The following is a 144,179-nucleotide window of genomic DNA, read 5'->3' as shown; positions in this document are numbered from 1 at the left end:
CAAGGGACTCAACGCCAAGGACTGGGTAAATGAGGTTGTGCCTGTCATTCAGGGGAAATGTGGGGGCAAGGACCTAGCTGCTCAGGCGACTGGCTCAAACACAGACGGCCTCCAGGAGGCCATCAACATGGCAACCAAGTTCGCCCAAATGAAGCTTGTGTAAAGGAGTTGGCACATGTTTATTTATTGACCTTTTGACCTTTACAAGACCAATTTGAATGACACTGTACATTACTGGATGTACAGTTGGATATATAGAGGTGATGAGCAACATTTCTACGCCCAATATGTACAATAAACACATAATCGAGGGTACTTCCGACGGTATAACATTCTAAGTGCTAAAAACTTGTTACAGATTACTTCTGCAAGGAATAACTTTATTAACATGCAGTCATATTTGGTTTCGAGAGATTTTTGATATTTGTAAAATTTGAATTCATACCTCACAATACGTAATAACTTAAACTTTTATTCTCTTTTAGTTGGGCATGAAATGCCCTTTGAGGATTTTTGTGATATTTGATATTGCTCAACATAGCTTTTTACATATATCAACTTTGCTGATTATATAAGATTCCTGGTCTGCTGTTGATGTATAGTTTAGTTTGAGAATCTCATCAGTAATTTAGTTTGAGAATCTCATCAGTAACAGTTAACTATCTTAGTAATACTGGATGCCACGTTTAGATGGATTGTGACGATGATGATGATGATGATGCTCAGCATTTCTCACCTCAGTAACAGGTCAGTTCACCCGTTTTCCTGTGCAGAATGAACACTTCGGGACTATTGCTAGTGTCAAAAAGAACATTTTATTTATGATCTTATTAAAAGAGGAATTAATCATCTTTCCTTGTGTATGTTGCCCAAAGGATGTTGGTCCCAATAACAGGGGAATGGGGTGTTAGATGAGAAATCAGTTTTTGTTCTGTTGATAGTAAAGGTAGAAATTGTTGCTAAGTTCATGTGTACTAAATCAGCAAGAAATGCATGTGTGAACATAAATCTGTGCAATACATGCTAGGTAGAGCAGATGTTGGCTTTGAGATACATTGCTTTTGTTAATCTTTATATAATTGTTTTACTGTTGGAAGACCTGTTTGTTAATTTAGGATTTTTCCAGATTCGTTTAGTGGGATGCAATTTAATATTTGAAATATTAGAAAATGATGGGTGGGACAGGGATATATATTTTTAGATCAGATCTTTTTAATTTGATAAGAGAAAAAAATTGTCTCCCAGGAATCACTCTAAAAATTAGAGCACAGTCCTACAGAATTCAGGTAATTCCTGCTAATCAGTAAAGTTTGTTGAATGACTTGTTATGTGAACATTTATAACAGCAAAGTTTAGTGTTACATGCATCTGCACATTCGATATCGCTTCACTCTGATGTTGTAAAGCTGTTCAGCACGATGCCTTATGTTTGATATTACAGGTATTAGTAAATTTTAGCTTATAGTATAGGGATGGGATGGTAATCTATATATGTTTACATTTCCACTGCAAGTTCCTCAGTAAGCATTACCAGAAGGAATTACGTTCATAGGGCTATGAATGGAATTCGATCAGCATCATTTTGAAGCTTTTCATCTCGCCTCAAAAATATGCGAGACAAATGTTACAGATCTTCAATAAGATTCATCAGTTTGGAAATATATAACATGGAAGTTTTACGTTAAGCTCAAACAATGTCAATGTACCTATTAAACGTGTCGCGACATTTCAAGACCGAGTGGTCCCTTTAATACATTAATATGTACATTGTTTGTGTATGAAGTAAAACTGTGATAGAATTTGTTACAGATGTAGAAGCAAACATTTTGTTATTGAGATGTATATTACATCATGCTGTTAGTGTCCCAGTCTATTGGTGATGAGCAGGCAATTCCTACTTTCATGACAATATCCTAGATTGGCTTGCAATTTTGTCTTAAAATGTGTCCTAAAACTTGGTCCAAATAAGAATTAAGATGCAAATTATATGATCATCATTAAATTTGATTATCAATGAATTTTTCGGTCTTTTTGTTGTTTTTGAATATGTAATATTGATACATGTTGTATAGAAGAGGGTGTGATCTGGGCAATAATATTTTAAACGTCTATGTCTTTGCCCCTTGGAATGTAACGTTCTATTTTATGTCAATCTTTCTACACAAAATAACACAAACAAAAAGAAGTATTTGAATTTTAATTGTGAATATGTGCACACCAGTGAACTATACTCGTGTATCTGGACAACAACTGGACCATGAATAATAGTTACCCAGGATAACATCACAACAAGAGATGTTCAGCACAAACACTGCAGGGCCATCCATAATCTACGATTAAGTCAACTTATTGTAGATAAAAGAACACTGTTCATGAAGTTCATACAGATGTTAATTGATAAATTCTACTCAGATGCTTCTTTTCTCTCTATTGGAATAGTAAGATTGTCGTCCTTTAGATTTGAAATTTTTGAAGTTCTTGGACTTGTCTCTTTTCTTCTGTCTATCTGCTGTGTTTTGTTCTTTCTGATCTGGCTTTTTGACCAAGTCCAGTTCCGTCATCATTTTCATAACATGTTTCTGTCAAAATACAAGCACAAAATAAAGCTCTTGCCTACCGACATGTATTTATGTATCTGATCTGATCAGAAACACCAAATTTCGATTGCAAATAATATTAACTTTATTTTATAACAAGTTAAATAGAAATAGAGGTTCCCCAACGAGTGATGGTTGGTTATAACTCACTTTTATCAGACTTGGAGTTCGTAATTTTTTTAATGATCCTTAATGTAATTGTTTGTCCTCATATTGACAATTGTGTCCGACTTTTCCTTCTAAAGTGTACTTCATCAAGTTTAACGGATCATTCCGCACATCTTCCTCATCACACAACTGGTTCCAGTGAGAGAGTATTGTGACCCTTGATTTACCTAGCCTTATAAAGCCTTGTCAGGTCCTCTACTCCTGAAGTGTAAGACTGAATGCAATGAACTTTGCAAACATCTTACCTATTGCATAAACCTGTGCCTGTCCAACAGCCATGTTGTTCTAAATCTATTTCTGATATAGAGTTATGCCCCTTGATGTGTTTATCTTGCATGTTGTAAAGTTCCTTAGTTATTGCATTGATATTCTGAGAATACCTTCTTCAACCAATAAATTGAAATAGGGAGAATGCATTTGCAGATAGCAACCTTTATGGTATTTGGGACATATATGCATTGGGTTATAATCTTGTACACATCTAAACAGTTCTAGTTTGTTGGGAAACACACTATGTATGCAAAGAAAAAATATCTCTAAGTGAGGGACATCTTAAACTAAACACTTGATATCCGTTGGGTGGTCTGGTGGTGCACTTGCCTTTCATCAAGGCGTCCGGGGTTCGATTCCCCAATCGGACGTGAAAAGGTTTAGGGTCACCTGCCCGACCACGTGGGGTTTCTCAAGGTACTTCGATTTCCTCCCACGCTAAGACCCCCCCGCGTTAACATCCGGGCCAACAAGAGTGAATAATAGAAGTTGAAATAACTTGTTTCATAATTGTTGTAAAATAAATAAAGTTTATATATATATTTGTTGGGTTGTGCAAACGTAACACTCATTTGTAAACAGTTTTGTTGTAAACTTGTAGTTTTAGGTGTTGTATATGGTGTTGTATACGCACTGCCATTTCTTTGTTTTCCTCTCGTCTCCGAAGCTGTCCTCTACTTAGTGGTGTTGGTCTGCCATCTACAAATGTTTACAATAACAACAGGATACTTTAATACACAGTATGATTATTCTGCAACTTAAGCAAAGTTAACCTATGTTTTAATTTCTAGATCTGGAACAATTTATTCTACTGTGTTTGAATATCTAAATCTGAAACAGTTTATATTAAAAAGCAGTCAATCAGTATTTAGCATGGTTTTATGAAAATCCTTACAAATTTGAAGACGTTAACTGTAACAGGGAGGACTTGAAGGTTTTGCATTATCAAATACATGTATTGATATATAATTCCCATGCTTATCTTCAAAACTGTTCACAGTATAACACTTTTCTTGTCCAGAAACTGTTTAGAGATGTAGATAATGTATAGCTTGCTGGTGATATTTACCTAGATAGGTGTAATCAGGCAGGTCAGTGAGGGGGCCATAAGTGGAGCCGTCCATAGCTTTACCCTGTCTGTATAACAAAACCAAATATCATAATAAAATATCAAGGTTTAGAGAACATTACACAAAATCCTATAACATATATCATACAGTATTTCATTAAATTGACAAGACAGTTGCCACACTTAAATTGAAAGAATTTAGATGGTTAATAGTTGACACACTTAAAAGTCAAAGAAATGTCATGTCTTATTTATCTAGGTCCAAACTTTGTTACTTAAAGATAGCTAGTCTTATTATTTTTTAGAATAAGTTTTAATTTGCAATGCTAAAATTGACAAAATCATAACTTCTGTATTGCACCTCTAACCTAATATTACATTAAATAATTATCTGTATTTATTCTTTTCACTCCAATATATATAACACCAAATTCTGCTTTTATCTTACATGTTAATATTCTTAACGTGTTAGTTTTGCTGTTTTTTCTTAAAACCGACCACACAAGTACATGTACTTACTTAATTCTCCAGTTTCCACCAAATTTTAAACTCTTCCATTCTGCACCACTACTCTTTCTGCATGTGACAGATGTTGAACCGAAATTTCTAGCTGCCTCACGTGGAATTATCAAATGAACTAATCTATTCAAACCTAGAAAGAAAAATAATAATTTACATGTATTGTTGGTGTAACTCATAATCCATACAAACTACACCTGGAAGAAGAATGTTACGGAAAGAAAAATGATCTCTTCACCGATACCAAATAATTTATATACACCAACCAGAAATAGGATTTTGTAACCAGAAAGTAAGGTTGGATCAAATTTCAGCATTAAGTAATTTTCACCTTTATAGTATTTGTGTTTAGTATTTTTACCATGTGTTATCTAAACCCTAATCTGATATTTGTTACTCCCTACACACCAGGATAGCCCCAGACATATCTACTGTTACTAATTCTCGGGTCCATGTGATAAAAAGAGGCCCAGAGGGCCTGTATCGCCAATATGGATATGTTTAAAGTACTTGATATGAGGTAAAGAGATATAGCGAGAACATTAACTTCAAATGTCAAAATCAAAGATGGCGGCCTGGTGGCCATTTTGTTTTAGTGAATACACCCTAATAGTAACAGGCAATACTAGACAACTTAATGGAGACAAAATTGGGATAAAATCCTGTAATCCCTATGGTAGAAGAGGATTTTACCTCTATTTCCCCTATTGGGCCATGCCCCTCTGCCCTGGGGGCCACACCCACCCTTTTTACCAAATTGTGTGCCCTTGACCCAAGGATCCTGTAGACCAAATTAGAATGAAATCCTTCAATCCCTATGCTAGAAGAAGGATTTTAAGTTTACCTCTATTTCCCACATTTGAACCCAACCCTCTGCCCCCAGAGGGGGCACACCAACCGTTTATACAAAATTGAGTACCCTTTGAAACAAGGATGCTCCAGACTAAATAAGGATAAAATCCCTTAATCCCTATGGTAGAAGAAGGATTTATAAGGTTTTACCTCTATTTCCCCTATTGGGGCCCACCGTTCATATAAAATTGACAGTTCACTATACTGCACATTTTATATGTGTGCTGCAGGTATACTGCAAGTTTCTTTATGATATCTTAAACAGTGTAAAAGTTATGGCTTGTGCAGGCTTTTCCTGAAAGCTGCTAATATTTGACCTTTGATCTTGACGTAAACTCAAAGTGCACTTCAAAACTCTATGAGGGTGATGCAGGTAGATTCATAGATTCATTTTAGTTGTTTAAAAATTACAACCAAGACTAGATATATAACTAAAGAGGATCCAATGACCCCTTGACCTTTGAGGTCAAGGTCAAAGAGATCTATTGACAGTGAGGGTATATCATCAAGATATCTTAAAGGTTTAGAAGTTACGGGCAAGACCAAAAAAATCCAGAAAAACAACCAGTATACTAACATTATTGTGTTCATTTGATGGGGAGACATTACATGGTGTTGATTGGCTGGTTATTTTAGGGAAATATGGCTGCGCTTTCAGCCACTCACATCACGGGTTTCGATCAGCATGTGGCCGGCATCAATCTCAAAAATATGCAAAAGGTGGCTCTATGACCTGCACATGCCTTCTGCCAGTATAAAATATACTTTCTTCTGATCTACATTTGTTGCCATGTATCATTTTCATCTCCAAGCAAATCATTATATAAATGTGTTATTATACATAAATGCCACCTTCAAGAACACCTGATTGCAACAATTACACTCATACCCATGAGCTCTGTCGCAGTAATCGGAAGAAGAATGACCGACCTCTATGAATGTGAAAAAAATTGGAAAGGTACGTACAGTGTTGGAGGAAACCAAGAACATGTCTGTGGAACGAAAATACATTTTTCGTGAATACAAGAGGTTTTTAAAAGAAAAATTGTCCATCTTTCCAACAGTACTAGTTAAATCGCTAAAACGTGTAAAAATACTCTTTTAACACATTAGCTTGGGTCCAAATATAACTAACAAATTCGCAGGTCCCTGTGATCAAACCGATATCGTGGACGATATCCAATGGTGAGTACGATCTTGCTGGAACGCTAAGAACACCGTGGCCTCTCACAGTACGAAAAAATAGTCCCACAATTAAAAAAAAAATCATTAATCAGTTATTTAAAACATACTTACAATGCCTATACATGGTAAGCCAAACACCCAATCTCGCTAAACGCAATGCAAAGTATAGCCGGAAGCGGTACCGGGTAGTATAATATACGAATCGTATGTATGTGCCCGATCCGGGTGCTGTCAAAACATAGGGAGTGATCACTGCGGATCCAGTTATGTCTAAGGCGTTACAGGTCCAAGGTACAGTTCCTATGTTTTATTCTTCTTATGCAATGCTATAGATCGGATCATTTGCTGCCAATATAGTGTAACCACGGACTTAGATAATCTAATTCCGTGGTGTAAATCATTATATGGCTTAGCCTAGTTTGTTAAACATTAACTTTATTTACTGTACTGTACCACAGGAACTTGTAAAAACTGTAAAACTTAAGGTTTATTAGGCCTATATATTTTTACTTCGTTTTGCTATGTATTTTTGCAGGATTGCAAAATAGACACGTTTTACCAAACATGCCTGTACTATATATAGTGATGTGCAATTTAAGTTTCTAACATTATGTCAATTTCCCAGTGTATATCTATATATAATTTATATTCTATAACAGTAGCAGTGGAGTGGACTGGGTTGATCACTGTCGACCAGGTTCATGGCATATGTAGTAGGACGAGGAATTAGTTAGTGATAAAGATAGTGCCGTCGCTGGAGCTCGAACCCACAACCCTTGGCTCTCCAGCCCGACACTCTAACCGCTGAGCTAAAGGGAAATCCTTTACACTATTCCCCTTTCTTCTAACACCAACCCAGAATCTTTGACTCCCTGCCAAGGGTTCTCCTACCTTGAACAGGGAGGGTCAACATCACCAGTTTGTAGTAGGACGAGGAATAGTGATAAATTAAAGATAGTGCCGTCGCTGGGGCTCCAACCCACCACCATTGGCTCTCCAGCCCGACACTCTTTCTGCTGAGCTAATGGGAAATCTTTTACACTATTCCTCCCTTTTTTCAAACACCAACCCAGTTTGTTGTAGGACGAGGAATAGTGGTAAAGATAGTGCCGTTGCTGGGGCTTGAACCCACGACCCTTGGCTCTCCAGCCAGATGCTCTACCGCTGAGCTAAAGGGAAATCCCTTATGTCTGACGTTTGTAAGGCAACCTAATCAATCCACGTACATCTTTTATACATGCAGTCCAGAGATTGGAAGTCTCTGGTTTGAACCCCATCTGGTCATTGCAATTTTCTTTTCTTGTTACATTTGATGCCCAACTTAAAATACCCATGGATGCTTATAAGCTAGTGTATAGGATCTTGTGCATCGTTGGGAACAAAGATTTTGTTGAAAAACCTATATAGCTCTATAAAGACCTGTAATAGTTGTATCGACCTATCTGAAATACAATGTCAGTCTTTTGAACTATTTTCACGTAATTTTCAATAAAACAGATTTTTTTTTTTAAATGTTGTAAAGAAGTTTGAATTTTTACTTTTCCTTTATGGAAAACAAATATATACCTCTTACTGTTATTGCTTTTCGTTGTCAACATTTCCATAAAACCTATTCACATATGTATAGTTTTATGCAACTTTGCTGAATTTTTATCAAAACTAAAATCTAAGAAAACATAGCTCCAGTGTTCTCCCCAGGCTGTATTTGCAGCATGGCACCATGCTCCTATAATTTCTTGCCATGCTGCTATCCTAGATCTTCTCTGCTATATATTCATAGTAAATCTAAAGTTACCATGCTGCTTTGATTTTTCATAGAGTGCTGCTTTTACAGAAATATTGAAATAACATGCTTCTTTCAAAACAATTTTGGGAGAACACTGAGCTCAATATAGCTATAAATTATAGGTGGTTATAGCTATAGTGTAGGTCTTTACAGCTGTATAGCTCAATTGTTGAAGAGTTAATAGGCCAAATATATATATAATGGGCTCACTCAGGTTTTATGCTGCAACAGTCACAGTTAGCTATTTACCTCAACAGGTCATATTTTTTTTTCATTAAATGATAAAATGTTCAATTCAAGAAAAGAAATTAATATTTATTTATCTTTTATTCCACACAGGTCGGTCCATCTTGTATAGAATGCCGACCCATTTCTGACTGTCCTCTTTAATGAGACATGGATGCTGCTAGTTGCTTTGAGCTACAGAGCTGGTCAACACTTCCTGACCACATAGTGGTGCAAATACTCCTGCATCTTGGCCCTACCGACCGTTACAATGCGTCACTTGTCTGCCACACATGGCAGACTTGCTTTAACCAGCCCTGTCTGTGGCGCCACTTTCACTTCCGTTTTCTGTCTACTGTGAACCCAAAAAAGGACCACATGTTAGGCTACAGTCAGTTCCTAGCCAAGCATGGGCACCACCTGCGGGGTATAAGGCTCACACTAGATCAGAGTGACCAGGAGAACAGACACTACGCCTGTCGTGTAATTGAGTTGCTGGCTACTTCGGCAGGTCGTCAGCTGTCAGCCATTACGGTTACGTTTACTGGTGAGAACCCTTTATTCTATGCGGGAGCTGAATTTGTGGCTGCCTTGAGGGCGTTGTTTGGTCCGACTCCACCTACCATTAGACCACCATTGTCACAGATCTTACATGTAGACCTGAGTGGTCTCACTGCAGCATATGACGATTCTGTTTTTACAATTTTGGCTGAAAACCATCCAAACTTACAGTCGTTAAACATTCTCAACAGAATGTTGATTTGTAAGGTGAGTCCCTCTGCGATACTATATCTTGTTCAGAAGTGCAGAAAATTAACAGAACTAATGGCGTACCATTGCAGTTTATCGGACGACATTCTTGCATGTTTCGCGGAAAGTGACAGAACCCCTGTGGAACATCTGGAAATAGTGTGTAGAAGGGAAGAGAAGTACAACAAAACACTGACGTCTGAGGTGTGGCAAGGCCTGGTGACCGCTGTACCTAACCTCAGGGTCAGTCTGGGATTTGACCACACATGTCCACTTAACAGAGTGAAAGATCTAATGCAGCCAGATATCCCGGTTAGAGATCTCAGACTTGAAACTTTCACAAGGATCTTTGAGGAGGTGAACCTTGCTGCAGCCTTCTACAGTTCCACCTTGGAGAAGCTTGTCCTACAGACCAGAAATTCTGACGAGCTTGGAGCAGCTCTCCTTAACTTAGCAAGGACATGCAAACTGCTGAAATCCATATATGTTTATTGTGCGCTAAAGAAAGAGGTTGTGGAGGGGATTTTGGCCTCCTCAGCTCTGATTAAGGAAAAGAAGGACTACATACTGAAGTGGACAGCTGACCCAGAGCCCTGGGTGGTAGGGGTAGAGGAAGGTGATTAGAGTATGGGTCATAGTTCATAGAGGTAGAAGAAGGGGATTAGAGTATGGGTAGAGGAAGGGGATAAAATATAGGTCATTGGTTGTAAGGGTAGAAGAATGGGATTAGAGTGTGGGTCATAGGTCATAGTGGTAGATGACAGGGATTAGAGTATGGGTCATAGTGTAGAAATTTGGATTAGAGTATTGGTCATAGGTCATAGAGGTAGTGGAGTGGGGTAAGAGTAGGATTTATAAGCAGTAATAGTAGCTATAGTTGTTTTCATTAAAAAGGTTCTGATTTCTAAACTCCAGCAAAGAGTTATGACATATCAAATTTTAACTTATTACACAAACCATGTAAAATTTACATATTTAACATGTCACATGGTTTCAAGACAGGCTGGTCCCTTTGTCAAGCTATGACTGTGTGAGTGGTTTGTATTGTTCACCTGTACAATTATGTGACAAAATTGTATATATTTCTCATGTCACTCAACTAGGGATGTTTTGCCTATCGATAGGGACTGTATACACATGTTATCAAATAGGTTACTGGTAGGGTGTAGATCTAGCCCCCTCTCCCATTATGTCAGTATCGGGTCATACAGATGACTCCGCTGGTATCCCCTCTCATCTCTGTTCATGTTTCGAGTTTTCCTGATTTTGATTGCTTATTTGATTTGTCTCGTTTTGATATGTTTTGTTATGAGAAAGTTATACATTTTCTCCATTAAATGTTCTGTCAGATAGATATTTATACATTGTATGGTTGAATCTTGCCTAGTGTAGATTTTGAGGAAGACGTACGTAACACGACATTGGTTTTCTGTACATGCACATAACCAATCAATACCTCTGTCACTTATATAACAACCATAATGTACTGTCAAGTAATGTTAAGCTCAATCTTCTACACTTGTTACATTAGAAGTAGATGTGCTAATATACAAATACATAACACATTCTTTAGTATCTCTGTTAACATCATGTACACAGTGAAATTTCATCCTAGTAATATTAAAACCCCACAAAAATGTCCGACAGTGTGGTCTGGTGGCGCAGTGGATACTAGATAGCGCACTTGCCTTTCACCAAGATGGCCAGGGTTCAACTACCTGATCGGACGTGAAAAGGTATTGGGTCACCTGCTCAACCATGTGGGTTTTCTCCCTCATGAAGTCCCTCTATACACTTCTATCTGGGCTAACAAGAGTGATTAGCATGAAGTCCCTCTATACACTTCTATCTGGGCTAACAAGAGTGATTAGCATGAAGTCCCTCTATACACTTCTACCTGGGCTAACAAGAGTGATTAGCATAAGCTGAAAAATTAATGTTTTATAATTATTTGAAAAAAGATTATGTACATTTATTCCAGGAAAGACACTGCAAGCTTTTATCCCTTTAATATACACTCCATTGTATTTATTTAAATATTGTGCAGATTTTACATTTTGTAAACTAACTAAGTAATTTGCTTCATATCTTTTTGTGAAGTACTTTTTTGTGTAATTATACTGAAGGATTTAAAAACTGAAAGAACCTCGGTGAGTGATGTATGCTGTATAACCATTAATTCAATGCTTCTTAATTGTAATGGTTGAATGTCTTTTGGTGTACATTTATTGTTTATTTACTAAAGGTTGAACCTAATTAATATAGATATTGGATAACTCAGCTTTTATGACATCAATAGTTTAGTCTTGTAGAGTATCAATTTTAATCACATACAAATTGTTTTCATATATTTTGAGTCATAACCCATTGATTAAATATTTTTTTAACATGCAAGTTATATATAATTTTTTAAGCAATATTTCTCTTTAGCATACATTTTTCTATGCCTTGGAGTGTTAGTTTGTGATTTGTTTTAGATATTGTGTATGCTATTTATAGCTATATACACAGTCGTATGACAATAATTGGTGCTATTTATATGTACAAGAGCATACATATTCTCCATTTATGTTTAATATCATCTGTGATGAATTTGCTGAAGAAATGTGAGTTGATTCATGACAAAAATAAAGCGACTTAATGTGTATCGTGTATCTTGTTATTTTGGGGGTTTTCAGAGCTCTAATTAAATGATTCAGAAGATGAAAATAATATTTATATAATATGTCTGCTTTTTTGAAAACATTTTCCGTGGTACAAAAACAGAGAAGATTTGAATGGCGTTTCACGGTATGTCTATTATTCTACATACAGTGCAAGACAGATTTATTTTTCAGTTTTAAAGAGGATTGGGGTAAAATCAGCATGGGTCATATTAAAAGAAATCCTTCTAAAAGGTCAAATTCGAAATTAAGCAGAGTGTTCTTTAAAAACTAAATAGAAGCTAGCTGAATTTCTAAAGCAGGTATTCTGTTATACCTACTTAATACAGTTAAGACTAGTAAGAAATCACTAATGGAAAGTCCATGAAAAACAATAAAATCCCTGTGGCACATTGGAAGTAGTTTCCTAACACAGGTGGTCAACTTATAGAAGTGGTCACTGTGAAGTAGTTTCCTAACACAGGTGGTCTACCTATAGAGGTGGTCCCTGTGAAGTAGTTTCCTAACACAGGTGGTCTATTATAGGGGTGGTAACTGTGAAGTAGTTTCCTAACACAGGTGGTCTATTATAGGGGTGGTAACTGTGAAGTAGTTTCCTAACACAGGTGGTCTACCTGCATGTATAGAAATGGACACTGTGAAGGAGTTTCCTAACACAGGTGGTCTACCTATAGAGGGGGTCACTGTGAAGTAGTTTCCTAACACAGGTGGTCTATTATAGGGGGGGTCACTGTGAAGTAGTTTCCTAACACAGGTGGTCTACTTATAGAAGTGGTCACTGTGAAGTAGTTTCCTAACACAGGTGGTCTACCTATAGAGGTGGTCACTGTGAAGTAGTTTCCTAACACAGGTGGTCTACCTATAGAGGTGGTCACTGTGAAGTAGTTTCCTAACACAGGTGGTCTACCTATAGAGGTGGTCACTGTGAAGTAGTTTCCTAACACAGGTGGTCTACCTATAGAGGTGGTCACTGTGAAGTAGTTTCCTAACACAGGTGGTCTACCTATAGAGGTGGTCACTGTGAAGTAGTTTCCTAACACAGGTGGTCTACCTATAGAGGTGGTCACTGTGAAGTAGTTTCCTAACACAGGTGGTCTACCTATAGAGGTGGTCACTGTGAAGTAGTTTCCTAACACAGGTGGTCTACCTATAGAGGTGGTCACTGTGAAGTAGTTTCCTAACACAGGTGGTCTACCTATAGAGGTGGTCACTGTGAAGTAGTTTCCTAACACAGGTGGTCTACCTATAGAGGTGGTCACTGTGAAGTAGTTTCCTAACACAGGTGGTCTACCTATAGAGGTGGTCACTGTGAAGTAGTTTCCTAACACAGGTGGTCTACCTATAGAGGTGGTCACTGTGAAGTAGTTTCCTAACACAGGTGGTCTACCTATAGAGGTGGTCACTGTGAAGTAGTTTCCTAACACAGGTGGTCTACCTATAGAGGTGGTCACTGTGAAGTAGTTTCCTAACACAGGTGGTCTACCTATAGAGGTGGTCACTGTGAAGTAGTTTCCTAACACAGGTGGTCTACCTATAGAGGTGGTCACTGTGAAGTAGTTTCCTAACACAGGTGGTCTACCTATAGAGGTGGTCACTGTGAAGTAGTTTCCTAACACAGGTGGTCTACCTATAGAGGTGGTCACTGTGAAGTAGTTTCCTAACACAGGTGGTCTACCTATAGAGGTGGTCACTGTGAAGTAGTTTCCTAACACAGGTGGTCTACCTATAGAGGTGGTCACTGTGAAGTAGTTTCCTAACACAGGTGGTCTACCTATAGAGGTGGTCACTGTGAAGTAGTTTCCTAACACAGGTGGTCTACCTATAGAGGTGGTCACTGTGAAGTAGTTTCCTAACACAGGTGGTCTACCTATAGAGGTGGTCACTGTGAAGTAGTTTCCTAACACAGGTGGTCTACCTATAGAGGTGGTCACTGTGAAGTAGTTTCCTAACACAGGTGGTCTACCTATAGAGGTGGTCACTGTGAAGTAGTTTCCTAACACAGGTGGTCTACCTATAGAGGTGGTCACTGTGAAGTAGTTTCCTAACACAGGTGGTCTACCTATAGAGGTGGTCACTGTGAAGTAGTTTCCTAACACAGGTGGTCTACCTATAGAGGTGGTCACTGTGAAGTAGTTTCCTAACACAGGTGGTCTACCTATAGAGGTGGTCACTGTGAAGTAGTTTCCTAACACAGGTGGTCTACCTATAGAGGTGGTCACTGTGAAGTAGTTTCCTAACACAGGTGGTCTACCTATAGAGGTGGTCACTGTGAAGTAGTTTCCTAACACAGGTGGTCTACCTATAGAGGTGGTCACTGTGAAGTAGTTTCCTAACACAGGTGGTCTACCTATAGAGGTGGTCACTGTGAAGTAGTTTCCTAACACAGGTGGTCTACCTATAGAGGTGGTCACTGTGAAGTAGTTTCCTAACACAGGTGGTCTACCTATAGAGGTGGTCACTGTGAAGTAGTTTCCTAACACAGGTGGTCTACCTATAGAGGTGGTCACTGTGAAGTAGTTTCCTAACACAGGTGGTCTACCTATAGAGGTGGTCACTGTGAAGTAGTTTCCTAACACAGGTGGTCTACCTATAGAGGTGGTCACTGTGAAGTAGTTTCCTAACACAGGTGGTCTACCTATAGAGGTGGTCACTGTGAAGTAGTTTCCTAACACAGGTGGTCTACCTATAGAGGTGGTCACTGTGAAGTAGTTTCCTAACACAGGTGGTCTACCTATAGAGGTGGTCACTGTGAAGTAGTTTCCTAACACAGGTGGTCTACCTATAGAGGTGGTCACTGTGAAGTAGTTTCCTAACACAGGTGGTCTACCTATAGAGGTGGTCACTGTGAAGTAGTTTCCTAACACAGGTGGTCTACCTATAGAGGTGGTCACTGTGAAGTAGTTTCCTAACACAGGTGGTCTACCTATAGAGGTGGTCACTGTGAAGTAGTTTCCTAACACAGGTGGTCTACCTATAGAGGTGGTCACTGTGAAGTAGTTTCCTAACACAGGTGGTCTACCTATAGAGGTGGTCACTGTGAAGTAGTTTCCTAACACAGGTGGTCTACCTATAGAGGTGGTCACTGTGAAGTAGTTTCCTAACACAGGTGGTCTACCTATAGAGGTGGTCACTGTGAAGTAGTTTCCTAACACAGGTGGTCTACCTATAGAGGTGGTCACTGTGAAGTAGTTTCCTAACACAGGTGGTCTACCTATAGAGGTGGTCACTGTGAAGTAGTTTCCTAACACAGGTGGTCTACCTATAGAGGTGGTCACTGTGAAGTAGTTTCCTAACACAGGTGGTCTACCTATAGAGGTGGTCACTGTGAAGTAGTTTCCTAACACATGTGGTCTACCTGCATGTATAGAAATGGTCACTGTGAAGTAGTTTCCTAACACAGGTGGTCTACCTATAGAGGTGGTCACTGTGAAGTAGTTTTCTAACACAGGTGGTCTACCTATAGAAGTGGTCACTGTGAAGTAGTTTCCTAACACAGGTGGTCTATTATAGAGGTGGTCCAATAACTAAGATGATTTACCAGTGTCTTCATGTCAAACCCTTTTGGATAGAAGATCTGTATCATAATTAACTCATTCACCCCTACAGTTTTAAGCTGGAATTGCCCAGTATTTAATTTGGTAAGGTTCAAATATGACTTCAGGGGTGGATAGGTTAATAAGGTTATCTACTCCATCACCTGAATTATATGGGCTCACTGTACCACTGTGGAAATTTATATTTATATTAATTGTTAGTTAAAAAAAACATTGGATTGGACAAGATAATTTTCATCTCACATACCTGATTAAACCATACTAGAATTTACCTGTGATAAATCCTTCAGTCCTGTCCTAAGAAATAACTTAATTATTCTCTATTTCACACTTACATGTACAATTATTCAATTTTTTATTCAACCCAATATGCAGAATGGGCTTATTATCTTATTCAACTTTTGAGTCCACCTCTAAATTAACCTATAGACCAAACTTCTGTTTTAGGGTTTTGCTTTCTTATGACCAGTTTTTGGCATTTCAGTACTTGCCAAGTATGATAACTCATGGCTTTATAGTTGTTTAGTTATTGTTTTGAGTTTTTAACATAGCTGATCTCAGTTATCTTGATTGTTGATCAGTATTATTAATTTGCATCAACTTGTAAGCTCTCCACTGAAACAAAATCCCGACGAGATATTGTTACTTTAGCTCAAAATATTACTTTATTTGAAAGCAAATTTTCTATGATTTGATATGTTTGACCAATGAGACATTCAAAGAGGGTCAAGGTAATTGTATTGAATAGTTCAACACAACAATCTACAGTGCTTCATGGTTCTAAATAAGAAGTGGTTTTAAGGAAAAGATGACAGATTCCATATTACCGCGTAAGCTCAACCATACTTTTTACCAGGTGAAACAAAAAATCTGACGAGTGTTTACCATTATAAAAGCACATATACAGTTGAACTAAAGGAAGACCAAGAAAATATCTACCGTACCTATTTTACATTAAGGTCCTGTGATAATGGGGAATGTACACAAAAAGTAACTACAATCAAATAAATGATGTTAATACAGTTTATTGACATAATTAAGCTGCTGATCGACACTCGCATTAATGTCACTACATGTCATTAAGGTTCTGCTTAAGGGTAATTTGCCTAACTGTTAAATGCTAAATATTTCCTTACTTGTGCAAAATATATGACATTTTATGTAGTAAAAAATAAATAAATATACAACATTTGATATAGTGCCCTATCTAGCTAACATAAGCCACTCTAACGCGCTATACCAGGGTGTAGGGAATTTCATGTACATTTCAAATATGATATAGTTGATGTGATTTAGTACTGCATTATAAAAGATATGTGTTGTTCATGTTGCTTTTTCGTTGAAAAAATACAGATATTTGACAAGTTTAAAAAAAAAGGTGAATAAGTAAAAAAATAAACATGTCACATGTAAATGTAATGCATGCAGGTCCATTTGTATGCCATATATGTATATAACTCCCAATATCCTTGTTTACAAATGACATTGCACAACGAAAATGGAGGAAGACATTGGTATGGAACTACTTTCTATGACAGATGTATGGAGGTCCATATACACCAACAACAGTGTTTTTTATGAATATGAGCAAATTCTACCTGAAAAACCTCACAAAATGAAAAGGACCAGCTTATATTGTGTAAATATATAGGTTATAATTATTCATGTAAAATGTCTACCTGATCACATCTCTCCACAAGAAATAATCATTTCTGACATGTTGGAATTTCTCTGTACTAGTTACAAACAAAGTGTTGAATTTAAGTGTATGCTACCTGCCCCTAAACAAGCCTGGGAAACTGTTATATTATAATGCATCATTTTATTTTCTTACTTACCTTGTATAAGAACTGAAAACGTATAGTTTTGCTTGGTGGAGGTCCTGTCTGTTATCAGAAATGGTTTGGTTTGTTTGTGTTAAGTACGTCCTATTAACAGCTATGGTCATTTAAGGACGTGCCAGGTTTTGGTGGTGGAGGAAAGCCGGAGGTCCGGAGAAAAACCACTCAGGACCTACAGCCAATACCTGGCGACTGCCCTAGCCTATGTAGGTCTCGAACCCGCGACCCAATGGCGGGGGGCTAGTGGAAGCAGAATGTCAGACGCCTTTACCACTTTGCCACCGCGGCCCCTTTATCAGTAAGTGATGGTGGCTGGTCAAAGCTAACACTGAGATACCTCATTACTTCTGGATGGGTTAGGTGAATGGTTCAGCGAGTTGGGAAGTGTCAGTCATAACTGAAATCAAAGATAGAGATCAATCCCTAAACTACCCTTTCTTTATGGGGCTGGAAAGTATAATATCATAATATATAATTTTATTTTTCTTACTTACCTTGTATATGAAGAGAAAACATATAGTTTTGCTTGCTGGAGGTCCTGTCTGTTATCAGTAAGTGATGTTGACTGGTCATAGCAAACACTGATACATCAATATTACTGGATGCTGGAATACGTGAATGGTCATCAAGTCAGGAAGTGTCTGTCATAACTGTTATCAAAGACAGATGATCAAAAATAGACGTTATTTCAAGTGGTCATGCATAAAAAACACAAGCATCTTGAAACGAAAAAACACTGTTATTTAGTTTCAACAATTAACAACTTATTTTAACATGTAGGTTGTTAAAGTACTAACCTAAATAGCTGAATACCATGAACAGTTTGCATAAAAACAATTGTCAACATTTCAATGTGTGTAATGACTTCTGGATTAGCCATATCACTGACACAAATAGTTAACATACCACATCATGTGTATGGCCTGTGAAGAAGTAGTATTGAGCATATATAGTATTACATATGTTGATACGTATATATAGGTCCATTTAGGTTAATGAAACATAATTCCAAAGTTTTGTTCCTTACATTTGATCAATATAATGGAGCAGAAAATAATCAGATCGAGGAGCTTTAAAGAGGAAAACATGATTGTGGATGTTCAAGTGTATGAAATATATTGTTAAATTTGCAGGCAAATCCTCCCAACTTCCATTCAAATAGGAGAACTATTCAACTTATCATTTCTGTACACTTGATCTTGATGTATAGTTGGAATAGGTGATTTTTAAACTAAACACGACCATATATTTTGCTATTTCATAATACAACTTTGATAGTACGTATTTGAGGTAATTGCAATGATTTCATAGTAACTAAAGTTACTTTAGGGCCTTGATATGTGGGAGAACTTTCTAAATGCTTTTAACTCTCAAAATGTTACAAACATGCCACAAATTTAATTCAATTATATCATGTCAGTTAACATAAACAGTTAACGAACTAGAACATGTTTTGCCTGAATTTAGAGATATTTTTGAAGAAGTATTTGTCGATAATGATAGTGACGATTTTGAAGGGTTCGATTCTGACGACTGTGAGACTGAAACAGCTGACAATGATGTTTTTGCCGAGGAAAGTTGGCATGAAGCTACCCACACTCCAACTACTTTCATCGGGAACGCAGGGATACATTTACCAGAACATGAGCACGATGACTTGAGCTACTTAGACTATTTTCAAAGTATTGTAACTCATAATGTAATCAATATAATTGTGATAAAGACAAATTGATATGCAACACAATATCTTCAAAGTCATCCCAATCTGCCGTTGCATTCCAGAATAAGAAAATGGACTCTTGTTTCAGTTGCTGAAATGAAAGCATTCTTGGCAATGACTATAGCTATGGGACTTGTTAAGCAAGCAAACATACATGATTATTGGTCAACAGATCCAGTTATCAATACACCATTTTTTGGTAAATTGATGTCTAGGGATAGATTCTTGGCTATAATGTCATTTTTACATCTGTCTAACAACACAGAGGCCCATCAACGTGGACAGGTGGGTTAAATCTGTCTGACAACACAGAGGCCCATCCACGTGGACAGGTGGGTTACATCTGTCTGAAAACACAGGCCCATCAACGTGGACAGGTGGGTTACATCTGTCTGAAAACACAGAGGCCCATCAACGTGGACAGGCGGGTTACATCTGTCTGACAAAACAGAGGCCCATCAACGTGGACAGGTGGGTTACATCTGTCTGAAAACACAGAGGCCCATCAACGTGGACAGGTGGGTTACATCTGTCTGAAAACACAGAGGCCCATCAACGTGGACAGGTGGGTTACATCTGTCTGAAAACACAGGCCCATCAACGTGGACAGGTGGGTTACAGCTGTCTGACAACACAGAGGCCCATCCACGTGGACAGGTGGGTTACATCTGTCTGAAAACACAGAGGCCCATCAACGTGGACCGGTGGGTTACATCTGTCTGACAAAACAGAGGCCCATCAACGTGGACAGGTGGGTTACAGCTGTCTGACAACACAGAGGCCCATCAACGTGGACAGGTGGGTTATTCCCTATCACAGAAGTTGGGAAAGCCATATCAAGACATTCTAACAAATTTTCAACGAGGGTATTGTCCTGGACAATATATTGCAATTGATGAAGGAATGATTCCTTGAAGGGGAAACCTTAACTTCCGAGTATACAGTCCGGATAAACCGATCAAGTATGGACTTAAAGTATACATGCTTTGTGATTCAAGCAATGGATACTGTTGCAGACTTGAACTCTATACTGGATGTGAAGGGCGGCAGGCATCACAAAGCACATTTGGACTTACCTATGACTTAGTGGTGCGCCTTGTCAGTCCATATTTGAATAAAGGCTACCACTTATACATGGACAATTAATTCAGCAGTCCCCATTTATTTTATATAACTTGTATCTATATGCAACACTTGCATGTGGAATTGTGCGAAGTAACAGACGGGGTATTCCACAGAGTCTGAAATCTGCAAAACCTGCTAAAGGCACTCTTATTGGCATGAAATATGCTGATAAGAAGGATGTCTGTCTCCTAACTACAATACATGAAGGTAAAAGCATCAAAATTATGTTTACATCAGTTTTAAGATGTACATTTATGCATACATGTATATAACATTGCAGTGTTGAAATGATGTATATATGATACACTGTGCAGTACAGTATTATAAACTTCAGGTTAATTAAAATCTTCAAAGATCGAAATCCCTGCTTATATGGTTAAATAAATATGAACTTTATTTTATGAACAAAAAACGATAAATTTTACAAACATTGATCAGTGAATCGTTTGGAAAATAGGTTGCGCATAGAATTTCACAACTACATTCAAAACTTGTATTTAGGTTAACTACAGCATCTGGTAACCATTTGCATATCAGCATTCAATACTTTTACCCTGCTTTAAAACAGGTAGCATGGTTGACACAGGGAAACGAGATCATGACGGCAACCACATTCGTAAGCCAGACCGTGTCCTTTCATATAACTGTCACATGGGCACTGTTGACCGCTGTGACCAGATGGTTGCCTATGGAGGTTTTAACCGGCGGACCTTAAAGTGGTGGAAGAAAGTGTTTTTCCATATGCTTGGTCTAGCAGTGTTAAATTCGTACCTTCTCTTCAAGTACAGGACCCCTCAACCAGTTCAGCAAAGAGTATTCAGGAGAGAGCTTGTGGCCCAAATGCTTGAAGCTGCTGAAGTTCCAAGAATGGGTCAAAAAGGAGAAAGGTGAAATCTGCGGAGAATGTTCAAAGATTAACAGCAAGGCATTTCCTTAGCCATTTACCATCAACAAACAAAAGAGCTCATGGCAGGAGACAGTGCATTGTGCCAGCTGAAGCCGACATCTTTAAATCGTCCAATCCAGGCATCGCACCTCCAAAAAGAACAGGACACGAAACCTGCTTTCAGTGCCAGCAGTGTTGTGTTCCATTGTCTATCTAGCCCTGCTTTCAGTTGTATCACACAAAGTCAGAATATATTTTAGCCTACAAACGGCAAAAGTTAGGAGAACAAGACCACACCAAGGAGTAATATAAAATCCGATGTGTATATATATTTTACCATTTCACTACTAACTTTCATTGTTTAGATGGACAGTACTATGAAAGGCCGTTCATGTCAAAAACGAGATAAACTAACGCGTTAGCATTTAACGCGTTAAACATCATTTAACGCGTTAAACAAGGATTTAACGCGTTAAACAACAATTTAACGCGTTAAAACTATTTTTAACGCGTTAAATGCTATCACGTTAAATATACATTTTTATCGCGTCCAATCAGATGCGTCTTGCATATCAGCATTGTGAAACCAAAATGCAACTTACAGTTGCTGAGGAGCGGATGTAAACCATGATATAACTATGTTTTCGCATCGTACTGTTTCCTTGGATTTTTTTATTTCATTTTTTTTTATTATTTCAATTGAGTTATGAGCAATGTTAAAGAAGTAGGCAGATGCTATTTGTTCAAAATGCATAAAACTATTTAAATTTTGATTGAGAATGCATACCATTATTTTTTATTACAAAATAGTTATTGCTGTGTCATTTTTATCAAAGTATTCCATTTTGGGTACAGTTCTATTTTGGGTACCCGTACCCTACACCCTTGCGATGAAAGAAGATCACCTACTAATCCAGGGAAACAGTACGAAGCGAAAACATAAATTTTCGATCATATTTTTAAACATGGAAAACTATATGTTCAAATGAATTTTTAGAGAATAAATGAGTAAAATTTGTCAGAAATTGTGAAAAGTTTGTTTAATGAAGAAAATTATTAAAATACTGTCAAGTCATTTTCATAAACTGACTTACTAATAGTATATGATGAAGTCTTTCATTTCGGGTACTCGACCAGCAGACAAATTCTAAGTGAACCTGACGCACTATAATGAGTTCTATAAATAGACACACATGCTGTTGATACCCAAGAAATACATACAAATGTAAGATGAAGGCTTAAGGCATGTATTGTTTCATTATAGTAAAAAAAATCAGTCTTTCAGAAACTTAATATGATTTTTTTTATATTTTTCTTTAAAAAGTGTTCCATTATGGGTAGCCTCAACCTAGTACTCTAAAGGTGAATACACATGAAGTTCGATAACCATGATAAATGGAGCTAAACGCAAAGTGTACCCAAGTTGAGATAGGGTTAACACTATCTACCTCTGCCCATTTGGTGTGGTGGGTGCATAAATGATTGAACAGTTAGAAACCTGACTTGAGTGGTCAGTTCCGGCACCCACCACCTCTTACGTAAACCAGCTACTAAGTACTGTCGGAGTTATTATGTGTACCATACCTAAGTACTGTCGGAGTTATTATGTGTACCATACCTAAATCGCGACAAGAAGACAGTAGTTCCTGCTCCATGGACTTTACAGCCGCTATTATGTTCTCAGATAGGTCATCGGTCAGAAACTCTGCCCTCGGCTCCCTAGTTCCACATCTCTCTTCAAGTTTTGTAGTCTAAACAATTACATTGATGTGAATAATATGACCTATCAACAAAATATCATTCACACATTAAGTTTCAGAACTAGTTTATTTTTTGAAGCTATTAAATTCCCAGCTGTCTTCGCCTGTTTCCGCAACTAGATTTTATGGGTCCTAGGTTTCTGAGAAAATTGAAATTTCGTCAAAATAATCTTGGCACAATTACCTTCATTTTTTTTAATATATATGTGTAAACAAAAAGTCTACTTTTTTTTGGAGAAAATGAGCATGTTCAGTGGCCTGATGTGTCTGTGACTCTGAACTTTAACCACGTGACCTTACAAGTTTGCTGAAATATTATTTTCTACAATTTTGCAAATGTAGAAGCGTATACAAAAGGTGTACCGTAAATGAGAAATTGAGCATTTTTTGTCGTCTGAAGTGTCAGTGACATTTACCTTTAACCCCATGACTGCGAAACTTTGCCAAAACATTTTTCGTATATACAGAAAGTGTACCTTTTTTTAGGGAAATTTTGCATTTTTAGTCTTCCAAAGTGTCGATGTATGTGTGTATCAAAAGTGTACTGTTTTTTAGGAACTTTGCAATTTCAGTCTTCCCAAGTGTCCACGACCTTGACCTTTGACCCTGTGACATGGAAACTTTTCGTAAATATTCCTTGCGTTACTTTAAACAAAAAGTGTACCGTTTTTATGGAAATTCGCAAATTCAGATTCTTGTCATGTTTTATGTTTCGTTTGTATCTAGTGACCGTGAGCTTCTACCTCATGACGTTTAACAATATATGTACCAATTACATTGTCTACAATTTACTGCTAGTTATTTGTTAACAAAAAGTTAGCCGTTTTTCAGTTAACAAACTAGTTTTATAAAAGATTAACCAATGTCATTTGCTTATAAATCTACGTTAAATACAGATAATTTTTATATCATCTGAAAGAGCAAAAAATCACGCTTTTTAATGGTATATATATTGTTTGCCAATATATCCTCCAATAGGTGAATAACAACCAGTTCAAAACAACGAAATTTACATGCATCATATAGGGCCAGCGGAATGTTTATCCTACAATCTAGGTAAAGCGATCAGATTTTTAATTATCGTCTGATGTTTCCCGTTCATGTGACAAATAATACAAAAGTCACAACTAAGAAAAAACATTTATTTGAATGTTAATCATTGTTACACACACACATTTGGAGCTGTTCGTATCAGTACGACTTGTGAAGCATAAACATACAATATGTTACATTTAAACACTTAAATTACTTTCAAATTAGTGAAATGTTTGAAGATGGCGAAACTCCTGCACCTTTGAGCAAAAACACGGAAGGACTAATGACGTCACAAATGTTGCTGCGTGACGTCATTCAGGCGTGTTTACAACAATGTTTATTTATAGGCATTTCAGTCAAATGTTCTTCTGTACTAACTGGTATTTAGACAAATTATTAACTGAAACCTTTACTAATGTGACGAACTTGCCTGCATAAACGTTAGGCCTAAGTAATGTTATGTGGCATGGTTATATGGTTCGTTGCCAAAATAATCCTTCATCCACGATAAGATTAGTAATACAATATTCTATAAAACAAGCACGTTTGTATAGTGTGTCCATTGTGTCAGCATCCCTGTCAATGCCAACACGATAACAGTAATCCACTGTTGATAGGATTCCTGAAAAAAACAGGTCTATATTTAACGTGATAGCATTTAACGCGTTATAAGTATTTTTAACGCGTTAATTCAATTGTACCTATCTTCAATCTGATTAAAATCACATGTCACATGGCTTCGTTAACTTCGTACTACGCCTGAACATCTGAGTGTGCCGCGGTCAGGGTCACGTTCAGGTGACCTTTATATTTATAAATACTCATTAAATTTTGACCAATCAGAGACCCTCTTTCAAAAGGGCTTAGAAGAAAGACTGTATGGCGGTGTTGCCTACGCAATTATTACCCAATGGGTACGTTTTCCTTGGCGTCGTAGAAACGTCAGTCCCCGCCGCCATATTCGTTTTGGAAACTAATCTGTTCGATACCCCTCGCTATTTATTAATCAACCATGATATTCCGATTCGATGGCAAACTTTTGCCAGCGCGCCTCTGATTGGTTCATCTAAAGGTCACTTGAACGTGACCCTGACCGCGGCATATTCAGATGTTCAGGCGGAGCCATGTAACAGATGATTTTAATCAGATTGACCTATCTTCAATGGAATTGTACCTATCTTCAATTGAATTGTACCTATATATGCTAATTTGGCGTTCCGTATAACAAACTTTATTAGACATGTGCACGTGATGTCCATAACCGAACTTCAGTATATAGGTACATGTATGTATCCTTTAAAACATATTGGAGTCCGGTGTGGATGATCATATATAAGATGGGTCTTACGAACAATCCTAGCAAGGTTATATCCACATTGAACTCGGGCCTTCTCATCACAACTGCATTCTCGAAGCCAAAGCAAACCAATGGAAATTACTAGTCACCACGCCTAATACCCCAAAAGCCTGTGATGTGATTAACCATCAAATCTAGCCTCACAGACCTGTATATGAGAACATCTCCGTGTCTGTCAAATGTCAGGGACATAATTCCAAAACCTTCAATATACTACAAGGGATACGACAAGGCGGAGTTATGTCTACAGGTCACTATAAAATGTACTACGACAGCCTGCTTCGGAGCAGCCATAGGTACCACCAGAATACCACGTACCAATTGTGCAGACGACCTAGCTCTACTTTTTAACTCTGACATAGAGATGGGGGTGATGGTGAACACTGTGGAAGAGTTCAGCACCCAGAACAGATACAGAACCAACCCAAGGCAGCAATAAGGAACTGCAGTCCGCTCACGCTAGCTACATGACGAAGAAATTAAAGTAAGAGTAGATACTGAACACCTCGATCGGCATACGGCGCGCAGCACAAACCAAATCGTCGGTACAACAACACTCGACTTGAAACAGTAAGACATTGTAGCCTCCCAGAGGAAAACTCAATAACTCCTACCACATTATCTTGCTACTACGTAACTTAACACAAAAAAACACACATTCTGAACGTCTTTCATTACGTCACGAGGAACTAAAAATCCCTCGAATTCCGGATCTTCTACAGACAATGAGATGTGAAATTAATCGCCTAGCCTGTTATCTGATCCATTTATATATGTTTATTTATATATATAATAAAATTTGTTAAAACATAAAAAAAAAAATAATCTCACAAAATGGCCTCCAATTTGCATACCCACTGCTATCAAACTCTCCACCCTAGGCAGAATGGGAAGCCATGCATGCTACGGTTAGCCATATAGCAGAAAAAAACATAATCTGATTGGAAATAAGAACTTCCTCTGAAAGCATAACTTATATAGGTATATCAACAAGACGTCTATCAAGCTAAGAAAACCATACAATCTACACGACTGTGAGACCAAACACAATGGATGGATGTCGAGCTGAGGTCAAGGTCAGGTTATTAGCTGGAATTTAATTTTACAATCAAACAGGACTGCGTTCAATTCACACCAATTAAGTAAACGATAGATGCAAACTCTCCAACCAGGCGCCAGAGACTCGACAGCACTTTGTTTTTGCAGAATGTGTCGCACTGGAACCACACAGACCCATTACAATGGACAAGCTCACAACCCTGCTTCGATGTACAAAACAGCAATAACAGCATAGCAACTTGATTAAGGACCCAAAACATATTTCTCAAAATTGCTTCTCGGATGTACCCAACATAATTTCCTAGCTATCATCTGACATGCAATTATCTCCGAATCAGATTCCAGACATTTATTGAATTTTTCTCCATGGAACTCATTTATTCTATTCATAGTGCGCGGCTACGGTTCCTGGAAGCCAACAGTCTGTTAGAGGTATGAGCATAAACACGACAATTATAACTATAGTACATTTTAGGAAATGGACTAACATGGATCGACTGATGTGTGTATAAATATAACCCTAATTTAGACAAAGTCCCCTTGTATAGTAAATGGACATGAGGTATATTAACTCTAGCAAGTAAAGTTCAACGGTAATCTACACACGGTTCACAACATGTTCATTTCTCTCCGTACGTTTCCACTATCAGGTGTCGTCGATGAAGCAGAATACGCGTACCCTTTAGGAACGCATGGTCTTATTTTCCTTGCACTTTTTCAAGAGTATCCACGTAAATATCTCTTTTGTTCATGGTTTGTCCTAGTTTAAACGATTAAGCGTTCGAATTATTTGTTGACATTTCGGTACTTTTTTATAAGTAATTGTTGTGTGAATGTTTCTTCCTGTCAAGTGAACTGATAATTAAGATCCTCAAAATTGTAAATGTTTATTCAAGAACGAAACTATCAGGGTGTTTGCCCCGATCTCACCAATATGTCAACCGGTCAAGGAATAAAAGATGTGGAAAAACTAGATGGAACTTTTATTTTTTAATAGTGTTATTTCAGGACAAAAGCCTAATTGGCTTGCAAATGCGGATGCCGAATTTGAACATAAAATAACTAGGCAATTCATTTGAAATACGACACGAATAAGCAGGCCAAATATGCCTCTTGTTTAAAGTTAATCTCTAAACCAATCATTTGCTAATTTGCGTTAATTTCGATTGATACAAATAAATATGATATAATGCAAGATTTTATTTAAGGTTAGTTAAGTTATACACTTTCTAAGACATAGTGATAAAATCCTACATATTAAACAACAACAGCACTTAGCATGGTTTAGAGAGCTTAAGCAACATGGCGGCTCTCCGGCATGTGCGTACCGGTTTTACGTCAAAATGGATCAATTTGCTTGGCGGACAGAGCTCAGTTGGGCATTTCAATGAAACTGCATTGAAAGAGGGTAGATTGAATGTAAATACTTATATCAATCGTATTTCTAATTGTTGGCAACTACAGTGTATGCGATGCAGATAGCTTTATAATCAACATTTTAATTATGTTGCTTACTCCATCAATGTTAGAGGTTACACGGCGAAATACTTTTGACAAGCGCTATCGTACTCCGCGCGATAATGTCCGAAAAAAAATAGACCACCAGCGGCTTCTTAACATATATGACGATATGTTGCCTAGTTTGGTTCAGTCACGGGCACCTAGTCCGTATCAAGTCGTTCCGGCCTCTCCCGGTCCGGCCCCCTAGTAGTTCTGGCCCCTACCCGGTCCGTCCCTAGCAGTTCCGGCCCCTTATTCGTTCCGGCTCTATATAGTGTTTACGTTTTCCTTTACATATCCACCATTGTTATGTTTTATGAATGGATCGAATGTTTATATAAATTCGGATGTAACAGTTATTCATACATTGATCAAAAGACGAGAAAAAACATGATACATTTTGTTCATTATTTAATATTTAATGCAATCAACAATAACAACATATATTTAATAAATAGCAAATAAGTTAGCTTACAGTATAGCAAATAAGTTAGCTTACAGTATTTCTTAATAATTACGAACTTAGTTTAGAAAAGTACAATATACCTCGTGAAAATAGATTATGACATATGTCCACATATTATTACGACAGACCAAACACATTTAACTTTCATACATTATTAATTATGTAGCAGAACATGAATTAATAACATATATATATAGCATTACCGATATTAAATTTCACAATTTTCGATCACAATTAATTCACAATACTATTTGTCCATTGTCATTAACACACTTCTCTCTGGAAACCCTGGGGCACAAAGCTTGGACACAGCCCGGAGGAATGCCGATATCCGTATTAAAATTATTCTATTCAAGTTGCCGACTGTCTGTTTAGTTGAAATCATACAAATTTGCATCTTCACACTAGGAAGATCGACGAAGATCGATTTTAACAAGATGTGATGACAAAAAAATTCAACGTCTTTCATCAACTAAAAGTAAAAACGTCGGTAGACTATACACGCATGGTGTTTACACAGCGTTTTCTAGAAGCCATACAGTTTCAAACGCACGAGGTTATAAAATAAACAAAAGAATGATTGTAATGTGTCTTTAAAAGCAATCTTACTCCGTATATTTACACAGGTGTATTTTGTTTTAGACAACATGTAAAATGAAAAGTCAACAAATGTACAATTTTTAATTTTATTTATTTGAATAAGTAACATGAATTATCCATTATATAAATAAATTTAATTTAAAATTTAATTCCAAATAAATATGAATCATATATATAATATATGAGGCCGGAACGACTAAGTATACGGGGCTGGACCGGGTAGGGGCCGGAACTACTAAGGTCGGAACGACTATGGACAGAACAACTCGGGGGCCGGAACGACCTGTATTATGGTCAGTTTTAGCAGACTAGGTCAGCCCTACCCTACTGTAATGTGAATATATAAGGGTAGGGAATTTGAAGACTATGTCATACTTTTACATATTTATGCAGAAGCACGTGGCTCAATTGTTAACACCTCCACATTAAAGCCATTTTGGTCTCTGTGGAGTATAACATATAGATAGAACACTTGTGCTAGGTTGAGTATGGGAGTGCATGCTTCACTTAGGACGCATTCATTTATCGCGATCCAACCGGTTCAACCAGATTTGTTTGTTTATAAAAAAAGGTTGGACCTAGTATTCTGATGCTGCTAACAGGCAGGCCTTCAGAAAACATAACAAGGCCTACATAAACATTTGCAAGTCTGCCAGGATTCAAACACGAAAATGTTACGATTAAAAACAGATAAACCCGAAACGGGAAAGAGACCTTAGTCTTTATTTTGTTTAATAGAAGGCGCAGGCAATATGTGTTGCATTAGTGATCAGAGTATCGTACTGTAACCTGGTAACTGCACTACAGTGGTTGAAAATCATTTATGCCTAAATATATGCACACTTAGAATTGAGGTTCAAACTGAGCCGGACACACGAGATATGAGCTTGGTTGAAATCAAATTTTGTATATTTATATTTAATAAATTATAGTGTAACACAGAGGTCATTGTTTTTTCAATGGCTCCTCCAGGAGTCGAATCCGGGACCTCTGGCTTACTAGTCTTACGCTTTACTGAATGAGCTTAAGAGAAATTCTCCCTAGCTGAGTTGGTAGGAAGCAGCTTGTATAACCGGAGTGACATACTCCCCCTCCAGGAAAGAAGTTGTCCCAAGTTTTCCAAGTGTCGTAGCGATTCCTTTGTAAGCATCAGCATTGCTAAGTATTTTTATTAAATCTCCCGGTCCCTACATGGGTGCCAATGACTAGCAGAGGTAATTATTTTTTCAATGCCTCTGCCAGGAGTCAAACTCTGGCTTGCTTTATATAGTCTTACGCTCTACCGAATGAGCTAAAGAGAAATTCTCCTTAGCGGAGTCGGTAGGAAGCGGCTAGTATTTTACATGGGTGACAATAGAAATTATCAAACTTAAGAGAATATTATAAATCAAAAGAAACTGAATTTCTGATATGTTAATCCAGATTTCACTTGATACATTTCAGACCATACAGAAAAGATGGTTCCATCCAACAAATTTAAAGAAGTTCCATGACACAGGTACTCAAAGCAGTCCATTAAGTGCAGGGCTAATATCCAGTCGTTATGGTGTGGGACCAACCTGGAGTGTGCTTTCTGCACAAAGACAACGCTACAATAGTACAGATGCCACACAGGTACACTATGTATTCATACTCGCTCAGGGTTTGAAACTAGTACATTTCTACCAGTAAAATGTATGTTGATTTTAAGAATGTTCCTGCTTAAATGTCTCTCACTCAAACATTTATGTAAGTCAATTTTTTACCTCTCTGAAAAATTAATTCCCCAAGATGTGTCTAAAAGATTTCCTTATTGTCCTAAATGCATCATTGATAGTTGTCTTTAACAATAACTGCTTTCATGTGTCTAGATGTTTGTTCATATTATTTTCGATGAAAAGAACAAAGTTATGCCAGCAAGTTTTTGATTTAGCAATTAAATTTTTGGTCGCTTGGGAAACATTCTTTGTGGCCACAAATACTTATTTTCAACCCCTGCCACATTGAAAAAGTCTTGAGTTATAGTGTTTGCTTGCCCCATTTTCCGGAGCATATCTGGGTCATTAACTTTTTTATGTATGTATAGACATCAAATTTGCTTATGAAGGTACAAAATGAGAATGCACTGTGGCATACATGTACCGGTATACCAAAATAAAGTCATCCTGACCTCTGATGTTTTTTCCCCTTTAACCTCAAATACAGAAATATACAGTTCAGAGCAATATCAACCATTGCTTTTATGTATCAACAATCACTTGATATTGTGATGAATATGCTGTCTATTGTTAGTGTTTTCTGCAACATCAATTGAAACATGTATAAGGATATAAAAAGTCAGTAGAGAAGACTTTCTCTTTCTAATAAAATTTAAAAAAGAATATAGTTGAGCAAACATAGACCCACTTGGTCCTTATTTGTGCAATTTCCAAATTTTGATAAACAAATTACAGAGACATAAATATTTTTGTTCATGTAAACACAAGGGGTATAAAATATAACTCATGGAGATTTCCATAGAGTTGATTATTCCTGTTGCTTTATCAATGTGTGTGCTTAGATTGGATAATTATATCTAGAAACCACTTTCTGATGGAATATGTTATGCGATTATTGAGTCGGTTTCGAGGACAAAATATGTTTTGTTGAAACATCAGACCAGGCTGTTGCCTGATGTGTCCAGTTACATTTTGTCTTAACATACATATTCCAACATCATGTCTCAGCATCATGCATGCCAAATACAAAATTTGTTATGTTCCTTTGCAGACAACCCCGGCCACTTCTGGTTATATACTGGAGCCACCATCTCTGCCTGATGTTATCGATGTGTCACAGACTGTGAATGCACTCGGAGAACCCTCTCTAGCTAGTATGGGACTAGGAAATTACACCCCTTCAGGCTTGTATCAACATGGCCTCGAGTTTCTTCATGTCGGTGTTGGTATGCCCTGGTGGGAAGCAATACTTGTATGTAAGTAAATTGCAGGCATTATTGGTAATGATCTCAAAACTGAAGTAGCAATAACCTCGTAATCCAACAGCTTATGTCTGGAACAATAACAGTAACCTCTGATCTGACAGCATATGATGGCCTATGGCCAGTAAGGTAGAATTTTATCTCTGATCTGACAGCCTTTGGCCAGTAAGGTAGAATTTACCTCTGATCTGACAGCTTATGGTCAGTAAGGTAGAATTTACCTCTGATCTAATGGCCTATGGTCAGTAAGGTAGGATTTACCTCTGATCTGACAGTCTATGGTCAGTAAGGTAGGATTTACCTCTGATCTGACAACCTATGGCCAGTAAGGTTGACTTTACCTCTGATCTGACAGCCTATGGTCAGTAAGGCCAAATAAAATTAATAACTTGGTTCTCAGGCCAATTTTTTTCAAAATAGATGTGGCAGGGCGGCATTTTTTTTTTCATTTTACATGGCAAAAACGAGACGAGGGCAATTTTTTTTTATTGTGTAGTTTGTAAAACGTTCATTGTGGACATTACCTTTTCTTTTTATAGTTGTGTAGAGACCCGTCATAGAGCAAGCCTCCGAAAATCCCCCCACGATGTTCCAGACAGGAATAACGATCACCCAATTCCTTATTTGTACTGAAATGAGCGCCATTTGTACACAAGACTAATAAGTCATAATCATTTTAACGCTTGCCTGTATCTCAATCCTAACCTTTATTCAAACGTTTTCGGGACTTGGGTGACTAACGAGTAAAAACGGCATGCGGACCAATTTTCCGGATATTTTTTACTTCTGATCTGACAGCCTTTGGCCAGTAAGGTAGGATTTACCTCTGATCTGACAGCCTATGGTCAGTAAGGTAGAATTTAATTCTGATCTGACAGCCTGTGGCCAGTAAGGGAGAATTTACTTCTGATCTGACAACCTATGGCCAGTAAGGTATGATTTACCTCTTATCTGATAGCCTATGGCCAGTAAGGAAGGATTTACCTCTTATCTGATAGCCTATGGCCAGTAAGGAAGGATTTACCTCTTATCTGATAGCCTATGGCCAGTAAGGAAGGATTTACCTCTTATCTGACAGCCTATGGCCAATAAGGTAGAATTTACCTCTGTTCTGACAGCCTATGGTCAGTAAGGTAGAATTTACCTCTGATCTGACAGCCTGTGGCCAGTAAGGTAAAATTTATCTCAGATCTGACAGCCTATGGCCAGTAAGGTAGGATTTACCTCTGATCTGACAGCCTATGGCCAGTAAGGTAGGATTTACCTCTTATCTGACAGCCTATGGCCAGTAAGGTAGAATTTACTTCTGATCTGACAGCCTATGGCCAGTAAGGCAGGATTTACCTCTGATCTGACAGCCTATGGCCAGTAAGGTAGGATTTGCCTCTTATCTGACAGCCTATGGCCAATAAGGTAGAATTTACTTCTGATCTGACAGCCTATGGCCAGTAAGTTAGGATTTACCTCTTATCTGACAGCCTATGGCCAGTAAGGTATGATTTACCTCTTATCTGACAGCCTATGGCCAGTAAGGTATGATTTACCTCTGATCTGACAGCTTTTGGCCAGTAAGATAGAATTTACCTCTGATCTGACAGCCTGTGGCCAGTAAGGTAGAATTTACCTCTGTTCTGACAGCCTATGGTCAGTAAGGTAGGATTTATCTCTTATCTGGCAGCCTATGGCCAGTAAGGTAGAAGTTACTTCTGATCTGACAGCCTATGGCCAGTAAGGTAGGATTTACCTCTTATCTGACAGCCTATGGCCAGTAAGGTAGAAGTTACTTCTGATCTGACAGCCTATGGCCAGTAAGGTAGCATTTACCTCTGATCTGACAGTCTTTGGTAAGTAAGGTAGAAGTTACCTCTGATCTGACAGTCTATGGTCAGTAAGGTAGGATTTAACTCTGATCTGACAGCCTATGGTCAGTAAGGGAGGATTTATCTCTGATCTGACAGCCTATGGCTAGTAAGGTTGAATTTACCTCTGATCAGACAGCCTGTGGCCAGTAAGGTAGAATTTACCTCTGATCTGACAGCCTATGGCCAGTTAGGTAGGATTTATCTGACAGTTATATACTGAGATATGCCCCTTTTAATGAATTGCTAAAACAGTGTCGACTTTATACTTCAAGTTATTTTCAACAGATTAACTTCAAACTTCATGAGAAGGTGAATTACCGCGAGACCTCAGATGTTTTTGATAACTACCATTATCTGACTTTAAGTTACAGAGTTATGTCCCTTTATTCAAATTCCGAAATGGTGTCCTCTCAATATCAAAGTAATATTCAGTGGGTTGATTGTAATCACAGTTATCTTACCATAATTAATAGACTTATTACCCTTGGTTTCCTTAATGCAATACTACATGCATTCCATGCTGTTTTATTGGACTAATTGATGTACCAGGTATGTTGAATTATGATGGGCATATTATGTATTGCTTCGCGCTAATCTTTTTTGAATATTTTGCTTAAAATTTCAAAAACAAATTAGATCATGACCTGGCGTCATAAAAGATACAGAACCACAATATACAATTATAGACCTCAGGTGAGGTCTTTCCCTGATTGACGGACCTGATCTGAACAATATTCGGCCTCTGTGAATATTGTTTAGACCAGGTCCTTAAATCAGGGATAGACTGAAACTGAAGTCCACAATTGTTTTATTATATGTCATTTTACAATGGATTAATCATTTTTCAAGTCATAACCACATGGATTGCATAGACCAATTTGGAATCACAGATTGAAGGGCTTAAATACAAAATAACAAACACAATTCATCAAATCATGTCATATTTAATTTAAAATAAACACAATTTGCACAATCGACATCATCAATAACATCACATAGTTCAGAATTTGATCAGACAATTCATTTGTAGTTGAATTCAGTAGTGTAATTTGTAACAGATTTACAGACTGGCTGGGAAATTACCTAGGCCTATTTTTAGTAGCAGTCTGTGACACTTTTCTATTCTTTTCATAGAAAGAGGTCTATAACATATTTACAGACTCGTCACATGACGTCGCTCCTCCAATCAGGGCTGGGAATTAGCACCAGTCATATAATAATTCTTCTTATGGTACATGTATATTCTCCAGGCTACAAGTTCTAACTCGATAAATATTACTTACGGAAACTTGCAGTATTATATATAAAATATGCAGATGCATCACCAACAGATGGTGTGCACTGGTCAGTATTTAGGTCACCATGAGCTTCACCTCAGGTAAGAGGTCAAATAAAGCAAAGCATCATTAAGGATTTAAAGGAGACACATCTGTATGTTCTCGAAAAGCTTTCTATATTTGTCTAGTTAAAAGTTTCAAGTATTGTATAGCCATCATATTTGCTTTCATTCAATGTTTTCTTATTATTTGCAGCTACCATTTTAGTACGAGTACTGTCCATCCCATTGGCGGTTTTGTCTCAAAGGGTTACGGCAAACAGTATGAACCATAAACCCAAGATGGATAAACTGCAGGAAAAGCTCTCCGAGGCCAAGTTAAATAAAAACATGGAACAGTGTAAGTCATTACGAATATCACAATGTTATCACATTGGGTCTTTGTCTTTCGTAATCATACGTAGATAGAGAGATTTTCATGCTATATCCCCTCTTCTGATGTGTCTCCTCCAGGACTTGACAATAAGCACTAATGCCCGACTGCCTAGAGCAAGTCTTACCTCGTGTACAAGTTAAATGTCGCTATTACTTGTCCAACCGAGCAAGTGAAAAATGTCAGTAATTGTCAGTAGCAAATCATGTTGAATCAATAGGATACTTCATACATATCATTATTATAGATATTAAAGACATTGTCCGACAATATCGATTGAAGTTTTAGTTGTCTTTCTCATCTTGATTTCTCGGTATTTGTCACAACAAGAGGTTGGTTGCTGAGACTGTGTCAACAATCCATTTATAATAAGTAGTATAGTCCATTGTAGTGATCATTTCAACATCTGCCTGAAATATCTAACTGATCAGTCAACTTTCTTGACACATAGGTTCATTACAAAGCTTGACAAAAGTATGCAAACACAGAAAGCAAGTTTGTTTTCGTTTTGTTTACTTCTCTATTGTGATTCGAGCAAATCACAAAATATCATGAAGAGATATAGCTACAAAAAGTCAAAGCAAGAGCGACAGTGTAAATGATAGAATATTAAATAAAGAAACCAACAATTCTTCTTTTAAATTCCGACCTGAATATTTGCTGGTTAAGCTGCAAGTATTTCTGGAGCATAGAGCCTCACAGAAATCTGCTGACTTGTTATTGTTAATGTATCAATCTATTTTCTTTCAGATGCAAGAGCAAATTTGCAATTAACAAGATTCATGAAGGAAACGAACACCAATCCATTGAGATCCATGATGTATCCTATGTTACAGGTATTGTACAGCTAGGAGCCCTGGGCTATATCTTTTTATCACAGGGATGAGAAACATAGCCGTTTTCTTCTTTGATGCGTTCAGCACTGCATTAACTCATTCACCCCTGAAATTTTATAATGAACTATTCCAACCTTTCAATTCGAAGAGTTCAAATGTGTCTTCAGGGGTGAATGAGTTAAGGTAACTAAGTATAACTCCTTGATCATCATATCCATTTCCTTGTGGACAACTGGTCAAGCTGTCACTCAACACATCACTACTCATTTCACAAGCTAAATTGAAGTTATCTCCCCTGCACTGTTTAATTGGATTGTTATGACAGAATATATGTAATGTTTGTAAACAAGTTTGGAAAGGACTTAAATAGGCCTAGCCTGATGTCCAATCCAATTGACATATATAAAGTCAATAAAATCTGATGAAATGAGAAAGCTGTCATTCAAACATCCATACTATAAAGTATACACTGCTGTTAATTATCTATATTTAGTGTGTGGAGTGGGATACACAGAGGTTCCACAACACATGCTTATCACGTTTATCTAACTTGAATTAGTAAATTTTCAAATTTATAAAGACAATAGGTTTTCAAGTTTCTTAAACAATTTGAATAAAATGATGGCCAGTAAGGTAGGATTTACCTGTTGGATGGAGCTCTGTTTGAATACCTTGTGGTATCCACCTCTGATTCCTGTACCAGTCAGAACACAGACCATTGTCCGTAGGACGTTGGATCTCTCTGTTGCCGGATAATTGTGTTGGTTTACCAACATTTTTATTCCAATTTTTTCAATTTGCAAATAAAGTGATGAGAGTTACATAAACATGATAATCAGCCATCACTAGTTTGGGAACCTTTTTCTCCCACAACTTTCAGATATTATATCTAGAAAACCAATTGTTTCTCTTGGGAATACATTATTTCTGTTTGCGATTTGGGGAAAATGGCAATGAACTGTTACGTCACAATGGAAGTTTACATTGGAAAGCATTGTTACTTGATGTCATAATTAGAAGATTGAGCAATGAAATAAGGTTTAGCCGCACAAACAATTGAAGCACAGACTTATTTAATCTGTGATTGAAGTAAGAATTATCGCTAGAGTTATGATTACAAATTTAAGATCGAACATACACACTGATGTGATGTTTATGTTGAAGAAATGCAGCCGATTTTGTTGGTGAAGCGTAACCGTATCACACATCGGGCTTGAATGGAATGTTACGGTAAAAGGACGCATTTTATGTAAAAAAAAAAAGGCTTTAAATAGAAGGATTAACTTTCTATTCAGTTTAGGTTATCGGGTGATAACTACAATGGAACCTGGGTAAATTAATTTATCTTTATCGGCTTTGCCGTTTATTTATCACCCGATAACCTAAACTAAATAGAAAGTTAAACCTTAAATATTATAACATGAAACATTAACTCAGAAGGGATATTCTTATGACAGTACAGGAAAGATAAAGTTCCATTTAATTAGGTCACCTGAGCTTTAGCTCAAGTGACCTATTGCTATCCGTTTTCGTCCGTCGTCGTCCGTCGTCCGTCGTCCGTCGTCCGTTAACATTTTACATTTCAAACTTAAAGTCAAGTTCTGCTGGGCCGATTGAACTGAAAGTTGGTAGGAATGATCGCCTCATGGTCCTGACAAAGTGTTGTTATTTTTCGGGTCGATCAGAAATCCAATATGGCCGCCACGGCCGCCATTTTGAAAACCTATTTCAAACTTAAAGTCAAGTTCTGCTAGGCCGATTGAACTGAAACTTTGTAGGATTGATCAGCTCATGGTCCTGACAAAGTGTTGTTGTTTTTTGGGTCAATCAGAAATCCAATATGGCCGCCACGGCCACCATTTTGAAAACCTATTTCAAACTTAAAGTCGAAGTTCTGCTGGACCGATTGAACTTAAAGTTTGTAGGAACCATAGACTCATGGTCCTGACAAAGTGTTGTTATTTTTCGGGTCGTTCAGAAATCCAATATGGCCGCCACGGCCGCCATTTTGAAAAACTATTTCAAACTTAAAGTCAAGTTCTGCTAGGCCGATTGAACTGAAACTTTGTAGGAATAATCAGCTCATGGTCCTGACAAAGTGTTGTTATTTTTAGGGTCAATCAGAAATACAATTTGGGTGCCATGGCCGCTATTTTGCTACTAAATTCTAATAGGCTGATCTTAAGTTAACATTATACTATTTTTTACTCAAATTGGTACATATTTTAACAAAAAAAAAAAATACTGTAGACTCAGGTGACCGTTAAGGCCCATGGGCCTCTTGTTACAATTATATAAGTAATGATTAAAAAACCCAAATATGAATAAAATACATTTATGTTAAATACAATAGAAATCAAAAGCTTAGAGGACAGGTGATCGGGAATCCCCTTACTAAGAGGATTATATAAATCACAAAATTATTAACAACATTAAAAACGATTGAAAGGTATATGAAGCAAAGTAGGAACATAAACTGTCTTAACATATATATATACAGTGGTTCGTTTATGATTTACACAATCGGTTCATCATTTGCACGAATTGATCAATAAATACTGGACAATTAACAACTCGGACCAAACGGAGCCAAGGGATATAGTTTACGTAATATAAGTTGTATACGACATCGGGACGTACTTATTGTTCGTTATTAAATATCGTTAATATTGAGAGTTCATATTGTGTCTTTGATTATTATATGAGTGATCAGAGACGTATATACTGGCTTTATGTGTCTCTGGAGTGATGTATCAAAGCACCAGTTCAGCAATACGGTAAAAGTTATGCATCATTCTCAAATGGTCGTTCATTTCGATCCTAACCCTGGCCGTAGTACAAAATAAGCATTATTTCCGTTGTCTTTATTTATTTCATTCGAAGTAAATATAAGTGTACTATCGACCTGTGGTATTATTTCGTTTGGATTACGGAATAAGAGCGGCCGTGTTTGCATAGCTATACTGACAACACGGCCAGCAAGGCAGGGACTATAGACTGCCTCCCCTGTACGAGCTTCGTCGGAGCGCGGCTTCATCAAAGGGAATACAGCTGCGCGAGTGAGCGGGACAACGACTTAATTTCCGGATGCCAATGACTAGTTTTCGGGAACAGAGGCACAATCTTAAATGAGGTGTTATGTTCCTGAAAATTGGTTGTTGTTCCTGAAAATTGGTTGTTGTTTCTGAAAACTAGTCCATGTCCCGATTACATGGATATGGTTTTTAAATTTAAATGGTGCTCCGCTAATTTAGAGAGTGTTTCCGTAATTTGGGCCATGCAGATATGATTTAGATGGTACATCATAAAGTTAGTCCATGCATATATTATTTAGATGGTACGTCATTAAGTTAGGTCATGAATTTATGATTTAGATTGTGTTTTGTAAAATTTAATGCTAGTTGAAGTAAACTGGTAAAATTAGGAAGATTAAGTCGTAGAATTGATTTTTTTTGCTGTTTAGTGTTTCCCAGTGTAGGATATCAATGAGCAATGGATGCAGGGCAGATCAATGTGGGTGTGTTGAAATCTTTTAATTAACTCTTTCTCAATAACCTTAAGGCCAAGGGTGATGGTATATTCTCAGTACAATGCTGGGATGAAGGGTCGCCAGGTTTGTTCAAATAAATGACCTTCAGACACTTTCCAGTAGTCACTGGGGTCAAATGTTAAAAAATGTATCTTTAGACAACTTTTACTTAATAACTGAAAGGCCCAGGTTATGATATTTTGGCAGTAGCATGCTGAGATCCAAGTTTGTTCAAATGAATGACCTTTACCCACTTTGTAGGTCACCAGTGTCAAATGTTTCAACAAATTTTCTAACATCTTCTTCTGAATAACTCAAAGGTCAAGGGAAGTGATATTTTGCCAGTAACATGGATATAGCTGCTTTTATCAATTATTTCTGAAAAGAAAACCAAAACTTTTGGGACTTTAAAGAAAAAGTTTTGGGACTTTGTTTTGAAAAGAAAGTAATACAGCTTTCAAACCTAAACAAAATATAATAAACACAGTGTTCTGAGTGTAAAAATTCAGCTTGGCTAGGCCAAGATTCGAACCCTAGACCTCAGATTGTTATGCTACCACTCTTAACTGAAAATGACAATGACAAGTTTTTATTCTCGCAAACTGGTTACAGTGTAGAGAATTATATACATATATATATAGTACAGTTTACATATAAATCATGGTGTTAATGGCCAGTATTAATTCGCTCAATTATGTGCTTAAGGAATTTTATAAGTGAAATTAGTTCTTCATTATTGACATAATTAAATAATGTATTAAACTTTAAAGTACTAGGACTTTCAAAATAGTATCTCGACATAAATTTTCTTCTGTTTTGCACTATCTGGTGGTCATTACAGTTAAATAAATAATGATATTCGTCTCCAATTTCATTTAGGTCACAAAACATACATTTTCTATCTTCTCTTGGAATGTTATTCCATCTACCACATTCAATAGGAAATTTTACATTACAAATTCTAAATTTACAATAAACATTTGCTAGTCTTGGAGGGAGATCTAGCAGGTATTTTTCTAATACTAAGTCATTTTTAAAAATTCTGTAATTGGTCCCTTTAGATGAATTGAAAACATCGCTTCTCCAATTATTAATGAATTTATCTTTTAGTATATGGAAAACTGTATTTTTCAACCATTGGGTACTTTGGAATTCTTGACTTTCAAATATATTTATTAAATTACATTCATCAAGGATATTTTTAATACAATTCAACCATTGAGTATTATAGTTTATAATAATTTTATACATTTTATTACTTAACTTATTAGGTATTGGTTCTAACAATTTGGCCCAAAATCCAATCATTCTAACTTTGATATTTATACTCAGAGGAAATCTTCCTAATTCCCCATAAATCATGAAATTGGGTGTCGATGTTTTCACCTGAAGAATATGTTTACAGAATTTTAAATGTAAACGTTCTAAAAGTTTGTAATCACAAAAAACCCAGACTTCACAACCATACAACATGACAGGCTTGATAGCTTTATCGAAAATATCTAATTTACAGTCAATTGATAGATTATGGTTTCTGCATTTAGCAATAGCACCATACATTGCTCTAAGGCCCTTATCGTATAATTGTCTAATATTTAACTGCGTGAAACCATTTTGAGTAAAATGAACACCAAGATATTTGAAATTTTTCACAATTTCTACTTCATTTCTGTTATAAGTAAAACGTATATTTTGGGATACTCTCCCTCTGCCAAATATCATCACTTTTGTTTTATCGATATTTACTTTAAGATGCCACAATTTTGAATAATCATAAAACACATTAAGTTGTTTTTGTAAATCTTCTGGGGTGTCTGCTAACAAAATAGTGTCGTCAGCATATAACATTACATACAACTTGAGATATATTTGTAACTCATTCTCAAGTTTTCCCGCCAAATTTGATAGGCCTGTACAATCATTAGATTCTAAAAACATTTCAAGGTCATTTAGATACAATGAAAATAAAAATGGAGAAAGATTTTCACCCTGCCTAACCCCGGAATTACAGGTGAAGATATCGGAGAATTTTCCATCTTTCATAACTTTAGCCTTAATTCCATTGTACATATTAACAATAACTTTAAAACATTTTCCATCTACATTATTTGTTATTAATTTATTCCACAACCCTATTCTCCAGACACTGTCGAACGCTTTCTCAAAATCTATGAAAGCACAATACATACGGTTTTTGAATTGTTTTGAAAGTTGAATTAAAGAGTATAAAGAAAATATATGATCTATAGTAGAATGTTGCCTACGAAAACCTGCTTGGTTTTCAAGTATAAGTTCGACATTGTCTGCATATGTATTTAGACGCTCATTAATTACAGCTGTAAATAGTTTACCTAGGCAACTGACCAGTGTGATTGGTCTATAGTTTTTAGCGTCATACATATCACCTTTATTTTTAAACACGGGGATAATATTACCCATAAGCCATGCTTCTGGTACATTACCAGAATCAAGTATATAGTTAAAAAAATTAACATATAATGGAAGCATTATGTCAGTAGTTGATTTGATATATTCATTACATACTAAATCATCACCAACATTCTTATTAGATTTCAATCTATTGACACATTTCAAAATTTCACTTGGAGTAATTGGACCATTTATAAAGGTATTAGTTTCAAGATTAGACAACTCTTTGAGTTCATCAAGGGACAGTATATGATGTCATCACCATCAAAATCATTATTGAAACTTTTGCTAAAAAAATCAAAAAGATCATCGATATTTGCCTTACATGTGTTTTTCTTTGGAGCGCCCTTATTTATTATTTTCCAATATTCTTTCGGATTGCTAGTCCTCAGATTTTTCTATTTGCTTTTAATCTGAGTTTTATGATTCTTGACAGCAGTGCTCAGTGTTTTATGATATTTACGCTCCTTATCATATAAATCCTCTTTTAAACTTATTTCCCCATACCTTTTATAAAATCTTTTGGCTTTTCTGTAATTTTGTCGAGCAGATTTACATTCTTTGGTAAACCATGTTTTTTTAAAATTGAAATTATTTTTAGTGCGGGTATTTCCAAAAGCATGTTTGGCAGCACCGATGAAAATTTCACATAATTTATGTACAGTGTCATTCATTAAATCCAAATTTACAACATTCTCAGTGTCATCCATACCATCAATAATGCTATCTATATATAGTTTTCTATCAGCCACATGTTTTACAAAAATATCTTTCGAATCAGTATTCCATCTCTTTGGTCTTGATAAAAACCTCTGACCTTCAGAATCAACAGTATCACCATTGTTATTTAAGTGTACATTTTGATTAATACATAGACAAATGTGAATTGGGCAATGTACATCAGACAATAAAGAAGAGAATTCTTGTATCGAAAAATCTTCTACTAATTTAATAAATTCAAAATTACCTATACAATAATCTACAACACTTGCATTTTTACAGGTTGGTTTACCTATACCTCTATCTTCTCCCATGCGTCCGTTTAAAATATAAATATTACAGTGTTTACAAATATCTAACAAACGCCTTCCATAATCATTCCGTACCTTATCTGTAGAACACCTTACCTTAGGTACATGTATACATTCAAGTTTATTTACATCAGGACTGCCAATATCATCATTTTCATCATCATCTCCATCAACGATGTCTGTAAAATCGTGAGAGTCGGATGTTCTACTGTTAAAATCCCCAAGAAGACAAATACACTTAACATCATGGCTAAACGACAACAATTCATTTTCAACATCTTCAAACAATTCTGATGATGAGTACTTTGAATTAGCCGGAGGTATATACATTGTACCAAATAAAACGTTACCATCAATGTTAAACATTGTACCTTTCATTTTAAGCCATAATGTGTGGTTGCTGTCTGTTTTTAAATGAGATATATATCTGACATATTCATTTTTAACATAAACAATAATACCTCCAGATCTGGTTTTGGCCAGTGACTGTCTATGCTTACAAAATACAGTGTAGCCGTCGATGTCTATAGAATCTGCACTATCAGTTTTCGACTCAGTGATACAAATAAAATCTTAATTCAAGACGTATTCTAGACATTCTGGACATTTAAGTTTGTTGGTGAGACCATTTACATTAATGCCCAAGATTTTAAGTCGATAGTCTTTGGGACCATTAGAAGATCCGCCCTCCACGTTTCCCTATACTGTTTTAACAAATGTCTCCTCATCGGATGGGTCTATACATGAGCTAGCACTCGTGAACTTCCCTCGTTTGGGTGGGGGTGTTACATCGTGGGGACCGCCTGTAGCCGTTGTTGTACCCTCCGCTATGGAGCTGAGCGATGGACGTGGAATGTCGTCACTACCTGCACACGATCGCTGTTGCTAGGTACGCTGTCACTAGGAACGCTAGCACTCGGAACACCTAGTAATACATCGGTATGCGACCGACTGTCTCTATATCTACCACTCTGTGGATCTCCTTGAGCTCTACTGGTATTACCTATGGTGTTCCCTGTATAGAGTTCCCCGTCGACTACTAGCCGATCCCTCACAACTTTAGCTCGGCGCCCATTTCGTCTAAGTTCTTTAAGTTTTGGGTACAGTAGCCTGCGTTTGTCCTCTATTTCTGGGGGGAATTGTTCATTAATATAGTAGGGTGTGCCCTTAAGTTTCCTTGCGTTTCTGAGAATATTGGCTCTTTCATGGTTGTACAGAAACCTAGCTACTATATTACAAATTTTCCAAAATGATGAGCGTTGCCCAACTCAACCTGATCGATCCCCATTTCGTGAGTCAGAAAATCCCTCAGTTTACCCTCTGTATTTTCATCTCTGTCCTCTCGTAGCCCACTAAACACTAGATTGTACTTCATCGATCTCCACTTCAGCTCTGTGACACTGATTTTCAACTCCTCTTTCGCTTCGGTCGTGGTAGACGTTATGAATAGTCGTCGTTGAACTAGGTACAGATTTCTATATATAGCACAGTAGCCACAATATACACGGGGTTGATGGGTTATTCAAATGTCATTTCTATGGCGAACATATTGTCAAATATTGTCAAAACATCACTCAAGGCATTGCGGATATGTAAATACATCATCATACCTTATGCAGCATCACACCATATTTCCATTTTGTTACGAATTCGCTTTTCTTTGGAGAGTTTTTCGGAACACGTCTGCCATTAACACCGAAGATAACCTTTGTACAGATGATGTTCCTGGTCAATCTGAGTGAGTTACCTGGTTAACGAGAGTGTCCTAGCAAAACTGCTACAGTTATATCCAAAACAACATTTAGTAGAGGTTATCTGTATATGCAAAAAAATGAGTGTATTTGGACACTACGAGACAGGGATCTTTAAACATGGTTTGACTATTTTTAGAAGTTTCTTTTTCTTTTTTCTTTGCAGATGCCAATATTTCTTTCTGTATTCATTGGTCTAAGAAAGATGGCGTATTACCCAGTGGAAAGTATGATGGATGGAGGTCTTTGGTGGTTTATTGATCTAACGACTTCTGATCCCCTCTTCATCCTGCCATTCCTCACCTCCGCAACACTTCTCCTTTCCATTGAGGTAAAATTATAACAATTTAATCTACAATCTTCACTAAACAACACTTCTGCTTACATTGGAGGTAAGCTCTTAGAGATTTAAACTACAATCCTCACTGCCACAACACTTCTCCTTACATTGGAGGTAAGCTCTTAGAGATTTAAACTACAGTCCTCACTGCCACAACACTTCTCCTTACATTGGAGGTAATTATAAGCTCTTAGAGATTTAAACTACAATCCTCACTGCCACAACACTTCTCCTTACATTGGAGGTAAGCTCTTAGAAATTTAAACTACATTCCTCATTGCCACAACACTTCTCCTTACATTGGAGGTAAGCTCTTAGCGATTTAAACTACAATCCTCATTGCCACAACACTTCTCCTTACATTGGAGGTAAGCTCTTAAAGATTTAAACTACAATCCTCACTGTCACAACACTTCTCCTTACATTGGAGGTAAGCTCTTAGAGATTTAAACTATAATCCTCACTGCCACAACACTTCTTCTTACATTGGAGGTAAGCTCTTAGAGATTTAAACTACCCCACCCATGGAGACTAAGTCGCTTGGTCATAAGCAGTTGAGATTCCCACCCCAGAACCATATAAATAGGTGCTAGGCACACAGCGACATACGATAATGATATTAGTATTGACTCTTAGGTCTGACCACACCCCTAAGGACTTGTTACTCGGTCATAACTTTGAAATTATTGAGATCCCAACCCTTTAGCTATATGTACAATTGCTGGACATAAAGAGACTAATACAGTCATAGTATTAGAATTGACCCTGGGGTCTGGCGACACCCTAAGGGACTTCATCCCTGGGTCAGAACATGAAAACCTTTAGATCTCCACCCTATTATAATATATACAATTGCTGAGAATGAAGATTTGAATACACATATGCTGACAGGATTGGCCCAGAGGACTGGCCCTTACCCTAAGATTATTTGCCATACCACTTTCATTGAAACTCTTTTGTCGTGATCGTTTACATATCCAGGTTAGCGATTCAGGCCATCTGGGCCTTTTGTTTGTAAAAATTGTCCTGATGATGGCTGTATAGCTGTTCTTATGGTGTTGAGATTCCTTTGATGTCCTTTAATTTCCTTTAGATTTAAGTTTTTCGAGTGAGAATCACTAGTGAAGCCCCAGTGGATCTACCCAAGAACACTACTGTATTGTCTACATTAGGAGTGTTTCATCACACTTGTCTTCTTTACATATCAGACTAGTTCCCTACATATCAGACTAGTTCCCTAGTTGTGCTTTTCGCTATTGGAGAATCTCGTTTTAAACATATTTCCTGTTGCCATAGAAACAAATAGCCAAAACTATAACATTCATTGTTTCAAATACACACATTTCATTTGCAGTATGCTGTAGAAAAAGAACCCCTTCAAACTTAAGACTAAGCCAAACAATCTATGTCCAACTGATAATATTTTTAATAATTTTTTAATTTTGATTGATCAACATCCTTTTTTCTTTTTCAGTTGGGATCTGATGGAGTGTCAAGTAAAACAGTGGGGACAAATACAAAATATGTTGTGAGAGCCATACCAATTATCATGATACCCGTCATGATGTATTTCCCAGCTGTGAGTTCTTAATCCATACCAATTATCATGATACGCGTCATGATATATTTCCCAGCCCTGATTACTTAATCCATACAAAGTATCATGATACCTGTCATGATGTATTTCCCAGCTGTGAGTACTTAATCCATACCAATTAACATGATACCCGTCATGATGTATTTCCCAGCTGTGAGTTCTTAATCCATACCAATTATCATGATACGCGTCATGATGTATTTCCCAGCCCTGATTACTTAATCCATACAAAGTATCATGATACCTGTCATGATGTATTTCCCAGCTGTGAGTACTTAATCCATGCCAATTATCATGATACCCGTCATGATATATTTCCCAACTGTGAGTACTTAATCCATACCAATTATCATGATACCCATCATGATGTATTTCCCAGCCGTGAGTACTTAATCCATACGAATTATCATGATACCCGTCATGATGTATTTCCCAGCTGTGAGTACTTAATCCATACCAATTATCATGATACCCGTCATGATGTATTTCCCAGCCGTGAGTACTTAATCCACACGAATTATCAAGATACCCGTCATGATGTATTTCCCAGCTGTGAGTCCTTAATCCATCCCAATTATCATGATACCCGTCATGATATATTTCCCAACTGTGAGTACTTAATCCATACCAATTATCATGATACACATCATGATATATTTCCCAGCTGTGAGTACTTAATCCATACCAATTAACATGATACCCGTCATGATGTATTTCCCAGCTGTGAGTTCTTAATCCATACCAATTATCATGATACCCGTCATGATATATTTCCCAGCTGTGAGTTCTTAATCCATACCAATTATCATGATACGCGTCATGATGTATTTCCCAGCCCTGATTACTTAATCCATACAAAGTATCATGATACCTGTCATGATGTATTTCCCAGCTGTGAGTACTTAATCCATACCAATTATCATGATACCCGTCAAGATATATTTCCCAGCTGTGAGTACTTAATCCATACCAATTATCATGATACCCATCATGATATATTTCCCAGCTGTGAGTACTTAAAATGTCTGTGAACATTTTGTCTCCTGTCATGTAATTAGTGTTTGATGACATTCTGCTACCACTAGCCCTCCAGAAGCTTTACTTTGTGTGAATATAAATGAAGTATGTAAATTGGATTTATCTCCTATAATAAAAGAGGTCCGCCCATGTGTTCTCAAAAATGTTCTCGAAAGAACTAAATCTACAAATCGTGGTGCAGGCATTTGTGGGAGGAGAATGGAGGGGTATTCTGGCGACAGTTCTAGTTCATATATGGTTTTGTGTTTCCAGCATTTCTGTGGTGTTTTCCAACTTTGATTTGGATTTTGTTTTTTTGTTTCAGGGCTTGAATTTGTATTGGTTGACATCAAACCTGTGTGGTCTAGCAATAGCATCATTTCTAAGACAAGATCGCATTCGAAAGATGTGCAAAATCCCTGTAAAAATTATTCACCCAGTATCAGAGACAGAAAAGAAACCATTTAAGCAGGTCATGAAGGACGGTAAGTTTGGTTGTTGTTTTACCTTCACTAAACCTTTGTGTTTTATTCAGCTAGTGGTATTTTGAACTATAGACATACATTTTATTTTGAACATACCAAACCTTTAGTTTTATGAGTTGGTTGGACAGGTCTAAAATTGATAACAAGCTAGCCTGAATCAGCAACACATTCAAATTGGCAAATTGTATATGAATGTTCATACTTTCTGTCTGTGCAATATTTACATACAAGAGGCCCAATGGGCCTGCGTCGCTCACCTGTATTTACATACAAGAGGCCCAATGGGCCTGCATCGCTCACCTGGTATTAATCTCACACTTGTAATCTTAAAAGTGGACTAAAATACAGCTACAGGCAGAATATCAGTGTTTGATTCATAAGAACCTATTAAAAAAATTAAACATATGACGCCTGTGACCTTGAATGTCGAACAAGGATATCAGGTTGAACAGAGTTTATAGTCTTCCAACCTAGCATATGCTTCTTGCAAAATATCATTACTCTGGACCTTTTGCTTATTAAGAAGTCCTTTAAAGGTTTTTAACATATTTGACCCCTGTGACCTTGAATATATGTCAAGGTCATTCATTTGAACAAACTTGGTAGCCCTTCATCCCAGCATGCTACAGGTCCAATATCAGTACCCTGTGGCTTTTGGTTATTGAGAAGAAGTTGTTTGAAGATTTTAAGACATTTGACCCCTATGACCTAGAAAGCAGATCAAGGTCATTCATTTGAAAAAAACTTAGTAGCCCTTCATCCCAGCATGCTACAGGCCCAATATCAGTACCCTGGGCCTTTAAGTTATTGAGAAGAAGTTGTTTGAAGATTTTACAACATTTTACCCATGTGACCTTGAAAGTTGGTCAAGGTCATTCATTTGAACAAACTTTGTAGCCATTCATCCCAGCATGCTTCTGTCCAAATATCATCACCCGGACAATGGACGGACGAACGATGGACCCCGCACCACGGCATAAGCTTACTCGGTTATTGAGAAGTAGTTGTGTGAAGATTTGAGACATTTAAACCCCTGTAACCTTGAAAGTTCATATAACTGCATACCAGTATTCACCTCAACAAAAATCAATAGTTAAAAAGTATTGGGCAGTATATTTTAAGTTTACAACAAACATTCTGTCAATCATTTTTAGCTCACCTTGTCCGAAGGACCATAATGAGCTGATGCCGGTGCGCAGCGTCCGTCGTTGTCCATCAATTTTTTCTTTAAAACCTATCTCCTCCTAAACACCAAAGAGGATTTCAACTAAATTTAGTCTGAAGCATCACTAGGGGAGAGCAATCATTTCTTAAATAAATGAGGGTGGTTCGACCCCTGGGGCCAGGGGGACAGGGCCCTGATCGGGAACTTAGCTAAATTTGCTTTATAATGCATCTCCTACTTAACGCCAGAGAGGATTTCAACCAAATTTAGTCTGAAACATCGCTAGGGGAGGGCAATCATTTCTTCAATAAGTGAGGTTGGTTCGACCCCAGAGGCCAGGGGGGTGGGGCCCTGAAGAGGAACTTAGCTAAATTTGATTTAAAATGCATCTCCTGCTAAACGCCAAAGAGGATTTCAACCAAATTTAGTCTGAAGCATCACTAGGGGAGGGCAATCATTTCTTCAATAAGTGAGGTTGGTTCGACCCCTGAGGCCAGGGGGGCGGGACCCTGATCGGGAACTTAGCTAAATTTGCTTTAAAAACGCATCTCCTGCTAAACGCCAAAGAGGATTTCAACCAAATTTAGTCTGAAGCATCACTATAGGAGGGCAATCATTTCTGAAATAAATGAGATTGGTTCGACCCCTGAGGCCAGGGTTGCGAGGCCCTGAAGGGGAACTTAGCTAACTTTGCTTTAAAACGCATCTCCTCCTCAACACCAGAGAGGATTTCAACCAAATTTTGTCTGAAGCATCAATGGGGGAGGGCAATCATTTCCTAAATAAATGAGACTGGTTCAACCCCTGGGGCTAGGAAGACCGAGCCCCAAAGAGGAAAATTATCTATTATTTTGCTTTAAGATGCTAATATCCCCTAATTGCCTGAGTGGATTGTACAAAATTTGGTCAAAAACATTATTGAGGAAGAACAAACATTTCTTAATTGAATGAGGTTGATTTGACCCCTGCAGTCCTAAGAAATGATACAGCTAGATTACCATATTCTATGACGTAGATTTTAGCTCACCTGGCCCTTCGGGCCAAGTGAGCTTATGGCATGGTGTGGCGTCCGTCATCCATCCGTCGCCCGTCGTCCGTCCATCCGTCTGTCGCCCGTTGTCCGTCCATCGTCAACATTTTACTTTAAACAACTTCTTCTCAGTAACCAAAAGGCCTAGGGTGATGATATTTGGCCAGAAGCATACTGGGATGAAGGGCTACCAAGTTTGTACAAATACATGACCTTGACTTATATTCTAGGTCACAGGGGTCAAATATGTTTAAAACATTTAAACAACCTCTTCTGAATAACCAAAATGCCCAGGGTACTGATATTTGGCCTGTAGCAATCAGGGCTACCAAATTTGTTCAAATGAATGACCTTGACCCACTTTCAACCTAATGTCATTGTTTGACATTCAAGCTCACACTGATATTCTGCCTGTAGCTGTATTTTAGTCCACTTTTAAGATTACAAGTGTGAGATTAATACCAGGTGAGCGTTTCAGGCCCATTGGGCCTCTTGTCATAAATTGTTAAAAATTGGTTTCTAGGTTTATAAAAGCTTATAGTTGAATGAAAATTAAAGTATTGTCTAATTACACCCTGTAATATGGCATATTACTTATTTCAAAATCTGTTAACATGGCAACTCTATGGAGGCCCCTGATCATGATTAGTTGAAAGTCAGATATTGTGGTCCCAGTTGGGTTGTTTTGAGGAAATTTCATATAAAGATTTATTAATGCATTCAGTTGTAATGACTTAAATATAAAACCAGTTGAGCGATACAGGTCCAATGGACCTCTTGTTATTATCATCCATCTACCTTTGGTGGGGTATTTGTATGGGTGTCTTGTTAGTATGTCAGCAGTTTTTAGCCCACCATCATCTGATGGTGGGCTATTCAAATCACCCTGCGTCCGTGGTCCGCGTCCGTCCTTAAACAATTCTTGTTATCGGTATTTCTCAAGAAGTACCAGAGGGATCTTTCTCAAATTTAATACGTAGGTTCCCCTTTGTTCTTAGCTGTGCAGGGCAACTTTTGAGACTGTTCGGATAAACAACATGGCCGACAGGCAGCCATCTTGGATTTTGATAGTGAAAGTTTGTTATCGCTATTTCTCAGGAAATACCAGAGGGATCTTTCCCAAATTTTATATGTAGGTTCCCCTTTGTCCTTAGCTGTGCAGGGCACCTTTTGAGACTGGTCGGATAAACAACATGGCCGACAGGCAGCCATCTTGGATTTTGATAGTGAAAGTTTGTTATCGCTATTTCTCAGGAAGTGCCAGAGGGATCTTTCCCAAATTTTATATGTATGCTAGATATTGAATAAGGTGGTTTTATTGTTTTTTGTCACTTTGAATAATATTTCTGTTCATGTTAAAAACAAAATCAACTCTCTGTATAAATATATTAGGTGACCGTTAAGGCCCATGGGCCTCTTGTTGTCTTCTCCTACCCTGTTGATTAACATGATGTTAATGCATCATTGACGTGATGTTAATTGAATTGTTGATGTGACGTCATGCAATTGATAGACTGGGAAAACCTCCCATCTCAGCACTAGGATGAGATCAGGATATATCAGACCAGGAAAAGTGTGGATACCTGTCCAAGGTATGAGAAATCCTTCTCTTATTCTAGGGTGAGATATATATAAGGAAAAGTGTGGATCCCTGTCCAAGGTAGAGAAATCCTTCTCTCACTCTAGGGAGAGATAAAGATATATCAGACTAGGAAAAGTGTGGATCCCTGTCCAAGGTAGAGAAATCCTTCTCTCACTCTAGGGTGAGATCAGGATATGTTTATATCAGACCAGGAAAAGTGTTGATACCTGTCCAAGGTAAGAGCAATCCTTCTCTCATTCTCGGGTGAGATAAAGATATATCAGACCAGGAAAAGTGTGGATACCTGTCGTAGGTAAGAGAAATCCTTCTCTCACTCTAGGATGAGATCAGGATATATCAGACCAGGAAAAGTGTGGATCCCTGTCCAAGGTAGAGAAATCCTTCTCTCACTCTAGGATGAGAACAGGATATATCAGGCCAGGAAAAGTGTGGATACCTGTCTAAGGTAAGAGAAATCCTTCTCTCACTCTAGGGTGAGATCAGGATATATATATCAGACCAGGAAAAGTGTGGATACCTGTCTAAGGTAGAGAAATCTTTCTCTCACTCTAGGGTGAGATCAGGATATATATATATCAGACCAGGAAAAGTGTGGATACCTGTCCAACGTAAGAGAAATCCTTCTCTCACTCTAGGGTGTGATCAGGATATATATATATCAGACCAGGAAAAGTGTGGATACCTGTCCAACGTAAGAGAAATCCTTCTCTCACTCTAGGGTGAGATCAGGATATGTATATATCAGACCAGGAAAAGTGTGGATACCTGTCCAAGGTAAGAGAAATCCTTCTCTCACTCTAGGGTGAGATCAGGATATATATATATCAGACCAGGAAAAGTGTGGATACCTGTCCAAGGTAAGAGAAATCCTTCTCTCACTCTAGGGTGAGATCAGGATATGTTTATATCAGACCAGGAAAAGTGTGGATACCTGTCCAAGGTAAGAGAAATCCTTCTCTCATTCTAGGGTGAGATAAAGATATATCAGACCAGGAAAAGTGTGGATACCTGTCCAAGGTAAGAGAAATCCTTCTCTCACTCTAGGGTGAGATCAGGATATATATATATCAGACCAGGAAAAGTGTGGATACCTGTCCAAGGTAAGAGAAATCCTTCTCTCACTCTAGGGTGAGATCAGGATATGTTTATATCAGACCAGGAAAAGTGTGGATACCTGTCCAAGGTAAGAGAAATCCTTCTCTCACTCTAGGGTGAGATCAGGATATGTTTATATCAGACCAGGAAAAGTGTGGATACCTGTCCAAGGTAAGAGAAATCCTTCTCTCACTCTAGGGTGAGATCAGGATATGTTTATATCAGACCAGGAAAAGTGTGGATACCTGTCCAAGGTAAGAGAAATCCTTCTCTCACTCTAGGGTGAGATCAGGATATGTTTATATCAGACCAGGAAAAGTGTGGATACCTGTCCAAGGTAAGAGAAATCCTTCTCTCATTCTAGGGTGAGATATATATATATCAGACCAGGAAAAGTGTGGATACCTGTCTAAGGTAGAGAAATCTTTCTCTCACTCTAGGGTGAGATCAGGATATATATATATCAGACCAGGAAAAGTGTGGATACCTGTCCAACGTAAGAGAAATCCTTCTCTCACTCTAGGGTGTGATCAGGATATATATATATCAGACCAGGAAAAGTGTGGATACCTGTCCAACGTAAGAGAAATCCTTCTCTCACTCTAGGGTGAGATCAGGATATGTATATATCAGACCAGGAAAAGTGTGGATACCTGTCCAAGGTAAGAGAAATCCTTCTCTCACTCTAGGGTGAGATCAGGATATGTATATATCAGACCAGGAAAAGTGTGGATACCTGTCCAAGGTAAGAGAAATCCTTCTCTCACTCTAGGGTGAGATCAGGATATGTATATATCAGACCAGGAAAAGTGTGGATACCTGTCCAAGGTAAGAGAAATCCTTCTCTCACTCTAGGGTGAGATCAGGATATATATATATCAGACCAGGAAAAGTGTGGATACCTGTCCAAGGTAAGAGAAATCCTTCTCTCACTCTAGGGTGAGATCAGGATATGTATATATCAGACCAGGAAAAGTGTGGATACCTGTCCAAGGTAAGAGAAATCCTTCTCTCATTCTAGGGTGAGATAAAGATATATCAGACCAGGAAAAGTGTGGATACCTGTCTAAGGTAAGAGAAATCCTTCTCTCACTCTAGGGTGAGATCAGGATATATATATCAGACCAGGAAAAGTGTGGATACCTGTCTAAGGTAAGAGAAATCTTTCTCTCACTCTAGGGTGAGATAAAGATATATCAGACCAGGAAAAGTGTGGATACCTGTCCAAGGTAGGAGAAATCCTTCTCTCACTCTAGGGTGAGATAAAGATATATCAGACCAGGAAAAGTGTGGATACCTGTCCAAGATAAGAGAAATCCTTCTCTCATTCTAGAGTGAGATAAAGATATATCAGACCAGGAAAATGTGGATACCTGTCCAAGGTAAGAGAAATCCTTTTCTCACTCTAGGGTGAGATCAGGATATATATATATCAGACCAAGAAAAGTGTGGATACCTGTCCAAGGTAAGAGAAATCCTTCTCTCATTCTAGGGTGAGATATATATATATCAGAGCAGGAAAAGTGTGGATACCTGTCCAAGGTAAGAGAAATCCTTCTCTCACTCTAGGATGAGATCAGGATATATATATATCAGACCAAGAAAAGTGTGGATCCCTGTCCAAGGTAAGAGAAATCCTTCTCTCATTATAGGGTGAGATATATATATATCAGAGCAGGAAAAGTGTGGATACCTGTCTAAGGTAAGAGAATTGCTTCTCTCACTCTAGGATGAGATCAGGATATATCAGACCAGGAAAAGTGTGGATACCTGTCCAAGGTAAGAGAAATCCTTTTCTCACTCTAGGCGTGAGGGGATTCCCCCCGAGTAAGAACAACTGTTTGACATCACATCACCCCATTGATAAAATGTCAACATTGCATATGTGACAGGGCTAAGAGGGATGGAGTAAAATAATTCAATTAGATTACGCTGTGAGATACATATATTACTGAATTATCTAAAAGTGAAAAAAGGTTGTACAGTATTCAGGAATTTTGATGTAACAATATTTTTTCCAGGTTGGGCACAATTTAAAAGGAAACAGAAAATGAAGGAGACAGCAAACCAGACAATGGCTGATTTCAAGAAAGCGGGGACAGGACCTTTAACAAAAACGTATGCAGCTGATCCGACTTTAAGTAAAAGGAAACAGTTAGCAAAGATTGATTTAAAGAAATCGGAGATTGGACCTTTAACAAAAACTTATGCAACTGATCCAACTTCAAAGAAGAAAGTTACGAAGAGCTTACATTAGGACTGATTGCTGTTACAATGCAGAAATGTAAAACTATGAAGTTGTTACGACAGATCACAGAACAATAAAAACTTGTGACGTCAGGACAGTCAAAAGGTACATAAAAGTGACGTTAAAACGCACAGCTGTTACAACAGTTGGGCTTTGACAAGTCAGAAAGATGTACCGAGTGATATTTGTTAGATTACTGTTTATAACATCTCAGATTTTGTTACTTTGAAAAAATATGTTTATTTTTCCAATATTATTCGAGTGATAGTGACTACTTCACTATTGCCAAACAGTGTCTGAGCAACAGGTTTCCTTGTTTATGATATGGGAAGTAAGACATTGTTCTGCAATGAAATTCACATTTATGTCTGTGGTTAATACAGACCATAGGTTTATCTATAGAAGTCGGTTTTGGCTCACTGAGCTGAAGAGCAGTATTCTTTCTTCGTTGTATAACAAGCTATCATATTCCCCAAACAGTATTGTAGATTCTTGTTGGCCTCATTGTTAGATCTTAACTGTAAAATTGTTACCCTGGGGCAGTGATTGTGTATGCCTGAAATGCATCAGAAGTAATGTGGTTGTAAACAATACTTTTTGAAGATCATCTGGTACCAGATCTGTAAAGAGTGTATGTGTATTATGTGTAGGTATTGCTGCTTGTTTATATGTAGGCGTTAATTTAATTTTCAATGCATTCTTGTACATGTTGAAGTCTTATTTATAACTTTGAACAATTTATCTGTATTCGGTTTTCCAAGATTTAGTAAGAAATTTTAAATCCTGGTAGATGACTTAATCAGTTAGGATCTACCTGCTTGGTCGAAGAAATTTTTCAAATATGTTTATAACACAATTCATATCTCCCAAACATTGCATGCCTTTAAATGCATCATATTCATTAGGAAGATTGTTTTGGTATCAACTGTAGGAAACTAGCATTTTAGTTTTGATTTAAGGCAAAGCTTCACAAAATATCATCACACAAGCTTAAGCCTAAGGAGGCACATTAGTTTAGTGGTAGGATGCGGGGCTTGTGACCGAAGGGTTGCGGGTTTGAGTCGCATCACGGCACTGTGTTGTATCTTTAAGCAAAATACTTTACTCCGCTTATTCCAGTCTACTTAGCTGTAAATGAGAACATGTGGTTAGGCAGTGCTAGAATTGTTGAATGCTAGCTGTGAGTGCCGGAATGGCAGCACCGGAATGGCAGCACCGGCTGTATGCACACACATCCCCAGCCCCCAGGAAGTTGCCCTATATCCACAGATAATAATTTGTGAACCGCATTGCGACAACTTTCAAACTAGGTTGTGATAAAGCGGTATATAAGAACCTCGAGTTATTATTATTATTATATGGTGTATAAGTGACATGCCTAGAACAGAACAGAATTGTAAGTTACATATGCAGTAAGTTATATTCAACAAGACATTTCTTGGCCAGTAAGAGTGATGCTAAATGCATAGATACCAATGGGACATCAAAGCATCTACTTTCACTGTTAAAGTATATCCTCCTTGTGCCAGTCACTCATTTCAGTAAATCAGAATAAAATTAAGATCCATGATCATCAAAAGCAGTCTACAAGTTCTTTGCATAAATTTAAGTAAAATGAGGATACCCAGTACTTTTTTCTTTAAAACCCAAATAGGAAATAGAGAAAGAATAGGTTTAAAAGTTCAAACTTTTTTTTACAGTTATAATGTATTGTGTTGATGTAAGCAATGAAGAAATGATGATTAAAGAATGTCTGAACTAAATGTGACAACTTGTTCCTTTACTCTTTTGTCTCGGGAACATTTCCATTGAGTAACTATTAGTTTCCTGATGTAATTGAAGGATTTCCCCCTTTGGTGATGTACACTTCAAAGAGTTTTATAGCTTAAACAAGTCTGATAACAGTCTCATATGCATTATTAGAGTTTGCACAGCATATTCCGTCTTTGCGTATTGCAGAGTTATCTGCTCTTGAGAGCAGGGATTGATTGTTACGTCATTTGTTTGTGAGAGAAACGTCATCAATTTTTGAGAAAACAACGTAATTTCCTCACACAAAGCAATGACGTAACAATCAATACCTGCTCACAAGAGAAGATAACTCTGCAATACGCAAAGACGGAATAGAGGGCCTGTCTTTTATTAGCACACCATCAGATGATGGTGGGCTATTCAAATCGCCCTTCGTCCATCTTAAACAATTTTTTTTTTTTTTTTTTTTTTTAAGATTTTCATAAAATCATTGAAACCGAAGCAAAACAGTCCAACTTTATACACATTTAAAAGTCAACATTGTAATTATTTGTTCAGCATCTAAAGATGAAAATGAAAGGGCTTATGCTTTATAGCTCGAACATGTTTCTAATTGTTTTTAGCTCACCTGGCCCGAAGGGCCAAGTGAGCTTATCCCATGGTGCAGCGTCCGTCGTCCGTCAACTTTTTCCTTTAAAATGCTACTTGTCCTGAATGGTTCAGCGGATTTTGACCAAATTTGGTCAGGAGCATCATTGGCCAAAGGGTTCCCAGTTTTGTATAAACGGAGGGTATAACCCCCCTGGGGGCAGAGGGGCGGGGCCAAATAGGGGGAAAATAGGTAAATCTTTAAAAATCTTCTTCTCAACCAATAGAAGGATTTTGACCAAATTTGTCCTAGAGCATCTTTGGACAAAGAAGACTCAAGTTTTATAAACGGAGGGTATAACCCCCCTGGGGGCAGAGGGGCGGGGCCAAATAAGGGGAAAATAGGTAAATCTTTAAAAATCTTCTTCTTCTCAACCAATAGAAGGATTTTGACCAAATTTGTCCTAGAGCATCTTTGGACAAAGGAGACTCAAGTTTGTATAAACGGAGGGTGTGGCCTCTTTGGGGGCAGAGGGGCGGGGCCAAATAGGGGAAGTAGAGGATTTTTTCTCTCCTACTATACAAGTGAAGGGATTTAAACCAAATGCAGTCTGAAGCTTGGTCAGGAGCATCATTGGCCAAAGGGTTCTCAGTTTTGTATAAACGGACGGTATAGCCCCCCCTCGGGGCAGAGGGGCGGGGCTAAATAAGGGGAAAAAAGGTAAATCTTTAAAAATGTTCTTCTTCTCAACCAATTGAAGGATTTTGACCAAATTTGTCCTAGAGCATCTTTGGACAAAGAAGACTCAAGTTTGTATAAACGGAGGGTGTGGCCCCTCTGGGGGCGGAGGGGCGGGGCCCAATAGGGGAAATAGAGGATTTTTTTTCTCCTGCTATACAAGTGAAGGGATTTTAACCAAATGCAGTCTGAAGCATGATTAGGGACAAAAGAATCAATTTTGTATAAACTGAGGTGTGTGGGCCTCCTTCTAAGGGCAGATGGGTGGGGCCCATTAGGGGAAATAGAGGAAAACATCAAATATCCTTCTCCTTTTGTACCGATGAAGGGATTTTGACCAAATTTGGTCTGGAGCATCATTGGCCAAAGGGTTCTCAGTTTTGTATGAACGGAGGGTATGGTCCCCCTGGGGGCAGAGGGACGGGGCCAAATAGGGGAAAATAGGTAAATCTTTAAAAATCTTCTCCTCAACCAATTGAAGGATTTTGACCAAATTTGTCCTAGAGCATCTTTGGACAAAGGAGACTCAAGTTTGTATAAACGGAGGGTGTGGGCCTTCTGGCGGCATAGGAGCGGGGCCCAATAGGGGAAATAGAGGATTTTTTTTCTCCTACTATACAAGTGAAGGGATTTAAACCAAATGCAGTCTGAAGCATGCTTAGGGAGAAAAGAATCAATTTTGTTTAAACTGAGGTGTGTGGATTCCCCTTCTTTGGGGCAGATTAGTGGGGCCCATTAGGGGAAATAGAGGAAAACATTAAAGATCCTTCTCCTTCTGTACCGTTGAAGGGATTTTAACCTAACCAAACTTGTTTTAGAGAATCTTTGGGCAAAGGGAATTGAATATTTATAAATGGAAGATGCAACTTTGTTACTTGTACTCCTTTGATAAACCTGAATGGTACTCAGCAGGTTTTAAATTGAAAAATAAAATACCAGGTGAGCTATTAAGGCCCCTGGGCCTCTTGTTTAAATCTTTTCTGTACACACACATAATCACCATGCAATGCATGTATTGGTAATAAAGCATTACATACATATTTAATCCGACAAATACCAGTTACAACCAAGTATGGACACCCCTGCAGGTGGGGGTCTGGAAAAGAATACACCTGCTTGTAGCGTATGAGGCATCTAATTTGGGAATCCCCTGCAGAATTTGGGATTTACTTTGGTGTTCTCTATTTGGGGACACAAAAGCGACCAAAATAAATCTGCAGGGCCAATTGCAATATTTGGGATCTTTCTTTCAACCTTTTATTTTCTAGCGCCTTGCTTGGCAACACCTCACCTTTGGCTTAAATGTTGAGTGTTCGCCCAGATGAGAAAGGCCGGGACATACCAAAGTCCTTAAAAATGGTAGTTGTTTTTTCCTGCTAAATGTTCAGCAATTCGGGGATTGACAACAACTGGTTCACTCGTCAGTATAATGTGACCAGGCGGAATGCTGTGCTGGGTGCCTTCGGCATGGCATTTCAGTGAAATGGCACTATAAAGTCGGCATCAGATCCACACTATAACAAGGAGTCAAGCACAGCAACATACCCCGTCTTCTGCATACAAACGCAAGCACGCATACACTACACACATGGAGGCACGTCCTTAAACAATTATTGTTATCGCTTTTTCTCAGAAAGGACTGGAGGGATCTTCCTCAGATTTGATATTGACTTAGTCCCTCGTTGTGCATGTTTACTTTTGAGACTGATCAGATAATGACAATGACAATGAACGTTTGTTATTTCTCGGAAAGATCTGGAGGGATCTTTCTCAAAAGTTACCTATTAAGGTGCATTTACTGTTAACATAACTCAATCAAATAGTTAAGAGAAAGTATCGAACTGACATAGAATTAATAAAGATGGTACAATGGTAAGCGCCAAGATCCCTCTGGGATCTCTTTTACATTTCTGTGAACTACATAATCAGGAGGGTATTTTGGGAGCAAATTTCGGATCTACAGACTTTTTACAACAGTTCTTTTTATTTTGCTCTACTAATTATAACAGGACACAAAATATATGATCTGCAGCTGTCATTGCAATACCTGGGATCAAAGTGTAGCTGTCATTTCAATAACTGGGATCAAAGTGTAGCTGTCATAGCAACACCTGGGATCAAAGTGTATCTGTCTTAGCAACACCTGGGATCAAAGTGTAGCTGTCATAGCAAAACCTGGGATCAAAGTGTAGCTGTCATAGCAATACCTGGGATCAAAGTGTAGCTGTTATTGCAACACCTGGGATCAAAGTGTAGCTGTCATTGCAACACCTGGGATCAAAGTGTAGTTGTCATTTGAACACCTGGGACCAAAGTGTAGCTGTCATTGCAATCCCTCGGATCAAAGTGTAGCTGTCATAGCAATTCCTGGGATCAAAGTGTAGCTGTCATTGCAACTCCTGGGATCAAAGTGTAGCTGTCATTGCAATACCTCGGATCAAAGTGTAGCTGTCATAGCAACACCTGGGATCAAAGTGTAGTTGTCATTACAACACCTGGGATCAAAGTGTAGCTGTCATTGCAATACCTGGGATCAAAGTGTAGCTGTCATTGCAACATCTGGGATCAAAGTGTAGCTGTCATTGCAACCCCTCGGATCAAAGTGTAGCGGTCATAGCAACACCTGGGATCAAAGTGTAGCTGTCGTAGCAACACCTGGGATCAAAGTGTAGTTGTCATTTGAACACCTGGGATCAAAGTGTAGCTGTCATTGCAATACCTGGGATCAAAGTGTAGCTGTCATAGCAACACCTGGGATCAAAGTGTAGGTGTCAGAGCAACACCTGGGATCGAAGTGAAGCTGTCATAGCAACACCTGGTATCAAAGTGTAGCTGTCATAGCAACACCTGGGATCGAAGTGAAGCTGTCATAGCAACACCTGGTATCAAAGTGTAGCTGTCATAGCAACACCTGGGATCGAAGTGAAGCTGTCATAGCAACACCTGGTATCAAAGTGTAGCTGTCATAGCAACACCTGGGATCTAAGTGAAGCTGTCATAGCAACACCTGGGATCAAAGTGTAGCTGTCGTAGCAACACCTGGGATCAAAGTGTATTTGTCATTTGAACACCTGGGATCAAAGTGTAGCTGTCATTGCAACATCTGGGATCAAAGTGGAGCTGTCATTGCAACACCTGGGATCAAAGTGTAGCTGTCGTAGCATCACCTGGGATCAAAGTGTAGTTGTCATTTGAACACCTGGGATCAAAGAGAAGCTGTCATTGCAATACCTGGGATCAAAGTGTATCTGTCATAGCAACACCTGGGATCAAAGTGTAGCTGTCGTAGCAACACCTGGGATCAAAGTGTAGTTGTCATTTAAACACCTGGGATCAAAGTGTAGCTGTCATTGCAACATCTGGGATCAAAGTGGAGCTGTCATTGCAACACCTGGGATCAAAGTGTAGCTGTCATAGCAACACCTGGGTTCAAAGTGTAGTTGTCATTATAACACCTGGGATCAAAGTGTAGCTGTCATTGCAATACCTCGGATCAAAGTGTAGCTGTCATAGCAACACCTGGGATCAAAGTGTAGCTGTCATAGCAACACCTGGGATCGAAGTGAAGCTGTCATAGCAACACCTGGGATCAAAGTGTAGCTGTCATAGCAACACCTGGGATCAAAGTATAGCTGTCATAGCAACACCAGGGATCAAAGTGTAGCTGTCATTATAACACCTGGGATCAAAGTGTTTCCTTTCTTGCTCAGTTGATATTCTTTCCAATCTGTTTTCTTGACACCTATCTTGTTTTAATCTTATTATAATCATACATTTGAGCAGATCTGGTATAAATTCATTATCGACCCTAGACCACTAACAAAACGGTAACTGTCCACTGGACGCGAACTTAGCCAGCATGATTATAGCTTCGATAATTTTTTTCGGAAATGAAAATCAAACCTTGCAGGATTTCTATATAAAAAGTAATACAGATGAACTAAACAAAATATAATCAGTATAAAACAGTGCTCGGAGTGTAACAAGAGTACCACGGGGCGGAACAATATACGCCCGTCGAATGCCATATTGTGTTATATACTTTCTTACATTGAAATAAGATCTGCATCATTCTAAGAGTGGTTACCTGAATAAAAAATGTAGAAGAAAATCTCCGGACAAAAAATCAAATACCGATATGAACAAAGGGCAATAACTTTTGCAAAAATCATCAAATCAAAATTCATTAAATGAGACACAACTTCATATCATGATTATTATGTTTACCAAGTTTCAAAGAGATGAGTTGAAAAATGTAGGAGATTGCCAGACAAAAATAAAATACTGAATTAAAGAAAAGGGCAAAAACTTTTGCAAATATTGTTGAATCAAAATTCTTTTCAAGAAAACACAACATATCATGACTATACCAAGTTTCAAAGAGATTGGTCAAAAAATGTAGGAGGAGATTGCCGGACAAACAAAAGTTTACGCCGGACGAACGGACGGGCGACCCCATACCATAATACTTCCGTCAAATTTGACAGGCGAATAAAAAGTTCAGCTGGGCTACACCAGGATATGTTCTAAAGAATTCAGGTAAATCAGCCTAGTCAATGAAAAACTAATAATCTGCAAAACGATGTATACAGGGAAACATTGAATCAGTCATCTACTCGGACAAATATGCTGTATTAGAGTTAAGCACCATCAGACAAAGAATTTATACAAAAACTTCGGCAGATTTTCAGGTTATGACAGTTCTTAGCTCATTTTGTCCAAGAAAGTATGTAATGATCATGACAATTATAAGAGTCATATCCCTATCGATAGGCGAAATATCTCGGGTCAAGTGACATAAAAAATATACAATTTCGTCACATTGTTGTTCAGGTAAAAAATATAAATTGCTCACTCAGTCGTAGCTTGACAAAGGGACTATTCAGTCTTGAAACATTGACACGTTTAATATATACATTGTTTGTGTAGAACATAAAACTTTGATATCACATTTTTCCAAACTGATAAATCTTATTGAAGAAAAAAATATATGTCAGTTTTCGTTTATCCAGTTCAAATGATTGGACCGGCTGGACCAAAGTTGGTTATTTAATTTTTAGCTCACCTGGCCTGTTGTCTGTCCGTCAACTTTTTCTTTTGAATGACTTCTTCTGAAGAACTGTAGGACCTAGGGTCATGATATTTTGCCAGTAGGTACCTGGGATGGAGTGCTATAAAGTTTCCTCATTAAAATGACCTTGACCTACTTTCAAGGTCACGGGGGTCAAATACATGTATGTTAAAAATTTCGAACCACAATATCCGAAGAACCATTTGGACTAGAGTCATGATACTTGAGTATGTTATGTAGACCACTAGTGCGAATCTTTTTCTTTAAAACAGTAGTCTGGGGTCAAATGTGAACAGGGGTTAAAAGCCTTAACAATCTTCTTCTCAAGTTCCATAAGGCCCAGGGTCATGATATTTGGCCAGTCGGTACCTTGGATAGAGTGCTAAAAACTTTCTTCATTAAAATGAACTTGACCCAGTTTCAAGGTCACAGGGGTCAAATATGTTAAAAACTTCAAACAACAATATCCCAAGAACCATTTGGACTAGAGTCATGATACTTGAGTATGTTATGTAGACCAGCAGTTCAAATCTTTTGTGCTAGCCGGAGTCAAAGGTCAATGTGGGTTAAAAGCTTTAAAATTACAATTTCAAATTTCAAACAATATCTTGAGAAGCGTTTAAGAGATGTTAAAATTTGTCTGGTGTTCTAGTTGCCAAATTTGGTCTGAATTACCTATATGTCAGTTTCATGTAACAAAAGAAACAGGTGAGCGATACAGGCCCTCTGGGCCTCTTGTTTTTAAAGACTTTCAATGATTGTATTGACATTTGCAGGTCTATTAGGCTTATTCCGTAAAACATTAAAACAGACAAACACATTGCTAAGCATAAACAAGGAGGCCCTTGGACTCTGTGCCTCATTGGTACTCAAGAAGTTGTTTCAAGGATCATAGAGTACACACAGAGGAAGCACCATCTGATAAGCTCACTGGCAATTTTTGCTAAAAAACCCGAAAACAGTAAGATTTGTTCATTTGTTTATTCAGTGTCAATCATTGCTGGAGTTCTAGTTAAACAATAACTTATACCCGATTAATTTTAACCAAATAGAAATAAAAACAACCACCTACACACATAACAACGTCCGTACTTGATTAGAATCTGTTATAAACTACTAGTACTGAGAGGATTATTTCATTTTTGCATAGATTTTGGCGAATGTGCTCCAAACAACCTATTTACAATGATTTCACTTGGTGGAAGTGAGAATAACGCTCCTAATTTGTCTGAATAATTTTTTTTGGGATGCTGGTCAACTTCATGCACACAGATGCAAGAATCACAGCTTTACACAGATTATGCATAATTAAATACAAAGAGACACTGTAAGAATTTATATAACAAACACAGGTTTTAGGTAGGGTTATATATTTAAAATATAAGTAACTTATAAAACCAAAGTATATCATAATTATCTATACAGCATTCAGCATTAAACAAAAGTATGGTACTTTGTATGGTATCACATAAAAGTACATTATTCAACATCAAATTTCTTTTAAAAAGAAAATACACATTTTTCAGTATAAAAATCAGTGATAAATTAGTAAGGGTAGTTTGACCTATCAAATGTCTTCACTTATTCTACGCTACAAACCAGTATAGCAAGACAAGGTAAACATAGAGGTTCCTACAACATGATCGCAAAATCAAATTTGAACACATGAAGTTGCAGATAATTTTTGGAAAATTATTGGGTACAAGTTCTTCAATCATCTTACAAAAATAAATCATCTGCAAGCATTCTTTAAAATGTCTTGACAATTATTGTGGCAATATTTCGATAGCACTTTTCAGATCCCTTTCAACCTACTGTGACCATCCAGCTTACATGGATGTAAATCCTATAAATATCTTTTTTTTTTGAGGATTTTGAATGAGAGCTGTCCAGATTTCTTAAAAATTCCTCATTTCCCCGCCCTTAAAAAAACAACATTTCCCCGCCCTTAAAAAAACAACATTTCCCCGTCCTTAAAAAAACAACATTTCCCCTGGTGACCACTTCTTAAGTCTCCCCACTAGAGCACTAACAGGACAACTTTGAAACACATGAAAAGTAGTGCTTCCTATTTTAATATATTTAATCAACTTTCACTTTATAATCATAATTTATAACCTAAATGTGCTCTTCAATATTTGCAGAACAAATTTTGCTGATCATTTGATGACAATCTGGTCTAAATGAAAAAAAAATCCTAAACGTTTTTGCTTTTGAATGCCTCCCTGCAGTTAACATTCTATATGTCGATGTACTTTCACTTTGTGACCTGGTGTATACCATGAGCCAGATAGTCGACAGTACTGGAGGTGATTCCTGCCACAGAGATCCTCCCATCCTTTGTTAGGTACACAGAGTAATCACTCGTGAGCTTCTCCACCTGGTGTAGAATCGGATAAAAATATTTATGATTAGAATAAACTGTATGTTATTTCATATTTATACAAATGTATTGCACGTATTTGATTAATTTGATGATGAAAAAGGATTTAGAAACAAATTTTGAAAATTTATACAAATATGTTTCCTTTAAATGTTTCCTTCCTGAAATATTTATAATTGATATGGAGCATTGAACTGAATAAAGAAAAATCTTTTGCACTATGTGTTAATGAGGGAAGTAATTTTTGATATGAGTATTTATCTATACTCAATGCTTACCGTATATATCAGAATTAATGAAAAAACGAAAAGACGAAAACAACAACAAAAATATGCATGTGAATTTTCAGCATAATAGCTAATATTAACATTTAGTAGACCTACTTCAAATTATCCAAGATATTATTTTTCATTCTACATTACAATAACAAATGTTAGATTTATGTCCCTTTATAACACAATTCTAGTAGAAGGAATATAATGATTGATCAACCTGGTCTGGTTTGAGTCCGGTGAAACAGAACATGCCGATCTGATCAGTGATATGCTGCCAGTTGTGACTTGACCCTTCCTTGGCAAGTCCCTCCCTCAACCTGTTCCTCATGTTGATGATGCGGTCAGCCATACCCTTCACCTCACCCAGCCTGGTCAACACAAAGATGCAATTATCACTGATGTAACATATTTTTTCTTAAGTATGATTTTCCATGTAACCTATCAAAGATTGCCTACACTACCATACATGTTGTACAGATATGATTTTAAAAACACTATATTTATTTTACAACAAAAATTAAAAAAAAGTCTATACAAATTATCTTCATCACTCTTGTTGGTCTGGATGAAAGCATGTAGGGTATGTTAACGTGGGATGATATGTGATTTTATGAAGTTTGTGTGTGTTCTTCTCCACTCTTGGTGGTTCCATGTAACATCACCCAATAATGCGGCATATTTCTGTTTATCAATGTCATAAATATTAAAGAACTCATCAAATCATATCTGGATACAAAAACTACAGACCTTCATCAAATTCCTGATATGTAAATTAAGATGTTACATAACAACAAAACAAAAATCAATATGTTGTACAACACATGATCAAATGTCCCTAATAATACATTTATAAAATATTTGATGATATCAAAGTTGAATCATGCCTGATTGATTTATCCAAGATTTCATCATGTTAAACATGTACGTCTCTGTCCATACAAACATAAATAATTTACATAAAGGGTTTAGTTAATACTCAACAGTTTACACAAATTACAGTGAGAAACAAATATCATTAACATCGTATGCTTTCATTAATATATATAATAAAGATTTTCCACAATGATCATTAAATCTGATCTGAAATGAACAGCAATTAAGAATCCTATATAACCAGTATACCAACCATATAGTCCTTAGGTCCGGGTTGGAGAGTACCCGTGCAGCGATGCGCGATCCGTGAACGGGAGGATTAGAGTAAATGGGTCGGATGAGAATCTTAACCTGCGACATAACTCTGTCTGCCTCCTCCTTAGTACCACACACAATACTGAAGGCACCTGCCCGCTCACCTGCAGGAAACAAGCAGGAAAATATGACTTATCCATTTCAGAGTCTACTCGACAGCCATTTTCTTCTTGTGAAATTTTAGGAAGCTCTTCCTGGTTCTTTCTGAGAAATAATGATAACAAATTTCAGCTGTCAAATTACATGATACGCTTCCTGGAAGCCATTTTGTTTTTGCAGTGATCTCTCTTAAGGCTTTCTAAGAAACAGTGATAACAAACTTCAACGGTCAAAATCCAAGATGGTTGCCGGATATCAATCTGTTTTTTGAAAAGCCTTAAAACTCTACAGTAACAACATTAGAACCAAAACGAATTTTTTGAGAAAGATCACTGCTTTAGTAATACTTGAAAAAAGCCTGGCAGCCATCATGTTCCTCCAATCAGTTTCAAACTAAATTTCAAATTCAGACTAAGGGAAACCAAGAGCACTCCTAGAGTGGCCCTAGCTACTCTGTATTTCAGTTTGTTTTATGTAGGTACATGCTGATTACATTAAACCAGATATATGTATTCTGATTGTCCCCATTTCCACACAGGAGAGAAAACAATGCCAACTGAGTGAATGTCTGGTCGCCAAGTCTGGCTGATTACTTTGATGAATGAACAAGGTCTAGCAGTCTTACCATACAGTCCCATGTTTTTGGCAAAAGACTGAGCCAAAGCCATTTGGTGTCCATCTTCCAGGAACTGGCGAACGGCAAATGCGTCTTGATCAATGTTTCCACTAGCAAATCCCTGGTAGGCCATGTCAAAGAAAGGGAACAACTTCTTCTTCTTTATAAGAGCACTCATCTCCTTCCATTGTTCAGGCTAAAATAGAAGACAGTAAATTGCTACTTTGAAACCTTTAAGGATACTACTTGAAAATTCTTCAAATAATGAAACAAAAATGTCCATTATGGCATATCATACAAAAAACGTTTTTAACTCATTTATCACTGAAATTTCATAATGAACTATTCCAACCTTTGAATTGGAAGAGTTCAAATGTGTCTTCAGGTATGAATCAGTTAAAAACTTTTCTACTGTCTAACACAATTATGCAAATGTCCTTTTCAAACTGAACATTGTACAAAAGATTAAGAAGTCCAAATTGTAGCTATTTTTTCTTATTTCACGTATATGTATATATGTTAATACACATAAATATCATACACTTAAGGCTGTCTCAAAATAACAATACCACAATGAACATATTGGAGAGTCCAGTTTGTATCTACTAGTAGTACACCTTGGACCCAACAGAAGAATTGTTCAGAATATGATATACACTTACCTTTGGGTCTACACCAGTGGGGTTGTGGGCACACGCATGTAGTACAATGGTACTACCCTCTGGAATATTCTGCAATCAGAAGAAAAGAAAAACAATAAATGTTATTTTAGAAATTCGTGATGTAGTAAAACATTCTGGCATTATAAAATTTGCCATCACTGAAATTCTACCCCAGTGCATTGTCCATTTTGCAGCTGTTTGGTAAGCATAGACATGTGAACATCATTCCTATATAAATAATCATGTATCAACAATCAAACATTAAAGCTCTGAAAGTTATTGAAACTTATTGAAGAAGAAGACTTTGCTATCAACAGTACCATAGTGACAGGACATATGCCCATCACATGTCTAGTAGTTTGTATTTATACTCACTGTACAATGTTAAGAGATAGAAGGTGCAAGATGAGTAAACGATACAGCTGATGAATGGACAGATGTGTGGAAATATACATGGGAGGAAAGATGGACCATCACACTTAAACTGAACAGCTTGTAGATACATGTAATTGCAGACAAATTTCTGTGTGAAAAATAACTGAAGAGTGTCCCTCATGTGAAACAGACAATAAAGCATTTCACTTTCCAACATCTGTAGGAGAAGCAAACATAATTTGAGGGGACAGATTTCCATGCCAAAATATAAAGTGGCATCCCAATCGGGCAGGAGACATGAAATTAATGTGTGAAACTCCACTTAACCAAGATGCAAATATTCATTTTTTAACTTTCCTAACCACAGGTGAAATATCGAGGAAGTTATCCTCTTGACGACCTCTGGTATAAAAAATAAACAAAGGATCATTCATCTCTACATGAAACAGGTCAAACCTGATTTTGTTATGAGACAACTTCCTAAAATATGTGACTATAACAAGTTTGAGAGTATAGATGATATGGCAAGGATGTAATACTCCAGGCAATCATCAGTATCTAAAATAAAGAAAGGATCATATCGGTCTACAGAGGGGTATAAGACCTTATTTCAATCTCCAACACTCCGCGTTCCCAGGATACATCAGTATAATTTGTAATGTGAACTTTAAGCCAAGAAGTTAAGCTGCTGACAAAATATTCTTAACGCACATCTAGCCAGTTCTAGATTATTAGAGAGATGAATAATACTTTCAGCTGTTGAACTTTTATTGGCTAATCCCTGACAACGAAAAAAATCGAATTTCAATTATAACTTGTCCATTTGTTATATCCTCTATGGAAGGGTAGATAACTTGCCGCTATGTCCTCCATAATTGGGACAACAACTTTTGATATCTGCCATAGAAGGGGAGAAAATCTAATAAAATCTTCCAAAATGGATAAGATAACTTACTGATATATCCTCCATAGCACCTCTGAAGTCATACCCACAGGTACCTGGGTCATAGTACCTGTAGGACTTCACCTCCAGTCCCGAGTGTCTACAAGTAATAACATGCTTTTCACTGAGACATTATATACCTGTTACACGTACAAGGTAGCTATTTACCAACTCATTTTATACAAAATAACAGATTAAACTCTAATCAACGCATGAAATACTCGAATGAGAAATACACACTAGGCAGTTATTTAACAACACTGTATACAAAACTGTGGGTACAAATAATGACTGATAACACCAATTGGAAGCTTTATTTTTAGTTTTTCAACTTAAAATTAATATTTATCTGTAAAAACAAAGTGATTACCAAAACTATTAGTCTGTAAGCAACGATTTCTGATCAGGTTATATCCACTGATCAAGGATGTACACAATATTGGGTCATATCATTTTTGTTTTACAATATTTATACACTTGTAGGTCATACATACTTAAATATAGGTGTATGGTTTCCCCAGGAAGGACTTGGAAGGTAGAACAATTTGTTCTTATTGTACCATTTCGACTGTAACATAAAATGTCAACAGTTGAGAGTCAAACCAATTATTTTTTTCCAGTAAATTTTCAATGACTTTAATTTTCTATAAGTATTCATTAGTAATACAATATACATCACTTCATGTGAAACAGAGGTAATTATTTTCATGTCTGTGTATGGGATAGCTCCCGAGATTCTGGTCTTTCTAGTCTTACCCTCTACCAATTCAGCTAAAGAAAATTCTCCCTAATTGAGTCGATAAGAAGCAGTATTTTACAACTATGACAGATGGATTTAAAAAATTACTCACAAAGAATTCACCACCAAGCCTGAGGGATCCTGTTCCAGATACACCCTGGACTGTTACATTCTGAAAATAGTAAACAAAAAAATTAAAAACTATTAAATTTTCAATTGTTTAATTAAGGCTTATGAAGAACAAAATGACTCCCCCCCCCCCCCCCCCCCCCTAGAAGGCAGTTTAATTATCCCCATGGTACTTCATAATATGATATTACATATTATTTTTAATTTGTTTTCTGAAACCTCCATTGCCACACTTGTAACTCTTCTTTGTTTCACTTGAATGCTGATAATTGGACCACCTTTAAATATTGTATATTTGTAAATTGATGTATTTGTTATCAAAAATAATTATATTTGATATTATCTGCGTACTAGAATTTGTGTTGTCAAGTAACTCAGGTTATTTTTATTTACTTTATTAAATCATTTGCTTTTCATTAGTTCAGAATTTGTAAAACTACTAGTTCATAAGTATTTTAGTCATTTTATAAATTCAGCAGTCTGAAAAAATTGTTCAAAACATTTGCCTTTTTTCCATTTTGTAAATATTCACAAGAAAAAAAAATAGCCATGTTTTATTTTCACCTCTATTTTTTTCTTGTTGAAATGTTTGATTATACACATTCATTTCCATTATGACAAAGGAGTGTATCATGTATATATATTTTTTTTTTAAAATTACATACTGTCACATTTTGGGCATTATTTTTTTTGCAATTGCAGGGGCCAAACACTTGTAGCATTACACATGGGGTAGCATTGAAGTGTTTATATCACAAATATTACAATTACCATTAATCTCAGTTTTTAGCATTGGCAAAAATTTGCGGAACTTTAGTTTTGTAGACTATTTATTTTGGTATTGTTCACATATTAGTATGATATTACAAACCACAATCCACGCAAACTTTAGCTGTTGCCACTCACCCTGCCCTCACTGATGACTGGGCTGTTGTCTCCAAACGCCAGTTTGGCTGCCTCCTTACAGAACTCTGGAGGTCCACTGATGGGGGCATATTCATGGTCTACACACTCCCTCAGCATCATCTGTTCAGCCTGCAAAGTCAAAGGACATCCGATACATTTTAATATTATGTATCCATTGATCAGTATACAATTAGTTTTTATGGACCCTGTTAAAAAACTATGGGCTCCACCATGTTAAATTTCAGCATTTCCAACATTTCCATGAGACCCATCAAAATTCTCCAAGTATAGAGCTTAGGACTTAAATATAAATTTATCTTTACTGAAACATCCATGTGTCCAGTTTTAATGCATCTCTTTCAATAATTTATCATTTCAAGTCTGGGTCAAATACAAATCTTAATTTGGGCTAATAGGAATCATAATTATGTCATTACAAACACTTTCAACTGAAAATTAAAGGAAATGGAAACAGGATGACTCGGACAGCAGGGATTGAAATAGTAGTTTACGGTTATTAAATCCTCAATTACCTCTTTGACACACTCCAAAATGAAGGGTTTGCCATTGTCATCACGATAAGCTCCCACACCTAGATTCATCTTTTTTGGATTTGTATCACGTTTGAATGCCTCTGTGACTCCAAGAATGGCATCCGGTGGACCCATTTCCACATTTGCCCACGTGGAGCTGTACAGAACATAAATAGCTTATAATAGACTCAAATGTAAACAAAATTTAAAGCATTTGTCCAGAGCACAAAGAGGTATTGGCATTGGCAAGATACTAGATAAAAGCCTCAAAATGAACTTTTACTTAATAAATGTAGCGCCAAATTGAGTAGCTGCTTGGAAAATGCATGAAAAACAGGATTTTGAAAGATTTTTTTCATCTTGACTTTCCATCGGTGCCAAACATTTCATGCAACCACCATCATTGGCCATGTGGATGTTTGGTGAGTTACTTTTAGACTCCAAGGTCTCAATCCACCATTTAAACAGTCATTTAGGTGGCATTTTTATATAGTGTTGATCTAAATCCCTAAAATGTCTTATAATACTCCCTAACATATCTGTAGATTATTGCTTATCCAGTAATCTTGCACATCAATATCTGAACATGCTGTTAATTTAGTGTAGTAACTTTTTTCAAGTAAGGTTTTTTATCAGGTTGGGCACAATGGCGCATATGGGTAATAATCCCGCATTTGGGTAACATCTTTGTATGTTATGGTTGAATGTACTTCAAATCTACTTTCACTATCCTATATAAAAAAAAATGTAGTTCACTTACGTTATTGAAAATCGCCATATCTATTGGTTATTACAAACAACTTTTGGTTGAACAGTTTTTGGTTTTGAAAGTATTTACGACCTTTGAAGCCTTAAAAAAGTCGGGACATCTAAAATCACGAAAATGTCAAAACACGAAAAAACGTTCAACCAAAAGTTGTTTATAATAACCATATAAATAGCGATTTTTAATATTTAGATAGTGAAGTACAATTTTTTATTTTTTATTTAGGATAGTGAAAGTAGATTCGAAGTGCATTCAACCATAGCATACAAAGATGTTACCCAAATGCAGGATTATTACCCATATGCGCCGTTGTGCCCAACCTATTTTTTTTTTTATAGTATACGGGGTATTTTTTTTATATATAGACTATTATACATATGTTAATTAAACGTCAGACTCCTAGGATTTATCAGATGCAGATGCCTGTGGCTCCATGATCACCCCCCCCCCCCCCCCCCCCCTTCCACTAGTGTATTCGATACTGAAACACTGATGAAGTTAGTTTATTAATTTAATTATCTCTGTACTGACACAATGTTTTTGATGAATAAGAAATATTTAGGTATACATGCACCTAGCCAATACACTATTCTATATATAGACATATCTAAAACATGTCACTGAGCACGACTTAAAAACGTGGTCTGCTGACAATGTTGATGTGAAATGTATTAATATTTTAAGATAATTTAATGAAAACAAAATCGTGACAACCAAAATACATGCAAACTAATTACTCAATTATTCACCTGAGTTTGCTCGATGCAACGAAAGTTGCATTCTGTGGGAGCAGTTTGGAAATCCTGGAAAATTGTCTGACAGCCATGCTTGAAGGTCAGCCGGAAAGCAAGGGAAGCAACTCTGATTAGAAAAGGCCCAATGTGCCTGTATTATTTATTACTTATCAACCAATCAATTACATTTGTAAAAATAGAACGAAAAAAGCCCGGACAACACCGATGAGCGCACATGGGGAACTTCTGAGGGTAATGTATTCAATCTGTTCCTATGTGTTTTGTTATTTTGTTCGTTATCTTTCCTTCTTATATTAGAATATATTACAACAATTTATGTGCTCGTACATTGGGGTAGACTTGTGAACACACGCGGATTCCAAATGCACCCAGTTTGAGTGTCCAAGCGAGCCCCCCTCCCACCTTTTTGGATGTCAAAGTTGTTTAAAATTATGACTGTAAATTGATATATATATATCATTTAAAAAATAAGGGTATTACTATAAAAAACAGTATATATGTGATGTGTCATGTCTCACGTGCAGTGCAATGCAGTCACACAATGTTTGTACAAAGATATGTTAAACTTTGTCCCCCTAGTAAAGTTAAGACTAGGCTAAAATTTGCAAAAGTGCCCAGTGAGCATCTTTAGACTAGGGCATCGTTGATGCCGTTTTGCATGTGGGTACCTTGGAAGATGCCCAATTGTGGTATAGGTGTGAAAAAGCGACATAAGACCTATAACAATATGCAGTGGCCTGTTGAAAACGAAATATTAACGATAATGTACTGAAATTCTAATGATGTCCAGTTGGCATCTTTAGCCTGGGGTATGGTTGATGCCATTTTGCATGTTGATAGCTTAGAAGATGCCCAGTTGTGGTATAGGTGTGAAAAAGGGGCATAAGACCTATAACAATATGCAGTGGCCTGTTGAAAAATGAAAAAATAACGATTATGTACTAAAAATTTGAAATGAAACCCAGTGGGCATCTTTAGTCTGGGGTATCGTTGATGCCGTTTTGCATGTGGATACCTTAGAAGATGCCCAGTTGTGGTATAGGTGTGAAAAATGAATTTGAATATCAAACTAGCCCAATATTGCGCTAGGCTCCCAACATTGGTCCAGTCCAATATTGAATAAGTAACCAACTTCATGCTGGTATTTCCGACACACATCCTGGTTGTTCTAGGAATGGTTGTCATTGTGGACATATCTGGCCGCTCTTCACTGGACAGCCTCAAGCTGGTTGATGTGCTCTGCCCGGTATGAATCCCAGACAGAGAATGAGTACTCTAGGTGAGGTGTGACAAGGGCAGAGTAAGTGAGAGTTTTGACCCGCCTTGCGCATCCAGACATGTTACAGCGCAAGAATCCTAGAGTTCTATGCACCTTAGCTGTAATGCTGTTTATATGTGGGCCCCAGGACAGGTTGTGTGACAGGATTACTCCCAGACCGAGATATTTGCTCTCTGTAACAACTTCGAGTGATTGCTGGTGGAGTGAATAATTGAAGCAAATAGGATGTGGTTTCTTTGATGTTCTGATGACAAAGCATTTATCTAAATTGAAATTAATTTGCTTATCAGATTTCCATTTCTGAATGTTTACCGAATCTTGCTGGAGTAGCTCACAGTCCTTAGCTGTGTGGATGACTCAATAGATGAGACAATCGCCAGCAAGGTGACGAGCATTGGAAAGTATAGATTCTGGAAGGTCATTAATGAAGAGGAGAACAAGTAGAGGTCCGAGGACTATACCTTGTGGTACCCCTGAGTCCGCGGATAGAGGAGGAGCACAAGTATAGGTCCGAGGACTGTACCTTGTGGTATCCCCGAGTCCAAGGATAGAGGAGGAGAAAAAGTAAAGGTCCGAGGACTATACCTTGTGGTACCCCCGAGTCTGCAGATAGAGGAGGAGAACAAGAAGAGGTCCGAGGACTATACCTTGTGGTTTCCCCGAGTCCAAGGATAGAGGAGGAGAACAAGTAAAGGTCCGAGGACTATACCTTGTGGTATCCCCGAGTCCGCGGATGGAGGAGGAGAACAAGTATAGGTCCGAGGACTATACCTTGTGGTATCCCCGAGTCCGCAGATAGAGGAGGAGAACAAGTAAAGGTCCGAGGACTATGCCTTGTGGTATCCCCGAGTCCGCGGATAGAGGAGGTGAACAAGTAGAGGTCCGAGGACTATACCTTGTGGTATCCCCGAGTCCGAGGATAGAGGAGGAGAACAAGTAAAGGTCCGCGGACTATACCTTGTGGTATTCCCGAGTCCGCGGATAGAGGAGGAGAACAAGTAAAGGTCCGCGGACTATACCTTGTGGTATTCCCGAGTCCGCGGATAGAGGAGGAGAACAAGTAGAGGTCCGAGGACTATACCTTGTGGTACCCCCGAGTCCGCGGACAGAGTAGGAGAACAAGTAGAGGTCCGAGGACTGTACCTTGTGGTATCCCCGAGTCCGCGGATAGAGGAGGAGAAAAAGTAGAGGTCCGAGGACTGTACCTTGTGGTACACCCGAGTCTGCAGATAGAGGAGGAGCACAAGTATTGGTCCGAGGACTATACCTTGTGGTATCCCTGAGTCCGCGGATAGAGGAGGAGAAAAAGTAGAGGTCCGAGGACTGTACCTTGTGGTACCCCCGCGTCTGCAGATAGAGGAGGAGCACAAGTATTGGTCCGAGGACTATACCTTGTGGTATCCCTGAGTCCGCGGATAGAGGAGGAGAAAAAGTAGAGGTCCGAGGACTGTACCTTGTGGTACCCCCGCGTCTGCAGATAGAGGAGGAGCACAAGTATAGGTACGAGGACTATACCTTGTGGTATCCCCGAGTCCGCGGATAGAGGAGGAGAAAAAGTAGAGGTCCGAGGACTATACCTTGTGGTACCCTCGAGTCCGCGGACAGAGTAGGAGAACAAGTAGAGGTCTGAGGACTGTACCTTGTGGTATCCCCGAGTCCGCGGATAGAGGAGGAGAACAAGTAAAGGTCCAAGGACTATACCTTGTGATACCCCCGAGTCCGCGGATAGAGGAGGAGAACAAGTATAGGTCCGAGGACTGTACCTTGTAGTATCCCCGAGTCCGCGGATAGAGGAGGAGAACAAATAGAGGTCCGAGGACTGTACCTTGTGTTATCGCCGAGTCCGCGGATAGAGGAGAAGAACAAATAGAGGTCCGAGGACTGTACCTTGTGGTATCCCCGAGTCCGCGGATAGAGGAGGAGAAAAAGTATAGGTCCGAGGACTGTACCTTGTGGTACCCCCGAGTCTGCGGATAGAGGAGGAGAAAAAGTAGAGGTCCGAGGATTGTACCTTGTGGTACCCCCAACTCCGCGGATAGAGGAGGAGAACAAGTAGAGGTCCGAGGATTGTACCTTGTGGTACCCCCAAGTCCACGGATAGAGGAGGAGAACAAGTAGAGGTCCAAGGACTATACCTTGTGGTACCCCCGAGTCCGCGGGTAGAGGAGGAGAAAATGTAGAGGTCCGAGGACTGTACCTTGTGGTACCCCTAGGCCTGAGTCCGCGGATAGAGGAGGAGAACAAGTAGTGGTCCGAGGACTGTACCTTGTGGTACCCCCGAGTCCATGGGTAGAGGAGGAGAAAATGTAGAGGTCCGAGGACTGTACCTTGTGGTACCCCTAGGCCTGAGTCCACGGATAGAGGAGGAGAACAAGTAGTGATCCGAGGACTGTACCTTGTGGTACCCCCGAGTCTGCAGATAGAGGAGGAGAACAAGGAGAGGTCCGAGGACTGTACCTTGTGGTACCCCCAAGTCTGCAGATATCCGTGGTCAAAGCAAAAGTTCCTGTGAACATAAGGTTTAATCACAGGGGTTTGTTACCAATGTCTGAAATACACATATGCTATACTGATATGGGTCACAGCACACATAAACATACATGAAGGGGTTTCGTCTCATGAATGCTTCTGTAATGGTGTTGGTGCTTTATTTTCACTGTTAAAAACTGTGTCTAGAGATCATACAATGTGTGAATTATGTTAATTATGCTAGAATTTGTCTTAACTTTAAGATTCCGTTGAAAATTTGTTGAATGCTTGAGGGGGCTTCACACTTTTGGTGTAAGGAGTGAATTGATCACAAACATCAATACTAAAAACTGTTAGATCCCCATCCTTTACTCACGTTTAATTAAATCACAAAAACAGTTTGTGTATATGTACTAAAAAATATTCTGAAATATTAAACATTTTCAAATATTCATAATTTAATATGATTTCAAACTCAATTAACATGATTTATTTTTCATTTTCTACCAACAGGTCATCTTATAAGCCAAGAGAATGTTTGTGTTATATAGATGGATGCCGGGTAGAATACTCTACCACATTTCAAGTGCGGCATCAACTTCAGATATGTTGTTACCTGGTCAAAGTTCCAGAAGGGATTTGATGTCTCCGGTCAGTCTGTGTTGCTGCAATCATAGGAAATACTTACCTCGTGTGGTTAACCACAAACTTCAATTTTCAAAAAAATATGCCAATTCAGCTCCCAAATATTGGAATGGGATGAAGACAGATGAAAAAATTGAAAATGCCAAAAAAATGCATGATAAAATCAAATCATCTCTACCTGAAAAGACACTTGTAGTATATACAGATGGTTCTATGTTAGACTCCAAACGAAGAGTGGGGCCATGTGGAGCTGGAGCAGTCATTTATGAAAATGATGAAACTATAGCTAAGCTGTCTGTCCCTGTGTCACCGCAGGCCCCCAATGACCTAGCTGAATACACTGCAATCAAGATAGCATTGTCAAACATAATCAAAAATTTCAATTTTTTACAACTGGAAAAAATTCAAATATTCTGTGATAACCAACATGTCATAAAAGGGTGTTTAAATGATACAAAGGAAGCTGAACATGCAGATATTGTTGCTAGTATAAGACAGAAGATGGATGTGATTATATCTGAAGGTGTAGAAATAGCTATAGACTGGGTGCCGTCAAACAGTGGAGTGGATGGGAATGACCTTGCTGACAAGTTAGCAAAACGAGCAGCTATCATGGCGTCCACGTTGCCATTGGAGTCCACACTCATTACAGAAAGGGATGTGCAGCGATCAATGGAACAGTTTAAATCTGTGACAGGATCTAAAGGGCGCAATAGGGACTACAGTCAAAACGGTAAGAAGCAGTAACGATTTTGTTAACTATCTCATTGTACAATTCCCTTTAATTGTTCATTAGTTTAACACTGAACATTTTCAGGAGTACATTTTCTCATATGTAATCACCTAAATCAGTAAGTTTGTATATCTTATGATGACAGAGGATCTCGTTAAATTTATAAGTCAGTTCAGTCTTTCGCATGCAGAGTTATCTTCTCTTGGGAGCAGGTATTGATGGTTACGTCATTGGTTTGTGAGCGAAAATTACGTCGTTCTCAAAAATTGATGACGTTACTCTCACAAACAAGTGACGTAACAATCAATACCTGCTCCCAAGAGAAGATAACTCTGCAATACGCAAAGACGGAATATCAAATACCCGGGTAGAATAATTAATAATAATAATAAAAATTATTTATTGAGGATAAAATACATGTTTAGCCAAAGGCTAATCTTCCACATGGTCCACTTGCTAGTAAAATACATGCATTAGATAAAATAGCATATTCACGCAATCGATATATAAATGAACATGGTTATCTTGCTAGTAAAATACCTGTATTAGATAAAATAACATATTTACGCAAACTATATATAAATAAACATGGTTATTTTGTTAGTAAAATACATGTGTTAGATATAATAACATATTTACGCAATTGATATATAAATAAACATGGTTAGCTTGCTAGTAAAATACATGAATTAGATAAAATAGCATATTTACGCAATCGATATAGAAATAAACAGGGTTATTTTGCTAGTAAAATACATGTATTAGATAAAATAGCATATTTACGCAATCGATATATAAATAAACATGGTTATTTTGCTAGTAAAATACATGTGTTAGATAAAATAACATATTTACGCAAACGATATATAAATAAACATGGTTATCTTGCTAGTAAAATACATGTGTTGGATAAAACAGCATATTTACGCAATCGATATATAAATAAACATGGTTATCTTGCTAGTAAAACACATGTGCTTGTTAAAAGTTACTTATATATTGATGCAATCGACATATATAAGGTTATAAAATCACAGTTATCTTAAGGTTATAGGAGTGTATTGATAAACGGAAATAGGAAGTACATCCCTAGTTGAAAATCCAATGTAGGGAGACAGTATCACAATTTCCGCATATTCTAATGTTTAATATTAAACTGATGAATATTGTATGTTTATTATTGACAGAACAGTGTTTTCTCTCAATATTAAAGTATTTCAAACCAATCCAGGCATTAATTCAGTGGTATTTTAAATCAATGAGTCACATGTGTCCATTTTTCTGTACTTCAGGAAACCGGCTACCTATTTCACTAACTGTGAAGTTTTTCAAGAAAGATAACTCTTACCTGCAATTACTATGTTTATATGGGTTTATTATAAAATGTCAAGTTTTAATCGGTTATAGATAATTAATTTTACACAATTTCACCATTTATTAAATTGATATACATTAATGCAATACTAATATATGTCAGTATAATTTTTATTGACATTATTTTGGAAAAAAATGTGTCATTTTTTTTTCAAAATTCACTCCTTTTTACATAAATTTCCGTTTAAAATCCTTAAAATTGTGACAAACTATATTTTTTTTGTGGCAGATTTTTTTTCTTTTATTCAAAGCAATATAACTATAAAATTTCCAGAAATTCTACTGAGAAATGGTGACACAATCCTAGTACCTTAAGAGTGTCACAGAATGCATAAAGTTTCATGCAAAGTTATTTCATCAGTTAAATGGCATGTGCCCAATATACATACATGCTTGTATTGCAAGCAATAAAAATTGACATAATTATACGCTAATATAGCATAATCTAAAATTTTGATATAATTCAGATAAGAAGTCTATTTAGAAAGCAACAAGTTTTGGTTACATGAGAACAAGTTAAAATCTAAGACATTGATATTTAGTAAGTTTTCGTTTGAAAGTGGTGAAATTTTCTATTTTTTAGCTTTATTAATAATAATAATAATACATTTAATATTTTTTTATTTATAGAAGGTAGCTCAATTAGTTACAAAACTAATCTCCCTTGAAGCCTTCTCTACAATCTACGGCAATAATATATACAGAGTAATAGCATTAAATATAAATATATATACAGGTATAATCAAAGGCAACATTGCATAGATTTGAAATACACTTCTAGCATAATTACAGCCAAACATGATGCTGTAAAATGTATATTAATTAATTGTACATGGACACAATGCAATTATATTATCAATACTTAAATATGAAATCAAGAAGCATATACATAGTAATTTACAGACAATATTGCAAAGATTGTAATCTTTCTAGTATAGGGACTTGATAACATGGAGGATACAGCATATGTATGGATCAAACTAGAATTCAGAGGTGAAGAAAGTGCTTAAAACATTTTGTCTTGAAAGACTTAGGTCACCGGTAAAACATTCTAGTCGTTAATACTGTCAATAAGGGAGTGTCTGGAATAAAAAACAGTTCTGTGTTTTGGCAAATTTTTTTCGATAGCATATCTTGTATTCCTAGAGTGACCTTGACATTTATATTAATATTATTTGTCAATCGGCATCCATCTAAGGAATTCAAACATTTGCCTAGAAGGTGTGTCAAATGGTACATCTAAAATTCGTCTAGCTGCTTGCTTCTGAGTCTTAAGCAGCTTGCGGTGCACCCTGACCATACCGTACTGCAATACATAAAATGTGGGAAAACACAAGAATTAAAAAATGTTCAGCTTTTCTTCCGTAGGTAGATATGGGCTTATGCGTCTCAATAACCGTAACCTTTGCCTTATTCTAGATAAAACAGATGTAACATGACTTCCCCATGTCAATCCATTTTCAAAATGCATGCCAAGTAGTTTCCCACTGCATACTTGTTCAAGGGGTTCATTGCACATAAATAATTCTAAATTTAAACATTTTTTTTGCTTTTGTTTTGAGGCAATGCACATACATTTTGTTATCAGTATTGTTACACAACTTTAAAAAAAAATAAAAAAATATTCAATTTTTTTGTTGTCGCATTCAAAACATACAAAAATATGTAAATATCAGTAAGAATAATGAAAGGCCACTGTACGTATGTTATCTATATCTTTGAACAGAACTTTCATCTATAAAACTACTGCTACATTGCTACATTAATTTTGACATATTTCATGATTGTTTTAACTCTGAAGATTGTATCAAAAAAAAAAAAAAGAGAAAAAAAAAATTAGAAAAAAAATGCTTACAACTCCAATCATGTATTCATATTAAGCATTCTGTCAATGAAATTCCATTTTTGGTTTACCATAATCTTTTTTTTATTTGAAAATGTATCAAGTCTACACTCTTCTACTTTTTTTATAAAAAAAACCATGTAAGTTTTCCTTTCAGTAATTGTAGGGGTTTTCCTCCTTAATTTGCACAAATATATGTACATGTAATATTTTAATATTAAAATCAAGAAATTTATTTCATTTTCAGTTTCAGTTTCAAAAACACCAAACAACATGATAACTGGGTCTCTTGCTAAGTCTATTTCATATTGTGACCTCAAGAGATACATAAAGGATGACCAAAGAGATTGTACATGACAACATTCCCATAGTAAATGTATTAATGTTGCTCTTCCATCACCACAGAATGTACATCTTTCTGTTTCACTCAATTTACATTGCATTAATTTGGTATTAGTATGTAAAATTCTATGAAAGAGTTTGAACTGAAAATTCTGAAGTTTAGACTATCATCTGTAATATATCTCGTAATTGAATAAAACTTACACCAGGATTCTTTGGGAATGTTTAAATGTAAAATTTCCTGCCATGCATCTTGACTTTTCTTTGGTATTTCTGTGACTGATTTCAGCATAAATTTATAAAAATAGTTTGTAACCTTTTCATGTTTCTTCAAATACTGAATAAATTTACTTTGTTTTGCCTCATTTGGTTCATTTCTTTGAAATAAAATCAGTTTCCATGACCTTGGTATTGCATTTAAAATTCCCAAAAATTCAATGAAATTAACATCCAAATTGAATTTCTCACAAAAGTATTCATTTGTTAAAAAACTATTGTTTTCAACAAGATCTCAAATAAAAAAAATGTCTTTTCCACACCAATGTTTATAAATAAAAATCTTATTATCAATTTTAATGAAGGTATTATACCAGATCGGCTCAGAAGCAACAGTGTCTGGGGTGGTGGGGAGTTCATCACCAGTTAACTCTGCCCATATAGTGAATATTTCTCTCCAAAAGATATTTAGAAATTTTTAACAGCCCTTCTTTTTTCATTTTAAAGACTTTATCTCCCCCATATGGTTAAATTTTATCTAATATCAGTGTCTTCCAAGGTGAAGTATTTAATGGATCCAATATTTTTTTAATCCAGCACATTTTTAAGGCATGACAAAGAGATATAATGTGTGGTACATGTAAACCTCCCTCATTATAATCCCCATACATAACTGTACGTTTTACTTTGTCTACTTTTTCGTTCCATAAAAATTCAAAGAAATATTTCTGTAGCTCTTTGACCATTTCTAAGGGTGGGTCTGGTAAGACAGTAAATGTTTGAATAAAAATGGGCAGAGCTAAAGTTTTTATAACAGTTACTTTGCCAATATATGTAAGGTTTCTGAATGACCAATCATTTAGTAGCTTTTTGACAGTGACTAACTTTTGTCTGAAATTATCTTCCAAAATATTTTCCAATTGAAAGTTATAAGAGATACCTAATAATTTAAAATTTCCTTGGTGATTCCAATTCAAATTCCTATCTGGAAGTATTTCCTCTCCACAACCCCGTTTTGCCCCAATCCAAATTGCCTGTGTTTTTTCAATATTTATCTTAAGACCAGAAACATTACCAAAATCATCTAAAATTTCAAGAACAGAATTTAAGGAATATGGATCATCAGATAAAGTAAAGGAAGTGTCATCTGCAAATCGATTTATCAGGTATTCTGAATTATTTACTTTGATACCCTTAATATTAGGATTTACTTTTATTGCTGAACTTAACATTTCTACACATAGGATGAAGATATATGGACTAATAGGGTCGCCTTGTCTAACTCCACGGCATACATTAAAAAAATTGGAGCAGTGTCCATTGTTTATTACACAACATGAATTCTCATTATAGAAAGTTTTTATCCATTGTAAAAGAGAAGGACCAAAGCCGTAAAAGGAAAGCGTTTTAAAGATAAAATTAAATTCTAGAGAGTCGAAGGCTTTCTCAAAATCTATAAGTAACAATAATCCAGGGATATTTTCTTTTTCAGTATTTTCTATTAAATCATAAATTAGTCTAGTGCATTCTCCAATATATCTTCCTTTAAGGAAGCCTTTTTGTGTTTCACTTATTATACTGTTTAAAACTGTTTTAATTCTATTTGAAATAACTGAAGAAACAATTTTGTAGTCAACATTAAGTAAGGTAATAGGCCTCCAATTTTTTACATGTAATTTAGATTTACCTTCTTTCGGAAAACATGCAATCATACCTTGACGTTGTGTTATAGATAGAAGTCCCTCGTCATATGCTTGATTAAGTGAATTAATTAAAAACCTATTGATATCTGTCCAAAAAAAAAATTCTACAGTAAATCCATCTATTCCAGGAGATTTATTATTGTTCATATTTTTTTAGGATTTAAGACATTCATGGTAATGTATTTTTCCTTCTAGCTGGATACTTTGTTCCAGGGACAGTTTATTTATAAAGGGATTGTCATTATCAAAAAAGAAGTCATTTGCTACATTATCATTTGTGTATGAGCTAGTATAGAGCGTCTGATAGAATTTTTTCTGTTCTCCTAAAATGTCTTGTATATCTGTTATTTCTTCGCCAGTTTCTGTTATAAGCTTTGGAATTAACTTTTCTTGATAAAGTCTTTTTTCTAAATTGCAAAAAAAAACTGGAACTCTGTTCACCTTCAACTTTCCAGCTTGCTTTTGCTCTCAAAACAATTCCTTTAATTTTACTGTCTCTAATGAACTTTAACTCATTTTCTACTTCTTCAATAGCCCCCAACTGCCTATCTTCTTATTTAATTTATCTCTTGCCCGTTTTTTATATGATGAGTAAGCAATAGTTTTCTCTCTAATCATTATTTCTAAAGTCTCCCATAGCAATTTATCACTTATTGAAAAGGTAATAAGGTTTATATCTTCCTCTTCAGGATGAGTAGCATATATATCTATAAAATCTCCAATACATTTTTCGACAAGACCAACATAATCCAGATCATTTAACAAACTATTATTAAACTTCCATGTTCCCTTTCCCTTTTGCTGGTCAATACATTTTATAGATAAAGAAATTGGGGAGTGATCCAACCTATAACTTGCACCAATACCCGTTTTACATACAAAAGGATTTAAATCTGAAGATATTAAAAAATAATCAAGTCTAGCTTGTTTTCTCTGTGGACCATGCCATGTAAAAAAGTTCTTATCCTGATTTTGCTCTCTCCATATATCTACTAAATCAAATTTTTCCATAATTGATATAATTTCCTTTTGATTAGCTTCATTATTCCTGTTAACGTATTTTTTTGTGTCTTCTACATAACTCTGTGATGCATTCCAGTCACCCCCTAAAATTAAAGATGTATTTTAAACCAAGCTTCGTATCCCCATTCAAATTTCCAATGGCCTTCTACTTCCTTCTTTGAATGCGTATCAATCAAAAGAATAATATCATATTTACTTTTATATTTTTCAAAAATGTCCCTTCTCTTTATAGGATCAGAAGATAAACCCCTACAATTTACACTACATATTTTCAATCCATCACCAGTAACTTATAGCCATTAAAGTATATAAAAGTATTTTTTACATAAAATAACACAACTTGGAATGACGGAATATTTCTTATCAAAAGTAGATCATTGACTTACTTCTTGACACATTTATGAGAATTTAGTTAGAAGCATTTCATTGAGTTGTCTATGAGACTTTCCGTATAGGATCACCACATAATAGTTTTGCTTTGCGATTATTGCATTACAGAATGTCAATTACTATAAGTAGGTCAATGTGATCTAATTCTTGACCTATATAAGATATCAAAGGATTTTTTTATATAAGGTTGATCTGTGATAGGGTTTCATCCAGGGTAAAAAAAATAGCATGCTTTTGAGCCTTGAGCAAGACCTTTGTTGGCATGAAACAGTTCCACGTTATCACATTCAAAGATAAATATTGGCACTTACGGTGACCTTCTTCTGCACAAATAAAAAAAATAGCCAAAAAAAATATCTCTTATACTGGTTAGGTTTTACATCACGTGCTTGTGCTATTAGATACAGTATTCTGAATGATTTTAACAGGGTTAGACACTAACTATTTTTGCTTGGTAGTCCACAGGACTAGTTGAATAAAGTATTTGCTAGTCCTACATCAATATAACTAGTCTAACTGTTACTTTTCCTGAAAGAAACATCTCCAGCACAAAACATTGAAGGAGTTAAATTTGGAGACATAAAATAACTCCTGTCATGACATTTAGTGAATTTTTAGGAAGATTTTGACAATTGTCATACAGTATATCTATATTTTAAGAAGTTTTCAAAAAGGAGTATTCTTATTTTATAATTTCACAAGTTGAAAGGACCAGTTAGGTTATGTAGTTCACTAGTCCTTGTTGTTTAACTAACTGGTGGTAGTCTTGGACTGGAGGACTAGTGTTAGTGTCAAATCCTAATGAATGAGGACTTATACAGACGAGTATGTTCTGGAAGGTTTTGTAAAAGTACCGCTGAATTGTCAAACGACACTGATACTCTTGTTAGTGAATCAAGGCTTGATTCAAATGTTTAAATTTAGTTTCAGTTATAAAATATTTAGATGACCCCCGTTATAAAATAATTCATATAAAATATTTAGATGAATATGTACAGTATGAATATTCATTCCTATGAAGAAAAAGAAACTGGCCAAAATCTTATGTACTTTTTAAACTTGATTTAAAACAATTATGAAACAACTTCTGTCATTTTCTATTGATCACTCTTGCTGGCTAGGAGGCTAACGTGCAGGAATTTTGATGTCGGAGAAAACCATAGCATCCAGAAAAAAAAGATCGTTTGGCAAGTGACCTGATATCTTTTCATACAAATGGAAAATTGAATTCCAGTCATCGTGGTGAAAGGATTACAGTGCCCTTTCCACTGCCACACCTGACCATCTGACGTTATCTTATATAGGTGATAGGGAGTTCTCACAGCTTGAGACTGTAGTTATCTTATATAGGTGATAGGGAGTTCTCACACCTTGACACTGTCGTTATCTTATATAGGTGATAGGGAGTTCTCACAGCTTGACACTGTCTTTATCTTATATAGGTGATAGGGAGTTCTCTCAGCTTGACACTGTCGTTATCTTATATAGGCGATAGGGAGTTCTCACAGCTTGACACTGTCTTTATCTTATATAGGTGATAGGGAGTTCTCACAGCTCGACACTGTCGTTATCTTATATAGGTGATAGCGAGTTCTCACAGCTTGACACTGTCGTTATTTTATATAGGTGATAGGGAGTTCTCACAGCGTGACACTGTCGTTATTTTATATAGGTGATAGGGAGTTCTCAGAGCTTGACACTGTCGTTATCTTATATAGGAGATAGGGAGTTCTCACAGCTTGACACTGTCTTTATCTTATATAGGTGATAGGGAGTTCTCACACCTTGACACTGTCGTTATCTTATATAGGGGATAGGGAGTTCTCACAGCTTGACACTGTCTTTATCTTATATAGGTGATAGGGAGTTCTCTCAGCTTGACACTGTCGTTATCTTATATAGGGGATAGGGAGATCTCACAGCTTGACACTGTCGTTATCTTTTATAGGTGATAGGGAGTTCTCACAGCTTGACCCTGTCGTTATCTTATATAGGTGATAGGGAGTTCTCACAGCTTGACACTGTCGTTATCTTATATAGATGATAGGGAGTTCTCACAGCTTGACACATACATGTTCAGTTGTAAATTTATGATACAGAGTATCATTTAACAACTCAGCATTTTGTTGAGACTTGAGACATTTTTTCAAGTGAGCTGGGAAAGCAACATTAGGATCGCATTGTGAAAAACAAAAATCATAATTGCATAATAATCTGTATTTCTTATCAGTGATGCTAGCCATCTTGATGAAGAACAAAGACCAGAAGAGGATGACAGGAGCTAACAGCAGCAGCAGCCAAGGAAATCAAAGCCCACCTGACAGTGAATCTGGTGAGTAAAGTCACGATTGTAAAACTACACCGTCTTCTTCTCAGTGATAGTAGCCATGCATCCTAATGGAAAAAAAGGCTATCAAAGAAAAACATCTTTTATTCAAAATATGATGGTTTCTGTGAGAAGGCCAGTTTATTTTTGGAATATTTTGATTTATTCATTAAACGTGTTTACACTAAAATGAAGGTTTGCATTTCCTGGTATTCGTTGTAATGTTGATTTTTTGTTATAGGTCCTGTGGTTAATATGAATAATCGTCGAGTGTTGTTCACAGGCATGTATCAGGACGACCTCCATCGATTGGTGTCTAAAGCTACGATGCATGGTTGCACTGTAGACAAGAAATTGTCCAGTGTCACTGACTTTGTTGTTCATGGTTTGTGTGACACTACTGACAAGGAAGAAGTACAGCAGCTTGCTTATAAAATAGGTAAACACAGGCTTCAGTATGTCAAGTATATGTACTGTATTGATGCTTCCTTGCGTTATGAGAGATTCAACTTCGCGAATTTGTGAATGCATAAGTATGTTTTTTTTTTTTTAATTTTGGCAAGAAAGATGAAATGAAAATAACAATATCCAATAGTTGCATGCCAAATAGTCAATGTTCATCATTATGTGTAAATTGAACACAAAAAGAAATCCCTTTGAGGTACACAATATGTACCATTTAGGTGTTATTACAGGTGTGCAGTATGTACCTGTGTTTGTATGTCCCATATAGGTGTACAATGTGTGACCTACCTGTGCCTGTATGTCATACAGGTGTGCAGTATGTACCTGTGTTTGTATGTTCCATACAGGTGTAATTGTAATTTGTCAGTTTTCTCGATATTCATGTATACAATGTGTGACTTTTTAGGTCACCTGAGCTTTAGCTCAAGTGACCTATTGCTATCCGTTTTCGTCCGTCGTCGTCCGTCGTCCGTCGTCCGTCGTCCGTTAACATTTTACATTTCAAACTTAAAGTCAAGTTCTGCTGGGCCGATTGAACTGAAAGTTGGTAGGAATGATCGCCTCATGGTCCTGACAAAGTGTTGTTATTTTTCGGGTCGATCAGAAATCCAATATGGCCGCCACGGCCGCCATTTTGAAAACCTATTTCAAACTTTAAGTCAAGTTCTGCTGGACCGATTGAATTTAAAGTTGGTAGGAATGATCGCCTCATGGTCCTGACAAAGTGTTGTTATTTTTCGGGTCAATCAGAAATACAATTTGGCTGCCATGGCCGCTATTTTGCTACTAAGTTCTAATAGGCCGATCTCACTTAAAATTGGTCTAGGAATGATCAGCTCATGGTCCTGACAAAGTTAAGTTAACATTATACTATTTTTTACTCAAATTGGTACATATTTCAGCAACAAAAATGAATACTGTAGACTCAGGTGACCGTTTAGGCCCATGGGCCTCTTGTCTGTGTTTTTATGTGTCTTACAGGTGTACAATGTGTTAGCGGTGATGATTGGGAAAAGGCACTGAGCAAATGTCCGAAGCTTGGGCTACCATCTTATTCTGAGGACAATCACAAACACACCAAGTTGAAAAAGAAACGTCCATGTCACTCTGGCAGCAAAGATGGAAACAACAGGAAGGACAAGAAAGGCAAAAATAGTGTTCAGAAAAAGGTGAAAATCCTTACCCTCTAAGTACCTACAAACTTGTGGTTGGAGTGCTTTCTTTTGAAAATCATTCAATCTATTTTATATTCTGTGTATTATTTAATATTCTGTTTATAGGTTACATTTTGTCAGGTTTTGTGGACAAAATGTAAACTTGAGGTCAATTCTAATGCAGACGCGTGGTTTTCTGAATTTAAAACTGATGTTCATTTCTTAGGGAGAATTTTACAAAATAAATCATCAACATGCAGAGAATGACTGTATATTTATCATATAAATTGATTGTTTACAAGATTCAGTATGTAATACAAAAATTTAAATTTCAACCGATTTTAGGCAATGATTTTGTTTATTACCACAGATCATGTTATAATGATTGTTTCCGTCTTTTTTCTAGAAAAGATAAGGGTTGGATTATCAAGGTTATTATGTTGGATGAGCAGATTTTTGACCCTTGCTTCTAGAGGAACAATTTCAAGGCCTTTCAAATTATGGATGAAATAATCGTCGGCACTTTCCGTAAACGAGAATCAGAAAATGCCGACAGCTCCCGATTGCGAATGAGTGTGATGTACAAACTATGTACCCATTGAGATTAACATTTTATCTCTGGCCTCTAGAGTTTGTCGTTCAATCGATGAAGCATTTAAGTTGGACTATAGTTTACAGATTTATTGAGTTGGATGTTCAGTCCATGGACCAATTGTGTAGGACGATAGTACATACGTTGGATTTGATCAACAATCTTTGGACTACGACATGGTGGATGAACATTTCAGAAAATACTTGTCAGCCATATTTATTCAAAACTCTTGTAACAGAATTAAGCTATAAATAGTGCTACCCTGGAAATGATGACAAGCATGCCTTATTGTATTTTGACTGATGTATATGAATCAGTTGCCAATAAATGTATTTTACTGTTCAAGGAGATGTTTCATTCTCAAGCTCAATGATTTGACACATTCTCACAGGTTTTACAATATTTACAAACATCAGTTTGTTAAATATAGTCATTTAAAAAAAATCAATCATAGTGTTGTATTAGTTCAGTCCAGTTACGTAGCACCTTTTAAAACATACTTCTAATTTAGCTGCATTTTGTGTTTCACAACTTATGGTCATACCGAGAAATTTTCACTGTTTCCGCCCTTTTTGCCCTTAGTAATGAGGGCAAATTTATCATTACATCGAACATTTATGAACAATATACATAGTAATAAAATGTGAAGGGCGAATATAAAATTGGATGAAAATGGATTTTACTGTCAAAGGTGAAAATTTGACTGGCGAAAATTTCTTGGTATACAGTATTTTTTTTAGGTTTTCATGCACTTTCCCTTATGGAAATGAGAGACTTCTTGCAAATATTTGCGGCAATGTTGCAGCAATTATTTGTTGCAAATTGCCGCAAATATTCAGAATTTGTATACAAATTAGTTTTCTTGCAAACAAATATTGCAACTTTGCTGCAAACAGTTACTCTAAATAAAACAGAAGACATGAAAATAATTAACTGGTTTTTAATGAATATAATTCAACAACTTTAACTTGATTAAAACTATTTAGATCCTGTACAAAAAAGTAGACACAGACTAGAGCAGGAATATGCATGGACATTTCACGAAAATACAGGTGGATATTTTAGTGCCTGGAAAATGCTATAGTTGTTTTCCATATGGTTTCTACTGTATCCGCTTGGAATTGATGGAAATATGCCTGGGAAACAGGCACGTAATATTTAGGTTGTAAATGAGTCTTTCCAGATAGGGAAAATCCATCTGGAAAAAACACCCGGGTGGACTAGCAAAATCAATGTCCCCGTGACAGCAGGATTCTGTTTATAGGAAAGTCCTGGTGGGTTAGAAAATCCAGGCAGATTTTCGATTCCTCCTGGAAAAGTGGTAGGTAATATTTAAACGAATCCGAATGGATTTCCCATCCATATGGAAAAAATCTGAGTGGACTAAAAACATCCATGTTTAATCAGTTAATTAAAGCCCAGGCGGGTTTTTAGTTACCCAGGTGGACAATAAGTAACTTTAAAAGAGATTGTTAAACAGACAAGGTTTGATTAAAAAATAACCTGCGTTATTTACAGAATTGAGAAGTAATTTATGCTATACAATAAAGCTATATGAAATGCTCGAATTCAGAAAGGAAAGACCTTGCCAGATTTTTGTGGACCACAATGTATCTTTTACAAAAATAAAACACTAATGTTCAAGTTTTGCTACATCATTTTTCATAATTTTCTCTCGAAAATCTTCAGTTCACTCACTCATTGTTTCATTCCATCTTTTCTAGTATAGAGAATTTTTCGTTTTTATAATTCATTTCTTTTATTTCATTTCAAAGTCTTGTATGTAGTATTTAGAATTTGGCTAAGAACATATTCTTGCAACTTTGCAGCAAATTGCTGCAAAGTTGCCACAAACAAAAATTGTTTGTGGCAACTTTGCAACAAGTTTGTAAAAATAGTTTGCAGTTCATGTTTCTGTAAGGGTTGTCGGACCATTATTCTTATAGTTACAGCACTAACAATCCAATGTGTTATGTGTTCATTGATCTTTATAAATGATCATCACACGACGAAAAATGACTTGAAGATGTCACTTACATTATTCCACATCTATGATAGAAACCTGGTAAAGTGACATCCTTAAGATGTGTTTTTAATGTAAAAGTTACAATAATACACAACATTTACATCGCGCCCTATATAATTTGCAACATAACTCAAAGACACTTTACAGCACATGGATAATAGTATTCCTACAGTGACAGTCATAAATATAGTAGATAAAAAGGGCATACAAATTACAAAATGGTGTGTAAAAGACTTGATTAAATATTTAATAACACATTGAAGTGGTCTGAGGTTGTTGATTAGTGTGAGTTGTTATAATAGTGAGAGAACAAGTGGTCCTTAACTTCCAACACGATGCTGATGTCACTGACTTATCAAACACAAAGAAATTAAAACAAGTGACATAAATTATTACATAAAACCATGTTTCTGGACCGTTGGAAGTGTTGATTCCATTTTTGACTTTGTTATCATTGTTTATGATTGATTATAATTGTAAATTGTAAGCCAAAAAAAGCCTCTTGAGATAACATCATTCTATATTCATCAATTAAATATTTCCATTTCCTCATTTAAAATCTGACTTCAATATTTTAATTGATATTAATTGAGTTACATTTTACAGGATGTAATGTTACTGTTGGATTTTATCTTACGAATGGAACGCCACAGTATATGCCAATTTCCTAGATTTTGCCAAGGCATTCGACAGTATCCATCGACCTGCACTGTGGAAGATCCTTGCACACTACAGAATACCAGACAAGATCATTTCCATCATCAAGATGCTCTATCAAGATTTCCAGGCCAGAGTGATATGTGGCAACAACCTCACGAACAGCTTCCCACTACAGACTGGAGTAAGACAGGGATGTTTGCTACCTCCCCTGCTTCTCGTGTATCGACTGGGGGATGAAAAAGACAACCGACCAGACCAACAGAAGATTGCTTTGGACATTTGAAAAGTCACTTGAAGATCTAGACTTCGCAGATGATATTACTCTCCTGGCTCATCGCTTCCAGCATATCCAAGGGAAGACAAACGACTTGGCAAAGTACAGCAAACAGATAGGTCTCAACATCAACACTGGAAAGACAAAGAATAAGAAGGTTAACAACAAAGTGGAAAGAGATGTGATGACTGGGAACACCTTAGTAGTAGAGATGTGATGACTGGGAACACCTTAGAAGTAGAGATGTGATGACTGGGAACACCTTAGAAGTAGAGATGTGATGACTGGGAACACCTTAGAAGTAGAGATGTGATGACTGGGAACACCTTAGGAGACGAGATGTGATGACTGGGAACACCTTAGTAGAAGATATGTGATGACTGGGAACACATTAGTAGAAGAGATGTGATGACTAGGAACACCTTAGTAGTAGAGATGTGATGACTTGGAACACCTTAGTAGATGAGATGTGATGACTGGGAACACCTTAGTAGTAGATATGTGATGACTGGGAACACCTTAGTAGTAGAGATATGATGACTGGGAACACCTTAGTAGTAGAGATGTGATGCCTGGGAACACCTTAGTAGTAGAGATGTGATGCCTGGGAACACCTTAGTAGTAGAGATGTGATGATTGGGAACACCTTAGTAGTAGAGATGTGATGATTGGGAACACCTTAGTAGTAGAGATGTGATGACTCGGAACACCTTAGTAGTAGAGATGTGATGACTCGGAACACCTTAGTAGTAGAGATGTGATGACTCGGAACACCTTAGTAGTAGAGATGTGATGACTCGGAACACCTTAGTAGTAGAGATGTGATGACTTGGAACACCTTAGTAGATGAGATGTGATGACTGGGAACACCTTAGTAGTAGAGAGGTGATGACTGGGAACACCTTAGTAGTAGAGATATGATGACTGGGAACACCTTAGTAGTAGAGATGTGATGACCGGGAACACCTTAGTAGAAGAGATGTGATGACTGGGAACACCTTAGGAGACGAGATGTGATGACTGGGAACACCTTAGTAGTAGATATGTGATGACTGGGAACACCTTAGTAGTAGATATGTGATGACTGGGAACACCTTAGTAGTAGAGATATGATGACTGGGAACACCTTAGTAGTAGAGATATGATGACTGGGAACACCTTAGTAGTAGAGATTTGATGACTGGGAACACCTTAGTAGTAGAGATATGATGACTGGGAACACCTTAGTAGTAGAGATATGATGACTGGGAACACCTTAGTAGTAGAGATATGATGACTGGGAACACCTTAGTAGTAGAGATTTGATGACTGGGAACACCTTAGTAGTAGAGATATGATGACTGGGAACACCTTAGTAGTAGAGATGTGATGCCTGGGAACACCTTAGTAGTAGAGATGTGATGATTGGGAACACCTTAGTAGTAGAGATGTGATGATTGGGAACACCTTAGTAGTAGAGATGTGATGACGGGGAACACCTTAGTAGTAGAGATGTGATGACCGGGAACACCTTAGTAGAAGAGATGTGATGACTGGGAACACCTTTGTAGACGAGATGTGATGACTGGGAACACCTTAGTAGCAGAGATCTGATGACTGGGAACACCTTAGTAGATGAGATGTGATGACTGGGAACACCTTAGTAGAAGATATGTGATGACTGGGAACACATTAGTAGAAGAGATGTGATGACTAGGAACACCTTAGTAGTAGAGATGTGATGACTTGGAACACCTTAGTAGATGAGATGTGATGACTGGGAACACCTTAGTAGACGAGATTTGATGACTGGGAACACCTTAGTAGAAGATATGTGATGACTGGGAACACATTAGTAGAAGAGATGTGATGACTAGGAACACCTTAGTAGTAGAGATGTGATGACTGGGAACCCCTTAGTAGTAGAGATGTGATGACTGGGAACTCTTTAGTAGTAGAGATGTGATGACTGGGAACACCTTAGTAGACGAGATATGATGACTGGGATAACCTTAGTAGACGAGATGTGATGACTGGGAACACCTTAGTAGCAGAGATGTGATGACTGGGAACACCTTAGGAGACGAGATGTGATGACTGGGAACACCTTAGAAGGAGAGATGTGATGACTGGGAACACATTAGTAGTAGAGATGTGATGACTGGGAACTCCTTAGTAGAAGAGATGTGATGACGGGGAAAACCGTAGTAGAAGAGATGTGATGACTGGGAACACATTAGTAGAAGAGATGTGATGACTGGGAAAACCTTAGTAGACGAGATATGATGACTGGGAACACCTTAGTAGAAGAGATGTGATAACTGGGAACACCTTAGTAGAAGAGATGTGATAACTGGGAACACCTTAGTAGAAGAGATGTCATGACTGGGAACACCTTAGTAGTAGAGATGGGATGACTGGGAACACCTTAGTAGACGAGATTTGATGACTGGGAACACCTTAGTAGTAGATATGTGATGACTGGGAACACCTTAGTAGCCGAGATATGATGACTGGGATAACCTTAGTAGACGAGATGTGATGACTAGGAACACCTTAGTAGAAGAGATGTGATAACTGGGAACACCTTAGTAGAAGAGATGTCATGACTGGGAACACCTTAGTAGTAGAGATGTGATAAGTGGGAACACCTTAGTAGGAGAGATGTGATGACTGGGATCACCTTAGTAGTAGAGATGTGATGACTGGTAACACCTTAGTAGAAGAGATGTGATGACGGGGAAAACCGTAGTAGAAGAGATGTGATGACTGGGAAAACCTTAGTAGACGAGATATGATGACTGGGATAACCTTAGTAGACGAGATGTGATGACTAGGAACACCTTAGTAGAAGAGATGTGATAACTGGGAACACCTTAGTAGAAGAGATGTGATAACTGGGAACACCTTAGTAGAAGAGATGTCATGACTGGGAACACCTTAGTAGTAGAGATGGGATGACTGGGAACACCTTAGTAGACGAGATGTGATGCCTGGGAACACCTTAGTAGTAGAGATGTCATGACTGGGAACACCTTAGTAGTAGAGATGTAATGACTGGGAACACCTTAGGAGTAGAGATGTGATGACTAGGAACACCTTAGTAGAAGAGATGTGATAACTGGGAACACCTTAGTAGAAGAGATGTGATAACTGGGAACACCTTAGTAGAAGAGATGTCATGACTGGGAACACCTTAGTAGTAGAGATGTCATGACTGGGAACACCTTAGTAGTAGAGATGGGATGACTGGGAACACCTTAGTAGTAGAAATGTGATGACTGGGAACACCTTAGTAGACGAGATTTGATGACTGGGAACACCTTAGTAGTAGATATGTGATGACTGGGAACACCTTAGTAGCAGAGATGTGATGACTGGGAACACCTTAGGAGACGAGATGTGATGACTGGGAACACCTTAGGAGACGAGATGTGATGACTGGGAACACCTTAGCAGAAGAGATGTGATGACGGGGAAAACCGTAGTAGAAGAGATGTGATGACTGGGAACTCCTTAGTAGTAGAGATGTGATGACTGGGAACACATGTGATGACTGGGAACACCTTAGTAGACGAGATTTGATGACTGGGAACACCTTAGTAGAAGATATGTGATGACTGGGAACACCTTAGTAGGAGAGATGTGATGACTGGTAACACCTTAGTAGACGAAGTTTGTCTACCTTGGCAGTAAGATCACAGCCGATGGAGCCTCAGCATCTGATGCAGAGAACAGAATAGCCAAAGTACGAGCAGCCTTTGTAAACCTAAGGAGCATTTGGAAGTCATCAGTCATCATCATCAGTGATGACTGGGAACACCTTAGTAGTACAGATGTGATGACTGGGAACACCTTAGTAGGAGAGATGTGATGACTGGGATCACCTTAGTAGTAGAGATGTGATGACTGGGAACACCTTAGTAGACGAAGTTTGTCTACCTTGGCAGTAAGATCACAGCCGATGGAGACTCAGCATCTGATGCAGAGAACAGAATAGCCAAAGTACGAGCAGCCTTTGCAAACCTAAGGAGCATTTGGAAGTCATCAGTCATCAGCATCAAGATCAAGATCAGGATCTTCAAGAGCAAAATCATTAGAGTCCTCCTCTATGGTGCTGAGTCATGGAAGGTGACCAAAAGCATTGTCCACAAACTGGATGTCTTCCAGACCAAATGCCTCAGACGGATTCTGAAGGTTTTCTGGCCCAACACCATCAGCAATAAAGAACTGTGTCAGAGAACCTCAACATCACCAATCTCTGAGATGATCAAGATGAGACGATGGAAATGGATTGGACATGTCCACAGAATGGAAACAACATCAATTCCAAAGGTTGCCATGAGATGGACACCAGCAGGAAAGAGAAATAGAGGAGACCAAAGGAAACATGGAGCTGGCGATCAGTGGAGAAGGAAATGAGAGAGTTTGGATTGACTTGGGGCCAGATTCACCAGATGGCAGCAGACAGACAGAGATGGCGATCCTCAGTGAAGGCTTTATGTGCTTCCCAGCACGAACAGGATTAAGTAAGTAAGTAAGTAGTATGCTTGCAATAAGTTGTTTCTCTCTGTCACAAAAGAATATACAGTATTTGCAAATGGCAATTCACTGCAAGGTTCATGTAATCCACATACTGGTTATTATACCTTATGTACAGTGATTTACAGACAGCTTTATGAAGTCCATGCGCATACTCATACCATGGGTAAATACCTAGTACAGCTATTCACAGATAGGAGGGAGCAGTATCTCTTACTGAAAAAGGGTCTGATGACCCATTTAAAATAATTATTGGCCCTCTTTCCTATCTGATACCAAGATTAAATGGTACATAACTTCCTTGCTACTATTTCACAGACATTCATCAAACTTGCTGTACTAACTTATCTTAGGATGGTAGAGTTTGCTAAAATAGAGTCTCATGCCCATTAGGTAAAGAGTTAAAGCCTTTTGGTGATTTTTTGTGTCACCTGCAACGCGAGTATTACTTTGTCGGCGTTGTCGTCGTTGCCGGTTGCGTTATCCGAAACATTAGGTTTCCGTGCAATAACTTCGAGTTCCCTTGGGTTGATTGAAATCAAACTTCAAACAGTACTTCCTTACTAAAAGTACACGTACTTGCTTGGGATAGCTTTTCAGATCCAAAGGTCAAAGGTAAAGGTCAACGTTACTATAAATAGAAAATCTGTTGCGCAGGCTACACATCCACTCCTGTGGAATTCTTGTGTTACCACAGTTTGAAACATAAATTTCTTGCTATTTAAGAATATGAGATTTGCAATGCATGTCTTGATATAGAGTCTGTTGCTTGCTATAGTGGAGGTCTATAAATGTATTTTGTTAACTGAATGACATTGACCTACTTTCAAATTCATACCGATATCCTTTGGGTCAAATAATTCAATAAAGGAATTGAAAAGACCTGTGAGCTTCGACGTTGCTTCACATAAACTCTGTTGACTCTGAGTTTAAGATTAAGCTCTGGACTTTTACGACTTCCAAGTGCAACTGGTTATGCTTATCATCATCTTTGACTGTTAGCAAAACTGGTCCCAGGTATCTCAGCGATCAATAGTAAGGGTTTGTGATCTGGGATCTTATGATCTGAAGTAAGTGTTTATGAACATGAATCTCAATTGTTTATAGTTAGTGTTTCTGACAATGAATGGCAATAGTCGGAGCATGAACATGCTTTTTTTTCAAATTTTTTGGGTGCGCAAAATATTCGAGTAGAAGCTTTTTTCCCGATTTTCAGCCTCAAAAAGTACCTGCGCAAATTACACAGGTGCGCAAATTACATGGGTTTTTACGGTAGTTGAAATCCGCTGAAACGTTTATCAGTTTTTTTTTCATTTTTTTTTCATTTAAGAACTAATTATTACACATGTTTTTATTAGTGATGCATATAAATCATTAGCAAAAGTCGTAGACTTAGGTCTAGTCTCATTCAAAATGTAGACTTATGACCTTTAGGGACTTTACTAGTCTTATTTATTATGGCTCCTTTACTATCAAAATACTTTGTATATCAACGTTAACAGCTTATAGAGGAGATGATTTTGTGAAATGTTCAACACATTTTCATGATGTCAGTTTCATTTCAGTTCGCTTAAACTGCCAAACCAACATTACTGCAGCTAGGATTCATTTTTATTTTGGAGAACAGTTTCTATTGGTGATTTGGAGTTTTTGAAATTGTCCATTGAAAAACACTGTCCCCTCGCAGTGGATATTTAATTCATCTTCTAATGGAGGTAACTTTGCTCTGTTGTTAGGAAAATTAAAGTACCATTGCGCAATTCCATAAACAAGTTATTTAGGGTATTCAAATAGTAAATATAAGTTAAAGTTCAGTTAATTTTAAGTTGTTAAAATAATGAGTGAGATAACATTCAAACTTGCCCAAAACTGAAAAATAAAATTCAACAGTCATTTTCATGTACATCCACATATAGACTGAATTACCTGCCTTAGTATCACCAGAGAGCCTGTTTCTGTGCTGTACCTTTTTTGGTTCATAGATTTAAGGTATTTTTTGTATAATTTATATATTCCACAACTCTTCATTGTCTGCTTAACAAAAGCATGAGGCTGTAATGTGGTGTGGTTTGTGTGGATTTCTATCGGCAATTACCACAGGGACCTGATAATTTGTTACAGCTATATTTGGACATAAGCTAAGGTGATCTTAAGAGCAGAGACGTATATACTTTATATGTCTCTGTTAAGAGTAATTTTACATGTTTTAGGGGTTTAGATCGACTTTGGGTAAAAATGACACCCCCAATGATCATATAGGAGGTTTTTAAAATAAAAATGATCCATCTTTCCATCGGTACTAAGCATTTTCCCGTAGATCAACTAGAAATGTTGTTTTTGATGCAAGAAGGTTAGGTAACAGGGGTCGACATTTTGACATAGAGAGCTTTCCTCCCTTCTCCTATATATATTATCATTGGGGGTGTCATTTTTACCGAAAAGTCGATCTAAACCCCTAAAACATGTTAAATTACTCTGAACACCTAAGCTTAGGTCCAAATATAGCTGTAACAAATTCTCAGGTCCCGGGGGCCCCACGTTGGCATTTATTACCAAGAAGCATGACTGTCCCTACAATTGTATGATTTTTTTCTTTAAATATCCGTCTAAATTCTTCTTAGTAAATTAAGTATATATCCAGTATACAAAACATTTTGTCATTCAAAACTTATATAGTAGAATAATTATGTAAGCGTAATTTTTCTGTACAATTTCCATATATATTTGGACATGAATGTGCAATGTGTGCTATTAATATATAAATAGAAGGACAAAGAAACAGGGACATATGTCATTGTTCAATGATTATGATGGGATTTAGGGATCAATAAGTTGTCATTGTAAGACTGCCGATTGGGTCCTGTTAACAGCTGAGGTCATTTAAGTAGATACTGTCAAGGAAGTATTTATATTACAAACTCAGACTGCCAAGGTAAAAGTGAATAAAGTGACATATTTTTTGAAAATTTAAAAAAATAGGTATTTTGTTGTCATTCAAAACTATAGTCTAGAATAATTATGTAAGCGTAATTTTTCTGTACAATTTCCATAGTATTCTGTAGAAAAGAAGTATAAAATAATCACTAAAAATGCTCTATCTGAATTTTCTCATAAAATCTACTATGTTATTTTTTTTAGTTTAGACTAGCCTCTATATTTCATATTTCCCGCTAGTATAACAATTTCCCCGACGGGAGCCCCCACGTCGCAAGCGTCTGAGCGACACGGATGAGGAAGATGAAAACAGGAAGCTGAGAGGAAACGGGAAGAGAAAAGCAACAACTTGTGTCACTAGTTTAAAAATGATGTATTAACATGCAATGGAGAGATTAGATGAACTTATCCTTTTAGTAGTTATCACATGTCCACATATGTATGTCCATTCGAACATTTGCAGACCTTCATCATAAGATATCGGTGATTTGTAAGTTGGCCAGTTCGGACATTATACATAGTGAACATCTCGTATTAACATTTCATGTAAGCTTAGGTCTACATTAGGGTCAACGGAGGTCTGTAGAAGTGCAATTTACATTCAAGATGGATCCTCCGAAAGTTTTACCCATCAATCCTCGTTTGTCTGCCAAGAACCAACAGGAAAACATCAAGAAAGTTGCCGTCACACGAGCAGGAGAACAGGCACTGTTTCTGGAGCTTGATCAGGTAGGCTAGGGACAGTATATATATATTCACTATACGTCCCTGGTAGGCGAACCAAATAATAACATACATTTGCTTTTATTGTTAATACGATATATTTAATTTTCTAAATAAATCATCTATTATACAATAATTACTCATGATCATGGAAAGATACCTTTTTGGTAAATTTTCATCAATTAGATACTATCCGAAATAACTATTCCCTTTTATTTATTTTTGATGGAGCATAGATACCATTCATTAAAAAGTAAAAGGAGGTTGTTATGTTGAACTGCTTAGATATATACCGAAGCAATGTTCAGCTGGTCGAACACAACTGCTAATTATAGTTTTTAGCTAGTTTTATGACTCTGTTCTATCTTATATTGTAAGTTCTGTGGAACTGAAATTTTGGCAGTTATTAAATATTCAATAGAATTTTAAGAGTCATGCGTCAGTTTTAAATTTCTCTGCCTGATTTCAAATATAACTAACAATAAAATTGCATCTGCAAGAAAAAATTGTAGATTTCGAACATGACTAATGCACACGGAAAATTATTAAAGCAGTAAATTGCTAAAGTGAGTATGAAATCATGCTGAATATTCATTTAGTAATCACCCAAAGCAGCAAGAAAAGTAGAATAATTAGTTTACCATTTAACAGATTAATTTTGAATTATTATAAATAAACTATTTGGACAAGAATGATAACTTTTTAAAAAGCTGCATCTGAAATCAGAGTTGAATTAATTAATTAAAAGAAAAGACAGATGGAAATTTAAAACTAAAAAAAGAAAATTTGGTATATAGATTTTGATATCATCGGTAAAAATTCTAAATAGATGTTTTATGTTTTACTTTGCTTTTATAAGATGATTTTCTAGTATTTAGGTTCATTGTTCTATGTAAAAATTGAACATTTATATTTGTGTATAACGTTTTTAAATTTCAGAATAGACCACTTGCTGCTATTATACAAGACATTTCTGAAAGGTAAAGACATATGTAAAGTGAAAATAACAACTGCCAATTTTGTTTTGTTACTTTGGTTTACTATAGATAATTGTTCATTTTACACATTTCAATTTCCAATTAAGTCTCCTTCTGGACTGTCGGTTGGAACTGTAGGTTGCACTCTGTGTTTCTGTTCCAAATATTTGTCTGGAGCATCACATGATCTCCTGAACTATTTCAGTTGAAGTTACCAAATTTGGTGCACAAGTGTACATCTAGAAATTGGATGATTTGATCTTTGACCCTAATTTATTATTGAAATGATTTGTCTGGAGCATATAGATCTTCTTTAATATTTCTCTTGGAGCTACCATATTAAATACATCTCAGATTGAGGGAGTACCAGCTACCAGTATCATGTACAAAAAATAAAGCAAGTTCTGTGACCAATATTTTGACCTCTGACCCCAATTATTGAAACAGATTGTCTGGGGTATAGCTTCTTTATATTTCACCTGGAGTACTAATTGCTATATAGTTATGTACACGAAGATGTATTTTGGGCCTAAAAATATATACATGTAACTGTATGACTGACTTGTAATTTGAAAATTTTGACCTCTTACCGTAATCACATGTATTGAAACAGCTTGTCCATGGCTCATTTATCTTCTATATTACTTCATTTGTGGATTAGTTACCAAATAGGTATGCAGGTACATCTGGGAATGGCAGAGTATACATATATATATGATATTGCATACAAAATATATCGCCATGACCTCGATTGAATGGCAGAGTATACTGTATTGCATACCAAAAATATATCGCCATGACCTTGATTGAATGGCAGAGTATACTGTATTGTATACCAAAAATATATCGCCATGACCTCGATTGAATGGCAGAGTATACTGTATTGCATACAAAATATATCGCCATGACCTCGATTGAATGGCAGAGTATACTGTATTGCATACCAAAAATATATCGCCATGACCTCGATTGAATGGCAGAGTATACTGTATTGCATACCAAAAATATATCGCCATGACCTCGATTGAATGGCAGAGTATACTGTATTGCATACCAAAAATATATCGCCATGACCTCGATTGAATGGCAGAGTATACTGTATTGCATACCAAAAATATATCGCCATGACCTCGATTGAATGGCAGAGTATACTGTATTGCATACAAAAAATATATCGCCATGACCTCGATTGAATGGCAGAGTATACTGTATTGCATACCAAAAATATATCGCCATGACCTCGATTGAATGGCAGAGTATACTGTATTGTATACCAAAAATATATCGCCATGACCTCGATTGAATGGCAGAGTATACTGTATTGCATACCAAAAATATATCGCCATGACCTCGATTGAATGGCAGAGTATACTGTATTGCATACCAAAAATATATCGCCATGACCTCGATTGAATGGCAGAGTATACTGTATTGTATACCAAAAATATATCGCCATGACCTCGATTGAATGGCAGAGTATACTGTATTGCATACCAAAAATATATCGCCATGACCTCGATTGAATGGAAGAGTATACTGTATTGTATACCAAAAATATATCGCCATGACCTAGTAGGCTACATTTTTTCACCTTTGACTCTTATCATTGAAATTGTTTGTCCAGAGACATATATATGTATCTTATATATTATTCCACATGGAATTGTTGCCTTTGGTATAAAGGTACATCTGGAAATAGTGCGATGGTGCATAGCAAAAGTAGGATGATCTATGCAAAATATATTTTTACATTTTCTCCTAATCCTCCCTCTCACTTTTGCGGGATTAAATCTTCCCTTGTTACAGTTATTGTGTTATATGAAAGGAGAATCAAACAATAACATTTGCCGCTAATTTCAACTTTTGATGCCCATTACCTAGTTTTGACTATTTGGATTCTTCCGCAATACTTACCTTGTTATCACCCGCTTTCAATGAAAAGGGGGATATTAATTTGGGTCTTTATTTGGTGGAGTAACGAATAACGAAAAATGTCATCTGCTGTTTCCATGCCATAACTGCAACAAATGTTAACCGATTTTCTTCAAACTTGGTACCAGGGTTAAATGCCTTAAGGGCACGACCGAGTTTGATGACCACTTTAATCCGACTCCATTTGGCAGAGTTATGGCCCCTTGATTATCTACAATATGTCCTGCAAGCAGGGGATATAAATTCCAGGAATTTGCTTGTTAACATTATAATTTAATTCTTCAAAGGCAAATTGGTTGCAATTGACTGTTGAAAACTAAAATCAAATTTTATATATATATTTAACTTGTTTGACTAGAAAATATGCCAATATTATGAACCTGATGTTGCTGATTGACATCTAGCATGTCATCTTATCTTTTACAATTCAAATAAGGAGTGATACACTTTTGTATAGGGCTTATATTTGAGGCAGTCAGTCAGCTAATCACTCCAAATGCAATGTCAAACGTTTGTCAAGTTTTCGATTATTGTTACAGATGGAATCTGGCAAACCCTGACGACTATGCCCTGCAGTTTTCAGAGCCTAATAGACAGACATACATCACAGAAAGGGTATGTTTGGTGTTTTACCGGAACTTTCAGTAGTTCCTTGTGTTTGATTTCCTAAAATAGGTTTTAAGCATGCAGTATGTTTTGACTCTCTAAATTTCCAAAGTATTGTGATTTGACTTCCGAAATTAATAATGTTGAGGTTTAGCTGAAAGCCCTCTTCTGTCTTAATTGTACTACACTCACCCTTCCTTATCTCCACTCCTAATGCTGTCTTATAATTCAGGATTTCCTATGTATTTTGTAAATATTATATAAATATAAGTTGTAACCCATATTTACTCCATCACCCTGCTTACCTTTGGGTACCAGACATTCACAAGGAGAAAAGGACCAAACTGCATTTATTATTAAAGAAACCACAGTGTTGGCTCAATACCTAAAGGTTTTGTAAGTATTATTAATTCTTAGAACCTTCTGTACTTTTCAAGTATGTCTTCACTGAGTTAATCCTGTCCTAGTTAACCAAGTTCTCTTTACCAAACAAGTATAGGTGTTCTTTTTGATTTTTTTTAGAATCGATCAGAGATTGCCAATGGAAATGTACTCCAGCTGACCTCCTCCCCGGTATGTATCAGTAGTCTCTATGTACCAACAGAAAATTTCAAAATTACTTCATTCAACTTTTTTGCTGTAAAATATCAGAGAGTTGAGATCTATTGTAGGTTGATATTTGATATCTCAGATTCATCAGTAGCTTGAAATTGCTTGAAGGACTGGGGACTCAATATTACGTATCTGAAATAATGTAATCTATGTAATTCCAGCAATAATCAGATAAGTACCATTAATTTTTTGTACTATAATCAGATCATGTACTTTAACTCATTCACCCCTGAAGACACATTTGAAATCTTCTAATTCAAAGGTTGGAATGGTTCATTATGTAATTTCAGGGGTGAATGAGTTAATATGTAATTGTTACTATTGATTACATCTGTTTATTTCAGGCAAAGACAGCCCTTGGTATTTATGCCAAGCTGAAGGATGGCAAGCCTGAGGAGAGGCTTGACTCTCTTAAGAAATTGTCTAGTCTGGCAGCAGACAGCACATTTGCTATGGAATTCATTAACAAAGATGGCCACCTGCTGATTATCAAGTTTGTTGTGGATGGAAAACAGTAAGCTTTTGTATACTACCATTATTTTCTGTATGCAACAACAAATTGAGGTAAATTAAAAAAAAAATGTTATAAAAAGTGATTCAGAAAAGAAACCATTGCTCTACTTTACTACTATGGGTCAATTCATATTACTGAAACGGTGAAATAAAGCACAGTTCATTTAAATGTGAAATATACCATAGTTCATTTTATCATAAATATGAAATATACCAAAGTTCATTTTACTATAAATGTGAAATATAGCACAGTTCTTTTTACTATAAATATGAAATATACCATAGTTCATTTTACTATAAATTTGAAATATAGCACAGTGCATTTTACTTTAAATATGAAATATACCAAAGTTCATTTTACTATAAATGTGAAATATACCACAGTTCATTTTACCTTAAATGTGAAATATACCACAGTTCATTTTACCATAAATATGAAATATACCACAGTTCATTTTACCATAAATATGAAATATACCACAGTTCATATTACTATCAATGTGAAATATACCACTCTTCATTCTACCATAAATATGAAACATACCACAGTTCATTTTACTATGAATGTGAAATATACCACAGTTCATTTTACTTCAAATGTGAAATAAACCACTCTTCATTCTACCATAAATGTGAAATAAATCACAGTTCATTTTTACCATAAAAATGAAATATGAAATTTACTCGGGGTTGTAACAGATCATTTAAAATGTTTGAATGTCATCTATGTGTCGCTATAACTGAAATATTTGAAAGATATTCAAGGTAACTTTTGTCTTATATCAGGATCTTTTGGTGTTGATATTGACAAGATGAACTTAGATTTGTATGTTCTGACACGTTGACTGTAACCACGTTTTTGTTGTTGACAGTCATGGTGAGCCCTTATCCTACATCTTGAAGGGATTCGTGTCACTAATGGACCATGGTGTCGTGTCCTGGGATGTCCTCCAAGTCGACTTCACCAAGAAGGTAAGTTGGATCACATCTTATAAGCACATGAAACACATGTTACTGTAAATAAACTGTAAAATAATGCTTCAATCTAGTCTTTATACCAGCTCCTGTGGTTTCTTTTAAAAGTCAAGTTACTTTGTGTTAATTTCTTTTAATTGTTGGAGAATTACCTTCCATAAAAACATTTGCTACATAAAGTTTTTAAAATGAAGAATAATATTTCTCCTTTTAATTCATCCTTCAATTTATCAGGTAAAAATCTCCTCATTTGATTCTAAAAATTGATTCTCAGTACCTTGGTAGTAAACAAATTGATTCTCAGTACCTTGGTAGTAAACAAATGGAATCTCAGTACCTTCGTAGTAAACAAATCGATTCTCAGTACCTTGGTAGTAAACAAATTGATTCTCAGTACCATGGTAGTAAACAAATTGATTCTCAGTACCATGGTAGTAAACAAATCGATTATCAGTACCATGGTAGTAAACTGTCTTGATCAGGAAAACCTTTACAATAAGACAAGTACAATTTGATAAAAAAGATTTGTTGTATCAATTGATGTAGCAAAGAAGTTTTGTATTGTTGTGTAGGTGACTGAGTGTGTGCTGAGTTCCAAGTCTGGAAATAGCTGTATACAAGCTGGTCTAGAAATCCTGGAGTGTGTTGTTTTACACAGGTAGGTATACAGGTAGGCGTAGAAATCCTGGAGTGTATTGTATTACACAGTTAGGTAAACAGGTAGGTGAAGAAATCCTGGAGTGTATTGTATTACACAGGTAGGTATACAGGTAGGTGTAGAAATCCTGGAGTGTATTGTATTACACAGTTAGGTATACAGATAGGCGTAGAAATCCTGGAGTGTATTGTATTACACAGGTAGGTATACAGGCTGGTCTAGAAATCCTGGAGTGTATCGTATTACATAGGTAGGTATACAGGTAGGCGTAAACATCCAGGAGTGTGTTGTATTACACAGGTAGGTATACAGGCTGGTCTAGAAATCCTGGAGTGTATCATATTACGTAGGTAGGTATACAGGTAGGCGTAGAAATCCTGGAGTGTATTGTATTACACAGTTAGGTATACAGGTAGGCGTAGAAATATGTGAATATATATAAATGTGAAGTTTCTAACTGTACAGAACCCTTGGATCAGCCCTCCTCCTACCCAGAGCCAAAAAATGGGAAACCAGGGGTTTGATCTTTAAGGATTTTTCAAAAGATCATTCTGTAAGAGAAGCAAAAAGACTTTTGACCACATTTGGTATGGAGCATCCCTAGACATGGGAATTCAGTGTTTATATAAATGTGCCTCTATGAGTACAGTATGTTGCACAACACTTTTAGAAACAATTGTTTAGGTAATTTATGGACTAAGTACTGATACTAGAGTCACACAACGGTACACTCTTATATGCCTCTATGAGAACAACATGTTTATGACATTTTTATGACCTTTACTTTTGATCTCTATGACCTTGGTTTAGTTTTTGTGTTTGGTCAGTTATGGACTTAGTACTACTGCAGGTAAGGTCATGCAACTTTACACACATGTATGCTTTCATGGGTATGTCATTTAGCATGACATTTTGTAACCTTGACCTCAGGCCAGTGGAAACATTTCATCTTCTTGTCTGTAAGATTATCAAAAACAGGTGAGTGATACATACCTGATATGCCTCTTGTATAAGCCCTAGGATTACATCTGCTACAGAAATCTCTAACATTAGGAAGTACTTCTGATGATAAGAAGTGTTGTTACATCATGTTTATATCAAACCAGCTTGTTTTCTGCCTTACAGTAGTGCCTCAAACAAGGTGGACATAGTGGAACATTACATTCTCGGTCAACATGAGAAAATACACAGCCACCTCCAGACGTGAGTACTAACAGGGCTGACCTAACAGCAAAATGTTGTCATCACTTTTTTACGCTATATATAGGCACCTCCAGACTAAAATAGGATAACAATGTACAATGTACCAGAATCTCACTCTTTATCCCCCATAATAGGATAACAATATACAATGTACCAGAATCTCACTCTTTATCCCCCATTTTTATGCGATTTCCTCATGATATAGTGAGAGTTAACGTTGTGTTCTGAGAACAGGGTTTATGCTCAACTAATGTGTACAGAGTTATGGCCCTTTGTTCTTTCATAACATTTATGCTTCTGAAGGTTAAGGACTTAGAATGGCTTGTTAAACTTTGTATTGTATCGCTGAAACTTTTTGTGTAGGACATCACCATGTTACTGAGCCGCAGGTATACAAACACAGAATTAACATTTATCCTTCTTAAAATAAACGTATAACTAATTTTAAATTATCTTTTATTTAAGGCCTGAGCTGCAGAAAAACTCCATGGCTCTCCTAAATGCTTTGTTTTCAAAGGCTAATCCCGTGAAAAAGAAGGTATGATGTGAAATTAAAATATTTTAGTAAGGACTACAAAATTTTCAATTAAAAGTAAAAACTATACAAATAATCACTGTGTCTGAAGAATCTCCTACTTCTATGGTATATGTATTAAGCTTAGTCTTTTCAAAACTGAAAAGTATTCTTTTTGTGTACAGTTATTTTGAAAGTGGATGTCTTCCTGGTAATACAATTCTTTAGTTTGGAATTTACTCTAGTCATCAGAGCTGATTTGTATCTGAACTATGTTTGTTATATGCTTTGTAAAAAAAGAGAGTGATATTATACTAATTACTTTTTTGTTTGTAGGAAATTTCAAAACTGGTGCAATCTAAGAGATTTAGGAATATCATTTCCACGGTAAGTCAATCTAATAGATTTAGGAATATAATTTCCACGGTAAGTCAATCTAATAGATTTAGGAATATAGTTTCCACGGTAAGTCAATCTAAGGGATTTAGGAATATAATTCCCACGGTAAGTCAATCTAAGGGATTTAGGAATATAATTCCCACGGTAAGTCAATCTAAGAGATTAAGTAATATAATTTCCACGGAAAGTCAATCTAAGAGATTAAAGAATATAATTTCCACGGCAAGTCAATCTAAGAGATTAAGGAATATAATTTCCACGGTAAGTCAATCTAAGAGATTCAGGAATATAATTTCCACGATAAGTCAATCTAAGAGATTTAGGAATATTATTTCCACGGTAAGTCAATCTAAGAGATTTAGGAATATAATTTCCACGATAATTCAATCTAAGAGATTTAGGAATATTATTTCCACGGTAAGTCAAGGTGAAGAAAGAAAATGTCGCTCAACAGAAAAAACAGGGCTCTGGTGTTCAATTTCTTTCTGCAATAAGTTAAACAAAAATTGATAAGTTACAGGAAATTGCTTCAATAGATAAGGCCATGTAAGTCGACTGAAATAGAAGTAGGGTAGAAATAGGTACATAGTAGATCCACTTTGTGTTGACTGGAAAATTGGATAACCAGACTAGTTATGAGTAAATCATGGGTCAGGAAAACCAGATTGGTGGTAGTTTGATTGAGAAACTAGCCATATGTAGTAGTGACTGGACACTGGGATGACCAGAGTAGTTGTGAGTAGATCACGGGACAAAATAAACTAGCCATATTTAGTAGGGACTGGACACTGGGATGACCAGAGTAGTTGTGAGTAGATCACGGGACAAAATGATCAGTTGTGGTTGGATTAATGTCCAACTCATTTGTAGGAAGGTGTGGATATTTTGGTATTGTCATACATGCAGATATATTCCTTGTATATTTGTATGGGCCCCACACCTCTATCTCATCATGGATCAGACATGGAAGGGTAATCATAGAAAAGGATTTTATTGGATTATTCTTTATAACTTCATTTGATCAGAAGCCAAAATCTCTTACATTGAAGTTATTAAGTCCATTAAAAAATACATAAATGAAGTATTTGATACAACTGAAATAAAACAAATGGAAATGGATTACGAATTCTGAAAATGTCTGAAAGGTTTATGTAATACTTGAGATAACTGTTACCCAGTTTGGCTGTATTAGCTTAAAGTTAAACCTGATGTTGCAACAATACTGATTTTATGCATCTTGGTTTTAGATAAAAGCTTTAAGGTTTGTGTTGGGTTTCAGTATGTGATCGGGAGTGGGCGTGTCCCTGGAAGTGACATGGCTCATCACCTGTACGTTCTACAGACACTGATGCTGAGTATGTTTGAGGACCGTATGAATACTCCTGCCGACCCCCAGGACCAGGTAACGCATTACAACCCTGCCACATGGGTCCATTGCAATTGGTTATCTCTCTAAAGTTACAGTGAGCTGTGTAACATTGTACCTTGATTTTGTGATAGCAAGGATATTGTTTGTACCCACTATATATGTTTGCACATTTTATATGTGTCAGGACAGTGTCACTAACTTTAAGAATAAAATTCTGTGTACCAGGTGATTTTCTCAAAGTGAAACATTCCCCCTATACCATAAAACATCCACCTTTCACCTGTACAACATTTGCCCTACTTTGGTTAAACAATCACCCTTTAATGCTTCACAATCAAAACTTTTGCTCTTCATCAGTAAATTTCATGTACCATTAGTGCAGTGTTAATGTTTATTTTGATGTGTAAGATTTGAGGCAGGAAACAGAGAGAAGTATGCTTGTTTATCCCTTAATCTCTAAAGAAATCCACATGGGCCATTGTCACTGATACCACTAGCCAAGCAGTGATAATAAAGTTTTAACTGTTTTTACTGCAGATGGTAATAAAGAACATTGAGACACTGAGGCCAACAGCTATAGCCATTGACAGCGACTCCAACCAGCCGGGGACACGCAAGTCTAACCTGTATAGAAAATTAGGCTTTGAGGTGAGGTTTTCTCCCAGAAATGTTTACTTTGACATCGAGTGGCTGACATGTATAAATATAAAGAGACATCCATTAGATTAAAAGAAATCAATAAATACATAGAAAAACGTTGTTTGGAATCAGAACGTTCAAATACTGTAGGTAAACAAAAATCAATTCTTCAAAAGCCAAATGCGATGGATACCATTTTCTGCAAGGCTTTCTATATTTGTCCTCTTGTGGATAAAAACCAATTCATCAGACATTATAATCATAAAAATATTGAGGCTTAATTGGGAGGCAGGGTAATTGATAAATATTTTCTGAGGTTACGTGCTGTTCCTCGATTGAGATTGGCTAATAATTGACAACCAATGACATGATTAAATGTTTTGAAGCCATACTGTATTAATGACCAATGATTCATAACCACTTAGGACCTAATATATATGTTGTGTTTCTTCAGGACCTAATATATATGATGCATTTTTTCAGGACCTATTATATATGATGTGTTTCTTCAGGACCTAATATATATGATGTGTTTCTTCAGGACCTAATATATATGATGTGTTTCTTCAGGACCTAATATATATGATGTGTTTCTTCAGGACCTAATATATATGATGTGTTTCTTCAGGACCTAATATATATGATGTGTTTCTTCAGGACCTAATATATATGATGTGTTTCTTCAGGACCTAATATATATGATGTGTTTCTTCAGGACCTAATATATATGATGTGTTTCTTCAGGACCTAATATATATGATGTGTTTCTTCAGGACCTAATATATATGATGTGTTTCTTCAGGACCTAATATATATGATGTGTTTCTTCAGGACCTAATATATATGATGTGTTTCTTCATGACCTAATATATATGATGTGTTTCTTCAGGACCTAATATATATGATGTGTATCTTCAGGATCTGGCTACACCTGCCCAGGACTTTGCCAAGAACACCCCCCCAGGAATTTTAGCTCTGGACAATATTGCCTATTTTGCTGAAAAACACCAAGAAAATTATGTGAAGGTCATAACACTTTCCATTATTTTATGTTACAAATATGTACATTTTTTATAATGCCTTCTGTTCAATGGTAAATTTCTATTGTTTCGAAAACTGTGACTGTTCTTGTTCACATCGGGTGAAAGTACAGTGAAACCTTGTTATACTGCCACCATTTGTCCAGAGAAAGTTTGGCATTATAAAGGGGTTTGGCGATAAACTGAAAGAGATTTATAAAGGAATTCTTTTTAAAAAAAAAGGGAAAAAAAGGACATTGAAATATGTTGGCAATAAACGAGTTGGCAAATGAAACAGGGGGCTTATATAGAGGTTTTACAGTAATGCAGTCTGAAGGTCAGGGTCCTAATTTACGTGGTTACAGTAGACAAAGGTTGACTTTCCCTAGCTATGTCCTATATTTTGTGTAGAGGCATACTGTATAGATGTATAAATAGGTCTAGGGAAGCTACCAGTGGGTCATGAGTGCAGGCTACATATGCATGCAGACTGATCCTCTAATAATAAACGTATACAGTATTATATTAAAGAGTTCTTGCCTGTTGCACATCACCACCATAAGGCCCTCTTAATATGTGGTGCTTTCATAGCACAAGGTAATTTATCTGACTACCCACTTCTGCTAATAAGTGTTAATTACCATAGTGACTGTAATATTCCACTTTACAGTAGATGTATTCTTTAGACCCGTGTCTATTTACAGGTAGTCCTTGAAAACTCAAGTCGTCCTGATGAGCATGACTGTCCATTTATAAAAGCAAGCATCATGCTTACACGGATACTTTGTGAAATCCTGAAGATAGGAGAACCACGTAAGTCTTGTGCTTTCTTTTGTTCATGTTATCCTCCGAATTGTTATATTAACAGTACATTTCTTATCCTCCAGGTGTTTAATAAGTTTGTTGTTCTGTCCATGTATCTTCCAGGTGTGTAATAAGTTTGTTGTTCTGTCCATGTATCCTCCAGGTATGTAATAAGTTTGTTGTTCTGTCCATGTATCTTCCAGGTGTGTAATAAGTTTGTTGTTCTGTCCATGTATCTTCCAGGTGTGTAATAAGTTTGTTGTTCTGTCCATGTATCTTCCAGGTGTGTAATAAGTTTGTTGTTCTGTCCATGTATCTTCCAGGTGTGTAATAAGTTTGTTGTTCTGTCCATGTATCTTCCAGGTGTGTAATAAGTTTGTTGTTCTGTCCATGTATCTTCCAGGTGTGTAATAAGTTTGTTGTTCTGTCCATGTATCTTCCAGGTGTGTAATAAGTTTGTTGTTCTGTCCATGTATCTTCCAGGTGTGTAATAAGTTTGTTGTTCTGTCCATGTATCTTCCAGGTGTGTAATAAGTTTGTTGTTCTGTCCATGTATCTTCCAGGTGTGTAATAAGTTTGTTGTTCTGTCCATGTATCTTCCAGGTGTGTAATAAGTTTGTTGTTCTGTCCATGTATCTTCCAGGTGTGTAATAAGTTTGTTGTTCTGTCCATGTATCTTCCAGGTGTGTAATAAGTTTGTTGTTCTGTCCATGTATCTTCCAGGTGTGTAATAAGTTTGTTGTTCTGTCCATGTATCTTCCAGGTGTGTAATAAGTTTGTTGTTCTGTCCATGTATCTTCCAGGTGTGTAATAAGTTTGTTGTTCTGTCCATGTATCTTCCAGGTGTGTAATAAGTTTGTTGTTCTGTCCATGTATCTTCCAGGTGTGTAATAAGTTTGTTGTTCTGTCCATGTATCTTCCAGGTGTGTAATAAGTTTGTTGTTCTGTCCATGTATCTTCCAGGTGTGTAATAAGTTTGTTGTTCTGTCCATGTATCTTCCAGGTGTGTAATAAGTTTGTTGTTCTGTCCATGTATCTTCCAGGTGTGTAATAAGTTTGTTGTTCTGTCCATGTATCTTCCAGGTGTGTAATAAGTTTGTTGTTCTGTCCATGTATCTTCCAGGTGTGTAATAAGTTTGTTGTTCTGTCCATGTATCTTCCAGGTGTGTAATAAGTTTGTTGTTCTGTCCATGTATCTTCCAGGTGTGTAATAAGTTTGTTGTTCTGTCCATGTATCTTCCAGGTGTGTAATAAGTTTGTTGTTCTGTCCATGTATCTTCCAGGTGTGTAATAAGTTTGTTGTTCTGTCCATGTATCTTCCAGGTGTGTAATAAGTTTGTTGTTCTGTCCATGTATCTTCCAGGTGTGTAATAAGTTTGTTGTTCTGTCCATGTATCTTCCAGGTGTGTAATAAGTTTGTTGTTCTGTCCATGTATCTTCCAGGTGTGTAATAAGTTTGTTGTTCTGTCCATGTATCTTCCAGGTGTGTAATAAGTTTGTTGTTCTGTCCATGTATCTTCCAGGTGTGTAATAAGTTTGTTGTTCTGTCCATGTATCTTCCAGGTGTGTAATAAGTTTGTTGTTCTGTCCATGTATCTTCCAGGTGTGTAATAAGTTTGTTGTTCTGTCCATGTATCTTCCAGGTGTGTAATAAGTTTGTTGTTCTGTCCATGTATCTTCCAGGTGTGTAATAAGTTTGTTGTTCTGTCCATGTATCTTCCAGGTGTGTAATAAGTTTGTTGTTCTGTCCATGTATCTTCCAGGTGTGTAATAAGTTTGTTGTTCTGTCCATGTATCTTCCAGGTGTGTAATAAGTTTGTTGTTCTGTCCATGTATCTTCCAGGTGTGTAATAAGTTTGTTGTTCTGTCCATGTATCTTCCAGGTGTGTAATAAGTTTGTTGTTCTGTCCATGTATCTTCCAGGTGTGTAATAAGTTTGTTGTTCTGTCCATGTATCTTCCAGGTGTGTAATAAGTTTGTTGTTCTGTCCATGTATCTTCCAGGTGTGTAATAAGTTTGTTGTTCTGTCCATGTATCTTCCAGGTGTGTAATAAGTTTGTTGTTCTGTCCATGTATCTTCCAGGTGTGTAATAAGTTTGTTGTTCTGTCCATGTATCTTCCAGGTGTGTAATAAGTTTGTTGTTCTGTCCATGTATCTTCCAGGTGTGTAATAAGTTTGTTGTTCTGTCCATGTATCTTCCAGGTGTGTAATAAGTTTGTTGTTCTGTCCATGTATCTTCCAGGTGTGTAATAAGTTTGTTGTTCTGTCCATGTATCTTCCAGGTGTGTAATAAGTTTGTTGTTCTGTCCATGTATCTTCCAGGTGTGTAATAAGTTTGTTGTTCTGTCCATGTATCTTCCAGGTGTGTAATAAGTTTGTTGTTCTGTCCATGTATCTTCCAGGTGTGTAATAAGTTTGTTGTTCTGTCCATGTATCTTCCAGGTGTGTAATAAGTTTGTTGTTCTGTCCATGTATCTTCCAGGTGTGTAATAAGTTTGTTGTTCTGTCCATGTATCTTCCAGGTGTGTAATAAGTTTGTTGTTCTGTCCATGTATCTTCCAGGTGTGTAATAAGTTTGTTGTTCTGTCCATGTATCTTCCAGGTGTGTAATAAGTTTGTTGTTCTGTCCATGTATCTTCCAGGTGTGTAATAAGTTTGTTGTTCTGTCCATGTATCTTCCAGGTGTGTAATAAGTTTGTTGTTCTGTCCATGTATCTTCCAGGTGTGTAATAAGTTTGTTGTTCTGTCCATGTATCTTCCAGGTGTGTAATAAGTTTGTTGTTCTGTCCATGTATCTTCCAGGTGTGTAATAAGTTTGTTGTTCTGTCCATGTATCCTCTCAAAGTGTGTAATAAGTTTGTTGTTCTGTCCATGTATCTTCCAGGTGTGTAATAAGTTTGTTGTTCTGTCCATGTATCTTCCAGATTTGTAATAAGTTTGTTGTTCTGTCCATGTATCCTCAAAGTGTGTAATAAGTTTGTTGGTCTGTCCATGTATCCTCCAAGTGTTTATTCTTCAGTATGTGTGTTCACTCGACATTGATCTGGGGTATTGTTGCAGTGTGGTGAGATAAATTAGAAGTGATAATAGCATACTACCATTGATAGATAAAAAAAATTGCAACCGGCCAATATCTTTATCATACCCATGAGGAGCATACAGCCGGTGCTGCCATTTCGGCGTTCACAGCTAGCATTCTACAATTCTAAAACTGCCCAACCACCTACTCAGTTACAGCTGAGTAGACTAGTTGAGTTAAGTATCTTGCTCAAAGAAACAACACAGTGCTATACTGTGACTCGAACCCGCAACCCTTCGGTCACAAGCCCTGCTTCCTACCACTAGACTACCAAGGATTTACTACCATTGCCATTTATTTATCATAATTCAGCATAAAACTGAGCTATTTTAACAATATTATTATAGACCTGGGCTATGGATTTAATTTGCATGCTGATGCTGTCTATAGTGTTTGTACACTTGAGAAAGTAAGAGCAAGGACGGAGTTGATGTATTGTGATTATTGCTAATCTATTTTATTTGTACATTACAGCACGGGAGGAGGGAGAGAAGTACCATCCGATGTTCTTTGGCCATGAAGAGCCATTCCAAGAGTTCTTCTGTATATGTATTCAGCTACTCAACAAAACTTGGCGTGAGATGAGGGCCTCCACTGAGGACTTCCAGAAGGTAGGGCATCATACATAGGGTTTCGTAAGACAAACAGGATAACTTTCTCCTACCCTTCACAGGTGTGTCTCCTGTTTTAGCTCAGAAAGACCAGCTTGGAGATTAATAGATTCCATCACTCTAAAGCCTTGTACTAAACTTCAAAGTCTTACCCTCAGGTTAGGATTTCTCTACCAACTCTAGGAGTAATTGCACTGAATAAGAGGTTGACCTGATAGTGAGAGCTGTCTTTCCCTATGAAGGTAAAAGACAGGACCAAATAAATCACCCATTCATTTTTAGCTAAATTTTAAATAAATGACCTTGACCTACTTTAAAGACCAGAAGTGTCATATGTGTTTAAAACCTTTAAACATCTTCTTCTGAATAACCAGGAGGCCCAGAGTACTGATACTTGGCTAGTAAGTAGCTGGGACAGTGCTATACATTTCCTCAAATAAATGAACTTGACCTACTTTCAAGGTCACGAGGATCAAATATGTAAAAATCTTGAAACAACTTCATCCACAATACCAGGAGGCTCTGTGTGATGATATTTGATCAGTAACATGCTGGGATAAAGTAATATAAAGTTTCATTTAGTCTGAAACGTTCTTAAGCCAAGGAGACTCCATATATGGAAATATTTGCAAAAGTACTTTTAATTTAGAACATTTTCCCTTGTTAGGCTGAGATAAGATATAAATTGATCAGAAGATATTAGTTGTAAATCATGCTGGCATGTTTTGATTTTCCCAACTACTTAACAGTAACAATATATCAGGAATTAGAACAGGAAATATACATATACAACCATGTAGTACAAAAAGAAATCTCTGCTACTTTAACCACTGCTGTAATGTCGTTATGATACGATATCTTACCCACCCGTCGGTATTCTCCTGAATTTGTACTGTAGTGCTCTGTATATCTGTTTTAACTGATAAGTCAGAACACCTTGATCTACATCCATTGCTGTTATCTAGACTATCAGGATGGCCAATTGGAGATTTCTGAGTATCAAAATACTTATCAAGATTTTCTGACTTATCAGTTAAAAAATATATACAGTGCACTACAGTACAAATTCAGGAGAATATTAATGTATCTATCAGGCATTAATGAGATATTAATGTATTTATCTACAGTGTTATTATCTCCTAGTGGCCATATCTATACTCTAGATAACAGCAAAGAATGTACAGCAGAGTACACCGATAATAACGCCGTAGATACATTAACAGCTATGATTGATACAGATTAAAGATGGCGTTTAAGGGAGTCAGTAACATAAGATTTCTGTGATGGGTGGGGTTAACAGGGATTAAGATCAGTCTGCTGCAGAAGTTCAAAATAAGAGGACAACCGTTCCAGATATAGCCTCATTTTACATGAATATTGTGTCGAAAATGAAAACTTGAAAACATAGTGGAAATAGTGAGTAACGAAGCTGAATCTCCTTGAGAAGCCATTAATTTGTTATATTTTTTCAGGTGTTGGGCGTGGTGAGGGAACAGATTGGGCGTGCTCTGGACATGCAGCCCACCTCATTGGAGACATTCAGGTCTCGGCTTAATCAACTCACATACGACGAGATAATTAACCTATGGGAGAGAGAGCGTCTGTCCAAGGAAGAGTGGGAGTCCCAAGCTATACCGATAATGTAAGTACCAGGATAGACATGTCCTTTAACAAAAGTCTGAGACTAGACTTTTAATGCAGTCACTGTCTATACCCATCTTGTCATGGTTCATGTCCATTATGGTAAGGTCAGGCCTTGTGAGCCCCATACCATGCCCATTGTGTAAGTCGCATGACAAGCCTTACCATGTAAGTCCCAGAACAAGCCCTACATGTAAGTGGCAGAACAAGCCCTACAGGCAAGTCACAGAACAAGCCCTACATGCAAGTGGCAGAACAAGCCCTACATGCAAGTGGCAGAACAAGCCCTACATGTAAGTGGTAGTCCCTACATGTAAGTGGTAGTCCCTACATGTAAGTGGTAGTCCCTACATGTAAGTGGTAGTCCCTACATGTAAGTGGTAGTCCCTACATGTAAGTGGTAGTCCCTACATGTAAGTGGTAGTCCCTACATGTAAGTGGTAGTCCCTACATGTAAGTGGTAGTCCCTACATGTAAGTGGTAGTCCCTACATGTAAGTGGTAGTCCCTACATGTAAGTGGTAGTCCCTACATGTAAGTGGTAGTCCCTACATGTAAGTGGTAGTCCCTACATGTAAGTGGTAGTCCCTACATGTAAGTGGTAGTCCCTACATGTAAGTGGTAGTCCCTACATGTAAGTGGTAGTCCCTACATGTAAGTGGTAGTCCCTACATGTAAGTGGTAGTCCCTACATGTAAGTGGTAGTCCCTACATGTAAGTGGTAGTCCCTACATGTAAGTGGTAGTCCCTACATGTAAGTGGTAGTCCCTACATGTAAGTGGTAGTCCCTACATGTAAGTGGTAGTCCCTACATGTAAGTGGTAGTCCCTACATGTAAGTGGTAGTCCCTACATGTAAGTGGTAGTCCCTACATGTAAGTGGTAGTCCCTACATGTAAGTGGTAGTCCCTACATGTAAGTGGTAGTCCCTACATGTAAGTGGTAGTCCCTACATGTAAGTGGTAGTCCCTACATGTAAGTGGTAGTCCCTACATGTAAGTGGTAGTCCCTACATGTAAGTGGTAGTCCCTACATGTAAGTGGTAGTCCCTACATGTAAGTGGTAGTCCCTACATGTAAGTGGTAGTCCCTACATGTAAGTGGTAGTCCCTACATGTAAGTGGTAGTCCCTACATGTAAGTGGTAGTCCCTACATGTAAGTGGTAGTCCCTACATGTAAGTGGTAGTCCCTACATGTAAGTGGTAGTCCCTACATGTAAGTGGTAGTCCCTACATGTAAGTGGTAGTCCCTACATGTAAGTGGTAGTCCCTACATGTAAGTGGTAGTCCCTACATGTAAGTGGTAGTCCCTACATGTAAGTGGTAGTCCCTACATGTAAGTGGTAGTCCCTACATGTAAGTGGTAGTCCCTACATGTAAGTGGTAGTCCCTACATGTAAGTGGTAGTCCCTACATGTAAGTGGTAGTCCCTACATGTAAGTGGTAGTCCCTACATGTAAGTGGTAGTCCCTACATGTAAGTGGTAGTCCCTACATGTAAGTGGTAGTCCCTACATGTAAGTGGTAGTCCCTACATGTAAGTGGTAGTCCCTACATGTAAGTGGTAGTCCCTACATGTAAGTGGTAGTCCCTACATGTAAGTGGTAGTCCCTACATGTAAGTGGTAGTCCCTACATGTAAGTGGTAGTCCCTACATGTAAGTGGTAGTCCCTACATGTAAGTGGTAGTCCCTACATGTAAGTGGTAGTCCCTACATGTAAGTGGTAGTCCCTACATGTAAGTGGTAGTCCCTACATGTAAGTGGTAGTCCCTACATGTAAGTGGTAGTCCCTACATGTAAGTGGTAGTCCCTACATGTAAGTGGTAGTCCCTACATGTAAGTGGTAGTCCCTACATGTAAGTGGTAGTCCCTACATGTAAGTGGTAGTCCCTACATGTAAGTGGTAGTCCCTACATGTAAGTGGTAGTCCCTACATGTAAGTGGTAGTCCCTACATGTAAGTGGTAGTCCCTACATGTAAGTGGTAGTCCCTACATGTAAGTGGTAGTCCCTACATGTAAGTGGTAGTCCCTACATGTAAGTGGTAGTCCCTACATGTAAGTGGTAGTCCCTACATGTAAGTGGTAGTCCCTACATGTAAGTGGTAGTCCCTACATGTAAGTGGTAGTCCCTACATGTAAGTGGTAGTCCCTACATGTAAGTGGTAGTCCCTACATGTAAGTGGTAGTCCCTACATGTAAGTGGTAGTCCCTTCATGTAAGTGGTAGTCCCTATATGTAAGTGGTAGTCCCTACATGTAAGTCGCAGAACAAGCACTACATGTAAGTCACAGAACAAGCCCTACATGTAAGTCGCAGAACAAGCACTACAGGTAAGTCACAGAACAAGCCCTACATGTAAGTCTCAGAACAGGCCCTACATGTAAATCACAGAACAAGCCCTACAGGTAAGTCACAGAACAAGCCATACATGTAAGTGGTAGTCCCTATATGTAAGTCTCAGAACAAGTCCTACAGGTAAGTCACAGAACAAGCCCTACAGGTAAGTCACAGAACAAGCTCTACAGGCAAGTCACCATGTAAGTGGTAGTACCTAAATGTAAGTGGTAGTCCCTATAGTGGTAGTCCCTACATGTAAGTCGCAGAACAAGCCCTACAGGTAAGTCACAGAACAAGCTCTACATCTTGGTCGCAGAACAAGCCCTACAGGTAAGTCACAGTACGAGTCCTTCATGTAAGTGGCAGAACAAGCCCTACAGGCAAGTCACAGAACAAACCCTACATGCAAGTGGCAGAACAAGCCCTACAGGCCTAGGTAAGTCACAGAACAAGCCCTACATGTGGTAGTCCATACATGTAAGTGGTAGTCCCTATATGTAAGTGGTAGTCCCTACATGTAAGTCGCAGAACAAGCACTACATGTAAGTCACAGAACAAGCCCTACATGTAAGTGGCAGAACAAGCCCTACATGTAAGTCACAGAACAAGCCCTACATGTAAGTCACAGAACAAGACCTACATGTAAGTCACAGAACAAGCCCTACAGGTAAGTCACAGAACAAGCCCTACATGTAACTCACAGAACAAGCCCTAAATGTAACTCACAGAACAAGCCCGACATGTAAGTCACAGAACAAGCCCTACAGGTAAGTCACAGAACAAGCCCTACATGTAAGTTACAGAACAAGCCCTACAGGTAAGTCACAGAACAAGCCCTAGAGTTAAGTCACAGAACAAGCCCTACAGGTAAGTCACAGAACAAGCCCTACATGTAAGTTACAGAACAAGCCCTACAGGTAAGTCACATAACAAGCCCTACATGTAAGTCACAGAACAACCCCTACATGTAAGTCACAGAACAAGCCCTACAGGTAAGTCACAGAACAGGCCCTACAGGTAAGTCACAGAACAAGCCCTACATGTAATTGGTAGTCCCTACATGTATGTCGCAGAACGAGCCCTACATGTAAGTCGCAGAACAAGCTCTACAGGTAAGTCACAGAACAAGCCCTTCAGGTAAGTCACAGAACAAGCCCTACATGTAAGTGGCAGAACAAGCCCTTCATTTAAGTCACAAGCCCTACATGCAAGTCACAGGCCCTACATGTAAGTCACAAACCCTACAAGTTAGTCACAAGCCCTACATGTTAGTCACAGGCCCTACATGTAAGTGGCAGAACAAGCCCTACATGTAAGTGGCAGAACATGATCTATATATAAGTCACAAGCCCTACATGTAAGTCACAGGTCCTACATGTAAGTCACAGGCCCTACATGTAAGTCACATGCCCTACATGTAAGTCACAAGCCCTACATGTTAGTCACAAGCCCTACATGTTAGTCACCAGCCCTACATAAAAGACATAGGCCCTACATGTTAGTCACCAGCCTTACCTAAAAGACACAGGCCCTACATGAAAGACACAGGCCCTACCTGAAAGACACATGCCCTACATGAAACACACATGCCCAATCTAATTAAAATTGGATCTGTCTTTTGCACTTTGTTACATGTAACACAGTAAAATTAACCGAAACAAGAGGTATGCTTTCAATTGACCTATAGTTTGCAAGTAGTTTATGAGTCTAATCTTTTTTATAAAAATAAAAGGAATACTTCAATCTCATTCCTTCAGAAAATGAAATTTTGTGAAGAGTTTTTTTATTATTTGGTACACTTTGTATTTTATTCATCTTATTTCAATGATAGAATGTTGATGCTTGTGTTCTAACAGTGAGCTGCGTCAGGAAATAACACCCTGCATATTGGATCTGATAAAACAGCAGCGTCTAAACTACCTAATGGAGGGTACCAGGTTCCACAAGTACAACATAAAGGGTAAAAATAAAGGTGAGGATTGAGTAAGTCCTACACAGGTAACAGTGAACAGGGTTCTCATTTTCATGGTAACACATTTCCTGAGAAAATTGCAACCTGCAAAATTAGTTGGAATTTAATTCATCTTTATTGTGTGACCATAGACCTGAAATCTGAGAAAAATAGACCCTATGTAATTGACTTTTTCAACAAATCTGCGAAGATAAGGGACCGCCAAGTAAGACTTTTACTTTATTTCCTTTAAACCAACATAATGCTCACCAATTTGTTCAAGTCTGGTTAGCTTAACAACACTCAAAATCAAAAATCAAATTTTCTTTAGTGACTTCTTAAGCTCGATCAGTTACTGAACAGTTTACCCCTGATATCATCTTTGAACGCTTTACCCCGATGAAAGTTTCCAACATTTTCTTGTTGTGTGCAACAAATATTATGGCTAAGAAATACCAAAGTAAAAGTGATATAATACAGATACTGAATTGAGTCAGGTTTGAATTTGTAATTATGGAATTATTATGTCATTGAATTCACTACATAAACAAATATTTTACAATAGACATATGAGTATTAAAATCATGAAAAATTGAAATTCTATTGAATGTTATAAGGTTAATACTGCTTTATGAAATTTTATTGAGTGTATTGTGTGTTCTACAGACAAGATGTGGTGTTGGCGTCTGTCCCCCAACCATAAGTGTTTCCACTACGCTGACTGTGGTGAGGGTGACATCCCCACACTTGACCACATGCCAAACAAACGTAAGTCTGTACCCAGCTCTTACCATAATGTTTTTATGGAAATTACTTCTCTGGATGCCGAGTGCTAATAAAGAAATCAGTCTTTTAAATGTAAACTGTTTTCCCATTTATCTATTTTAATCATCTTACTTCAAGTCATTTATTTCACTAGAATGTGAGAATGTGAAAGTTTGAATATATTTTTATCAATAATCATGGGATATGTTTGCAATTCACTGTCAATTGTAAATTACTACTCCTGTTGCTAAAATTCTTAAAAGAAACAGGAAGTAAAGTTTCTCCCGTAACTTAATATTTTATACTGTTATTTGGTTGACTGGTATAGACAGAATAGTCAGAAATACTTGACAGGAGGTGTTATTCCGTCTTTGTTTAATGCAGAGTTATCTTCTCTTGTGAGCAGGGATTGATTGTTACGTCATTTGTGTGTGTGTGAAAATTACCTTGTTTTCTCAAAAATTGATGACGTTACTCTCACAAACAAATGACGTAACAATAAATACCTGCTCACAAGAGAAGATAACTCTGCAATACGAAAAGACGGAATAGCTTATTGCACCAAGCCACTGGCCAAGTTTGATATGATACATCGTCAACTTCTAGCACAGAGGGGCAGATGTGTTTTTCTCGCACCTCAGACAGAGATATCCTATGTCATACCCCATGCTAGATTTTTCTATCTCTTTCGATCTGTCTTGTACCTTTACGTGACATTTCGCAGAATTTTTACACTGCGAAATATTCCTCCGCAGGTAAATGGGTCAAAATTGACAATCTGCATTATACATATTCTGTTTTGTCGTTAAATGTTTTGTTTTGATGTACATTATGTAGTTAGATATCTGATGTTGTAGATAAAACATAAGTTACACTTTAAAACACGTTGACTTTGTTGTAAAGACCAACTAGATTTATATGCGGAAGCATTTAAATGTAGCTTTTGTAGTGAAGAGGCCATATTAAGTTGAGGCCCCAGACGGGATACTTGAAGTCTTAAACAAAATTGAATAGTTTTTCAAACTAAAAGGTGCAAGAAAAAAACCTATCACCTGTATGTAACTGAGCGAGATCGGGCTAAGATTCCAGCCTCGGTTGGGATTATGTTACACAATCTAAGCCCTCGACTGAGATCAACCGATCTCGCTCAGTTACAGGTAATATATTTTATTAGACTATTCCGTTAGACTAAGGGGCAAATGTTTTTGACTATACCATCGGACAGAGGGGCAAATGTTTTTTAACTTTACCGTCAGACAGAGGGGCAAAGTCCCCAAAATGTTTTGGACTTTACTGTAGGAAGACATAATAAATATTTTATATAATTTATCAAGAGACTTTCTCAAGTTAAACTTCAATGAATTACATGCAATTTGCTGAATCTGGAGTCAATATCAGATATCCGTTTTCCTGACATGTAGGATTTGAAAATCCTCAGTGAATATGGATACATTTTGTGTGTTTTGCCTGGCATTTTGACAGCCAGACGACATAAAACAACTATGCAGTCACTCACAATTGAACACGTGAAATAAATTTTGCTTTGAAAAACGGTAATGTGACATGTGATTGTGCCTATATTTATCACGTAACCATGCAACAAAAAGTTATAATGCAGTGTCACATGATCATTTATAATCCATGCAATTTAGTATCTTGCATCTTTCATTTGGGTAAATTGTAGGTGAGCAGAAAGTCCTTGATTTGAGTAAATATAGAATAAAATAAGTGCATTATATAGTAAAACTATATACCTTATACATGTCTTTATGATTCCCTACTACAATATCTTTAAAAACAGTTACTTTTTGAATGTTGAATTTGTTAAAATGTTGACAATTCCTTGATTATTCAGTGCCTGTGAGTGAGATAAAAAGTATCATCAAAGGGAAAGATTGTCCCCACGTCAAGGAGAAGACTAAAGCACGACCGGTGAGTATATAATTGTCCCCACATCAAAGAGAAGACTCGAGCACGACCAGTGAGAACATAATTGTCCCCACGTCAAGGAGAAGACTAAAGCACGACCGGTGAGTATATAATTGTCCCCACGTCAAAGAGAAGACTCGAGCACGACCAGTGAGTATATAATTGTCCCAACATCAAGGAGAAGACTCGAGCAAGACCGGTGAGTATATTATTATCCCCACGTCAAGGAGAAGACTCGAGCACGACCGGTGAGTATATAATTGTCCCCACGTCAAGGAAAAGACTCGAGCACGACCAGTGAGTAAACAATTGTCCCCACATCAAGGAAAAGACTCGAGCACGACCGGTGAGTATATAATTGTCCCCACGTCAAAGAGAAGACTCGAGCACGACCAGTGAGTATATAATTGTCCCCACATCAAGGAAAAGACTTGAGCATGACCGGTGAGTATATAATTGTCCCGACATCAAGGAGAAGACTCGAGCACGACTGGTGAGTATATAATTGTCCCCACGTCAAGGAGAAGACTTGAGTACGACCGGTGAGTATATAATTTTCCCCTGCAAGGAGAAGACTCGAGCACGACCGGTGAGTATATAATTGTCCCCACGTCAAGGAGAAGACTCGAGCACGACCGGTGAGTGTATAATTGTCCCCATGTCAAGGAAAAGACTCGAGCACGACCGGTGAGTATATAATTGTCCCCACGTCAAGGAATAGATTTGAGCACGACCGGTGAGTATATAATTGTCCCCACGTCAAGGAAAAGACTCGAGCACGACCGGTGAGTATATAATTGTCCCAACATCAAGGAGAAGACTCGAGCACGACCGGGGAGTATATAATTATCCCAACGTCAAGGAGAAGACTCGAGCACGACCGGTGAGTGTATAATTGTCCCCATGTCAAGGAAAAGACTCGAGCACGACCGGGGAGGATATAATTGTCCCCACGTCAAGGAAAAGATTTGAGCACGACCGGGGAGTATATAATTGTCCCCACGTCAAGGAAAAGACTCGAGCACGACCGGAGAGTATATAATTGTCCCCACGTCAAGGAGAAGACTTGAGTACGACCGGTGAGTATATAATTTTCCCCTGCAAGGAGAAGACTCGAGCACGACCGGTGAGTATATAATTGCCCCCACGTCAAGGAAAAGACTCGAGCACGACGGGTGAGTATATAATTATCCCCACGTCAAGGAAAAGACTCGAGCACGACCGGAGAGTATATAATTGTCCCCACGTCAAGGAGAAGACTTGAGTACGACCGGTGAGTATATAATTTTCCCCTGCAAGGAGAAGACTCGAGCACGACCGGTGAGTAAATAATTGTCCCCACGTCAAGGAGAAGACTCGAGCACGACCGGTGAGTATATAATTATCCCAACGTCAAGGAGAAGACTCGAGCACGTCCAGTGAGTATATTATTGTCCCAACGTCAAGGAGAAGACTCGAGCACGACCAGTGAGTATATAATTGTCCCCACGTCAAGGAGAAGACTCGAGCACGACTGGTGAGTATATAATTGTCCCGACATCAAGGAGAAGACTCAAGCACGACCGGTGAGTATATAATTGTCCCAACATCAAGGAGAAGACTCGAGCACGACCGGTGAGTATATAATTGCCCCCACGTCAAGGAGAAGACTCGAGCACGACTGGTGAGTATATAATTGTCCCAACGTCAAGGAGAAGACTCAAGCACGACCGGTGAGTATATTATTGTCCCCACGTCAAGGAGAAGACTCGAGCACGTCCAGTGAGTATATAATTATCCCCACGTCAAGGAGAAGACTCGAGCACGACCGGTGAGTATATAATTGTCCCCATGTCAAAGAGAAGACTCGAGCACGACCGGTGAGTGTATAATTGACCCACATCAAAGAGAAGACTCAAGCACGACCGGTGAGTATATAATTATCCCCACGTCAAGGAGAAGACTCGAACACGACCGGTGAGTAAATAGAGATTAATGATTTCCTGTCATCAAAGCTCCTGTGATTGGTCAAACAGATTATGAGAAGAAGTTGAAGCGTGATAACGAGCTACGAGTAGCTGTTTACGGGTGCTGCAGAGTCGCGCTAGCTGTTAACAGGTTCAGAGAATCATTCTGTCTTCCACATATGAAGTACATGTATATCTAAACAGAACTTCTATGTGCCAGAAATAAAAGCTTTTGTATCCATAAACTTAATTGTTTGAGCTATAGCATCACTAAATCTTCATAAATGATCAAAGATATTCAGTGTTTTCCAATGAATATCAGATTAATTATAAGAGAATGATCAGATTAATCACACTGGACCCTGTACCCAAAGTACCCTGAACAGTTAGGATTTTGGAAATCAGAATAATTGTAGACTCTTCCAAATTAATATAATAGCTCTGGTAGAAATTTTTCTAAGCAAGTTGGTAATATATGGTGAAGGGATGGTACGTTTAGACATGATGAAGGACAGGGGCACTTGTATGGGATGGCACGCTTAGACCTGATGAAGGACAGGGGCACTTGTAAGGGATGGCACGCTTAGACCTGATGAAGGACAGGGGCACTTGTAACGGATGGCATGCTTATACCTGATGAAGGACAGGGGCACTTGTAAGGGATGGCACGCTTAGACCTAATGAAGGACAGGGGCACTTGTAACGGATGGCATGCTTAGACCTGATGAAGGACAGGGGCACTTGTAAGGGAGGGCACGCTTAGACCTGAGGAAGGACAGGGGCACTTTTAAGGGATGGCATGCTTAGACCTGCTGAAGCACAGGGGCACTTGTAAGGGATGCCACGCTTAGACCTGATGAAGGACAGTGGCACTTGTAAGGGATGGCACTCTTAGGCCTGATGAAGGACAGGGGCACGTGTAAGGGATGGCACGCTTAGACCAGATGAAGGACAGGGGCACTTGGAAGGGATGGCATGTTTAGGCCTGATGAAGGACAGGGGCACGTGTAAGGGATGGCACGCTTAGCCCTGATGAAGGACAGGGCCACTTGTAAGGGCTGGCATGCTTAGACCTGATGATGGACAGGGCCACTTGTAAGGGATTGGGACATTTTCGCAATTATAGATTTTATTTAAGTTGAAATGTTCACATATGTGAAAATTTTCATGTTTTAATGCTTTAATGCTTCCAGCTACTTGTTAGGGATGGCACGCTTAGACCTGAGGAAGGACAGGGGCACTTGTAATGGATGGCACGCTTAGACATGATGAAGGACCGGGGCACTTGTAAGGGAGGGCACGCTTAGACCTGAGGAAGGACAGGGGCACTTTTAAGGGATGGCATGCTTAGACCGGATGAAGGACAGTGGCACTTGTAAGGGATGGCACGTTTAGACCTGATGAAGGACAGGTGCACTTGTAAGGGATGGCACGTTTAGACCTGATGAAGGACAGGTGCACTTGTAAGGGATGGCATGCTTAGACCGGATGAAGGACAGGGGCACTTGGAAGGGATGGCACGCTTAGACCAGATGAAGGACAGGGGCACTTGGAAGGGATGGCACGCTTAGACCAGATGAAGGACAGGGGCACTTGGAAGGGATGGCATGTTTAGGCCTGATGAAGGACAGGGGCACGTGTAAGGGATGGCACGCTTAGAGCTGATGAAGGACAGGGGCACTTGGAAGGGATGGCACGCTTAGACCTGATGGAGGACAAGGGCACTTGTAAGGGATGGCAAGCTTAGACCTGATGAAGGACAGGTGCACTTGTAAGGGATGGCATGCGTAGACCTGATGAAGGACAGGGCCGCTTGTAAGGGATGGCATGCTTAGCCCTGATGAAGGACAGGGGCACGTGTAAGGGATGGCACGCTTAGACATGATAAAAGACAGGGGCACTTGTAAGGGAGGGCACGCTTAGACATGATGAAGGACCGGGGCACTTGTAAGGGATGGCACGATTAGACCTGATGAAGGACAGGGGTACTTGTAAGGGATGGCATGCTTAGACCTGATGATGGACAGGGCCACTTGTAAGGGATGGCATGCGTAGACCTGATGAAGGACAGGGCCGCTTGTAAGGGATGGCATGCTTAGACCTGATGAAGGCCAGGTGAACTTGTAAGGGATGGCACGCTTAGACCAGATGAAGGACAGGGGCACTTGGAAGGGATGGCACGCTTAGACCTGAGGAAGGACAGGGGCACTTGTAATGGATGGCACGCTTAGACATGATAAAAGACAGGGGCACTTGTAAGGGAGGGCACGCTTAGACCTGAGGAAGGACAGGGGCACTTTTAAGGGATGGCATGCTTAGACCTGACGAAGGACAGGGCCACTTGTAAGGGCTGGCATGCTTAGACCTGATGATGGACAGGGCCACTTGTAAGGGCTGGCATGCTTAGACCTGATGAAGGACAGGTGCACTTGTAAGGGATGGCACGATTAGACCTGATGAAGGACAGGGCCGCTTGTAAGGGATGGCATGCTTAGACCTGATGAAGGACAGGGCCGCTTGTAAGGGATGGCATGCTTAGACCTGATGATGGACAGGGCCACTTGTAAGGGATGGCATTCTTAGACCTGATGAAGGACAGTGGCACTTGTAAGGGATGGCATGCGTAGACCTGATGAAGGACAGGGCCACTTGTAAGGGATTGGGACATTTTCCCAATTATAGATTTTATTTAAGTTGAAATATTCACATATGTGAAAATTTTCATGTTTTAATGCTTTAATGCTTCCAGCTTTTTGTGTTGTGGACATGTTTGCCTTGGTAATCCTACTTCAGTACAATATGACTAGTGTGTCAATATGTTCACATTATTAACATATTTACATGCTATTGCTGCAGAGCAAAATTAGCAAAGAAATTCAATATGTGTGGGAAATCAAAACATTTTGTAAAAGTAAATGACACTCTTGAAAAAGTTCACGAGCAGATTTTACATAAAATTTGGTGCAAACTGTACATATTATCACCCTGCTGTAGCTTGAATATGTGTACGCTTTCAGCAATCAAAAGTTCACGTAAGTGTGTGAGATGTCTTTGGAGATGCTGTTATATTTCTATAAGTGTGTAGTCCACTACATTTGAAGCATGCCCGGATCCATGTAACATAACAAAATATAGATTTTGTATTTTCTTTAAAATTAACCCAATCATAAATTAAATACAAAAAAAAAAAATGTTAAAATGTAATAGTTCCCTTACTCACATATATAACATGTTGTTTTGTGTTGATTGGTGTCCGATATTAACTTCTACTAAAGATAGAGGTCTGTTGTGCTTTATGGTGACTACTTTGATGTATAAACACAAACTGTACATAAAGATATAAGATATTTCACTACATACCAAATTTTCAGTTAGATAATTTTACATGTTGAATTTGAAGCAAAATTGTTGCATGATTTCAGTGTTTGTCCATATAGCATACAAATATTTATTTAGGATATGAATATAAGCTCTGCTGTTTGAATGCCAAGCAAGTAAATTTTGTATAAATTGTTGTTGTCTAGTTTGAAATTGTCGAGTCGTTATATGCATTGTCTTGTCCAGTAAATATATTCATGTTTTTATATATTATCATTTATCCATGTAAACTGTGTATCAACTTTTCACATGAGGAATTATTATTTAACTCACACCCCCACCCAACCACCCCCCTGAAATTTCATGATAAACTATTCCAACCTTTGAATTGGGAGTTCAATTGTGTCTTCAGGGGTGAATAAGTTAAGGAAATGTAACGTGTGTATTTTTGTACAATCTTTCAGTCAAGTTTCTAGTTATTGAATTCATAAAGAAAACATCTTCACTCCATCACTTATAAATGATTATAAAACAAGCTCTTGCATTTCAATATTGAATGATTTGAGCATGACACACACAAAAATGTTTGACAGTTAAGTTGCATCCTTACAGTGTATGACCCTTTTCCACATAAATTTTATTTGGAGTGGTGAAAACAAATTGAGGTCAATATTTCTACTGGAGAAATGAAATCAAATTGACCTTGGTAACTAACAGTTCTTCAAAGTGTGAAAGCTTTGAACAGGTTGCAAATGTTGCACATTGCTTGGTGTCATGTACACCACTGTGTGAACTGTGGAACGGTTAAATAAGGTATGCATGGTCCAGTGTGAACCCGCTGCTAATTGTTCTGTGATGACAAAGGGAACAAACATGAAACAGCCATTTGGCAGCTGTAGGCTATTTACACGGTTGATAACTGCAACATGTTTTACTTAGAAAGCAGATATACACTTAGTTCAAAATTTATTCTCTTAATGAAGTGTTCAAAGCTATGGGAGCAAGTATTAGCAAAAATAATTATTACATGACACAGCAGTTCTATTCATAAATAGGCTTCTAGAATAATAAATAAAATGGAAGTACCCGGTACTTAATATTTTTTTAAGCAAATTACTCACTAACTGAAAATAATACTATATTCATATTTTATTTTTTCTCTCCTTTTCCATTTGTTTTGTTTCTTACATCAATTTATAAGGTCATCCCTCTGGATTTTTGTTTTATTTTGCTTTCATGTTACTTGTTAATAATCCCTGTACCGCTGCAAAAGACTTCATCTATGAATTTGAAACTTTTTTAACCTACATGACAAAAATGTATAAGATAAATCACTCCTGAAAAGAAACCCATACTTTGCAGAAATCACCTATCCTGTGTTGATGGGCCGTTAAGCATATAATAGTAATAGTAATATCTCCCGTGAGGATTCTCAATCTCTGTTGGCCAGCCTGTCTTGGACTTGTGAGACCCAGGCAGGTCTATCCTCAGATACGTGAACTTTATATAAAAAAAGAAACATTAACATAATTTTTCAGAGAGTAAAGGAACATGACTTGACTAGGATCTCTGTTACTCTACTGAGCTACTTGATTAGTATTAGTACCCAGCCTAGTCCCTCTATAGTTACAGTATATCAAAAACAAAATAAGGGGAGGTTACTGTATGCATGAACAAGTGCTGTGGAACTCTCTAGTGTTTTGTCTGCAGTGGGAAAGGGATCTTTAAATGGACTTTTATACACTAAACAAGATAACCCTTTCCTTTAAATTAGAAAAAACCCACTTAAATATTGGTTTTGCTTGATAGCATTTATTCCAACAAATATGGGTATATAGTAGTGACGTCATAATGGAGGATTGTGATTTTTAAAAATAAAGATGTTGTTCACTGTCCCATGTTAAATTACAAACGTCATTTAATATACCTTTTAAGGTCACCTGAACTTGGTCAGAATCGTTGTTGGTGTATGAGGGTACTACATTGTAAAATTGGGATTCCTGCCCCAGGGACTAGGGTGGGGCCCCTAAGGGAAATTTACCAACATTTTGAAATTATTATCCTATGACGGGTATTGTATTTCACTTAGTTTACATGTTGATTTCCTCATCACATGTCAACAATGAAATTGAGCTACCAGTACCTATAATATAACTCAGGTGACTGCTAAGGCCCTTAAGCCTCTTGTGATAATAATGAATCTCCCTTTTTAGTCCTAACAAAGAAAGCATAGACTTTACAACAGTATATAGGATACACTGTGATACATTTCCAATTTCATTTCTGTTTTAAATGTCTCACTAACTAATCAGAGATAAAGCCTCTTTATTTGTGGCCAAAACTCACTTGAATAATTTAAATGATCTATATGAAAATTGCTTATGGAAGGAGATATTATAATTACTTAAGACTTGCATTAGCGTCATTGGAATTATTTTCTTCACAAATGAATGTAAAACTAGGTTGTTTGACAGCATTATAGATGATAGATATTCAAGAGTCAGCTTTCCTTCAGGGTGTAATGAAGTCATTTGAGAGAGAATGCATTGGTCAGAATATTTCTTTTTGGGGATAAATAAATAAAAAAAAAAGACTAACAGCCTTATTTCAAAATATAACTTTGTAAACATTTTGTTTTCTCCATCAATAGATTTACATTAAGGTTTTCCTTTTCATTACAGACGACCGCCACCACTCTAGCGTTCGCTATTCAGCCTTCCTCGACCACCACTGACTCGCCAGAGTCTTTCTGTTTTGTTGCTAAAGATGAGTGTGAGTTTGACATGTGGATGGATGGCCTGAACATTTTACAGAGTGCAGAGGTAAGTTCTTTATTACTGTCAAAATACTTTTTTAGTGACGTTTAGGGTGGGCGTAGCCCAGCATCTGATATTATCAGGCCAGGATTAAGGCCTTGTGTACTTGAAAACTGAAAAATGTGGGGTTGGATTGGAGTCATCTACCGTAAATCTTGTTGCACGTGGTTTAGATAGATCTGTATTGATTGTGAAGGTTGAGTGGTAAACTGTTAATTTTAGATTTATTTTGAAATCCTCATAAATATATACAGCTGTGTGCTAAGAGTTGGTGTAATTGGCAAGGTGTATGAGGTATATCCCTACAGTGGGGTTTCTGTCATCTGCTAGGTATATTTGCTAGACCTCTGAATCATGGCTTGGTCAAACTTAATTGACATTCCTTATATTACCAACATACACAAATTGCACTGTATCTTTCCCTTTAAGTCTGGTGAAAATTAACAGTGATACTCAGGCTAAAAATAATGTAGGCCTCCTTGGATCCCTTACTATTTTAGTTTAAGGGGGCTTGGTACTTTGGAATTGGAATTAATGTACTGCATGCAAACGAAAGGGAAACTCTTCAATAATGAATATGGGTCCTTTAGTGAGTTGTGCTAAAATTTCAGAGAAAGTAAAGAGGAATTAGACGAACATTGCAAATAACAGTACATTGTATAATGGACTGTTTTATTATCAAAATAAAACAGAACAATTTCAGAAATTAAAATATGTAGCATGTGGATAATACAGGTCCATAGACCTCCTGTTTCAAGTTTATGTAAGTATTGCTGTTTCACATAAGATAAATAATGCTTGTTTTTTTATTTCTATCTTCAATTTTTCATTCAGATGGGTAGCGAACAGAAGAAGAAGGATTTGGAACTACTTCTAAACATGGAGATAAAGATCCTGATGTTGGATGCAGAAGGAATATCAATACCCACTGAACCACCACCTATACCACCAGAACCTGACAACTACGACTTTGCCTATGCTAGTTTGTGATCACACATTAACTGTAGTCAGTGATGCGACCATGCTGGATCTGTGCCGAAGACATTTTTACTGTATACAGATATTGTTGTCAGGATATGACCTGATACCAGAAAATGGTAAACAGAGCATTGTCTTTCAAAATCAGCAAACTTTTCATATTAAAGATGGGTTTCAGCTGATTTATGTTATTTTGAGCATAACTGAGACATGTCTTGTTATGCATTAAAAATGGATATATAATATTACAACCAAAATGATGTAATGAAGCAGTCTTGTTACAATTTAATACGATTCCAAATCTCCTCCAGATGGACTGTTAGTTACCCAGGTAATACATGATTTCTCCTTGTGGTACAGGATAGAGCCACTTTGTGGTACAGGATAGAGCCACTTTGTGGTACAGGATAGAGCCACTTTGTGGTACAGGATAGAGCCAGTTTCAAATCAAAGGGTTCTAAGGTTTTACGCTGTCACAATTTGTACAGTCATTATATACATTCATAACATAATATATAGGAGGCACGGTAGCCTATAGTGGTAGGATGCCGGGCTCGTGACCAAAGGGTTGTGGGTTCGAGTCACGGCAAGGCACTGTGTTGTATCATTGAGCAAGATACTTTACTCCGCTTGTTCCAGTCTACTCAGCTGTATATGAGTATGTGGTTGGGCAGTGCTAGAATTGTTAAATGCTAGCTGTTAGCGTCGAAATGGCAGCTCCCTAGGGAGTTGAGAAAGATATTGGCTGGTTACAAAGGCCCTATAACCACTGATGATAATTTGTGAACCGCTTTGAGACGACCTACGAACAAGGATGTGATAAAGCGGTATATAAGAACCTTGAATTATTATTATTATTATTATTATAACAACAACACCATAATGGGTCCAAATTTTATAAATTTAAAATGTTCTTCTTTGTTTAAGTACTTATCTTTAGAAATTCTTTTATTGACAGTTTTATAGAAACGTAATCACTTCTTTGACACTTGAGCAAACATCCATTATGCTTGAAATCTATTAAAAAATATTCGTGAAAATTGGTTGGAGCCCGCTGTAAGACTTTATGTCATTTTTGCATTCATTGTTATTGATGTGTTTTCAGAATGACAATTCACTATAAAATTAATTTTACTGGCTACAAAACTTTTGCTTTGTTTACAACAATGGAGTAAATGTAGTTGATTGGTGTAAGAAGTTCATGATTTAAGGATATAAATTGAGTACAGGACACTCTTTTCGATACACGGTAGTTTGACGACAGAGCAGGTCTCACAATTCGTCAAAACCCCATGACAGCTCTCATACTATTATGAGTAAATTGTCCTTTTTGTTTTATGAACTTGCAAGGAGAATCAATTAAACATTCCTGTATTGTTCAATATTTTGCAAGAGATCTACATATTCCTCCTACACTTCACAGATCACAAAAAAAATCTAAATTCATTTTCCCTAGATAGATAAGAAAAGATAGCTCAAATTCTGTTTTATTATGAAACTTAATCATTTAATAGGATGAAATCGTCAAATATCATGTTACGGAGATCAGCCATAGGATTTTATCATCAGTTTTCACACAAATATGTGACATTGGCAGCACTATTTAGGCTCAACTTTGTTTAAGGAAAAAATGTTTTTTAAGTTTAAAATGTAGGAAGATGATAATAACTGTGATGTGGACAGGGAAATCTCAACCCTCAAAATGTTGGTACACCGTATAAATGTCAAAATCAAACCCTCAGGCTTTGGAAATTTCCCTCTGGGTATCGCAGTTAGTATAAATGCTGTTAGCAATTGTGCATTTCATGAACTCAGATTGTCATCAATCTGTTTATTGAAACAAAATTGTGAAAATCAATGTTTACAAGCATGAAGAGATTTAGTCTAGAATAGATATCACTTTTGGTGTGAGAAGTAAAGTTGCCATTCAGATAATTCATGAGGATTCTGATGAATGTTTGTAGTGCTGTATGTGAAATAAATTAAATATGTCATGACAGCAAGTTTTATTATTTTGCAACATTGTCATTGTCAATATTTGTAAATGTTAGCATTGATGTAAAGGTATGTTCACCTAGTTCGTAGATCTGACATTATGGCTGAAAGTAACTTTAAATAAATCTTATATTACTGCGTCCTCGATATCCAGGGGTTACGCTCACTTTCGCTCTCTGCATCCCTGGAAAATGTCATAGTAAAAGTAAAGGAAATGTTATATGTATGTTTTATTTAATTGATTTTTTTAGTTTGAATGACTTATATTTTACGGATACCCAGACTTCCTCAAAACTAGTCCGAACAGCTTATGTTATGAGCCATCAGACTCTATTTATCTATTTGTATATAAACAAACAAATCATGATTTCATTTCACACTGTAACCTGAATAATATATTAATAACTGTTTGTGCTGTAACAATATTTCAATAATGTATCAAGTAATTAGACAAGACACCAGGGCCTGTATTCATGAAACCGTTCTCATTAGGATCAAATTTGTGCTCAAGACTAATTTCTTGTTCAGGTTATAAATGTATAAAAAATCTCATTTTGTCAACTATTTTGAAAACCTTTGAAGAGACTCAAATCTAGATAATGTTTTCAATATTTACATTTGATGTGATCTAAGTGAGTTACAAGAAAGTTGATTTGAGCACAGAATCCATGCCTGAGCTTGAGAACGGGTTCATGAATACGCGCCCTGGTCATGTAACAGGTAAACTATGGTAACATAGATCTGTAAGTATCCTAGGACTATACACAGGGGAGTGTAACAGGTAAACTATGGTAACATATAAATCGTAGGTATCCTAGGACTAAACACAGGGGAGTGTAACAGGTAAACTATGGTAACATATAAATCTGTAGGTATCCTAGGACTATACACAGGGGCATGTAACAGGTAAACTATGGTAACATATAAATCTGTAGGTATCCTAGGACTATACACAGGGGAGTGTAACAGGTAAACTATGGTAACATATAAATCTGTAGGTATCCTAGGACTATACCCAGGGGTGTGTAACAGGTAGACTATGGTAACATATAAATCTGTGAGTATCCTAGGACTATACACAGGGGCATGTAACAGGTAAACTATGGGAACATATAAATCTGTAGCTATCTTAGGACTATACACAGTGGTGTTTAACAGGTAAACTATGGTAACTTATAGATCTGTAGGTATCCTAGTACTATACCCAGGGGTGTTTAACAGGTAGACTATGGTACGAGATAAATCTGTAGGTATCCTGGGACTATACACAGGGGGGAGTAACAGGTAGACTATGGTCACATATAAATCTGTGAGAATCCTAGGACTATACACATGGGGGTGTAACAGGTAAACTATGCTAACATATAAATCTGTAGTTATCCTAGAAATATACACAGGGGTGTGTGACAGGTAAACTATGGTAATATATAAATCTGTAGGTATCCCAGGACTATACACAGGGGGGAGTAACAGGTAGACTATGGTCACATATAAATCTGTGAGTAGCCTAGGACTATACACAGGTGTGTGTAACAGGTAAACTATAGTAACATATAAATCTGTGAGTAGCCTAGGACTATACACAGGTGTGTGTAACAGGTAAACTAGGGTAACATATAAATCTGTAGCTATCCTAGGACTATACACGGGGGTGTGTAACAGGTAACCTATGGTATTTAGTAGATCAGTATAAATATTGGTATCCTAAGACTGGATATTTGGGTGCACAATGGGTAAGATAGTAAATCAACACAGGAGATATCCCAAAACAAGACAAAAAACTAGGTTATAAAAGATTAAGTACAGCATCTCTTAATACAATAGATCTTCCCTAGGACTATACCCAGGGGTGTGGAACAGGTAAACTATGGTAATATATAAATCTGTAGGTACCCTAGGACTATACACAGTGGTGTTTAACAGGTAAACTATGGGAACATATAAATCTGTAGGTTTCCTAGGACTATACCCAGGGGTGTTTAACAGGTAGACTATGGTAAGATATAAATCTGTAGGTACCCTAGGACTATACACAGTGGTGTTTAACAGGTAAACTATGGGAACATATAAATCTGTAGGTATACTAGGACTATACACAGGGGGGTGTGACAGGTAAACTATGGTACCATATAAATCTGTAGGTTTCCTAGGACTATACCCAGGGGTGTTTAACAGGTAGACTATGGTAAACTATGGTAACATATCAATCTGTAGGTATCCTAGTACTATACCCAGGGGTGTGGAACAGGTAAACTATGGTAATATATAAATCTGTAGGTATACTAGGACTATACACAGGGGTATGTAACAGGTAAACTATGATAACATATAGATCTGTAGGGATCCTAGGACTATACCCAAGGGTGTGTAACAGGTAAATTATGGTAACATATAAATCTGTAGGTTTCCTAGGACTATACCCAGGGGTGTGGAACAGGTAAACTATGGTAATATATAAATCTGTAGGTATCCTGGGACTATACACAGGGGGGTGTGACAGGTAAACTATGGTAATATATAAATCTGTAGGTATCTTAGGACTATACACAGGGGTATGTAACAGGTAAACTATGGTACCATATAAATCTGTAGGTATCGTAGGCCTATACACAGGGGTGTGTAACTGGCAAACTATGGTAACATATAGTTCTGTAGGTATCCTAGGTCTATACACAGGGGTGTGTGACAGGTAAACTATGGTAATATATAAATCTGTAGGTATCCTAGTACTATACCCAGGGGTGTTTAACAGGTAGACTATGGTACGAGATAAATCTGTAGGTATCGTAGGCCTATACACAGGGGTGTGTGACAGGTAAACTATGGTAAGATATAAATCTGTAGGTATCTTAGGACTATACACAGGGGTATGTAACAGGTAAACTATGGTAAGATATAAATCTGTAGGTATTCTAGGACTATACACAGGTGTGTGTAACAGGTAAACGCGCCCTGGTCATGTAACAGGTAAACTATGCTAACATATAAATCTGTAGCTATCTTAGGACTATACACAGTGGAGTGTAACAGGTAAACTATAGTAACATATAAATCTGTGAGTATCCTAGGTCTATACACAGGGGTGTGGAACAGGTAAACTATGGTACCATATAAATCTGTAGGTTTCCTAGGACTATACCCAGGGGCGTCTAACAGGTAGACTATGGTAAGATATAAATCTGTAGGTACCCTAGGACTATACACAGGGGTGTGTAACAGGTAAACTATGGTATTTAGTAGATCAGTATAAATATTGGTATCCCAAGACTGGATATTTGGGTGCACAATGGGTAAAATAGTAAATCAACACAGTAGATATCCCAAAACAAGACAAAAAACTGGGTTATAAAAGATTAAGTACAGCATCACTTAATACAATAGATCTTCTCTACAGGTAGATATCCTAAAACTGGACACCATGGTTATTAAAGATTAAATACAGCATCACTTAATACAATAGATCTTCTCTACAGGTAGATATGGAGATTTAGAGGAACTATAAGATATCAGTTGAATTTTATAACAGGACTGTTATATATTTTATATTTACCTCATGTATATGTATATAGGTTTGTAATGTGGGGATCTTCCCACAGTCTTTTTTGTATATGTTACCATTTAAACACTCAGTACTATGTTTAATTTGTTAATGAATTCATATTTGTTAGTTGCTTTTCTTGGTTCCAGAAACTTTCTTGACAGTTTCACCCGGTCTCAGACAGAAACACAATGTGTTTGTGTTCAAACCCAGTGTGCTTTACGTTCAGGTCCATTTCTGTCTGGACGTTATCAACCTTCTTGTCCCTAGTTCAATCTGTGCTTCCATCAAACTGCTTTATGATATTTAGCAGACCTTACAGCAGTTTCACCAGGAGTAGAGACCAGTACCGTTTTTTATATACAAATTCCAAAATGCAAAGAGAAAAAGAAGAACAAAACTGGAACTGGTTCCTTTTTTATATTCAAAATCCTCAAAATACACCAAAAAGAGAAAAAAAAGGTACTTTTTAAAAACGTTTTTGAAAATTAAAAGGAATTGACTTTAGAGAAGTCAAATGAGCTAACTTGAAAATACATTAAACCATTGAGGTTTCTGTTGACACATAGACAGTAAGAGGCTAACTGTATGTTTACTCTGCTTGGGCTAGAACCATTGTCATGTTACATTGTAACTAGAAAAAAACTTAAATCACTTGTACTTATCTTCATGTGACTGCTCAGATATTCTGATAAGACTTTACTGATGAGGACTTTATTTAGCATTCCATAGATTTGATTCATAGTTATTAGCTCACCTGCCCGAAGGGCAAGTGAGCTTATGGCATGGTGCGGCGTCTGTCCATCGTCCGGCTTCAACGTTTTATTTTACTTTAAACAACTTCTCAGTAACCAAATAGCCTAGGTTGATTATATTTGGCCAGAAGCATGCTGGAATGAAGGGCTATCAAGTTTGTTCAAATAAATGACCTTCATCCATTTTGAAGGTCACAGGGGTAAAATATGTTGAAATCATTTAAACAACTTCTTTTGAATAACCAAGAGGTCTATGGTGGTAATATTTGGCCAGTAACATGCTTGGATGAAGGGATATTGAGTTTGTTCAAATGAATGACCTTGACTCATAATCAAGGTCACAGGGGTCATATATGTCAAAATCTTTAAACAACTTCTTCTGAATAACCAAGAAGCCTAGGGTGATGATATTTGGCCAGTAACATGCAGGGATGAATGACCTTGACTTTTATCTAAGGTCACAGGGGTCAAATATGTTTAAAACCTTTAAACAACATCTGATGAATAACCAAGAGGCCTAGGGTGATGCTTTTTGGCCAGTAACACACTGGGATAAAGGGCTTCCAAGTTTGTTTGAATGAATGACCTTCACTCATTTGCAAGGTCACAGGGTTCAAATTTGTTTAATATCTTTAAACGACTTCTTCTGAATAACCATGAGGCCCAAAATGTTGATATTTAGCCAGAAGAATGCTTGGATGAGGGCTATCATGTTTTTTCATTTGAATGACCTTGACTCGCTTTCGAGGTGACATTTAGTCAAATATGTTTAAACATTTAAATGACCTAATTTCAATAAACAAAATGATAGGGTGGCGATATTTTGCAAGTTGCATCCTGTGATGAAGGGCTATACATTTTGTTCAACATGATGACCTTGTTCGACTTTCAAGGTCACAGGGGTGAAATGTTTTTAAATCTTTTAACAGGTTCTTCTGAATGACTTTTAATTATAATACTGATATTTTGTCTTTAGCTTTATCTAAAATCACTATTAAGGTTACAAGTGTGGGATTAATACCAGGTGAGCGATGCAGGCCCATTGGGCCTCTTGTGTGGAAGTTAAAGTGATATATGATAGCTATCTAATTGTGTAGTAAGTGTAACTCATTGCCATATATTTTTTTTTTAAATGTACGCCACAGAATTTTTGAATAATCCATAATAAATTATTAAGTATTTATATGAAAAACTTGCTTTTGAAAAAAAATGTTTAAAAAGCGGAATAGTAAGCTACATTAAAAGCTTAGAACACATTTCATGTCTTTCATAAGGTCTGATATTATTTTTTAAAGCATTGTTAGTTTTTTCTGGAATATGGTTTTAATATCAGGCTAAGAATTAGAATGTATTTCTATTTTAAATCATCAGCTTTATAAGTACAAAATGCTTGGAGTTTGAAAGGATGTTGAAAATGGAAATGAGTTTTTTTTCTAACTTGTGATGATGTTAGTTTTATCTGGGTGTGTGGTGAGAAATTTTACATGTATCATGCAATAACGAGTCTTTTTTCAGTGTAACCATGCATGCACATATGTATCCTTATAACTGTGTGGTATAGTCTCTGCTATTTGTACACAAATGTGTTCTATAAATAGTATAAATTGTGTTATGCATGGGAGATGTGCCAATATATATAGATGTTATCATTTCAATACAATGCCAGCCTAGAAGGAAATACATCTCATTGTAAATAACAATACATTGAAATAAATGTAAATGTGAATACCACTATATTTAACTTGACATTTTATTTTTTTATTTTTCTATTTCCGTAGAGGCTGGTAACAATGTGTTCAGAACAAATCAATAACATCTCTTGTACTCTATTATTAGTCTCCTGATGGTACTACCAGGGGGAGGGGGATAAGGTNGGGGGGAGAAAGGGGGGGGGGGCAGGGATAAGATTATTTGTTGTGGAATTCTGTTTAGTCAATAGGTAGACTAATTCATAATAAACATTGTCAAAGGATGTATGTATGTCGTCATAATTTGTTGTCTATTATCAATCTCCTGATGGTACTACCAGGGTGGGGGGGATACGGTTTTTGTTGTCTATTAATCCCCTGATGGGACTACTGGGGGAGGGGGGGGGGGGGGTTCTTTTATTCCCCCGAGGGTCCTACCGGGGGGGCCCATAAAGTTTTTTTTTCTATCAATCCCCTGATGGTACTACAGGGGAGAGGGGGGGGGGGGGGGCTATAAGGGTATTTGTTGTCTATTATTAATCCCCTGATGGTACTACCAGGGGGGCAGGGCGATAAGGTTATTTGTTCATCCTTCATTTATTTGATTTCTGCAGGCTACCTTGAATGTTTATATGCACATTGCATAAGAAAACATTACCCTGTATTTTGGGTGTTGCAGCAGCTTTTCAGAATATGGGTAAAAACTGTATAAGGCACACAGTGGAATT

At 37.3% G+C, this 144,179-nt stretch overlaps 7 protein-coding genes across 11 annotated transcripts in view; 5 read left to right on the top strand and 2 right to left on the bottom strand.

Moving 5' to 3' along the window:
• Positions 1-2,018, top strand: part of LOC110461888 (alanine--tRNA ligase, cytoplasmic-like) — a 22,833-nt gene extending 20,815 nt beyond the window's left edge. For all 4 annotated transcript variants that reach the window (XM_021515610.1, XM_021515609.1, XM_021515611.1 and 1 more), the window contains exon 23: positions 1-2,018. This exon is cut by the window's left edge and continues 11 nt beyond it. In XM_021515610.1, the coding sequence (XP_021371285.1) occupies positions 1-163 (163 nt within the window). In that variant the 3' untranslated portion in view covers positions 164-2,018.
• Positions 2,019-2,183: 165 nt separating this feature from the next.
• Positions 2,184-6,849, bottom strand: LOC110461897 (39S ribosomal protein L52, mitochondrial-like). The gene is made up of 5 exons (XM_021515623.1): positions 6,772-6,849; positions 4,624-4,756; positions 4,105-4,172; positions 3,670-3,734; positions 2,184-2,579 (listed from the first exon to the last, which is right to left on the bottom strand). The coding sequence occupies exons 1-5, from the start codon at positions 6,782-6,784 to the stop codon at positions 2,409-2,411; spliced, it is 450 nt and encodes a 149-aa protein (XP_021371298.1). The 5' UTR covers positions 6,785-6,849; the 3' UTR covers positions 2,184-2,408.
• A 10-nt stretch (positions 6,850-6,859) lies between these two features.
• LOC110461896 (F-box/LRR-repeat protein 21-like) lies at positions 6,860-12,060 on the top strand. Its single transcript, XM_021515622.1, has 2 exons — positions 6,860-6,951; positions 8,786-12,060. The coding sequence occupies exon 2, from the start codon at positions 8,843-8,845 to the stop codon at positions 10,043-10,045; it is 1,203 nt and encodes a 400-aa protein (XP_021371297.1). The 5' UTR covers positions 6,860-6,951; positions 8,786-8,842; the 3' UTR covers positions 10,046-12,060.
• A 15,656-nt stretch (positions 12,061-27,716) lies between these two features.
• LOC110461893 (mitochondrial inner membrane protein OXA1L-like) lies at positions 27,717-57,439 on the top strand. Of its 2 annotated transcripts, XM_021515619.1 has the most exons (10): positions 27,717-27,840; positions 30,431-30,601; positions 31,736-31,940; positions 35,341-35,484; positions 36,268-36,353; positions 45,261-45,425; positions 46,909-47,013; positions 48,374-48,533; positions 52,271-52,320; positions 55,448-55,516. In XM_021515619.1, the coding sequence occupies exons 1-9, from the start codon at positions 27,724-27,726 to the stop codon at positions 52,273-52,275; spliced, it is 1,158 nt and encodes a 385-aa protein (XP_021371294.1). In that variant the 5' UTR covers positions 27,717-27,723; the 3' UTR covers positions 52,276-52,320; positions 55,448-55,516. The 2 variants fall into 2 exon arrangements, with proteins under 2 accessions (XP_021371294.1, XP_021371293.1); XM_021515618.1 differs by lacking the exon at positions 52,271-52,320 and having other exon boundaries at positions 55,448-57,439.
• Positions 57,440-64,789: 7,350 nt separating this feature from the next.
• Positions 64,790-74,303, bottom strand: LOC110461887 (aspartate aminotransferase, mitochondrial-like). The gene is made up of 11 exons (XM_021515608.1): positions 74,188-74,303; positions 72,673-72,829; positions 72,140-72,268; positions 71,217-71,276; positions 70,860-70,933; positions 70,378-70,465; positions 69,048-69,116; positions 68,395-68,581; positions 67,609-67,774; positions 66,700-66,850; positions 64,790-66,204 (listed from the first exon to the last, which is right to left on the bottom strand). Exons 1-11 carry the CDS (start codon positions 74,262-74,264, stop codon positions 66,082-66,084), a joined length of 1,281 nt encoding a protein of 426 aa, XP_021371283.1. The 5' UTR covers positions 74,265-74,303; the 3' UTR covers positions 64,790-66,081.
• Positions 74,304-74,338: 35 nt separating this feature from the next.
• On the top strand, positions 74,339-91,089 carry LOC110461886. Its single transcript, XM_021515607.1, has 6 exons — positions 74,339-74,424; positions 78,455-79,319; positions 88,441-88,542; positions 88,778-88,975; positions 89,983-90,170; positions 90,562-91,089. The coding sequence occupies exons 2-6, from the start codon at positions 78,476-78,478 to the stop codon at positions 90,568-90,570; spliced, it is 1,341 nt and encodes a 446-aa protein (XP_021371282.1). The 5' UTR covers positions 74,339-74,424; positions 78,455-78,475; the 3' UTR covers positions 90,571-91,089.
• Positions 91,090-101,457: 10,368 nt separating this feature from the next.
• LOC110461895 (engulfment and cell motility protein 1-like) lies at positions 101,458-135,513 on the top strand. The gene is made up of 21 exons (XM_021515621.1): positions 101,458-101,891; positions 102,825-102,865; positions 105,334-105,409; positions 105,923-105,973; positions 106,357-106,526; positions 107,398-107,497; positions 108,073-108,158; positions 109,284-109,361; positions 109,827-109,899; positions 110,212-110,262; positions 111,554-111,676; positions 112,181-112,291; positions 113,201-113,308; positions 114,006-114,114; positions 117,660-117,796; positions 119,269-119,438; positions 123,629-123,744; positions 124,390-124,491; positions 126,344-126,420; positions 134,363-134,503; positions 135,332-135,513. The coding sequence occupies exons 1-21, from the start codon at positions 101,769-101,771 to the stop codon at positions 135,485-135,487; spliced, it is 2,199 nt and encodes a 732-aa protein (XP_021371296.1). The 5' UTR covers positions 101,458-101,768; the 3' UTR covers positions 135,488-135,513.
• The last annotated feature ends 8,666 nt before the right edge of the window (positions 135,514-144,179 follow it).

Source organism: Mizuhopecten yessoensis, unplaced genomic scaffold, assembly GCF_002113885.1.
Source record: "Mizuhopecten yessoensis strain PY_sf001 unplaced genomic scaffold, ASM211388v2 scaffold10703, whole genome shotgun sequence".
Lineage (NCBI taxonomy): Eukaryota > Metazoa > Mollusca > Bivalvia > Pectinida > Pectinidae > Mizuhopecten > Mizuhopecten yessoensis.
Note: the sequence above shows the minus strand (reverse complement) of the source record. Positions and strands in the feature narration are given on the sequence as shown.

What these genes read in the sequence shown, in the direction of transcription:
- LOC110461896 (XM_021515622.1), top strand. Translation starts at nt 8,843, where the DNA reads ATGGATGCTGCTAGTTGCTTTGAGCTACAGAGCTGGTCAACACTTCCT.
- LOC110461893 (XM_021515618.1), top strand. Translation starts at nt 27,724, where the DNA reads ATGGCGGCTCTCCGGCATGTGCGTACCGGTTTTACGTCAAAATGGATC. An exon ending in AAATAAAAACATGGAACAGT is followed by an intron (nt 35,485 to 36,267) that starts GTAAGTCATTAC and finishes ATTTTCTTTCAG; the next exon opens with ATGCAAGAGCAAATTTGCAA. An exon ending in TAAGCAGGTCATGAAGGACG is followed by an intron (nt 48,534 to 55,447) that starts GTAAGTTTGGTT and finishes TATTTTTTCCAG; the next exon opens with GTTGGGCACAATTTAAAAGG.
- LOC110461886 (XM_021515607.1), top strand. Translation starts at nt 78,476, where the DNA reads ATGTTTGTGTTATATAGATGGATGCCGGGTAGAATACTCTACCACATT. An exon ending in CCCACCTGACAGTGAATCTG is followed by an intron (nt 88,543 to 88,777) that starts GTGAGTAAAGTC and finishes TTTTTGTTATAG; the next exon opens with GTCCTGTGGTTAATATGAAT. An exon ending in GCAGCTTGCTTATAAAATAG is followed by an intron (nt 88,976 to 89,982) that starts GTAAACACAGGC and finishes TGTGTCTTACAG; the next exon opens with GTGTACAATGTGTTAGCGGT.
- LOC110461897 (XM_021515623.1), bottom strand. An exon ending in GGTGGAAACTGGAGAATTAA is followed by an intron (nt 4,173 to 4,623) that starts GTAAGTACATGT and finishes TTTGTTATACAG; the next exon opens with ACAGGGTAAAGCTATGGACG. An exon ending in GCCTGATTACACCTATCTAG is followed by an intron (nt 3,735 to 4,104) that starts GTAAATATCACC and finishes AAACATTTGTAG; the next exon opens with ATGGCAGACCAACACCACTA.
- LOC110461887 (XM_021515608.1), bottom strand. Translation starts at nt 74,264, where the DNA reads ATGGCTGTCAGACAATTTTCCAGGATTTCCAAACTGCTCCCACAGAAT. An exon ending in CAAAAACATGGGACTGTATG is followed by an intron (nt 67,775 to 68,394) that starts GTAAGACTGCTA and finishes TGTTTCCTGCAG; the next exon opens with GTGAGCGGGCAGGTGCCTTC. An exon ending in CCGGACTCAAACCAGACCAG is followed by an intron (nt 66,205 to 66,699) that starts GTTGATCAATCA and finishes ATTCTACACCAG; the next exon opens with GTGGAGAAGCTCACGAGTGA.
- LOC110461895 (XM_021515621.1), top strand. Translation starts at nt 101,769, where the DNA reads ATGGATCCTCCGAAAGTTTTACCCATCAATCCTCGTTTGTCTGCCAAG. An exon ending in TTAGGAATATCATTTCCACG is followed by an intron (nt 110,263 to 111,553) that starts GTAAGTCAATCT and finishes GTTGGGTTTCAG; the next exon opens with TATGTGATCGGGAGTGGGCG. An exon ending in ACCAAGAAAATTATGTGAAG is followed by an intron (nt 113,309 to 114,005) that starts GTCATAACACTT and finishes GTCTATTTACAG; the next exon opens with GTAGTCCTTGAAAACTCAAG.